The sequence below is a fragment of the Hydra vulgaris genome, chromosome 08 (genome assembly GCF_038396675.1).
Source record: "Hydra vulgaris chromosome 08, alternate assembly HydraT2T_AEP".
NCBI lineage: Eukaryota > Metazoa > Cnidaria > Hydrozoa > Anthoathecata > Hydridae > Hydra > Hydra vulgaris.
In genome coordinates, this window is record NC_088927.1 from 21355880 (window position 1) to 21500058 (window position 144179).

Consider the following 144179-nt stretch of genomic DNA (forward strand, 5'->3'; position numbering starts at 1 on the left):
TCTTTTTTTCTTTTCTTTTCAGTGCTCCCGATTTATGCATTTGGATTTTTCTTGTTCACAGAATCTTAAAAATATCAAGTTGATAAATCCGAAAAAAAAAAAAATTCTTTTTATAATAAATATAAAAAAAAAATCCTTTTTTTTTTAATATGCATCAACCGCCACAGGAATAAAAACATGGATTTCAACAAAGTAAGAAATTGTTGAAAAATAAACAATTCAAAGAAATTGAAAATGAAATAATTTATTATTGCGTATTCAATTGATAAATCATTGTTAATAACATTATTTAAAATCTGAGATCTTAAAGAAATATATAAACTAAAGAAAACAAGTAAAAATTTATATTTATTTTATTCATTTTACATTCGCATATTATAACAACTAAAATAAAATTTTATTTTTTTATTCTAGTTGCTATTTCTTTTTTTGCTTGATATATCTTGCTGTCGTCTGTGAACAGCTTGATGCCACAATCACCACCGAATTATAAGATTAAATTGGTTATAAAAACTGAAAGTATGAAAGACCTATGACGCTCTTTTTAGGTTTTCCACTCTTCGCAAGAATTTTGTTTAAATATGAGTTATCAATACAAATACATTGAGAAAAATTTGTTAAAAACTTTGTAATCTAGTTTAGCAATTTGTATGTAACACCATAGAAATGCCGTTTGAACAGTAACTTAGAGTGAGTAACAGAATCGAAGGCTTTCTCAAAGTCTCTATAAACAATATCAACAGTTTTTTTGTTGTTGGTTGCAGTGATCCACTCGTTTAAAATTGTCAGGATCTGAGTACAGTTGGATCTAAACTTTAAAAAGCCGTATTGATAAACAGAAATAAGTTTATTAATTAGTAAGTAATTTGTATGGCATTTCGCAATTATTGACTCCATAACTTTACAAACAATACACATCATAGGAAAAGGTCTTAAATTTGTGGTAAAACATGGGTTTCTTTTCTTAAAGATGGTGCATGCTGTAGCGGTTTTCCAAATAGCAGGTATAGCATTTTTTTGACATTGAAAATTCAATCAGAACGGAAAGAGGATTAGCAACGACATTTGAGATTGATTTTAAAAATATTGCTGTGTATCATCAGGTTATTCAGAAGACTATGATGGAAACTTTTAAAGAGTTGACACAACAGAATTGTAAGAAAACATTACGTTATTTAAAAAATTGGGGTTTATTTACAAATGTAAGGCAAGTGCTACATCTTTATCCGTAGCAAAAACAGTGTTGAATATTGATAACAATGTTATCAGATATGCCCACGCCAAATTATTTTTCAGAAAAATAGGAGCCACTAATGTTTATGAATTGAATCTCCTTCAAAACATAGTATTTATGCTTCAGTCGCAAAACAACTTGCTACTAAAATACTTTGTAAATCAATTTTTCATCATTGATCATAATTATCCAACAAAATCTTTTCAGAACTTCAAAATTTGTAGGATTTCACTTAAGAAGCTGACTCTTCCATCTTGTCTCAAGGACTGCGACTATGGAACTTGATCTTTAAAGAGGAAATAAAAAATAAAGTCCTTAAATTCCTTTAAAGCAGCAATCAAACAGTTCTTATTTGACTTAAGAGACGCCAACATATTCTCCTATTTTTAAAAGATTAATATAATAATAACAATCTTGCCAAAAATAATTTATCCCATTCGTCACCATAATCACTACAAATAATTGTTTTATTAAAACAAAAATAGTTTTGTTCTATACTGATATATGAGATTGCAGCGTATATGGTTTTGTTATCATTTTTTTTTTTCTTTATTCATGAATTTTAATATTTTTTTTAATCTCACGTGAGAACACATTGCATAGTTGCGAATGAAAGAGGTTTGATGATAAGACTGCAGTCTTCTACTTGCTCCTGCCATTTTCTTAAATTTTATCCTATTATTTATAAATGTATAGATATAAATTTATATTTACAAATGTATTAAAGATAAATATATAAACAATGTTTATAAATTTGGCAAAATAAATAAAAGTAATAAAAAAGACAGCGGTTTAGCCACGAGGACCGCTAAAAAAGCTATTAAATAGTTAGCAAAAATTCTCATTAGTGTAATGCGGTGCATAATGAGACAGGGAAAAAAATGAGAAAGATTGCATTTATCACGATGCTACTCCCATAAATTATTGTTTTAAAGATTTTTAAAAGTTCTAAAATCATTTAGTGTTAGGAAAAATATGACGAGTTACTTTGAAATAAATAAATGAATAGATTGACATTTCATACCTAGGGTATATGACAATTACGAATTTTGAAGCTTTGTTATTATAGTTTTTATTTAGTAACTTTTAATCTTTAGAGAGTATAATATGATATTAAATTCAAAGTTTGCGTGTTATTATCATCATTAGGTATTATTCTATCATTTCCATATACCCATAGTTAAATTCTTTAATAAAATTGTCTTGAAATTAGGCAATTTCGATGCAGTCATGTTACGGGGCAAAATAATACGTTTTGTTGTTATTTATTTTGCCAATATCTAATATATTTATTTTTTATATATATATGCAATATTTACTATGTTAAGTTGTGGTCAAACATATTAAAATGTTTATTATACTGTTTACTTATATTTGTTATATTCACCTAATATGTTTAAATTATTTCTAAGAGGTTTATTTGTTGCATTTATTTTTGTGGTACTCCAAGAAATATAAACTCTAACATATTATGCTATTCAAACAAAATTAATGTGATAAAATTTCAAAACTAAAATGCGTTGACCGAAACTTTCTCTCAAATAAGTTTTATTACAATAAAGAACAAAATATCAAAATTTTAGCTTAATTTTAACAAGGTAATTATTTATAAAGTAATCGTTTCTCAAACTTTTTACAAACTTTTTGTTTATATATCGGTTGTTATGGCGTTGTTACGGGATATAACTATTGATTTGGTATACCAAATAATTTGGCATTGCGTCTACCGGTAGACGCAATGCCAAATTAAAATTGTTAATCACATTAAAATTGTTAAAATGTTAAATTAAAAGTTATTTTAATCTGTGATCAAAAGAATATTGAGCCATATTTACTTAATTTTTTATTTTTCAAAACTTACTTTTATTTCTTAGAGTACCACTTTTTTAAATTTAGAAAAAAGAATAGTGAAAAAATATAATAATATAATTTTTTAATAGGAGTGATATTTTAAAAAATGAAATTATTTCAGTGCAAGTGCTAGCTTGGTAATTTTTCATTTTATTATTACTTATTTTGGTTTTTACCAAAATAAGTACTGAAAATGCGTAACCATGCATTTTTTTTCATTTATACTTCATATTCGGACCAAAAGGAAAGCTCCGATAAACTTATTTAGGTTATTAAAGATGTCAGTATTAATTTTATTTTAAAATAATATATATATATATATATATATATATATATATATATATATATATATATATATATATATATATATATATATATATATGAACGAAAATGAATCTGTATCTTTTTTTTCAGTCACAGATAAGGCAAGTAGGTTTAAAACTATTATTTTCTATCAAAAGACCTATTTTATTGTAAAAGTTTTGTTCATTTATATTCTATATTTATATGAGGTACAGTTAATAGGTCGAATTAAAAATTTATATAGTATTTTTGCAGAAAAATATGAAATTAAGTAGGTGGGGTGTTAAATAAATTGTTAAATAATGTTTAGAGACACAATAAAAGTTACATATATTTTTGTTTAGATACTGATTAAAAATAAAAAGAACTTATTAATAATTTTTAAGATTATGTATATCACGAAACTTTGGAAACAGTTTACGCAAATAGCTCCTCTATAGCATTTCAAGATGAAAATGGGCAGTATATAATCCATGTAGATTGTCCAACTAACTGTAAATCTTCCCTGAATCAAACATTATCAATGTATAATACTACGAAAATCAAAAATATCGGCTAGTATGAGACATCAAACAATTTTAAGAGAAGCAGCTGAAATAGCCACAGCTACTTTGATAGATGCAAAACTTATAAACGAGAGTGATTTCCATCTTATTATAGATCATAACAAGATCAAAAGGGCTCAAGAAAAATTAGCACAAGAATTACACAATCAGTTTGAGCTAGACCTAGAAAAAAACTCAGTCACCCCTTTTTTTTGATGGGAGAGTAGATGAGTTGTAGATGAGAGTAGATGATTTTTTTAATGGGAGGGTAGAATGAAAAAATTTTTACTAGCCTTATTAAAGAGGAACATTACTTTGTTGTAAAAGACCCTGGGGGTAACTATCTTTTTCATTTTGTTCCAGATATGACAGCTGGTAAAAGAAGCAGAAGTTATTGCAGATCACTAAATTGATAGGTTAAAATAAAGAATCAAATTCAAAATCTTATGGCTATTGGAGGAGATAGCACAAATGTATATACAGGTTGGGCAGGTGGTGTCATGCAATGGGTAGAAAAAAAATTGAACAGAAGGTTAGTTTGGATTGTTTGTGATCAACACACTGGTGAGTTAGGGTTAAGGCATTTAATTGAAAATTTAGATGGCGTAACACTTTGTTATAATAAATGGTCTGGACCACTTTGGAAAATGCTAGACACAGCAACTGAAATTGAAAACAATTTAAACTTTACTATAATAAATTTAGGTCCTCCTTTAATATATCTCAGTCAGGAGATTATTAAGGATTTAAGCACTGATCAAAGTTATGCCTATCAAATTTGCCAATCAATAAAGACTGGAATTCTGCTTAGCAGTTTAGCAATGCTGGATATTGAACCAGTCTGTAACAGAAGATAACTAACAACAGCACTTTAATTTTGCAGAATTTGGGTGTCAAATTATGGGCTTACTGGTAAAAATATCTTTCAATTTTAACTATTAAAAGTCTTTAATACTTTTAATAGTTAAAATTGTTAGCAGGGTTAGTTTTTATACTCTATTCGCGGGCAAGATTTACATGAACAATGAAAAATGATTTTTTTGTAAAGAAAAATGCTTACTTTGTAACAGGGTCGTGGCTAATCTAGCCCAAACCCTCTAATGGGGAAGAGGGTAGGGGCTTTAAAAACAATAAATTAGTAATTAACCAATCGATGTTGAGCTTTTAACACTAATAGGGGTCATTAACCAATAAGTGTTGAGCTGCAATTACGCTTTTAAAAAATTCTCTTGCTTAAATAGCGTTATAACGAAGTTTTATTGTGGTAATTTATGTTTAAATATATTTGGATTTACAGCAATATACTTAATTTATTGCAAAATGTCGGAATACGTTGATCTTATCAAAAGCAAACCATCTGGGTCAGAATATAGAAAACGAAAGGCAGAAAAAGAAAAAGAATTTCAAAAAACAAAAAAGTTTATGAATATAGAGAAATATATCACAACAAAAAATCAAGACCTGAATGTGACATCTACATCTGGAATAGCAACGAATACATCAGTAGATCAGATATTTATTGAAGATATTGTGGGCGAACTTTCTCGAAGTGATGAGATAAGTTGTGCTAAAACTACAAGATCTACTTGCGATGGCGATGTGCAACAAACTCCGTTTGCGATGTGCATACAAATTTCAGATGACTTAAGCACTGTTTTCATGAATATATTGGATCCAGCCATATGGCCACTCATTCGAAATAGCAAAGTAATTGATCATATAATATCTAACTGCCAAGTACAAACTCACGTTGATAATTATCCAAAGAATGATACAGGCCGGCATTTCTCTAAAAAAAATTTTTTGCAAACAACGAAACAACTCAGCGTCGTTGGTTAATATATTCCGTCTCTAAGGATCAAGTTTATTGTTTTTGTTGCCGGCTATTTGATAGTAAATCAACGTCGAGTTTAATATCTGAAGGATATAAAAACTGGAAACACTTGTTAGAAATGTTAAAACTTCATGAGAATAGCATTTCTTATAAGAAGTTTTACCTTTCATAGATCGACACTGAACTACGATTAAAAACAGGGAAAACAATAGACTGCCAAGAGCAACATTTGATTAGAAAAGAAATAACAAGATAGAATGTTTTGTCTAGATTGATGCATATTACACTTTATTTAGTAAAGACAGTATGGCGTTCAGAGGTACCTCCGACAAACTATATACGCCTAATAATGGAAAGTTCTTGGGCTTTGCACAACTTTTAGTCAAATTTGATCCAGTTATGCAGGAGCACATGTGGTTAGCTACGTAGGGTGATGTTTCAGACCACTACTGCAGAAAAGATATACAATATAAATTAACAGAGCTGATAGGTACAAAAGTGAAGTCACAAATTATATCGCGCGCAAAGAAATTGAAATATTATTCCATTATAGCTGACTATACTCAGGACAATTTTCTTTTAGAGCAACTTTCACTGACAATACGATTTGTTGATTTATCATCAAATGACGATAAAATATCAGTGAAAGAACATTTCATAGAATTTTTGTCTGTCAATGAGTCGACTGGTGAAAGACTCACTAAAGTTATTATAGATGTTTTAAATAAATACGGACTGGAATTGAACAATTGTAGAGGTTAGGGTTATGACAATGGGGTGAATATGAAAGGAAAAAATATTGGGGTTCAAAGGAGAATTTTGAAAATAAATCTCTTCGCTGTTTATGTACCGTGTGCCTGTCATAGCTACAATCTCGTACTTTGTGATGCCGCTAAGTCTTCTGTAAAATCAGTCACTTTATTTGGGGTACTTCGAGGTTGTTTACATTGTTTTCAGCTTCTGTTCATCGTTGGAAAATTCTAACCGATCACTTGGGAATATATACCATTAAAAAGCTTAGTGAAAGCAAGAATAAGCAGTGTTAAAGCAGTCTGTTATCAAATTAGTGCCATCCATGATGCTTTAATTACTTTGGCTATTGAAAATCAAAAAACTGATGTTCAAGTCTCTCATGAGGCATCTACTCTAGCTGAACAGTTAAAAGATTTCAGTTTTATAGTTTCGTTGGTTGTTTGACATGACATTTTCACGTAAATGTCGTTAGTAAATCTCTACAATAATCAGGCATGGATTTTGGTAAATGCACAGAAATCTTGAAAAAATGCTGCACTTTTTTGGAGGAATATATAAATACAGGATTCAAATCTGCGATTTTAACGGCAAAGGAATTGGCTGGAGAACTTGAAATTGAGCCTGTGTTTAAAGCCACATCAAGAGTTCGATGTGTTAAGCGTCAAGCTGGAGAAACTGCCTGCGATGAGCCGAGAACTTCCCCAGAAAAAAAATTTGAAGTTGAATTTTTTAACTATCTTTTGGACTCTACATTAACTTCATTCAATGAAAGATTTGATCAGTTAAGTAAGTATTCAGAATCATGGTCTTTTTGTACAATATAAAACAGATTCAGAAAAAACCTGACCTTGTCAAACTTTGTGGTAACCTCCAAATGAAATTAACTATGGACTCTAAGTCAGATATTCACGGTAGCATGTTGTGCCATGAACTCCTAAGTCTGAAAGCTTTTTTGTATGATAAGAATGTGGTTACTCCTGTTTCTGTTTTAAATTTTATTAAAGATCGCAACTTACAAGAGCTATATCCAAATGTATAGCATTGCGAATATTATTGACTATACCTGTTACGGTTGCTAGTGGGGAGAGGAATTTTTCAAAGCTTAAGTTGATAAAAACCTATCTAAGATTAACAATATCCCAATCTAAGTTGACAAACTTAGCAACTTTGTCGATCGATAATGAAATTGCTGAAAAAAATGACTTTGATAAACTCATAAAAGAGTTTGCCGATAGAAAGGCAAGAAAAGCTAAATTTTACTAGTTTTTTTTTTTAATAAATAGTTATTTATATTAATAATTGGCTATTTAATTGTTTATTACTAATTGGTTATTTTACCCTTTGCCATTTTTTGTATGGGGTTAAATTGAGTTAGGGAGGGGGGGGGCGTAAAAATCTCGCCCAGGGCGCTCGTAGTGCTAAACCGGCACTGGTTGTACATCATGGTAATAGGTACAAAAATAATTATCAGTGCAATTTCATTAAAATATTAATAAAAGTTAAAATGACCAAAAGTGTAAAAACTCAAAATTTAAAATTTCCCGAGCGCTTAATGAAATCTAATTCTTAAATTTTCTCTGTTCTTAACTAATCATAAAAATACTTTTTTTCGCTACTCTTTTTTGATATTTGAAGAAGAAAAAAATCGACACACCCTATTAAACAGTCTAGTAAAGTAAATATTACATATATATAATAATTGGATACAGTGATACAGATACAGATACAGATTTGCAAATTCACTGGCATTAAAAAAAGAACAATTTATTGTGTTTATTCCTGTAAAATGTATACTATTTTTTTCATTTTAATAACAAATTATAGGTTATTTCAGTAATCTATAAAATTTTGTTTGCATTAATATATACAGTATATTAATATTTACATAATATACTGATCTTTTCATAGAGTTTATGAAACATTTTGCAAAGCACGCAAGAGCTACTGAAAAAAAATTCTTTTGATTTCAAATGGGCACAAAACTAAAACAAAGAATTTTTGCTAATAAAATGAAGAAGTAACTATGTTACGACCTCATTTGAGTTGTAGACATGTGATTTATATGACTGATGGAAGTGTGGTTGATCTATTTATAGTATTATTTAGATAGAGTTGTAGAATATATTTTATTATAAAAACAATTTATTTTCCTAATCTTTTTAAAACCTGGTTTGTTTACCTTAGATTAATTCTTAAAAATAATCTGTCTCATTTTGCCCCACATTATGAGAAAGTGTAGGTGTCCTCAATAAATGATCTCTAGAAACCTAACCATTGCAGTTCTGCAACTATTTTTTTTTTGTATTATATTAGGATGTTAGAAGGCTTCAAAAAAAATTTTTGGCTCCATTTTCAAAACTTTTTTCCATTTGGACCGTATTAGATAAACTAGTACTTAAGTGTCTCACTTTGCTCCTTATTGCGTTTCATTATTACTTACTTATATTTACGTCATATGCTAAATTATTATTATACTATGTTATTATTTTTATTGTTATTATTACTAGTATTGCTATTTTTGTCGTTGTTATTATTATTATTAACATTATTGTTATTATAATTATCATTTTATGTATATTATAGTGTGTATACACACCACAGCTTTTTAACTAGCGATTTCGACTACCTAAAGATTTATCGTAATGTTTTAGCAAGCAGTAAATCTACGATATGCAGCTATCAATATATATGGTATGTCAATTTATACATAAAAATCTAACTACACTAATTTAAACTAAATATTCTAATCTAAATATAGAGATAGGTGGCTATAGCCACCTAGTAGTCATAGAATTTTTGTAATATAGTAGCTTGCGACACAGCTACATATCAGTAAATGTATAGTATACATAACAGTTATTGCACTTTAAAACTTGAAGGATCAAGCAAATGTTGTTGACATCTGAGTAATTGAAACCCTTTTTTGGTTTTTGATACCAAAGCGTGTTTTATACCGTCTTGTCAGCATATTTTACTTTGAAATAATCTTAAACATTGTATCAGACATCTCCTCAATGATTTTACCTACATCATGAACTAATTGGGACCTTCGATCATTCGTCTTAAAATTGGAAGACTGCAGTCTTATCATCAAACCTCTTTCATTCGTCTTCAAAATGATATACGTGCAAAGTTTGCAATTTTTCAAAGTATAACTACATTTTGAGCAATTGCAAACTCCTTCATAACCTTCTTTATGTAGTGGTTACTGCGTGTGTAAGCTTACTTTGGATTATATGTCCGTAGCATATTGCAGCTGAAAAAAAAGGAAAAAAAATTAGATACCTTTATAAACTGATTCTATAAGCAGCCATATTAACTCAATTTTTAAATGACCTATTTACCTCACCTAATAGAGGTCTGATTGAAAATTTGGCCAAAATTCTCCTCAAATATTTGCAATAGCTATCCCAACCAGCAACATTCGATCGGTCCGTTGCTGGCTGGCCAGTTGTGGCGAACCATTGAAGGTCCAACACTTCACCAAGTCCGGCACGCCAGGGCTAGTTAGCCATGTCTGGACCTTTGCTAAACCGATTATGGTTCGCCAGCACTGGGCTGCCGTCGTCGGCCATACATAGGCCCTAAATAGGCGAACCTGCGCTGTTAAGCCGCAGCTGGTCCTTCAAAGGTACACCAGTAAGTACATTTTGCTTCCCTTTGAAGCCTTTGTTTTACACATGCGTACGTTATGTTTATATAAGCAAAACCATATGCCATAATTAATTTTTGACAATATCTTCAATTATTCAGTAATTTACTGATATAATTACAATATAATATACAGGGTAGTAATCTGTACAATACAAAAGTATCAAAAGTATCTTTAAATTTAGTTGTTTTGTATTTGGAAAAAAACAGTCTTATATGTAAGTTAATTTGAAATGAATTATATACATATATATATATATATATATATATATATATATATATATATATATATATATATATATGTATGTATATATATATATATATATATATATATATATATATATATATATATATATAATATATGTATATATATATATAATATATATGTATATATATATAAATATATATATATATATATATAATATATGTATATATATATATATAATATATATGTATATGTATATATATATATATATACATATATATATATATATATATATATATATATATATATATATACATATATATACACGTGTATGCCCGTTTGCGTTTGCATATACATAATAAAACTGTTATATATAACAGTTGCACACACAAAGAAATTTATTTTTCATGTAAATTTTTAGTGGTTGATTGATTTCGTAGTCCTTGTGTTAGTGACTGGTGAATAGAACCTTTTGGATTCAAATTAGTGACAAACTATTTAAGCAAATAATCTAAAAGTAAACTATTACAGTAAATAAATATTTTTGTGTTTTACTTTTGTTTGCTGCTTGCTGAAAATTATGCCACTTTTTGATAGTTATAGCAATGAGTTACTGGACAAAGCGAAGAAAGATTCTAGACGAAGTGCAACATATTTTAACTGAAATAATTGACACTGAAATGCGTAATATTGATGATAGAGAGGAATGGGCTATGGCAAGTTTATCACCTCAATTGTCTGAAACATTGATGGTTCCTCTTATTGAAATCAGTAGCCAAACTCCTTCACTCAACCCTTTATTCAACAATTGCAGTGAGACATCAGAGGCTAATTTTGCATCATCTTTGCATAATCCTGATGAAAATGGTGAACTTGAAAATGCAATTTTGAATGATTCTGACTCTGACGAAAGCTCTCAGTTCAGTAGGATGGAAGAACTTGTAACAGATTTGGCATCATGGTCATGTTCTTTTAATATTACACTTACTGCGTTAGCTGCTTTGCTGACCATTTTACGAAAATATTTTCCTGATTTGCCAAAAAGTCCCAAAACAATAATGCAATCTGAAATCAACAAGAAAGACGTACGTGACAGTTTATATTGTTATTTTGGCATAAAGCAAGGGGTTGTTAATAGATTGTCCCAGTAAGTTGCTAACTATATTACAGTGAATCAAGTAATTACGTTACAATTTAACATTGCCATTGCCATTATTTAAAAGTTCAAATATACAGTTGTGGCCAATTCTGTGTTTGATGGAACATTTTGATGGTATGATTCAAACAAATAAGGAGCCGTTTACAGTTGCATTATACTGTGGAAAGAGCGAGCCAACGGATATCAATGCATTTTTGAAAGACTCCGTTGTGAATTAAATGTGAGTTACAAAATAAAAATTTCTGCTCTGGTTTGTGACACCCCAGCGCGTGCTTATATTAAATGTATTAAGGGTCATAGTGCATATCATGGATGCGATAAATGTGAACAACGTGGTGTTTATGCTGTGCGTGTAACATTTCCGGAAACAGCAGCAGCTCTTAGAACAGATTCGTCAATTCTAGAAATGAAAGATCAGAAACATCATCTTGGAGAAAGCCCACTTGTGGCTATCCCATTGTTAGGCATGATATCACAGACATCTGCAGATTACATGCATTTAGTTTGCCTTGGCGTAATGAGGAAAATGGCTTTTATGTGGCTCAAAGGACCTTTAGCCACCAGACTTGGCCCAAGTATGGTCAAAGAACTATCAAAAAAATTGGTTGACATGAGATCTTACATTCCCTCGGAATTTGCACGTAAGCCACGATCATTTCACAAATTTGAACGTTGGAAAGCGACAGAATTTAGGCAATTGTTGCTTTATACAGGCATGGTTTGCTTTGATGGGATTCTTTCACCTCCACTCTATAATAACTTTATGCTTTTATCTGTCGCAATGAGCATCTTGCTAAGTGAATTTCTATGCAAGAAATATGCTTCGTATGCGCATAGTTTGTTATTGCTATTTTGTAGAACACATCTCTGAGCTATATGGTAAAAAAATAATTACATATAATATGCATGGGCTAGTACATTTGTCAAATGATGCCAGAGCATTTGGTCCTCTGGACAATATCTCATCATTTCCATTTGAGAACTATTTATCGCAATTAAAGAAACTTGTGCGACAGCCTCACTTGCCTTTGCAGCAAATAGTTCGAAGACTTGGTGAGAAGAGAGTTAATGAACTAAAAAAACAAAACAAAAGTGAACATAATAGTACATACTTCAAGAAAGAGCATTATAATGGACCAGTTATCAAATCGTTGAAAGTATGTGCTCAGTACAGGGAATTGTTTACCAAACGTTGGTGCATAAAAGTTGCAGATGGAGATAATTGTTTTAGCTTTAACAATGGCAAAGTAGTTATTGTGCAGAATGTTGTGAAAGCGGCTGGGCAGTCCTTTATTTTGTATAAACAGTTTGTAAAACTCGACAGTTTATTTACATACCCATGCAGTTCTATGAAGGTGGATATTTTTAAAGTTTCGCGTTTAGAAAATGAATTGCTATGCTGTTCCCCAATGGAAATAAAAAGAAAATGTGTTTTCTTACCTATTGATAATGAATATGCTGTCATTCCCATGAGGCAATTTTAACATTTGTTCAATGAAAAATTTTTCAATCGAATATAGTATTTCCTATAGTTGCATAGTGAATATTAACTGTACTTTGTGCATTTTCAAAGTCAATTTGTTAAAGTAAACTTTTTAACAAAATCATTCAATTGAAATAAATATTTAAAACTGTACAATGTTGAACTTTGTTTTTAGATTATTCATTAGTGCAAATAATGCTATTTTTAAATAAATTATTGCATGTAATATTGTTTTTAAATGTGTTTAGCATGTAATAATATATTTATATATTTAGAACAAAGTCAATGTGTTAAAGTAAACAATTTACTGCAATAATTCGATATATAAATTAGTAGAAAATCACGTAACAAAATTTTTTTTTATTTTATATTGTGTTTCATAAATAGAGACTCATCAGAAAAAATTATTTTTCTGATGAGACTTTATTGATGAAACAGTGTAAAATGAGAAAAATTTTTGTTAAGTGATTTTCTACTAATTTATAATTGCTCTGTTCTTTTAAGAACATTTAGCACTCTATTTTGCAGAATACATTTTAAAATTGTTTATATATATATATATATATATATATATATATATATATATATATATATATATATATATATATATATCTGTGTGTGTGTGTGTGCGTGTGTGTATATATATATGTGTATTTATATATATACATATATATATATATATATATATATATATATATATATATATATATATATATATATATATATATATATATATATATTCTTGTTGGAAAAGTGTAAATTGAATTTTTAAATTTATTTTACTACAAAACTATGAGAATTTATTTTATGTTAATGTGACTTTATAATGTTATTCACTTTCATGATGGCTATGGAGAAGTATGCTATTGTTGCCTTCCTGGAGGAGGATGATGCTGTTGCAGTCGTGCCTGCAGCTTGGCTGATTAACAGAGAGTTGTGTTATTGGCCTTTATATACCAGTCAAGATAGAAAAAACAAAGCAGCAATAAATTGTGAAATACCAACTGAAAAATGATCTAAACATTCTTGTCGAGTTTTAGGAACAAAAGGCAAGTGTTTATCATTTACATTTACATTTTAATAAATGCATGCAAACTTAAATGGGTATTGTGCACAAATGTTTAATATATATTACTGGCTTATTAATATATTGCTTTCCTAAATATTAAATGGTTTATGTTACTTTATATTTACTTTACTTGTTTTATGTTTCTAGATATCTTTATTTTCTTTTTCTGAGTTTAATAGGAAAAATGATTAATATGTCAGCAGGGGTATTCAAAATCAACTACTTGTTTTAAATTTACCACATTTTTTCTCACAGATTTGTATGCAAAGGCCAGATCCGAACTTGGTAAAGCTACAATTACATCAGATCTACAGAGTGACGCAGATGATTCGAGACTTCGAACAAAACGGTAAATTTATTTATCTTATATAGAGATATTGTCTTATATAGACAATATATATATATATATATATATATATATATATATATATATATATATATATATATATATATATATATATATATATATATATATATATATATATATATATTAGGGCCCTGCAAATCGGCATTTTTTATATCAAATCAAATCTCGAACTGAAGCAAGTTGTGATTTATTATTGATGTATTTTATTATTGCTTTATGAGTGTGTTTAGTGTTCAGAAATATCTTGAAGATGGCAATTATAATAGTGATGAGTATTCTGACAAGGATTATCAGCAACTTCTTAAACAGAAACAACCCCATCGCCAAATTTCTAAGAAAAGGGAAGGTTCTGCAGAAGGGAGCAACAGTCATTCGAAAAAGAAATCTCACAAACCAGCTCCTACAGCACCTCCATTTCCTGTGTCAATTCAATGCTCTTTAACACCTATGTCTCTAGTAGTCAATGAGCAAGCCATAACAGAATCAACTTCACAACCACTCTCTGTAGCCATTGAACGAGGTTCTGTGTTATCTACACCACATGTAGCTAGTCAACGGTCTGCAACACCTACAACTGTGGCTTGTCAAAAATCTGCAACACCTGCAACCGTGGCTAGTATATTTACTCTTCAAGTTGAACTGAAAGGCCTAGTAACTAATCTTCAGAAGCAGACCAACTACAACACTACTATGTTGCAGACTTCGTCACAAGGTGGGATACAAGAAGATGGAAACATTTTTGAAGCTCTTGATCTTCCTGTGTGTGACCTGAAACAGCTGCAGCAGCTTGAAGATATTATTACTAGAGACAACCTTGTATTTAATAAACTTGTAAGTACTTTATAATAAATTTCTCTAAATAATTTGATGTATTGACAACATCTTATGTATCAAAAGCATGCAAGAGTTTTGGATTTTTTTGAACTAAGCAATAATTCACAATTTATAATTGAATTTAATCTTAGTTCTAGTTTTTCTTCATTTTCAGGCCCGTACCATAGAGGAGGGTTTGTTGTTTCCTAATCAAAACGGCCGTTTTTTTTCAAAAAATGCCCCCTTCTCCTAAAAAACGTCTTGGTAAGAGCCTAATCTTAGTTACAATTGTTATTGATTTTTATGGTATTGCTAAAATGCAAATGAAATAATCAATAATTTTAATTATATTTCGACGGTTTTATGGTTAGGTGCATGGTGTTGCTTCAAAGGGTGGTCAGGATCTGAAGGAAGCCATCAAAAGGATGGTTTCCTCTCCAATGGAAAATGACGTAGTAAAATATTTGAATTGGTCCGGACTTGGTGAAAATGAAAAGAAACCCTTTCGTGACTTGAAATGCCGAAAAGTTCTGGAAAGTAAACAAAACTTGATTTTTTTAAATATCGTTCACTTATAATTTAGCACATTAACTTCAGAAACAGTTGTTCAATCCATAAAAATTACTCATTCAATTTGAAAAAAGAGATTTTAATTACTAGAAATATTTAGTGTATAAAAAAATATTTTATTTAGTAATATTAAATTTTACTATTATAATGTGAAGAAAGTCTGAATATAACTGTATAATTTTATGATGAACTTTTGAGCATTACAAAGAAATCCACCAACGAAGGATGCATCAGAAAGTGATGTGCAGAAAGCTGTGGTCCACTATTTAGCAGGAGCTGCTGATCGAAATGGGGGTAGAAAACAAAAAGCAATTCGACAATCTATCAGGAAAACTCGCTTAGAACATCATGAACTAATGCCTACATCTTCATCGGCAGTCTTAGAACAACCTGTAGTAGCGCCTAGAACTTCAGCGGAAGTTTCATTGCATCATTTGTCACTTTTGTACTCAGACGACTCTCAAAATTAGTTATGTTTAATGCTGTTACTTTTTAGTTCATTCAGAAACATTTTATAAGTTGTTTCTCATATTCATAACATAGTTTTATTTTTCGTGTATTATCATTGTTACAGTTTTTTATATTATAGTTATGTTTTTATTATGTACGTGTGATACGCAATCTATTTATGTACATGTGATACGGGAATCTATTTCCTTATATCTGGTTGTATGTCACTTTACAAATTGTTTAAACTGGTTTGATTTTAAAAGATGTATATTAAAGCTTTGGTTTTTATTAAAGCTCCTTGGGTAGACCATTGTTAAGCTTGCTCTAAGCCATTTATGGACCTGGGTTTAACTACGGCTTTGCCGTTTGCGGACCGCTGATATACCATCACTGGCTTACTAGTAGCGGACCACTGAAACGCCAGCACTGCGCCTGAACTGGCAAGCCAGTGCCGGACCATGACAAAGCCAGTGAGCAAATCGGCGATGGCCCATCTCTGTTCAGCCGGATGCGGGCCACCTCCGCAGCCTGCGCTGGGCCATTGCCGGACCGGTATAACGTTGCTGGTTGGGTAGCATTTAAAAAATCTGAAAAGACAAATTCAATTACACGTAAAAACATTCAACAACAAGAGTAGTATTGTTTTAACTTTTTTGTAACAGACATGAAAATGTCAGGTTAAAATTGGGCTGGAAAAGTGTGTAGAGCGGGACACCGTATCTTTAAAACTTTAGCGTTTTTTTGCAAAAAAACTGGTAAAAATGCACAAAATCTTTTCATTAAAGTTTAAATGTAACAATTCTTGATTTGTGGCATGTTACTGTCAAACACCAGTAGTTATAAATACTTTTTTTGTACATTTCTATTCCTTAAATTAGAGCATTTTTGCTATTCAACACTTGTCATGAATAAATGCAACATATCCAACAACTGATATACAGTATATGGAATTTTAATATGTTGAAATACCTGACTTTTCAAGAGTCAAATAAGACAACAAAAATAAACTGTGGTTTAAAATAGCAGGCCTGTAGCAACCAGGTGGGTAGCAGGGGCATTTTTCTCCCCCCCCCCCACCCCCCAATAGTTTTTCAAATAAATAATTTTAAAGAAATAGACTGAAAAATCGCAAAATAATAAAAAAAAAGGTCCTTAAAGCTATTTCAGGGTACTACCCCCGCCCCCCAATATAATTTTTGTTCCTACGGACCTTAAAAGTACCGACAATAAAGTCTGTGTCGTAGGAGTTCAAGGCGTTAGAATAATAGGGTTCTATCTCCCCTTTGCACAGTGGGCCAGAATGCACTTTTACTGGACAAAATTCATAACTAATTTAATATTAGACCTATATTCACTAAAATTAGTATGAGTACTAATATGATGTCTGCGCTTTTTATGAAGGTAATATTTTTTTATTTCGTTGCTATGGATACCTTTATTTTGCTTAGCAACAACCTACTTTTGTTATCAGCAGATATTTTATAAGTGCTATATTCACTAAATTTGGCATGAGTACCAATATGAGATCACACTTCTTACAAAAGTGATAATTTTTTAAATTTAGTTGTTATGGATACTTATATTGCTTAGTTACCGGATACTTTCCTTAGTTACAAAGTGGTAAATTGATATTTGAATATCTTATCGGATTTTTGACCCACCTATATTGAATAAAAATTGAGTATTTAGGTAAATAATGTTTTAGGAATAATAAAAGAAAAAAATAGTGCAAGAAAACGTTATCAATTTTAAATTACATCAAAAAACTATAAAACAATAATATCGTTTGAAGATTGTTTAAGTAATTGTAAAACATCTGAAGGAAATGCTTTATGATTTGTTTGGTGTGATGTTGATTTACGCAATGATGAAATAACAGGATCACTGGAAACTAGGAGTCTATTGATAAGATCAGTATTTGTTGCTATTCTGGATGTTTTTCGGCTGAAATTTTCGCAATAAGATTTAAAGTCTTTATTTCTAGCCTCTTGAGCTTCCTCTGACATAAGTCCGATGGGTAATGTAAGGCTTTTAATTATGTCATGTCCATGTATCAATACTTTGTGAACTGATTGAGCCATGTAATACCATGGATAAAGGGACACATATAGTCTAAAAGTGTCAAAACAATAATCCTTGAACTTTAAGCAGTCTATTTCATATCCTGAAGAGAGCGTTACCAAGATAATGTAAAATCTGAATATAAGGTTTTGGTCAATACCCAGAATTTCAGCTGTTTGTTCATATGCTGCAAAAGCACGCCTTGAGGTATTGCCATCATTACTTGTTCCAGAACCACCACTTTTAGGGAAATCAACAACAAGTCCCATTTTGTTCATAAAATCAGTCTGAATCTTTTGTTTAGCTACAGATGCTTTTTCTTTGTGTTCTTTAGATCTTGCTTGCCACTTTCTTGTTTCTTTTTTATATGCAATGTGCAATAACATCTTAAAAAATCGAATCCATGCATGAAGACTGGAAAGACCATATTTGAACTCTCTGTTAGTATAATCTATATTAAGGATATCAAGACTATTCATATTTTTTGGAGAGACACCACACACTGAACAGCATTGGTATGAGTTATTTTTTTCAGATAATATTGTTTGAACCTTCCCATCAATCATTGTAAGTTCAATAATACAATTCACTTCAATAGAAGATCCGCAAACCTCTAATAAAATCATACCCAAGCTTTCTATCTCACTTTTAATGTACTGATCTTCTTCAATCACAGATTCCTTGGATTCCATTTTGTATGCAAATCTTATGGGTCTACAATAGGCTGTGGAGGACGACTTTTGATTTCTCCAAATAGGCACCTTTTCTTTGCTGTTGTTAAATCCAGTCAAATCCAATGGGACAAGACAAGTAATAAATAATGATTCTTCACGCTTTAAATCTCTGTTAATGTCGGTTCTGATAAAACTTGTTTATAAATGCTTTGGCCAGTAGCACCATCAAAACCAGCCTTACACGTTAGTGTCATTGTTTTTATTGCTTTGTCGTTCAATATCAAGTGCCTTAGCACAGGTTCCTGAACTGCACAGATTCTTTGCAAAGTATGAGTCATTAAATCTTTTAAAGGAACTGAAGCTGAATAGTCCTCCACTGTTATGTTTGCATGATAACATTTCAGTTTTGCATCTCTGACATCATTGTAAGCGGGGTATATGTTATATTCTTTCTCCAAGGCTCCGCTTCTAATCAATTGATAGGAAGCTTTTGTCAGACTTGCATCAATTATTAAAGCCAGTGCTTCGTCTGCTGAATATTTAGTTGCTTTATCTGTATTTGATATATTTAAAACATTCTTGGCAGCAATAACAACAGATTCATCTCTAAATTTTTTATTAGCAGCAAAAAATAATTCATTGGATGAATGAGATTCAATTAAACAAGATACACGCCGTTTTTTAGTTTTATTAGAACTATTATCAAATGCAACTGGTTTTCGACCACGTCTACTTGCAGTTGGTTCATTGTCTTTTTTTCTGACAATTAAATATTCATTAAGCCAGTTCACAAACTTCTTTTCAAAATTTTTCACAGTATAGTTTGCAGATTTCCACTTTTTTTATACAAGTAAACAAATCGTTGAACAGCATGTCTAAAATCAACGTCTTTAAAATCAGCAAATTTTGGCTGAATAAATTTTAATATATCTTTAGTAATATTTTGTTTTGAAATACTAAGATTGTTTTTTTGGAGAAAATTATGAATGTCTAAGTTTAACAAAACCATATCTAAATAATTATTGTAACAAGTATTTTGTATTTAAAAGTAAAATGTTATAATATATATGCCGCCTGGACTACTAGTACTTGTTAGTAATTAAGTTACTACAAGTGTTAGTAATTAAAATTAAAAGTAATTAAAATTACTGTCAGTGTTAGTAATTAAATTACTAACAACTACCGAAAATATGTTGTTGTTATGTTTTGCAAAGTAAGGTATCCATAGTAACCAAAAAAAGTTAACCTCATAAGAATTCTGAATCTCATTTTAATACATACCCCCAATATTGTGTATTTAGCGCAAGTAAAATACTGTTAAAACAACGTTAATGTAAAAATGAGTTGTTGCTATGCAAAATTTAGTACCATAGCAACCAAGTTAAAACGTACATAAAATCTGATCGGGGATTTAAGGGGACGAGCAATCAATTAAAACTCGATTGAAGCATCATATTGCTCAAATAAATATAAGACAACACATGGCAAATTGTGGTAATTATTAGTTATTGTGCGGCAAAAAATAAGTTTCTTAAGAAATTTTTTTTTTAATCTGTGATTTTCAAAGTATAACTGAGATAACATGCTATGACAAATTTATTTCACACATTGGTTTTTCTTATCTCTAAATACTCTAGAACAACATGTACTAATTTTTTGTTTCAAAAACGTAGATGTAATTGAAATATAACACAACGTTGATGTCACCGTTAATTACTTATTTATAATTTTTATTTTTTTTTATTTTATCTCAATATTCAAATGCTTAGAGTCCTGGTAACTAAGGGATTTAATATAAATAAATTATCAATAGATTTCTCCTAATATATGTAGATACTAAAATTAAATAGGTTTTCAAGATTAGACAACTAAAATTTTTCCCATTTTGTCCACCTACTGGCCCACTGTGCTTTGTCATGTTGAAAGAATTTAAAAAACTTTGTTGTATTCTCTTAAATTTGCAAAATAAAAACATAATTTTTTAACTTTCAAATTTCTTAACAATCAATTGAACAAATTTGATTTTTTAAACTTTTAATTAAACTAAGTTACTTTGTTTAATTAAAAGTTAAAAAAATAAAAATTGCTAAGAACACATAATTTATTATTTATTATGTAATAAAGATTGGTAATCGTAATTGTATCTCGCACCCCCGGTAAAGTCGCCCTTGACCTTTTTCTTTTATGGAGGTAATTGTTTTTGTTTTATTTTTAATTTCGTACGCGTGCAAAATTTCAGAATAAGTATTGCAAGATCTTTAATTTCCTTAGTGGCAAGATTAAGTAATTCATATGACTTTGAGTTCATATTATTTCCAAAGCGTTAAAGTTTAAAATATTTTCCACAAATATAATAAAAGTCTCATTTATTTTTTTATTATAAAATTTTATTACTAATTATTATAAAAATGAGGTACTCTTTAAATCTTGCATTTTATTGTAAGATTTACTTAAGACCTATAACTTATATACCATTTAAATTTAACACTTACAAACTATAATTACTAATAGACTATAAAATTTACTTATACTGTAATACAGTATAAGTTCATTTTATTATAAGATTTATTTATAACCTATAAGTTATATAACTATAACATTTAAATTTAATACTTACAGACTGTAAGTAAAATTTACTAATAGGCTATAAAATTTACTTATACTGTAAAACAGTGTAAGTAAATTTTATAGCCTATATATCTATATAGCTTATAGTCTAATTATTAGTCTAATTGGATATAAAATTTACTTATACTGTAATACAGTATAAGTAAATTTTATAGCCTATTAGTAAAGTTTATAATAAAAATTTTAATATAATGCGAGACAGCCTATTGGTAAATTTTATAATTTACATAATTATAGTAAAATTTATGCAAGAATAGCCTATTAATAAATTTTACAATAACAATTTTAGTATAATGTGTATTTAAAAGAAAAAAAAAATTAGTAATAGTAATGTGTAGTTCAACTATTCATTACTAGTTCAACTATTAGTTGAGCTATTATTTTATATAAAATTTGAAACTTGAAAAAAGTAAAATATAATCTTATAGTAAAAATGATAAATACTATTCAAAGTAGTATTTATTGATTATTTTGTTTGATCACAATATTTATATATGATCAAGTATCGCAATATTAATGTTCTATCAGATTTATTTACCTGCCATAGTCAGAAAATGTCAGTATCAAATAACATGTTATGTCAGTATGCTTATGATGGAAATCTCGAAGGTTTAAAAGATATTATTTGTGCCAAAAAAGAAGTTGCAGGTGTTAAAGATCAGGTAAATATTTTCATTATATTTCTAAAGTAAATTTTAATTCTACCCAGACTTATTAGCAGTTTAAAAAAAAAAAAAAAAAATAGTAATAATAAAAAAATCTATAACAACAAGTATATTTAGTGTCTTAAATAAAAATATATTATCAGTAAAAAATAATCTTAAATCTCAAAATAGTCATTTATATTCAAAATATATAGTTAATATATTTTGAATATATAAAGTAGTTTCATAAATTTGTACAATTGAAAGGTATTCTATAATTATTGGTATGGAATTCTGAAATTAAAGTTTTTTTTTCCTAGTGGCAAATTATTTTTTTATACAGGGTTAAACAAGTTATTCTTAAAAAAGTTTTATTTAGTGTTAAGAAAGCTTTATTTAGTGTTAAAAAAAAGCTTTATTTAGTGTTAAGAAAGAGGGGAAAAAAATTAAAAAGAAGACTGTTATAACAAGTATATTTTAAGTAAAAATGTTTTCACTAAGGTTTAGCACAGTTTCTATTGGATAACTTGAACACCACCTATTTTCATAATTAAATTGCATTTAACATAGTATATGTCAAACATGCGACAACACAAAATGTTTATACAGTTTTAGTTATTTGCATAAAAATTAAAAGCAAATTTTCGTTTAATAAAATGAACATATTTTTTTATGAAAGTGATTCATTTTTTATATAAAATATAGCCATTTTGAGGCAAGAATAGAAATAGTTTCAACAAACAAGTAAAAAAAAAAGGAATAAGTTTTTAGAGTATTTTATTAGAGGTTAAGAACAATTGTTGCACTTTTACTCATTAGCATCAATTTAACAGCATCGAATTAAGTTACTTTTTTTTAATATTTTATTCGCTTTAAAAATCAAATTTTAATGAAAAAAACAAGTATAACCATATAAAAGTAAAAATGCTTGCTGTGAACAAAAAGTGAATAAAAGTAAAAGGGGTATATTTAAAAAAATGCTCCGGCCACAATTATGGCTTTTTGCATGTAATGGGTTAAAGCTTTTATATTTATTTTTATTCTGTTATTATATAACTTTAGGTTAAATATTATTTTTATTCTGTTATATAAGGTTAAATATTATTTTTATTCTGTTATATAAGGTTAAATATTATTTTTATTCTGTTATATAAGGTTAAATATTATTTTTATTCTGTTATATAAGGTTAAATATTATTTTTATTCTGTTATATAAGGTTAAATATTATTTTTATTCTGTTATATAAGGTTAAATATTATTTTTATTCTGTTATATAAGGTTAAATATTATTTTTATTCCGTTATATAAGGTTAAATATATATAAGAAAGAGAAAAATTTTTTTGAAGACAGTTGGGCATTTCCATTCCAGTGAGTTAAAAAAAATGAAATTTAAAAACTAAGATTTTTTCAATTTGGAAGATGGAATTCAAAATAAGGTACGTGATATTTTAATTATCCAAAAGAAAAATTATAGGAGAAAAATTATTGGAGAATAAGTTTTTCTTCATGTTTTAATTATTCAAACTTTGCAATAAATAAAAAAATTTTTCAAGACAAAAAGCAAAAATTCTTATTACATGTATTTATGATGTTTAAAGTCGATTTCATGGCCCAGATTTTTTAATTCTCAAATATAATGATTTCTTTTAATATTTCATTATCATAAATTGCAACTAAATATTTTGGAAGTATCTTAAATTTTATGGCAGAGTGAATGGCATTTTGAATTTCCATGCGTGATTTAAAAGATCTAGTTATTTGGAAAAAGAAATGTTAAAAAGTTTCAATGAAACTGATTTTTTTTACTTCACGTATTTTTAGGTTACTGATTTGAATGGAAGTATTTTTTTTCTTCTACAACATTTTAGCATGGTTTTTTTTTTGCATCACGCACAGACATATCACACTTGAACAGTCTTTTTTATCTCCACAGAGTTTTGGAAAGGCACTTAAAAAAATTAATTCAGAATCACCTGCTAATTCAAATATTAAAAAAAAAAAAAAAAGCTTTTGAAAGAAGTTTGTAAACATGACAAGTAAAATTAAAAACAAGTTTTTAAAACCCAATACTTTTATATGTTATTAAAACACAAGTTTTGCAATCAATTTTTTCTGATATTACTATTTTATTTTATTAACATTCGGCTGTATGCGAGAAGATATCAGTAGAATGGCTCCAGTTTGCAAAGATGTTGCAATTAATAAGAAAACAAAAGTGAAGGTGTGACATCATTTATATGTAGGAATTGCATTTTATTTAATAAGATTTTCAGTTTTTGTAAACAATTTTTGTTTCCTTTCAGAAACAAATTCATCACATGCTGATGACCATAGGAGAAGCATATTCACTTTTTAAAAGTGAGCATGTTAATTTAAAAGTGGGAAAATCTAAGTTTTACGATCTGCGACCGTTCTATGTCAAGCTGCTAAAGGATCTTCCCCACAATGTTTGCCTTTGCATATACCATGAAAATTTCAGCTTGTCAACAAATGCCCTTCAAAAATAATTTAATATAATTTCAGACATAGTTGACAAATCTGTGTGTAATCAAAACAACTAATCTTGCATGTTAATGAATTGTAAAGCGAACTGTGGGTTGGCAAAGTTTGATAAATATGTTTCTAATGTAATAGACTCATTTGGTGATGATTCAAACAAACCTCTCTTTGTTTTCAACCAATGGTCCTCAGAAAATGTGCAGAAAACTGAACAACCACTCACATCTTTGTTAGAGGGGTGCGTATTGATATGTCAGCAATTGCCATTTTATATAAGTCATATGTAGTGAATGACCGGGGACCCGGCCCCGGCTAAAAATGAGACTATTTTCAAACCCGGCCCTGGCTAAACTATAAGATTTAGCAGGAATTGATAGCTGGGGCTAGAAAAAAATTTATAGTACTTTATATATTATAATTTCATGCTTACATTTACTATTTATTAAATACTGGCAAATTTATACATTTTCAAACTCTAATTTACTTTCAACAAGATTACAAGCAACCACTATTAAGTTATGAGTATCTTTAAAATAGAGAATAAGTAAAAATACTAGGAAATGGTTAACTGAAGACTTGAAAAGTTGTAGGTTGTATATAAAAGAAGATGACTAATAATTATATGGTTTTTTTGATGTGCTAGGAAAAAAACTGGATTAATAAAAGTTTTTATAGCATGAAGGGACAGATTCAGTAAAAGAATGCAACTTGTTGAATAAGAAACAAGCAAGAATGAGTTTTGGTTTATCATTATAGAGGCTATAGCTTGTTTGAGCATTGGCCGTGATTGTATTTGTAGAAAAAAGAAAGAAATGCAACCTTACAACAATGGGAGAGTAGCTCAAGTTTGGCATAAGCAGCTTGGCATAAAGCAGCTCTAATTTATTATTATTATTTTTATATGTTAATTCACCTCCCTAAGGCTGAAAACGCCACTACAGACAAGGAGGCTACTTAATTGTCAACCATATAACTCCAAAACACAAACCTTTACAACCAAGGCACTGTGCAGAGAAACACATTAAGAGCAGTACTACCAGGGATTTGTTGAAGACTAACCAAAAGTCTCTAGAACTTAACATCTAATATAAGATACAAGATTTAGTAAACTGAGAATAACAGCTTAATATCAGACGGGACCTTTTTAAATTGGCTTCTTGGAATAATAAAAGGACATTAGTTCTTAAGAGAGATGTTCTTGTGAAAAAAATTAAAAACATGAATAATAAAGCAACTGCTCAAGATGGTGAAAAATGTTGAGTAGAATCAGGTTTGACTTTTATTGAAGAGTAGGAATAAAAGCTTCCAAACTTTTAGTCCAGAAGGAGTAAGAGCTTCTGAGATTTATGCATACGTATTATGGATATAAACATATATGTTTGCTATTTATTTAGATGGTGGCATACAATATTCTTTCATATTTGTATAAACTTTAGTAATTTTTGGGTGTAGTATTTGCTGACAGAGAAGTTGATGATGATGAAGATGATGATGATGACGATGATGGTAATGATGATTATGATTATCATGTTGATCATAATGATGTTTATATATGTATATATATACAAAACATAACATGAATTTTGAATAAAAAATATATTCTTTAGGATTTATAAATTTTATGCAGCCCCGGTCACAAACCCAGCCCCAGCCCCGTCTATATTTTATCAACCCCAGTCGTTTACTAGTCATGTTTATATAAAGCGACAACAAAGTGCATATATTTGTTTATGTCGCCAAAATGTAACAGAAAATGAATTGATTATACAAGTAAGTAAAGTTGTATTTGTACTACAATTCAAAATTTCATTTGTAGTACAATAACAAAATTTAATAATTTTGTATTAACCTTTTTGGTTTATAAACTAACTATTCATCTATTTATATTTTTAATTCTTATAAAATCAGATGGATTTCAGTGAAAATTACACCATTATAGAGCAAAGTGAAATTTAATTTGCTTATTGGGTTCATCAGCAACTAACAGTATTCACTGCTGCAATTTGGAGAAAGAGCAATACACAATCCTATGCCATTGTATCCGATCGTTTGCTTCATGATAAATATGTCTTTTTGTTCATTATCAAACGATTATTGAGCTGTTCTCAAAATATTGAAAATTACACTCTTTCACAGATTGTCCTTCATCACAATTCAAAAATTTATATGTCATGACAGCCATGAATAATTTGTACAAATTGTCATCTGCTCTTGTTGAGATTGGTTGGTCATTTTTTGCAACATCACACAGAAAGGGGGCAGTTGATGGCATAGGTAGAGAAACAAAAAAGAATGGTTTGGACAACAGTAAAATCTGGAAAACGATATTTTTGCAGTTTGAAAGATTTTGTAAGCATTGCAAGTAAAAAAATACCAAAATTAATGTAAGTCATTATTTAGAAAAAAAACCTAAAAATAAAAGTTGTAGATATTAAACTTTTGGTTATTAAATTTTCATTTTTTTTTTAGATCATTTTGATTACAAATGAGTGTACTACTGTAAACCAAATTTAGATCAATGGACTCTTCTCAAAAATAAATTTAAAGTCAAAGGTATTCGTCGCCACCACTTTTTTCTTTTTAATATTTATGGTGCTTTTAGGCAATTTGTAACCAATCAGAAACAGTAAAAATTGTTAAAAAAACATCATCTTCATTATTGGTAAATGTGGTATCATCTCCATCTGAAAGGTACAAGTTTAATACTATTTCCCCAGGTATTTGTCTTTGTAGAATTGCGTTCTGCTGGTAGAGCAAAGATATACCTTGCCAAAGTATTAGAAATTGTAGATAATATGGCACATTAAATTTCTAAAAGAACAAAACAAACTCATTTTTATATACCCATCTGTAGACGACTTCTCCTGGCATGACTTGGTGAGTTAAAACTGATAGTACCACAACCACACCTTGATAATGGACACCTTGATAATGGGCACCTTGATAATGGGCACCTTGATAATGGGCACCTTGATAATGGGCACCTTAATAATGGGCACATTATTGAGCCGAAATGTTACAACTAAACTTATTGTTAAAAATTTGATATTATATCTTTTTTATTTTTAATATAATATATTAACTATAAAATACATTTATCTTTAATATAATACATTAAAATATCATTTTTTAATTAAACATGTATTTAATATAATTAGTATTAATATATATGTTATTTATAGTCACAATTGATTTATTTCCAAAAATGAAATCCGAAAATGACTAATGTTTGCATGCACCATTTGTTACTTTTTTTTTATCTGTGCGTGTTTTTGGTTATAACTACTATTGTGGAGCAAAGATACATCATAGAATGTTGTAACTTTGTAATAATCTTTAAGAATGCTTGTATAAAACAAAACACCTGTCACTGATACATTTTCAGAGAAAATAGATTTAATTTATTAATTTTTTTTTTCAGTTCCATGCGTGATTCCATTAAAAAATTAATTAATTCCATAATGAAGCAACCGATAGCTACCATACTTTGTATAGGAAATATATACATTAAAGTCATTTAAATTTAAGTCGGAGATTACAAATTGCATTATTTTAAAAATAATTAATGCAACAAATACAATGTTCCGTGCATGATTTTTCTAAATTGCACAGTTGTATAAGCTTTGTTTTTAGTCTTGAAGATGTTTAGTAACTTCTATTGCTATTATGTTTTCTTTTTAAACAAAAATAAAAGTTATTTTCTTATATATATTTGCAAATATTTTGTTTTGTTTGTTGTGAAAGACTATATGTATTACTGATAAAAGCGCGAATTCTACTATTCTTTTTTTTTTTTTTTTTTTTATAAGCAGTTATTTTTTTATTAAAAGTCATTATTTCAATTATTAATGGTATTTTATGTAAAAGTTCAAGATGAAACAGTAATATAGGAGGTTTATTATTGAGCAATGTTTAATTTATAAAAGTTTTTATATTTGTTTATATTTATAATACATTTATTTATTTTTGATCATTAACTCTAAATTATTTGTTAACATTTTAAAAAGCTTCTCAAAGCACTTTGAAAAATATGGAACTTAGAGTTAAGTGAAAGTAGTTATATAATTTTAAATCGAAATCAAAGTTGAATTAGGGCTATTCAAATGTTTATTTAAATAAGTTTATAAAATGAATTAAGTATATAAAGTCAGCCCTTGGAATTAGGGTCGGCATTCAGCAATGCCGACCTAACTGCCGACCTAGAAGTGTTTTAGGTCAGCAAACAATTGCCAACCTTGTTTATATGTTTTATAGTATTAAACCTTTGTACCAAATTTTTTTTGACAACCTGATGCCGACCTCTAACAGATTAAGTTTGACAAAATATTGCTGACCTCATTTTTCCTAATTCCAAGGGCTGAATAGTTATAAATTTGGTTATAAAATAGTTATAAAATAAATGACATGATGATATTAAAATAAACATTGATGTTGTAGTAGTCAAAAATTTTGTCTTTAACTTTTTATTTTGTATTAAAATTTTGTTTGATTATAAAGAAATAATCCTTTTTTATAGGATGAACGTCAACCATTGCATTGGGCTTGCTCTGCTGGTCACCTTTCTATTGTTCAATATTTACTTAATGATTGCAACGTGCCTATAGATCAGCCTGATGATGTAATCTTAATTCCTTTTTTGATTTTTTATATATGTGTATTAGGGTGTCCCATAAAACAACATTTTTGAAAATAATCTGCTCCCTCCCCTTAAATGTGTTCTAGCTAATACAAAAACACTAGGTTTAAATTTTTTTTGTATAAAAAATATTTTAAGGGATTCCTCAAAACCCTCAAATATTTAATATTTTCAAAAAAAAAGTTTTTCAAAAATATGTCAATCTGGTACTCAAATGAAGCGAAATTATATAAAGATTTCAAAAATATTATTTATTTAAAAAAAAAGTTTAAACTTATTTATCAAAATTATCATCAAAAGCAACATAAAAAATGCATTATTTTCATTTTTTGTTAAAAAACGCAACTTTTTATATAATAAAACCAAAAATAACAATTTTTTTTGAAATGAATATTACTTTTGAAATTTTCATATAATTTCACTTTATTTGAGTACCAGGTTGACATATTTATGAAAAACCTTTTTTTTTGAAAATATTAGGGACCCATTAAATATTCCAGAGTCTTGATGGACCCCTTAAAATATTTTTTATTCAAAAAAATCTTAAACCTAGTGTTTTTGTATTAGATAAAACACATGGGGTGGGAGCAGATAATTTTCAAAACAGTTGATTTTTAGGATACCCTAATATGTATACAGTCCTTAATCAAATTATTAGCCCACTTTGAGAATTTTTGTATTTTTAGTCTTCTTGGAGGTAAAACTTATGTTTTTATAAAAATACAGATAAAAATTTTAAATATAAATAAAGTATAATTATTTTCTACGAAAGATACACAAAATAACAACACAAAATATACTGCACTTAAAGAAAACATAGTAAATCAGCACTAATGACAAAACACAAATGTCATGAATTAAACAGATGTCGTTTGTCCCCTTGAAATTGTTGGCATCCTGAAAATAATTTTATAGTGCTAACAGCTTACAGGTGTGTCTCTTGTGCAAAGTTTTCTTATATCTTTAATTGTCTTAATTATGAATTTTAAAATTTTTCATCTGAGCCTAATAAATGAGTTCAAATTAGGGATCCTGAGAGGGTAAAATAAGTTCCATTTTAAATGTTTGATGTAGCGATGTTTAGAATTTCCTGGAGAAAACTATCACTAAATACAAACGCTAGAATATTAGGAAAAAAAATTATTTTTGTATTATAATGACCCTCTAACCCTTACCCTAACCCTAACCCTGACAAAAAATAAAAATATTTTTGAGTCTTGATTGATGAAATCAACGTAAAATGAAAAAAATTTGATAAGTGATTTTCTTCTACAATGAGCACTCTATTTTGTAGAATACATTATAAATGTATATATATATATATATATATATATATATATATATATATATATATATATATATATATATATATATATATATATATATATATATATATATATATATATATATGTATAATTTATATTGTAGGTATATAGATACTTGTAGGTATAATGAAAGTGTAAAAAAATATTAAATTTTTTTTTTTACTTTTTACATTGTTTTGTTTTTAAATATATTTATGTTTAATTTTTGTATAAAAAAAAATAATTTGTGGAAACTTCAATAGTGTTTTTTATTTCAGCCTTTTGTTGTATTAATATTTTTTTGTATTTTTCAGTCTGGGTGGACGCCTCTTATAATAGCATCATCAGCTGGTCGTGATTTAATTGTAAAAGAGTTATTGAGAAACTCAGCTGATCCTAATAAACAAACATCAACGGGTTGCACTGCACTTCATTATGCAGCTTCTAAAAATCGTTATGAGGTATGTTAAAGTATTATGTAGTTTTTTTAATTTCATTATTATTTTAATTTTTATTATTATCATTATTTTTGTTCTATTTTTTATTGTTATATATTTAATTAAAAAGTTACTATTGCAGTACTTAGCAGTGAATTGCATACCGCTAATTGTCAATTTTTTTTTTAAATATTGATGAAAAATCTGTGATTAATAAATTTGCGTAAAAAAATGTCTTTGCAAACTGACCTTAATTATCTTATCTCCTTAAGTTTGTATTGTCAGTTTTGCTATTATGGATTTAGTATATAACTTTAATTTATATATATAATTTAATTTATTATATATAATTTATTTGTATATAACTTTAAGTTTTGTGTATAACTATAATTTTCAAACTTAAAAAACATAAGAAGCAAATAGGCAGTGTATTGGTTTAACAAAAAAAAAATCAGTTTAAAAAAAGTGATTTAACAAATTCTGATGTCATATCCATTATTATTCATTTACAAAATTTCACTAAACTGTAACCAAGTCCCTGACTCATTAAAAAAAAAAAAATGCTCAAACCAAAACAGTTCAATAACCACAATAGCACAAGAGCAATTACCAACCATAGCTCATTAATTTGAAACAAGCTTTCTGACTACATTGTCAATTCAAAAGTTGACAAACCAGTTTAAAAACAAGCTGGATGTGTACCAGAAGCTACTGTAGCTTATTAACTATTAAAGTGTTCCACAGTACCAAGTTGTGTTGTAACTATCATTAACTAGCAAAGAAAAGTAAAATATTCAGTTAATTTTTTTTCAAACATGAACAATTAACCATATTTGCTAGACTCTTTTTTTTCTCTACAACCTGTTCATTAAAAGTGTACTTTATGTTACTTTTTTAATTAATTTAATTTTTTTAGTTCAAAGGAATACTAAAGATTAGTTTAAAGATTGGTTTATTTTTAAACCAGTTTTAATCTTTTAACTGGTATAAAAATAAACCTGAAAAGAGGTAAGTTTTAACTGATAAGATTTTTATCAGTTGAAACTTACCTCTTGCAATAATTTACCTACATGCTCTTTGTAAGACTAATTATAATTTGGCTGATCTATTTTTAGATCTCTGTGTTAATCGCTATTATCCTTTGATTTCTAAAGATTTACAATAGATGGATTGACTCAATAGTCACACTTTTTGTTCTTTATCGTTCTTTTTTTTCCCAACACTGCAATCTTTATGATGTTTTGGATCAAATTTACTAAATCCTTTTTTTTTTTTATGCTTCAGTTAATGTTGTTGTTTTTGGTGACTTAAATGTTTATCACACTAAATGGGTTGGTTGTAGTACCACAGACTCTGCTGGCTTAGATTCTCTAAATTTTTGTCTTTCTCAGTCTTGTATTCAAATAGTTAACTTTGTGACTCGTGTTGTGACTTTGTCACAATCCGTTTCGAGTTGATATAATGCCTAAATAAGTCATATATAAAACATCAAAAAATTCTTGTAACATTTGCCCATGTAACATTTAACAATATATTATTGCCTTTGATTTGCAAACAAATAGTTTTAATTTGTGTTCTTTGTACAATGCCAAGTCAAATTGGTTGACTTGTGTTAATTCAGCCTGAACATCGTGTGCATCATCTTCATCAATGTCCTTAAAGTTTATGTCATCTGGAATTTCTAATCCTAAGCAACTGCAAAGGTTTTCCAGTAAGTTGTACGTAAAATATATTTTGCAGTATATTGTTAGGGTGAGCATATGTTAAGAACACTGAAATGCTCCACCTCTCTTGTGAAAAGGGTTTTTAAGATGACCAAAGGATTGCTCCACATCACTATCTACCTAAAGGTAAATTTTATTGAAATATATTTTCTCTGATGTAATTGTGTCTGATGACATCACTATCTACCTGAAGGTAAACTTTATTAAAATATATTTTCTCTGATGTAGTTGTATCTGATGTAGATTAAATAGTGTAATCATGACTGTTAATAAGCAAAAAAGAAACCTGCATTAGGATTATTCTATTGTCTTTTTTTGTTCAGAATTAGAAAAAATAAAAATCTTTACCCAGGATACTTTTCAACAACATTTCTGAAAAAGTAAAAAAGCTATTTTTAAGTAAGTAGTATAAATCAACTCTTTTAACCTTCATTCATTACAGTTAATTAATAACAAGCATAATTAAAAGCAAAAGATTAGTTACTAATTTTTTTAAAATGATTAGTAATTTTTACCAATTACTCTTTGAATACTCTCAGTTACTTTGATAAAAGCCTTATTGATAGTAGCATTTTTGCTTCTGAAGAAATTAGGTTGCTTCTTAATGTGATTGGTGACATTGTTAATGTTTTGACAATATCTTTATTTTTATGCAAATGAAATTTTTGAACACATTCTACATCAGAGTAATCATTTAAAGCAACATATTGAGCCTAATGCCAGATTTGATCTTCACCAAATTAACTAAATTTCCATTTAAAGTAAAACTAAATAAAGCTATTAAAACTATAAAATAAACTATGATCGTTAAGCTTAATAAGACATATACCGTTTAGCAAAAAACTGTGAAATTGAATATTTTTAATTATATAGTTTTTATTTTTTGTTAATATATACATAGTTTTGTTAATATTTATAAAGATATAATTGATATAATTTAATTTTGTTAATATAATAATTCAATGATTATATACATTACGAAAATCATAAGTGCATCATAACAATATAACATCTTTTAAATTATACAATATATATTTTATACTATAGATAATATATAATATACTATAATATCTTATTTTATATAATAATGTTACTATTATTTTATATAATAAGAAGTTATTGTATTATTAATATTTTATATTAATAATATAATAACTTCCTAATATAAATTTTATATATAAATTAAATACAATAAGTTTAAATCAATTATTAAAATAACATCTTAATGGTTGTCATTAAAATGTTTTATCAATATATATCAATATAACATCATGCATATAATTTGAATATATTAAGATCCTATTTTATGCTGTTGCAACCTTTATTACAACTTTTATTACTGATACAACCATTGGAATTAGGAAAAATGAGGTCGGCAATAATTTGTTGACCTCAATCTTTTAAAGGTCGGCATCAGGTCGGCAAAAAAAATTTGATATAAAGGTCTTACCATTCGGCATTGCCGAATCCTGACCCTAATTCCAAGGGTTCCTGATATAAGATAATAATTTGATAATATTATACAAAAATATAACAACATTATTATGATTTTATAATAAACAATGTTTTATTACTATAATTTATAATAATATAACATCTTAATTATTAGGATGTTATTAAGTTAATGAGATGTTAAATTATTATGATGCATTTATATTTGTGTTAGTATCTATGATTATTGTTGACTTTATTATAATGTTTATAATTTACATACATAAATTGTATATATTAAAATAAGATTCTATATCAATCTGACAATATATAGCTATATATGACTCATAACAATATTACACCATTTCTAATATTTAGTAATTTTAATGTTATGCCAAAGTTAAGGCAGCTCATAGCTAACATAACTTTTCTTGCTTGAATTAAGCTGAGTAAGTTTTTAAAAAGTTTGGTGAATACCATTTCAGTTTAGTGAATACCGATTTTTTAGCGCTGAGCTTACGAAAAAATTTATGTAAGTTTTGTTAAACGCAACTGCGTGCAAGTTTCGTAAATACGAATTTCACAGTTTTAAACTTACGCCAAACTTATGCAAAAAAAAAAGTTTGCTGAATACGCTTTATGTCTTTTTATCATTACAAGAGATTTATGCAAATATGTATTGTCTGATGCATTTATCTCAGATTACTAAATTTTGTGTTTTGTCCTAAAAGTTAGGTTCTCAATACTTTTGAAAAATCTTCAATAATTCTTTAATATTGTCATTTACTAAGGCAATTTAAACATTTTAACTCTCATACATGGGTCTGACCTTATTACCTTTTCAATAACAAACTTTTAAAATCTGCTTTTTATGCCCTAAAACTTACTCTCTGGCAATTAGATTTCGATCCTGGAAATATGATTTTAATTCTCTTGTTCTGCTGGTGGTTTGTTAAGCATAATAAAACAAAGGTTCTTTTGTAGTTCTGAGGCAAGTAATAAATTAGAGATATGTTCTTTCAAAAATGGTTTAAGAGACTTGTCAAAATCAATAAATCATTAAAGTTGTCCTTGATGGAGAACACTCTTCTTTATTTTCAGTTATCTCTGGGGTACCAGAAGCTTTCATCCTTAGTCCAGTGTTGTATCTCATTTATAATAATGATTTTCTTTATAATCTTTCATTTTCTGATTTAACTATATAATTCAATTTTGGTTCAATATACTTCAGTTTACTACATATTTTGAAATACATAATATTTTGAATAAGCAGTCGACTTTAAATATTGGGGATCATCCATAAATTATGCAACGCTAAGTTTCGTTCATAAGCAAAACAAAAAAGATCTTCCCTCGCAGAGCCTTAAGTTGAAAAAAAATCAAAATAGCGCGATGAGTTTAATGAAAATCGCTGCGTAGAAGAGCTTAAGATCTCCTACTTCTATTTTTTAGATAAATTAAGTGTTGCATAATTTATTAAAATTATGTTGATATTAATACTGAATATCATAATGAATACTGATATATCATACTGAATATAATACTGAATATCATAATGAATACTGATATATCATACTGAATATCATACTTCATACTGATATTCATAATGAATGGTAACACTCATACTGAGTTCTATAGTTTGTCTTCTCAGATTATTGTTTACTGCTGACCTTCATGGAATTTACAAAGTTTTCGTCTGCCATTGAATCATTTGTCTTTATTTTTGTTTCATATTTAGATACATAATACATTTTTGGACAATTCCATGTGAAAACATCCAGGGCATGCAACCCAAAGTCTCAGATTTTATAGATTTTTACACCACTTAAAGATTTTAATAAGTTATGAGTATTCCAAAAATTTTATCATCCAAGTCTAAACGGTTTCAAAGATATGACTATTCAAACTTTGCCTTGAAACAACAAAAATCTGCCATTTAAAAAAATGGTTTTAGTCTTTATGCAATGGAAAGATAAAAATGTGTACACTCACATATTTTGTGGCAAGGAATCTAATAACTTTAAATGTTTAAAAATAAACATAAGACCTGTAAACTTTATCACAGTTTTACTGGGGCGAGTTTAGTTACAAAAATGTCGATCTAGTTTTATTTTTTTTATTTTTATTTTCAAATGTTGTCCTGAATAGTTAAGTTTGAGTTGTTACAAAGAATTGAAAAGTGGTCTTTTCTTAAAAAAAAAAAAAATGTTTACTTTTTTTTTTTTTAATTTTTTATTCGCAGTCTACAGTCAAGGAGGCTACTTTTGTTGTGGTTACAACCCTCTCTTAACTCTATAACTCTGAAACATGAACCTTGAAAAACAAGGTTGCTGCTCGGAGAAACAAGTTGAACACGATATTACCTGGGATATGGGGGGATCAAAATTGGAGCTTCTTGTTTATGAGGTGAGTGCTCTCCACAACACCACTACCGCATAACTTAAATTAATTACTTATAAACTGGAAATATGAAAAATCAAAGGAAAAAAGGTGGTTCTCTTGATTGCTTAATAAGTTTGATATTTAATCATTTTTGGAAAATTTTCCCACCTACCCTGAGCTTCTTAAGACCCCTCCACTCCTCTCTTCTCAAATTTCAAAAAAAAAAAATTATTTATCATTTTCTAAATTTTAAAACCAGTTTAGGTCTTAAAAATTAGAAAATATAAACTTACTTATAGGCAAAAAAAAAAACTCCCACTTACCTGTTTGTTGAAACTACCTTCCCCTCTCCCCCTTCCTCCTTACTTTCCTATCTTCACCCCCCCATTTATTCCCAATTGGTTTAAAATTCCCAAAGGTTGATAAGATAGTTGTTTAAAAAAATATCTTAATCAGTCTTGGATATAAAGTGTCACACGCTAGACAAATATAAAGCGTAATTAGTACAAAGACAAATAACGAAATGAAGAAATGAATTAAGTTGATCAATTTTTATTTAATGTTTAAAAAAGCATTGTCATTAAAAACCAAGATCATTCATTCAAAAATTAAAAAAAACTTTATTTTTTATTTTTTAAATTTCATCAGTTATTCTCTAGTTAAGATTTTTCAATATTAAATTGTGCCAATGAGTTTCACTTGCTGCTCTTGTGCGGTGAGGGAATCTCACTCTGTCCCTTAAATGCCTTAATTTTTAAAAAATTGTTCTAAAATAGCATATTGCAACAAACGTTCTTTCAACTTACATTCCTTTGACATTCTATTTCCCAACAAAATTCTTATTTAAAAGCTATCGAACTATCAAAAACTTTCTCATTTCTCACTTTCTCACTTTCTCATCAAAATTCTCAAAGCTATTAACCATGTTTTAAAACCTTGAATATCATATTATATTATATTAAATATTGTTTAGTAAAACATTCATTTTTGATGACATGAAGGAATTATGTAAGATCACAATTATAATAGCAAAATTTAAAAAAATGCAATTAAAATAGATCAAAGTATCAAATTCATTCTTTCAAATTGTAATTGAAAACAATGCTAAGTTGAATAATTATAATTAATAATTAATTTATAAAATATAAAAATATTCCTGCTATGAATATGACCCACCAAAAAAAATTTTGTTTCAATGATATATATGTATCTAAAAAATGTCAAATTTTTCTACTTATGTGGAACATTAATTTGGTCGAATAAATTAACTTGGAAATCCGCGCAAGCTTTGAGTTGCCTTAAACTTTTTTTTTTCTAAATTCCCAATATCGCAAAAACGCTGTATTAAATTTTTTCCTGGCTAACACCCTGTTATTCCCACCTCACATTGTATTAAGCACCTGAGAGTAACTTGACAGTAATGAAACTGAAATAGCTTTGAACAAATCAAATTGTTCCTTTAGTTGTTGCTGACTTGCTTTTTCTGTTTTCTTAGTAATTTTATAAAATCCAATCCTAAATTTGAAAAATCTTGAATTATTTAGTTAGAGTTATCACAATGAATTGGATTGTGGTCTTTCCTAAAACAGAAATAAAAAGCAGTGTCAAATGTACATCATTATTAGATAATTTTAATGAGGAAATTTAGAATCAATATCTGACTTTTTTATTCTATGTTTCTAAATAGTTTATTATTACTATACTAAACAAGTTTTTACTTACTAAATCAATTTTAATGAATAATAAACAATTGCTTTTTTATTGACCAGTGGCCAACAATTGGTCGAGACAAATATTGGTAAAAAACATCAATTTTTAATAAAGTTGTTTTTACTTTCTGCGTTTCATTAGTTTATCACTTCAACATTATATGTGCTACAGCATGTTTTATATGTTTTAGTATTTATTGTTGTATTTAATTTGGCAGTTCATAAAATTGAGCCTTACAGGTAATTCATAGTCAGAATGTAATAATCATTAGAATATCATAACAGATATAAACTAACTCTGTTTGTTTTTTTTACCTAAAAATATTTTCAAGAAAATAGTTCTCACAGCAATAAACAAGGGACTTCCAGTTAGGCAACATACTGCAATAGTGATAAGTGTTATTGCTAATTCAGAAGGTGATATTTCTAATTTTGTACTATCTTTTTTTAATTGTATTTAGAGTTGTGGAAGAAGTTGTAAATAAAGGAAAAGAAATGGTTATAAAACATACTGGTTACTTGCACTCTAAATTTAGAACAACACAGAAGTTGACGTTTAATAATTTTTGCAAAATTTTCCCACCCATCTTGAGCTTAAGACCTGTTCCCCTTCCCCCGTTTATTTAATTTTATTCTGATGCGGAGTCCAAAAAAGGAGTCCGTTTTGAACCTTTCTTTCCTTTAATTTTTCATAATTCCAGTTTATTAAGTAACAAATCGAGTAAATTTGACGCCTTTTTTTTTTCTGTTTAAGAAAAGAACAATTCTTTGTAACAGCTATGACTAAACTATTCAAGACAACATTTAAATATAAAAAAAAAAATCAAGCATCAGCATTTTTATAATTAAACTCACCCCAGTAAAATTGCAATATTGTTCAAAATTACAGGTGTTATGTTTATTTTTAAATATTTTAAGTTGTTTTATTGGATTTCTTGCCTCAAAATATGTAAGTCACATACACATTTTCATCTTTCGATTGCACACAGAACAGAAAGATCAAAGCCATTTTTTAAAATGGAGGATTTTTGTTGGTTCAGGGCAAAGTTTGAATAGTCATATCTGTGAAACCATTTAGAATTGGATGATAAAATTTTGCGAATGTTCTTAACTTATTAAAATCTTTGAGTGGTGTAAAAATCAGCAAAAATCTGAGAATTTTCTGTTGCATTTTATAAAAAAATTGGATGTTTTCGCATGGAATTGGTCTTTTATAAATAAACATTGCATTCTAATTGATGAGTGGTTCAATTGATATCACAATTTTGATAATGCCCTAGTTTCCCAAAATGAGCTAGTTTTCATGGCATTAAAATAAAGTTTTCCTTAATAAGGAATAACAATGGCAAAAATATTAAAATAAAAATTTATAATGCTTTTTTGATGCAGAGTTCTTAAAGAGAGCATTTAGTATGCTGAAAAAGAAAAAAATATGCTTAAACATTATTTAAACAACTAGTTTATATTACCCAATTTTTGGATCCAAACCCTGTAAATTTTTTAATATTTGTTTTCATAGTTTTAGTGATATTTTTTCTTGTCACAAAAAATCTGAAAAAATAACTGGAAAAAAGCAAAAACTGAACTGTCAAAGATATATAGCTTTTTTAAAAAATCACTATAAAGTATTACCAAATACCATAAAAATAAATTAGCAATTTAAAAATTAACTTGAAAAATACAATATTTTTTAAGGTATCAAAGGTACAAGTTATATTGACTGTAGTTGTCATATTTCACAATATTACTGCCATTTTGCTTGTACTTCTTCTATTTTAGCTTTTTCAAACCTGAACATAACATATAGATTCCATAGGAACTATATGTTTATGTTCAGAATTTAAAAGTAGTCATCACTTTGAGGCCAGTTAAAACTTTATTAAAGACTTTTCGGGTGGAGAAACTTAACTTCAGCATCTTCTTTCAGGTTGTAGCCCTCAGAATTAGGGTCAGCTATTGGTTTCAGTAACATTGCTAATCAATCTTTCAATCTTTCCCAATTACTAATTTGCTGTTTCCCAATTAATCATTTAATTTTTTACTTTTTTTCATTTTTAGATAGCTCAACTATTGATTACTTCAGAGGCAGATGTTAATATACAAGATAGAAATACTTCTGCAAGCCCCCTTCATAGAGCTGCTTCATTGTAAGCAATAGTTTTTGTGGGTTTTTAGCTTTGTTGTGCAAAAAATAAACTCTAAACCATTAATTAAAAAATGTATGCATAGTTATATAAAAAGAGTATACATTATATATATGCAGTAAACTGTTTATACTTGACCCACTACTTGAATTCCTATTTTGGATATCTATATACCAACAATGTCCTTTGGGAACAACTTTTGTTCTCAAAGGATATTGCTGTTTCGAATTAATGTTTAAAATAAATAAAAACACAGATTATAAATAAATGAAGAGTTTTAATTTATCATGTGGATACATCAAAATATTTTCAATGATTACAATCTTTTTTTTAAATGGTACAGTGATTGTTATTTAAATTTTCTTTTGCTAATGTAAACAATACTGTTATAAGAATTTCAATTATTTTATTCTCTATTTAAAAAAAAATCATTTGCAAAAGTTTTCATTAAGTTCCAAATAAAATAATCAAAATTGAAACCAAAAAAATTATTAAAAAGAAAAAGAAATTAAAAAGAAATAAATTTAATAAAAAATGTCAACAGATTAGAAAAAAGTATTATTTTGTTATTTCAACTCCTAAAGTTGTGAAATGTATGATTTTGTTCACTAACAATTACTGTTATCTGATGAAACAATTTTTTGTAAACATACAACAATGGTTTTTATGATCTTTAATTAACCTTGAGATCATTTGAACCACTGGTTAGTTATTTGTAACATTGCACTTATATGATTTTGCCACATGAGTTTTATAACCTATGTGATTTGATATATTTAAAATTATATACATTATTTTTAACCAAAAAATACGTCTGCACAAAGGTTTGTGCCTACTGAGTCCAAATGATGCCATATATGTAAGATTTCCATACGGATGGAAAAAAGATTAGCAGTTTGTATAGTGGCTCACTGGCATGTGTGTTTTTGTCATCAACATAATTTCAGGCAATTAGTATAATCTTTAGTTTATAGCCCAGTCAAACTAGATTTTGACCTGGAAAAATTAGGTGCAAACTAAAAACTAAAAATATCTGAGCTTGTGGATCACCTAGAAACATGATTCTTGTGTCTTGTATTATGTTTGTGAGGTCAAGGAATTCATCTTTGACATTTTTAGTTTTATAAAAAAAAAGAAATGGTTCTCAAAATCCAAGATAGTGGCCAGACTGAAATGCCTAATATCACACCAGTATACCAGTCTTAAACAAGTTTGCTTGGCAGAAAATGTTATTGTATATACAAATATTTAATAAAGAAACCTGAATCTTCTAACAATATCACACTGTTTATAGAATAACAGCTTAGCTACACGTAAGTCAAAATGTTACAAAAATATCGTAGTCTTTATGCAAGTTGTCTTCGTTTTTAGCAGAACAAGGAGGCACAAGAGAATTTTTTATCAAATCACTTGAAAAATCAACTTTTATTATCAAAAAGATTTTTCAGGATTGGTCTACCTGCTATATGTGTTATACTCTCCCTTGATATTTTGTTTAGTTCATGAAAAACCAGACAGTGACCTGTAATTGGGTGAAATATGTGTTGATTTCAAACAAGGAAAGATTATCTTTCCTTCTACCAATAGACCATTGTTGTTTTATGTAATTTTTAAAGGATCCCGACAAAACCCTTTAGTTGATACATAATGCACTGCTATTATTAAAAGTTTGACAACTTCAACTTAATTAACTGTAATCTTTAAACTTTCATGAGTTTGCCAAGTAATAACCATATTACTTTTCTCATTTTTTGAAAAATTTTCAGATCTTGAGTTGAAAAAAGGCAATAAGAAAGATACTTTGAAAATGTTTTTTTTTTAGCCATGTAAGTCGAACATCATTTTTTATCAGAATATAGTTTCAAAAAGAATTGTTTTTTAATATACAATGGTTTGTATTCCGAATATTTAGCCAATAAAAAAATCATTAAAATGATTCCAAAACTGTGCTGTCCTAACACTATCTGATGGTGCATAGATTTCTAATGCATTACTACACAAGTTACTTACAACTTGTTTAGCTAAACAAACGTTTATTGTTGTAAATGAGTTATTTCAATGTGCTCAACAGTTAGCTCAACACACGCATGCAATCGATATTTTAAATTTATAGGCAGTTGTTAATTTTGCAGGTAATCCCAAACAGTAATGTATTATTACTGGATAATAGAAAATCCTTTTGAGGTTTTTAAATATTTTTGCTGATGTTTCCAAAACAGGTTCATAAATAGAGAAATCTGACTTTTATAAGCTCCTGACATTATTTGAGCTAAATCACTTTCAATATTTTTACAGATAGCTCACTGAGTGTTCAGTCTCCTGCTTAATCAAAGTTAATTTATTTTTTATTTCTTTATTTTCCAGACGAATACTCTGTAATGTAACAGAGATTTATATATAATTGGAGCATTTAGTTTAGCAGGGAATCTAACATTGGCTTTTTTTTTTTTAAATATATGAGTTTACTTTTTTCAATTTTTTTGCTTTGAGAAAAGCAACTACTTTGCATTTACTCAATCAGCATAATACATGACTGCGATTAAAATTACTGTCTGATTTAATGGAAATTCTCTTGTTAATATAAAGATAAATCAAATTGTTTTTGAAATACAATATTTAATTTAAGAATTAGATTTTATTGCAAATACGGGGTGAGCTGAAAAAAAGCAACTTAATTTACATATAATAAAAAAAAAATTTAAAGTAAAACTTTATTTTTTATTTCTGACAAAACTTTATAAAAAAAGAATATTTAAAACAAAGTCAAATAATACTTTTTACTCAAAAACCTTCTCTTTCAATAGTTTATTTCTATGAAACTCCTTAAGCTATAGCAGATTTTTTCAATGTGGTCTGCTGAAATTCTGTTCTATGCTTTGACCAGGGATGTCTTCAGTGTCTCAATATTGGGAAGGGGTTTGTAACAGGCATCAGTTTAAAGTTTTGCTCAGATAAAATAGTCTAGTCGGTTGATGTCTGGCGAGTTTGGCAGCCACATTTTCTTTGGCTTAAAATTTCTGATGTTTGACCTTAGCCATTCCTGTCTTTTTATATTTGCCATGGAGCCTTATCTTGGGTAAACACTACCTTGCCAACAGGGTTGAAAGTTTTAGATATGTTTCTAAGGTTTTAGGTATGTTTCTAGAATGTTTATGTTAGCAGTAGTGTCAAGTATGGCCTCTTTTCAAGCAAAACCAGGGGCATTTTTTTCGGCCTGAAAATATAACAGCAAGAACCATTACCTGATTAGAATGTGTTGTCTTAAAACTGTGTTGGTATTAGCCAGGAATGTTATCACCATGCCATCTGACTAAAACCCTATCATTTTGATGTTTTGAGATCATTTTGATGTTTTGAGATCTTGTCTACTGTAAAAAGTGTTTTATCTTTTTCAACTCTATTGTTTCAAACATTATAATCAGCATGCCTTTTTTAAGAAAAACAAGAATATGCTTGCATCTGACCAACCGTTTTTGCATGTTAGCAGAAATGAGTGATGGTTTAGCATTCAAGCCAATGACCTAGCTCCAACATCATCTTTTAAGAGTATTCTTGTTGTTGTATTTCCCATGTTCACCCCCTTGGACATCTTGCTGATTGATCTCACAGGGTTTCAAACAAGCCTGGCTTTTCAGCCCTAATTGCAGCTGGTATTCTTTTTTATCTTGGTCTTTCACTGTCTTTTTTCTTTTTACATGACCACATGTCTGAAAACAAAATTGAACATGAAAAACTGTTGCTCTATGTACAACCAGAGCTTTAGTAACTTATTTGGTGGAATTCCAACTCTAAGAAGTTTAATAGTTTGTTTATTTCTTGAATTCATTTTTACATTTTTTTGAAAAAAATTTTTTTTTTTAAAGATGTCTAATTGGCACTTTATCTATAAAATTCAAAAAGTTTTGGAAGTTTTATACCAACTTTACCAAACCTATACTGGTTTAACGCAAATTTTCTATTTGATTTAGTCGCAAATTTTTCATTTAATTTAGTCGCAAAATTTTTTAGCTTACCCAGTACATATTTATTTGAGAAAATAGATAAGACCATCAAAATAGATTTGATGCGGAAATAGCACATAAAATTTGAGACTAGCTTTAATTTGCAATAATTAATTAGTAAGTTTGATAAAATAATTAGTATTAGGTATCAAATTCCTTTATCAAGTAGTATATAAATTGTCTGATTATTTTTGTTTAAATAACAATTTTTAAAGCCAAATCAGAAAGCCCTAAAAAGTGATGTGTACATTTTTTTATCAAAAAAAGCATGAAAATGGAAAGCATGTTATTTCGAAGCATTTCATGATGGAAGGCTACTCTAGCGCTACATTTTATAGTTATATGCACGGTTACAATCAAAATAAACCATGGAGTCGGAAACCTGGAAGTGGAAGAAGGTCTACCTTTGATACAAAAAATGACCGCATCAAATTAAGAACAATTTTTAATCATTGAAGAGGTTTCACTTTCAAAGGGTGCTAGAAGGCTTGGTTGTAGTAAAAGCAATATCGAACAAATGTTAAAATGCATTAAAAAGCCTTTGTTATAAAAGATAAGGCAGAACTCCTAAATGGAGGCTTTGGGGTCACCAAAAAAGTAGTCAACCTTATTCAAAATATCATGACCAAATTTATTATTGATGATGATTCTTACTTTACTTTGTCAAATAGCAAGCTGACTGGTAATAATACATACTATTCAAATGATCGTATGGCATTGCAAAATTTGAAAAAAAAAAATTTTTATGGATCCCCCACGAGGGGTCACATCGATTTACATTGTTCCTTCTGGCCAAACAATAAACCAAGAGATCTATTTAAAAGAGTGTTTTTAAAAGTGCTTGCAACCTTTAATTAATAAATATTATTGAGAAACTAACTACATCTTTTTGGTTAGCTTATAACATTCACTATGCTAATTCAGCTTATTATTTAAATTATTAGACTTAGCTATTGATTTTAAAAAACATAAGATTACATTTATTTATGAAATTTTATTGCTTTTTTTATTGCTTGAAGACCCTGTACATCTATTTACAAGCAACTCACTAGACTCAAATATATTTAAGCAATTATATTCAATAAAATTATTTTTAAATATTTTTTTTAACTAATTTATTTAAATATTTTTGAGTTACCAAACATATTGATAAAAAATATATATAACTAATAAAATAATTAAATAACATTAAAATTATATTAAATAATGTGAATAAAAATTGTTTAGAATGAGCCTGTCCTTGCTCTTTTATGCAAACTGATATAAAAGTATTATCTAATAATGTATAATTTTAAATAATAAAATGTATAAATGCATGATATTCACTATGTTATTTCAGTAACAAATTGGCTAAAAACCCAGAAGGTACTATTTGTTCAAATAAAGGAAAACCTAGTAAACTTGCCAGAAGCTCATACTATAGAGGATTTTTAGGCAATACACATTAGGCAGTACACATTCTGCTTAAGCAGAATGTGTACAAGGATGGATGGTCTATAAATGATATATTGAAGTTTAAAGCCAGTCTCAAATTTTATAGTACAAGTGTTATGTTTCGTAGATCTTTTTTTTGTATATATTGAGTGATCATCTGGAATGAGAGAGAGCCAAGAAATTATATTAATGGTGAAGGAAAAACTATCATCATCATATATTTCAATTCAAAGACATTGTTAGATGATTCAAATCAAAGATGCAGATTAGATGCATGTTGGATGCAGATTCTTTTTGTATAGGTCAAATTTCAGTAATGATCTTATAATGTTATTATAAGATATCATATCTAATAGATAATGCTTTTCTAAAATAAAAAGATGCCTTATTTCTATTCGAGTCCTTAAACTTAAATCTTCAACAGGATCTTAAAGAATAATGGCAGACATTTCCATCAAGAAGTATTAAAACTATCATTAGCAACTTTAAATATTGAAACCTCTTTATGTCTTCTAGAAGCGCTGCATCTATAAGTACAACAATTAGCACCAGGCATTCAAAGTATTGGATGAAGATTATAATTAAAATATAATTTTAACAAGCTTTTCATAGATAAACAGTCTACAAAAACTAACTTTGTGTACTCGGCAACGAACTGGACGTTTACAAAAATGCAAAAAAAGAGTTGATTAAAGGAATACAGCATGTGGCCAGACAAGTGGTCTTATGGCCTCACTTCTTATAAGTGGTCTCACTTCTTATAACTAAGATCAAAATAACTAATTTTGTTAAGTGTTAATTAAAAAATAAGCAACATTAAATACTTCATAAATTTTTAAAATACAATCTATTAAATACTTTATAAAACTATATTTTTTCTAATAAAATTTGATATCAAATGTTTCACACTATAAAAGTATTTTAAAAGTATTTATAAACTGTTTTTCTAACTTGATTTATTTTTACTTTTGCGTGTTTTACTTTGATAAAAATGTGGTTTTTTTAATTTTAGAGGGAATATAAAAATTGTAAATCTATTATTAGACCATAATTGCAAAATAGATATTCAAGATTCTCAAGGAAACACACCATTGTATGTATTTTTGTTGTTGTAAGATTTGTACTTTTATATGACAATTCTTAATTAATATGTTGAGAAAAAAAGTTTTAATTAAACTTAAATATCACAACAATGGTTTGATGTTTTACCAGAATATAAATTTATATATATATATATATATATATATATATATATATATATATATATATATATATATATATATATATATATATAATATATATATATATATACACACATATTAAATGTTGACATCTTCAATAGATTTTATTTATATAAATATTTTAAAATAAAACTTTTTTTTTATGGATTAATTTTGTTATCAAGTATATTAAAAAATGGTAATGGTTTTTAATGTACTTGCGTATACTGATAACGAAGGTATCAATACTCCCTCGAAATATTGTAAAAATAAATATATTTTTAACAAATAGAAATTAATCCACAAAAAGCAGTTTTATTTTAAAATATATATATATATATATATATTTATGTATGTATGTATGTATAAAACTAAAATGCGTGTTTAGATAAGCACTGCGTGCTGTGGGGGGCTTCAGTTCATACATTGGCTATCTTTTAGCCTGCTTCCACAAAGGAGTTTTGCTACATCCCCTAAAGTTTAGCATGAGGCAGCAATCTTTTTTTTCATTCTTAATTTTTTTCTTCTTTTTTCTGAAATAGCTGTATGCTTTAAAGATTAGTAAAACTAGTAAGCATATGCTTATCTAAACATGTCGGTAGATGAAAATTAATGTGGCTTTACTTGTGTCACTAATGTTTTTAAGCAACTCGAATTAATGACTTCTTCTATATTTTCTGGTCACAGTTGTGAATAATATTCATGATATGGAATGTTATTAACAGACTGAATTTCATACTTATACTAGTTTCAGTGTAAAGTTTACACTAAATGTCACTATTTGTAACATTTAATGTTATGCAAAATATTGCATAAAAAAATTAACTGTAGTGTGAATATGTTGAAGCAATTAATCATGTTATTTTACTATTTACATGCAATGATGATAGTAAATGAAATTTTGTGTTGAGTTTAATAGAAAAATTTTTAAGATTTTATATTTATAATTTTAGACATTTAGCATGTGAGGAGGAGAGAGCTGATGTTGCTGAATTATTACATCGACATGGTGCTTCTCTTGTTATTCAAAATAAGGTAGCTTTATACATTTACCTTTTAAAAGTGTATAACTTGTAATTATGTTGAGTAAGATATATAATATTTAAAGTTGACTAAAAGAAGTTTAAATTTCTTTTAAATCTTTTTTGTTTAAATCTTTTTTAAAGAAAGAGGTATGGTTTATTTATAGGATGTATTTTATATATTGAAGAGTAGTATTTATAAGAGGTATATATTTAAAAAGTATTTTTGTTCGTATTGAGTTATTTAAATTTTTAAAACACATGCTATTTTTTAAATTGATCTTTTGCCAGTGCTACTAAGTTATTAGCAATTTAATTAAATTAAATTAAACAATATTAACAACAATGGTCACTATGGTTTCTATTCTTAAATGAGACCAATGTCAATTAATTTAACTTGGCAAATTAAATGGTTACAATTACACAATTCCATTGAAAACAAATAATGTAATGAAGTTAAACCGTAAAAATGATATATTTTAAGAATAAATGTATAAATTATGAAAAATTAAAAAGAAAAAAGAAAATCTTGTTGATGTTTTGTCTAGATGTATATATAATCAAAGCCATATAAAGGATGTGTCAAATAAACCAAACAGTATCCTGTAATAATGTACATTCACTTTTTGATTACTCAAAGTATTGTTTACAGCTTTTGTAAAGCTCCACCTAAAATTAGCAATATTGACTCAGAATCCAAATTACAAAGGTGACAAAGTTGAGCTAGAAAAAGCACAACGCAATTTGTCTGGTTGCTCAGAAAAATTTTATGAATGTTTAAATCTTCTGAGTATTCAGTTTCCCAATATTTGAGTTAATCTATATATAATATACCAGTATTTCAAAATGATTAAAAAATAATAAACAGCTTCATCATAGCTTTACAAATTGTTTAGTGAATTAGTGGAATAAATTGTGTGATAATATCTGCTACAATTTTAAACTGTGCGATGGCTATCATCATGACTGTTGTGACTGCAATGTCTATAATAAAAAACTACAAATTTATTTTTATCTATATTTTTGTAGCATTAACATTTTTCTGTTTTTATATATTTTACTGAAGACATCCACTCAATCTATAATGGATGTCTTAAACAATACTTTCACGTCCCTGGTAGTATTGGGCTCACATCGGGAAGTAATAACATTAAAAAAGAAAGGTGCTGATTATGTAACAGATTGTATATTGTTTCTATGAGAGGTCAGTTGCAAAAGATAATCCAAAAAAACTTTAGGTTGATGACTCAGTAAGAATGTTGGCAACCATTAATATAGGAATTAATATATTATAACCAACAACATATTAATTGAAATAAATATTAGCATTAAATAATTGGGCTTTGGATTCACCAGCCATTTTTAGATTAGATGGCTGTTCTAAGCAATAAAAAGTGACATTTTTCAGGAATGCAGTATTTAGTTTTGTTGTCAAATATGGAGTTTTGTGGTATCTCAGAAGTTATTAGAAATAAAAAAGACCAACATCTTCGAAGATTGTATTAATACTGCAGTTAGAAAAGTGCGATTCAATGATTTTAAAAACTCTTCCAAGTGCACCATTTTAAGCGTATTTATGGAGAAATCAAATACAAAACAGGGTTCGAACAAAAGAGAGTTGAATTACAAAAAAAAAGGTGATTGAGTGTCGAGGTGCACATAAAATAATAGCACATAAAAGAATAGTCAGAGGATTCAAACTTGATTCTGAGACAAATTAATTTAATGTTAATGCATATGTATATGCCCAGGTCGAGCATGTAACTATAGGAATCTTTGTGAATCAAAATGTAGTTACCATTAACACTGAAATTCAAGGTGAAGTAGTGGGGTTCTAAGTTTTCTCACAAAGAGCAAGTAAGTCTGGTGAATTTTACAAGACTTTCCACAAATGAAAAGTTATTTTGAAGACCACAAATGAAAAGTTATTTTGAAGACCACAAATATTGGTAAATAATTGATTAAAGCAATTAGGTGGTGGCGATGGTTTTTTATGTTTAAGGTATTTTAGTCATGTTTTCAGTTATTTTAAGTTGAAGGGGGCATTTGAGCCTGAAAAGAATCTTACTTCTGATAAAGCATAGGGCTCTCAGTGTCTGAACTTCTATATTCATGAACTGTAATTTACCTAATGAATCTACTCTTCGTCTTCAAGAATTAACTCTTACTTTTGATATTTCTTGGAAAGTATATATCAAATCGATTGTAAAATTATCATCAGCCAAATTAGCATCTTTTTATTGTGCTTGCAAATTTCTTACTCAGGATTCTATTTCTATAAGATTCTTTATCTCTATAAATCTCAAATCCGTCCTTGTATGGAATATTTATTGTGACTGTTTCTAAGTGCTCCAAAAATTCTTATTTGTCTAGTTTTTTCCTTCGAACATCAGTTCTTTGAAATTCACTCCCTTCATCTTGTTTTCCTGATTCATATGACTAGCAATCTTTTAAGTCATCTGTTAATCGTTATCTTACTCTATAAACTTTATCTTTTCTCTTCCAGTAACTTCCAAGTCTAATAGTGGTTGCTTGCTGCCTTGTTGGAAGTAAAGATGTTTAAAAAAAAAAAATACACTTCATTGCATTAATAATAATGCTCTGGTATTACTTTTAGTGTCAACTTGACTTTGCCTAGAAAACTGAATCCTATAAGTAGAAATGTGACCATGATGGTTCTGAACCTAATCTAAAATATTTAAGTATTACTCTAAAATATTTAAGTATTACCTACGCATTCAACAACGCATTAAGCAAAAACTTTTATCTTTTAGAAAATTCAAGTTATCTTTTGTAACATTATTTATGTAACACTTTTAAAAAAAGTTGATTCACCTCCCCAAGGTTGTTTTTTTTAAAAAAAAAAAGCAAACAGATTGTTCAATAATATTTTTTTAAATTAAAAAACTTCAAACTAAATATGATTTTGAAAATTAAAAGTTTAAATTTAGTTTCGAAGGAATGCAAAATAGATTTGCAATATATATTAAAAAAATCTTTTTCTTATCATCTACCAACTAGTTCACTATATAAATACTTGTCTCTCCATCATAGATGTAAATACTTGTCTCTCCATCATAGATGTAAATACTTGTCTCTCCATCATAGATTAAAATATGTGAAAATCTCTCCATCATAGATTAAAATATGTGAAAGCAACTAAAAAATTTTTTTTTGTGTTAAGAAGGGAGAAGCGTTTTTTTAACAATTAGATTCAAAATTTTTTTGGTTTCTTATTAATTCAATATGTAAAGTTCATATGATGAAAGTTTTATTTATGAGCATAGATTGTATTTACAAATATCTTACTGGTAACTGATAAAATCTGTTTATTTTTTGAAATCTATTAATTAAATATAATCTTTATTAAAAATAGTTTGAACACAAACATACATATAATTACTATGGGTGAGCTTACACTGCACCAGAGGTTTAAATAAATCACAAACATACATTTGTGGAAGTGCTGTAGTGTTAAAGCGCTTGCTTCATAGGCAAGAAATTCCAAGTTAGATCCCCGCCACATCCCTGGTAGTACCGTGCTCAACTTGTTTCTCCACGCTGCAGCCTTGTTAGTCAAGTTTTGTGTTTTCTAGTTATAGAGTTGAGAGAGGGTTTTAACCACAATTAAGTAGCCTCCTTTTCTGTAGTAATCTTCTTGGCCTTGGGGAGTGATTAATAAAAAAAGAAAATAAGAAAAAACTTTTTGGTGAGTTAACACCACGGCAAAAGTTCACACAGAACACAAATCTGCATATAGTCACCAATGGTTGAGTAAACACAGCACCAGAGGTTCACTCGAGCACAAACATATATATAGTAACTTATGACTGAACAATTACTGTATCTGAAGTTTAGAAAGAACACAAACATATATATATATATATATATATATATATATATATATATATATATATATATAAAACAAACATACATATTTCTATATTATCTTGTGATTTGACATTTAACTAATTTTCCAATTTACTAAAATTTGTTAACTTTAATCAATAATATATTATTAACTTATTTTAAATTTTATTTAATTATATTATAATTTGGTTATAATATGTATATATAATATACTTATAATTGTACCGGTATGGGTTTTTTACAATTCCAGCCGGAACCATGTTTGCCAGAAATATAAATATAATTCCAGCTAGAACAAGAACTATATTTGTTATTTTTTACATCCAAGATTAAAGTGAAAGCATGCTTTTCTTAGCTATATAATTAATATTCATATTTTAATATTTTATATTTTATAATTTTTATTCTTATTTTATTTAAATGTTGTTTTTATATGTTTTTATTTTATGTGTTGTAAATTTTTAACTGCATAATTTTTTTTAACTGCATTATTTATATTTAAAATTAATTCTATATTTTTTATTTTATTTAGATTAAAATATAAATTTTTACTGTATTTGTACTAAAATCATCCTATAGTTTTTAACTATTTAAATTTAATTAACATTTGAACATCGAAAAATGTCTTCATTTTCTTCATTTGTTTGGAGATATTTTAAAATAAATGATGTCACAAATACATTAGCAGAATGTAAGTTATGCCACAAAAATGTTAAAAGTGGTAGCAGCCTAAAAACTTTTAGCGCAACACCACTTCATATGCATTTAAAAAAATATCAAATGGATACATATGATGAGGCTAAACAAGAAGAACAGAAAAAGAAAAAAAAATCAAAAAAAAGACACCACGAGAGAGAAAATTGGAAGTAATTTAGTCGCAGACACAAACTAGCATAGATGATTTTGTTCCTAAAAAAATTTGGAGGATAAAGGACTCTCACTCCTCCAAAGTTATTCAAAGAATAATAAATTTTATTGTGATGGACAATCAACCTTTTTCTGTAGTTGAAGATCAGAGATTTATTGAACTGATTGCTCACTTGCAACCACAATACCTAATTTCAAGTAGAAAGTTTTTTAAGGAAACAATGCTACCAGTATCATGAAAAATTAAAAACCGTTTTATTTAATGACATTTCTGCAGCTGACATATTTCATAGTGAAATAGTACATATTTAATGTTGGATAGAATTGAGACTCTCAAAAGATCTATACTACTTTACACAGCAGACCACCCTCATTTAATAAATTTACTATTAAGTTCAAGTTAATTGGAGTAGGGCTCGGAGAAAACCAGAGAATTTCAAAAAACCAGTTTTCGGTTTTTTCAAGTTTTAAAACCGGTTAACCGGTTTTTTTTAAATTGTAAAACTGGTTTTACACAGGTTTTTATATTACAAAAATGAACTTTTATTATTAATCGAAAAATCCAACATAACCTACTGAAATTTTTTACTGGAATTGGATTTGTAAACTGAAGAAAACAAAAAAGAGTCTAAGAAAACAAAATTTAGCAAGATCGTTTTTTTTTGACAATAAGAATAGTTTAAAGTGCACTGCAAAAAGCACACATAATAAAGCAACTGTCACTTAATAATCATTTTTATAATAAAGTAATATTTTAGGAAGACTAGTGCATCCAACAGATCAAATTTCATTGAAGAACGTAATTTTGTACAGAAGTTACCGGCAATTGAAAAATACTCTTGCTTTCTGTTGATGTAGGTTGTATCGATTCCAGAGCATTTAATAAGTTTTGGACAGTTGTCAATTTTGTCTTAGTGACACATTTTTAGTTCATTTTGAAAGGATGAAACAAAACTGTCTTTGTTTGCCTTTCCACATGCTTTTGGAACCTGCAACACTTCATATATTGATTTATGCAATTGCTGCACTAAAGATGGCGATTCTGATGCTGTTGCTATCAGCTCAACTTGATTTTCGTTCATATCCTCATTTATAGTTGGTTGTAAATCTGGATCATTAAATAATTTTTCAGCTAATATTGTTGCTAAAGACAATGTAGCCACCTTAGGCAAGTATGAAAGTTCCACCAACTCTGTTTTTAGAAAATTTCTACACTGTAGGAGTTTATGCAATGTAATTAATTCTTTATTTCACCTTTCTGAAATTCTTATTTTCAAAGAATTATTTGTATAAATCCTTTTCATTGTATAAATCTTCATGCCCTATTTCTTCCAGTGCGTTTTTTATGCAAGCTTTAAGTTGCACAAATCTTTCCATCATAGGTATAAGTGAGTTCCATCTGGTTCTACAGTCTAATATAAGTGAAAGTTTTTTGCCATTTATCTCTTCAACATATCGTTTTAAAGGTCGTTTTTTACTGGGGACCTTCTGAAAAATTTGATAGCCTTTCTTGAGTTTTGTAATACATCGTTAATGTTTGCATCTTCGAAACTGTATTCAATTTCATTATTACAGACAACATCTATATCTAAATTATGATCTCCAGAAAAAGAGTTTAACTGATTTTCAGTTTCCTCATCAGAATCTGAACTGTCAGAATCTGATATTTTATCAACTGGGTTATCGACTACAGATACTTTTTTGTAAAAAGTGTCTAGAGCAGCTATACGAATAGCATGATTGATGCAAAATTGGTTTTCAATTCCAATTAATTGTCCATATTTTTTCATAATGCTAGCTACGTCTTCTGTTGATGTCAATATATGACTAAATTTAATACCATATTCCATCAGTTTTTGTTCAACTAATGACTGAACTTTGTATGAATCATGTGAATCCTTCTATGCTAGTAAGTCTTAATTTATAACTATCCTCCTGAAAATGCAATGTTACATTTAAATACTTTTTGGAGTTACAGCTTGTCCATTTATCTATTGTTATTGAGAAACATGTTCCAGATTGTGCCATTCTCATTAACTTATCCTTTAATTCCAATTTTTTCTCTTTAGAAAAGCCTATGATCAATTTTTTAATTGTTTTTTCGCTCCTAGGCATTTTATAGTCATGTTTTGTTATAAATTCTGCAATAGCACTTGAATATCTCATGGCATGAGTGGAAAACCCATCATACCCTGCACATTTGGCCAATAATTCCTCCATTGACGTTCTTTGTATGAATTTTAACATACTTGTTTTTGCTTTTTTCTGTGTTGGCTGACTAGTCTGAGTTGGATTAGGCTCTTCATTTTTATTAATTTCAATCTTGTTTTGCTCTAAGATGGTTTGCCAAATTTGATGTACACCCACCTGCACATTTTAAAACTGAATGGCATGTTGTACATTTTGCCATATTTGGTGTTTCTTTTTGAAATGTTTGCCATACTCCAGATCTTTTGCTGTTCATAGTTCGGCTAAAACAAAAGACTTAATTTTTGTCATTATTCATTAAAAATTAATTTTTATAAATATACAGTAATACTTTATTACTTTTGTAAAATCAAGACAACTGTATTTCTATTACAGTTATATATTTCTCTCTGTCTCTCTCTGCTTTGTACAATTTATATAGGTTTTCCGAATTCTCTATGGCATAATTTCTTACGCAATTGTTGCAACATAGGTACAACGAATTATACAATAAATTATAAACAATAACCTATTACAAAAACTTTATTATAATTTATTATTTATTATTTAATTAGTTCAAATCTGCACTATTAATGAACTTGGATCATCATTTTATTTATTTAATGAAAATTTTTTATCTATTATTTTTATTATATTGCAGCTCATGAATATGATCTGTTTACAATAGAATAATGACAAATATGCTACAATTTATAATATTTAATGTAATACAAAAGTCAGCACTTCTTAACATAACAAAAACAAATTTGTTAACAACAAATTTGTTTTTCTTGTTTCATTATTTTTAATTTGAGATTGTTATCACAATTCACATGAGAAAATTTGTCTAAAAGAAAAGTAGACAAAATACTTCAAGTAAGTGGTACTTATTTTTGTTGGATTGTTTTGTTTTAAATATTATAAATATTATAAAATTTAAACATTGTTAAAATATTTTGTCAATCTGTAATATATTGATGATTGGTAAAAAAAAAAAAAATATAGAAATAAATAAAAGTAAATGCATTATCAAAGTACTCTTTAAAATTCAGTATACTAACAATATTTGTATTTTCAATATCAATTGATAACTTCTCAAAAAAAGAAATCTGTGGTAAATCTGGTAATAACTTAATACCAGTAGAAAATTCAAAGTATTTATCAAAATGTTTAATTAGCAATCAGTTTTTTTCTTCTAAAAAAAAACGGTTTTTGGTTGGAAAAACAAAAAACCGGTTAACCGGTTGCGGTTTCCACTGGTTTCCAAGGCCTAAATGGGAGTTAATTGAAAATGTATTGAGACTTTTACAATCATTTTTTATGATTACTGATAAAGTCAGTAAATCAAAATCAATGTTGTCATCAGTAATTAGCCATACTCGTGCACTACATAGTTTTCTTGGAAACCTTGCAGATGATTCTAGAGTCCAATCAATGAAAAAGATGCTAAGAGAGTCTATTGAAAAAAGATTCATGAGTAATGTTTCATTAAAATTAATGTACTAATGAGTAAAGTACATGTTTTGTCCACAGCTGTTGATCCAAGGTATAAGCTGTCACTTTTCCCTGATGAGCAAAAAAGTTTGGCTAAAATTTGGCTTTTGTCCGAGATAAAGGGTCAAATAAATTCACAAAAATAAGCTAATATGGATATGTCAGAAACGGATTCATCTTCGTTCGATAATTCTAATTCCTCACCAACAAATAAAGGTTGTCAGCCATCTACATCAGCTTTATATGCATCAAATTTAAGAATGACAATCTCAAAAAGTTTTCTTAATTGCTATGAGCTAGAAGATGAAAGAAAAAGTAACCCTAAAAGAAAAAAGCAAAGAAAAAGTATAGGAATAACAGATGAAGAGATAAAAAAGAAATAGATTGTTTTGTGGCTGGGAAAAGAATAGGTAAATTAGAAAATGAAGCAGTGTTAAAATGGTGGAGCAATAATAAGGTTTACTTTCCTCATATAGCCCCTGCTTCATCTGTCTATTCAAAGAGACTATTCTCAGAGGCAGATAACATTTTTGAGGGAAAATTAGTTTGTTACCGAAAACTGGAGAGCAGCTTTTATTTTTGCACCACAATATTCCTAAATTTCCAGAAATCCTTACTTGATTATTTTAAATCCTTAATTGATTTTTGCAAATAAAATTTCATTGTGTTCATTTATAAATTTGTATTTTTTACTTAGGTTTAGCTATTGTTATTTATTTCCTTGTAGGACAAATATTTTTTGATTTAATTTACAGTGTCTGTGTCACATGTATTAAAAAATAAAGCTTAAAACTAAATTCCAGCTTTACTCATTGTAATTCCGGCCCGAACCGGAATGAGTTGAATATCACAAAATTCGGCCAAAATTCCGGTACACCCCTACTTATAATATAAGTATATAATATATAATGTAATATATTATAATTAATTACTTATTTCATTAAGTTTGTTATTCATTAACTTGAATTTAAAAGTTGAAAAACTTTTCATTACTTGTTAGTTCAAACTCAGTATGTTCAGCTGGTTGTTTCTTTAAAAATATGCACAATATTGTTTCATATTGTTGCCTCTCATTTAAATCTTTTTTTTTAATTTTTAAGTTTTTTTCTCTATTCTTTGAGTTGTTTTTGTTATATTTTTTTACTATTTAAAAGTGTGTTTTATTAGGTTTTTTTTGTTTTTTTTTTTAGAATGAAAAAACTCCGACTGATTTGTGTCCTCCTTATCTTAAAAGAAGATTGTTAGAAAGTTAATAAAAATAGTTTAACGTTGTGTTTTTTTATGAAAAGCTGAAGGTTCAAGTTTTTTTATGAAAAGCTGAACGTTCAAGTTTTTTATAAAAAGTTGAACGTTCAAGTTTTTTATGAAAAGCTGAATGTTCAAGTTTTTTATGAAAAGCTGAAGGTTCAAGTTTTTTATGAAAAGTTGAAGGTTCAAGTTTTTTATGAAAAGTTGAAGGTTTAAGTTTTTTATGAAAAGTTGAACGTTCAAGTTTTCATTAGACTAAGTAGTGTAACTTCTTTCTTTAAATCATTTTTTCAATGAAAGAAATTTTATTAAGTGCTTGATATTAAACTTACTAAAAGAGAATTGCCAGACAAACTAATTGGTTTAAATAATTGTAAATAGGTAAATTAAATAATTACATGTATTATGTTAATAATAATATTTATGAAAATAATGATGTACAAGATTTGAAATGTTTTAGTTTTAAAGGAGAAGAGTTCATATGTTTTCTATTAGTTTCTTTTATTTATATTTAAAGAATTATTCAGTTATATTTAATTTAATAAAAAGATTTTCATTGAGCTCCTGTGTATGATTTTTTTGTTTTTCCATTTGTTTTTGTTTTAATTATGAATTTTTTCAATCTATTTTTACTTTTTTACATTTACCTTTGAAACATTTAAATTCGTTTTTTGTATGCATAATAAAATCGCTTATGTTCGGTCGTCATGTAACTTTGGCCATTTTAAAATAAATGCCTGGGTTTTTTTTATTTTTACAAAAATGCCTGGGTTTTTTTATTTTTACAAACTTTTTTTTTTCCAATAATATTTGTTGTCATTTGGTGCATAAGAATCATAAAAAATGATGTTTATTTGAAATCTGCTGAAATTATTTATTTGCAAAATATGAGTTTTGAAATTATGCATACATATTGAATCAAATGATCAAATTTAGCACAAATATTATCAAGAGTCACCAAGTTAACAATATTAAAAAAAATTTTTTTTCGATTTTTAAATATTAAGTATACTTTTTCTTCAAAATCTGTAAATTTTAAAATACTATAACTTCAGTCACTTACGGATTATGCATAATGCGTCACCAAATGATAAAAACAACAATTAGCAGGAATGTCGTGAATTGTAGGTTGTGAAAATGTATGTGAATCAATTATTAAAGATATATATTTAATTGCACCTCGCTGAAACAATTCCTTAGTAATTAAAATTTTCAAAATCTTGAATATTGCTAAAATTTAAAATAAGCAAACTTTGAAAGTGACGATAAAATTTAACAGTCAATGTCATGTCTAAAAGTCATCTTATAATAATAAACTTATTATTTATTAAATAAACTTGTTTGCTAAATCAAAGTTGTTAGTTAAAAAAAACTTTTTTTATATTTTAATTAAACAATTTTATTTCATTATTTTATTATAAAATAACATTATAAAATTAGTTTTCATAATTTTTGATGTTAAATTTGTGCTATTGTGATGTTATTATGATGTGTTACTTGTATGCTAAATTTGTGAAATTGTGATATGTTGTTGATATGTTAATTTTTTAATATTGCGATGTGTTGATTGGAATTTATATAGTGATCAAACTTGAGGTGGTATTGAATGTTCCGTCAAACTGTTTTCATTTGAAATAAAATATTGAGTACTAGTTTTTTATTTTTATCTTTACAATATAAATTAATGATATAATTGTTTGTATAAATGAATTGATATTGTTGTTTGTATAATTCAGAAAGAAAAAAATAGAAAAAACATTTATTTATGCACGAGATATGAATGTTCAAAGCTTAAGTGAACAAACTTAGGCAATTTTATGATATATCTTTAAAACATTTACATAAGATTTTTTTATACGCATACCTTTAAAACATATAACTATGTTTTTTATATGTTTGTTTTTCAATATTTTAATAATTAAGTTATTTTTTAATATTACTTTTTCATTTAATAAAATTGTTTATTTTGTTTTTTCATAAATTTATTATGAGTAATTATTAATATTTCAATTTGTAATAAATAAAAGAGGTTTTTTTTTTCTTTTAGTTTTTTCAAAAAAGTTACATCACTTTTTAAAAGTTTTTCAAAAATTTACATTGAAACCTTGATTTAAGTTTTGACTTTGTAGCTATAGAAAATGGCTGAGGTTGTATTTGAGAAGTTAGAATCAATGCTTCCTGAGCTGGAGGAGTTAGGAAAAGAAGAAGTATTTTCCAAAGAAGAGATTAAGTATGTCAAATAATATTCAAAAAACTATATATAGTTTGTTTAATGCCTATTATGGCTACTGTTTTATTTTGTTAATCAAGTGCTGCAAATTATAAATTTATTTGTATAATTTGTTTTTGACTAAAATACAATTCAGTTCATGAGTTGAACTTTTTTTTTTGTAGAAATATCATTAAAAGACGAACAGATTTTGAATACAAACTTCAAAAAAGAATTGTAGAAAAAAAAGATATACTCAATTATTTAGAAGTAGTTTTTTTATTTATTATAAAAGTACCATATTTTATGTTATGATAGTATGTTTTTATCAGATTATTGGTTTTGCTTTGATGGTATACTTTTTATATATGTAGTATGAAATGAAGCTCGATAAACTGCGGCAGATAAGATCGAAGGTAATTTTTTATTTGAGCTCTTTAACAAAGTGTTAAATAAACAAAAGTTTAATCTTTTAACATCATTTCTTTTTTTTCTTTTTGTCATAGTTCAATTTATATTGTTGATTTAATGTTATTTTTGACTTTGTTATTTACCTATAATTAAAGTTTTGTTTTGTTATAAAAAGAATACCGTGATTGTTTATCTAATTAAATTTTACTGTTACTATTATATTAGTTTAAAATAAGTATCATTAACTTGTAATTATTTAATTTAAAGCGTTTGAAATTGAAGTTTCACAATCCTGCATCATTGTCAATTTCTCGAAGGCTTCACTTATTGTTTCAGGTGAGTATATGATGATTTCTAAAAAAATTGAAATAGTTTCATTTAGTTGTAGAGAAAGTTATATAGTGTTAAGTTAAACGCTATGAAACTTGTGTATTCGACCCAGCAGTGTGTATTCAACCCAGCAGTGTATATTTAACTCAGCAGTGAAACATAAAAGTGTTACTTATTCAAATTAATTGTATATATATGACTTGTATTCAAACTAGTTGTATGCATGTAACTGAAATTTTTTTTAAGATAGTAGTTTTGAGTTTCACAACTCTGCTTCATTATTTTTCAACAGAAAAACGTAAATGCACTGATTTTCAGTAATAGATACATATTTGAGCTTTGAAGTAGTAATATATGTTTATCTTGTTTCACCTAATAAACTAAAGTAGAAACTGAAATTTTTATTTTAGTTTAAACAAGTAATATTTATTGTTGCTTTTTTTTAGATAATTTTTTTTATATTTATTTTATTTTAGTATTTTAGCTTAACTTTTAATCACTTTAATTAAATATTTATTTTTCTATTTTAGAAAGGATTAATGAAGTTTGGGGTATGGTTGTTTCAATTTCGAAAAAAAAAAATTTGAATTTCATCATGTAAAAAGTTTGTTTGTTCTTTTGTGTATTTACCTGGTTTTTTATTTTAAATTTAGAATGACTTACAACTGTGGCTCCAATATATTGAATTTTGCAAGTTAAATGTGAGTTTAAAGTCATTATTGTTATAAATTAAAAGTTAAATAAATTACAATGTTAAAAAAAAAAAAGATAAAAAAATAAATTAAAATTTTTTTATTTTAAAAAATATGTTACAAACAATATTGAATTCAGTATTATGTTTATTATTATTTACATAAATTTTATGATATATGTTAATAGTGAATAATATAATTAATGTTTATTTTTCAGAAGAGTACCCATGCTATTAGTTTAACCTTTGGTAAACTTTTGCAGCAACATGGAAAAAATCCAGGTATATTTATTTTATTTGTTCAAAAAGAATGTGTGGTTTAGTTATTTTTTGTTATTTGTTTGTGTCAAATATTTTGACCGGTTATGTGTGAAGTTGAAGCACCTAAAAAAAACTAAAAAAAATGTTAGTTTAATAAATGTTATGACATAATATTAAGGTTTGTTATAGTTGCTTATAGTTATAGCTTAATGCTATAGTTGCTTATAGTTATAGCTTAATGTTAGGGTTTAACCAATGCATTTTTTTTTTAAATATAGTTATTCCAAATATTAAAAGCTTTTGGTTTATTTTTATTTTATTAAATGTTATTTAAAGGGATTCCAAAGCACTGAGACATGTTGTGTTTATATTAAAGAGAATGATAAAAAAAAAAATGTTTGGGCTAAATATTTTTGAATAAAACAAAAGGATAAATGCATACCAAGAAAAACTAACTTTTTTATTTTTATCGAAGCTCGCTTTCTCCGTTTTTTTATTTTAGTTGAAGCTTGCCTTCTCCATTTTGTTGTAGGCCAAAAAATCAGCTAATCTTTTTTGATTAAAACAAAAGAATAAATGCATACCAAGAAGAACTAACTTTTTTATTTTAGTTGAAGCTTGCCTGCTCTGTTTTGTTGTAGGCCAAAAAGTCAGCATAGTATATGCCGCAATCTACAGACTTGACAATTTATTCTAGCGCGTTTTATTCCTAAGAGTTTCAGTACATAATGTCATTGATTTTTTTTGTTTACGTAAGAGATTGATTATGTAAACAAACAAAAAAGTCAATGACATCATTTACAAAGCGGAGAAGGCAAGCTTTTTTTTTTTTTATCATTTTCTTTAATATGAACACAACATGTGTTATGATCATATTAAAGAAAATATCAGAAGTTTGGGATCCCTGTAAAAAAAAAAAAAATCTTTTTTTTTTTAAATTTTTGACAAATATTTTTTGTTCGTATGTTTGCTACTATTACAGATTAACTTAGCACCTTAAACGATCTGTTAAACAGGTTATTATTGGTTGTTTTATTAAGAAATGTCTAACAGCTTATTAAATAAGCTAAAAGGGTTCCATTAATGACATTCAAAGTAAAATAAAAAACATTTAATTTTTTTTTCTTCTCACCAATCGTTACTTTATTTATTTAAATAGCTGTTATTATTTTTTTCATCTGCTTATTAAGGTGCTCTGAGAAGTTATTTTAGTCTTGCTACAGAGTATTTAACTAGGAAGTTTTTGCCTCCTTCCTTTGCCTATGTTGCAAATATGGTTATAGCTGGGAATAAAACACAAACTTCTTATCTCTGATTCTAAAGCAAGCGCTCTAACCACTGCATTACTACTGCTCTTAAGTGAGTAATTGGTACGAAAAATAATGTCACCTGCCAAGAATTGGTTAGGATATAGAATTGAAAAAAAACGAAAACAGCAACAAATAAAGGTAAAAGCATAAATTAAAATAGTTTAACTTTTTTCAAAATAAAATAGAAATGTTACGCGAAGTTTAAGTTTACTCGAAGTTTAAGTGATTTTGAAAATTAAGTTTGTTTGTAGCTTTTTGTTTGCTTCGGCTATTATTGTTGTAGCTTTTTATTCAATTTACCTGTCCAAAGCTCCAGTCACAACAGTTAATGAGGCTAACTCTCTCAATCCTGAATACAAACTTTTAACAAGCTGCACAGATAAATAGGTTAACTAACAGCAGTGTACAGTGGATTAGAACTTTTGGATTGTGAGCTAAGTATCTACTACAACTAGTCTTCTGCCCCATTTCATTTCAATGGTCATTTATCTGAGGTATTGTTAATCCTTAAAAAAGTACAAAGTATCAGTTTAAAGTACTGTACATTAATTTAATACAGTGTAAATTATTTTTATATTATAGTGTAATATGCTTCATTTAGAATAAAAAATGACTGAACTATATGGGCAATTCCATTTTTAACTTACGTTACAAGCACAAAAACTTAATCAAATATTTGCCTACTTAAACTGTAAATTGAATTTTTAACTATTTTTTATGGAAGCTGTTAGTCTTAAAAATAAGCTAAAAAGTTTTGAGTCTGGCCGAAAGAGGGCGAACCTTTTACAGAAAATGCTATTTAACTTAAGTTACATAGAAAACAAGGTAAAAAATTGTTTCAACTTTTAGGTCAGATTTCTGTGAATCAGTAACACATATTGTGTTGGAAAATTACACAAGGTATTGAGAACTCCATACCAATTAAAAATATATAAAAATTTATCAAAGGTGAATGGCTAAAGAAAATAAACTTGTTTTCTTGATACTATATATTTAACTTATGTTACATCATTTACGCTTCCGAGCGAATAATAGTGTGGATTTTTTATATCTATTATTAAGAGTTAGATTTTTTCAAGTTACTCAACAAAGCATATTCAAAAGTATAGAACTCATTCAATAAAGTAATTAACAAAACCAATTTTAAATATCTAGTGACACTCTTTCTGAGTGACTTACCATAAGATTTATAAAGTTATCAAATCAATAATAGTTTTTTCGCAAGACCAAGGATCAAAAAAAAAATGATCTTGGTCTTGCGAAAAAATTACTTCAGTATGACAACTTATTTATTAACTTATAGACTTATTGAGTCGTTCAAATTAGAAAATTTTTGAGTTTGTTGAAGATTTTACTTACACTTCTTATGTTTATGCATATTGTCGTGTTTTCATAAGGTAGAATTTTTAAAATAGTATTAATAAATATACAAAGTATTTACATTTAAATCTTTTAAAATATATTTGACGCAAAAACTGCCATCACAGTTTTACTAAAACTAAAATTTTGACCAAATAAGAATATACTTTAAAATAAAAATTATTTCATTTATTTCACAAAAGTAGTGGGATTTAGAGATATCTTTTCTTTTTCTTTTTTGCTTGCTGGATAATTTTTAATATTTGCAGGGCACAATTGTGCGCTGACTTTTCTTCCTCTGGCAAGTATAGGACTTTGTCTTTTAACTTTTTTATTGTCTTGAAGAGAATTCTCAAAATCATTTATTGATTGGATTTCATTTTTTCCTGACTTAACTTTGTTAGTTGCTAAGCAGTAGCCCGAATGCCATCAACAACTCCTCAACCATGCATTGCTGCAAAAAAATGCCGAAATATTATTTTGTTCAATTTTTTTTAGAGATTCATTCTTGTGCTCATCTCGACTTTGATTTTAAACTTAGACATAACATTATTTATAAAAGAGTGAATATCCTGGGTATTAAATGAAATAAACTCCAATAACTTATCTAAACTTGCAAGTAAGGAGGTCTTTGTGTGATCCATAGTGTTAGATGCAACACTGAAAGTTTTAAGATTTTTTTGTCAGATTGCTTCAGTGAAAAGACAAATTTGAATGTCCATAGTGTTCAGCTTGAGGCTCATTCTGACAAAAATGCCTAAAATTTTCTGCATAATCAACCTGAATAGCAGCAACATTGGATGATGCATTTATGGATTAGTATAAAACATTTAGATTGGTTACGCTTGATACTGGCATGCATTGTGAACTTTTCTCTTATAATCATAATGTGAGTATGAGAGAAAAATAGTTAAAAAATATATTTTTAAATTAAAAAATAATATTTAAAAAATATATTTAAAATTATTTTAAAGCCCTTGGGATTTAGAATGAAAAATGTTCATTTTGTAATCAACATAAACTTAACAAAATAGCGCCAGAACTTTGATAAATGCATGAAGTTTTAACTTACGTGACTTTAATTAAAAATTAAACTGTTCTTTAACAAATTCATTCCTATGCATACGTTGTTAAAAAATTTAGGTTATTTCAATAAATTTTAGAAAAAACAAAACTTTATCATGTTTTTGTTAACTTACATTACATGAAAATTGCAAAAGTTCTTTTGTTATTTTCTTGAAATATATGTATTTTTTAAAGTATAAAATCTGACCAACAACAAATTGAACATGTTAGCTCCATTTTCATACTAAATTAATTTGGCTTGTGCAAATAAATTCATGGTTAAAATAATATTTTACAATGATGCGACAATGAGAAAAACCATAATTTTCAGAAGCATAAAAATGACTTAAATTAATTTTAGTACTAAAGGTATATTTTAAATAAACTTTTATGTGTCTACATCAATATTGATTTGCTAAAAGTTGACAAAAAATAAAAAAAGTAAAATTTGATGACTTTTCATTTTCCGCCGTATAATTGCCATATATTTTATATTCAATAGATATAAATAATATATGTTAATATTTGTGTAAATAACATATTTTGTTTAGGTATATTATAACTTAGGTATATTAATTTAGGTATATTATATATTTTGTTTAGCTTAATTTATATGTAATTTAAAACTATTATAACTATTTATAACTATCAAAACTGTTTAAAATTATATTTGAATTATGTTAATAATTTTTTAATATTATACTTTATGTTGCGTATATGTATATATATATATATATATATATATATATATATATATATATATATATATATATATATATATATATATATATATATATAAAACATTTTTTATTGTCTTAACTAATTCTTAAAATAAACACATTAATTTTTTTCCTTCAAATAAAATTAAAATAACTTGCTATTAACATGACTCCTACAATATTTCAAAACATTTGAAATAAACAACTTTTGCACTTTAATAGATTTGGTAGATCTCACATTACATTAAAATGCATAGTTAAGGTTGTTATACATTTTTATAGTAAGTAATTGATAAATGTAAACAAAAGTTAAAAAATGGAAAATTCTTAAAAGCTCAATCCAATTTAATGTTTTCAGTGATTAAATAAACTAAAAATTATAGGTTTTTTTTAATCAAATTATTTCAAAAAAAAAAAATATTAGTGAACAAATGGTTCAATTATTTATTACTGAACAAATGGTTTTGTAAATTTTGAATTATAACTATTCAAAATTTTTGCTTTTTTTTTGTTAAAACGATGTTCAAAAACATTTATCCTTTTTTTATAGAAGTTTGGTTATTGGCTGCAAATCATGAGTTTGAGACAGCGAAAAATGTTGATAATGCCAGGTAATTAAAAATGTAAAAATTGTTTATCTACATTCTTAAAAATACTGCTTCTAGGTATCTTTCTACTGCTTTCAACTTACAGTCTAATTATAACACTTGCTTTGTTTTTAGTGATATATGTTCAGAGTTATTTTTATATTGTTCACCCAGACCAGAGTGAACAATATAAAAAAAAAAGGGTATTTAAAATGGACATTTTTTTTCCAATCTATATCTTAAAACAATCTTATCTCTTTTTTTCTTTTTAATTGTTAAATAATTTAATTTTTTTATAAATACAATAATTTAATTTTTTTAATTATTTAATTTTTTTTTTTTAATTTTTTAATTTTAAAATCCTTATCACTTTAACTCAGAAATGTGACCCTTGTTAGAACAAAACCTTTTTAAAGAGAAACAAGTTAAATATATTCCAGAATGTAGTAAGATTTATTTTTTGTAATATTTCTTTGTCATGTTTTATGGCCAAATTAAGTTTGGTAGAGTTTGATAGGGTTTTATTCTGAAACCTGTTTAACACCATTAAAATTTTGCTATTCAACACCACTAATTAAAATTAAAACTACTTTAGCGCATTTTAAACATGCTAATTATTTTATTTATTTACAAATATGCTAATGCAGCAATGAATTCCATAAATTTGATGAGCAATTTAATATGAATATGTGTCATATGTGTCACTTTTTTTCTTTTGTATTTCAAATTTTGATGTTGCGTAATTGATTCTTGTCTCAACATTGATTTATTCATAAGTACAATTTTTTTCAAGAATATTTTTTATCTTATAAAGAAATAAAGATACTTGATACATAAGATAAGATACTTATGAAGATCTCTTTCTCTTCTTGTTTTTAAGATTGTTAATTCTAATATTTCAAGTCTTCATTTGTTTTCTCCTTTATAACATGGTGACGCCACAAGGAATAATATGCTTTGTATGAGTTTACTAATTTTATACCAAATTTAAATACCCAATGTTGAATTTATTTTTGGTAAACACAAAAGAATTTGCTGTTTGCATTTCATCTTTATTTCAAAGGTTACACTTGTCTTTTTCACTTTTTAAGTCTAACATTGTTTAAAAAATATTTTAATCTTGGACATTTATTATTATCTATTATTATCTTGGACTTTTATTTCCATAATCTTTTTTGTATTAAAACTGAGAAGCCATTTTTTTGACCTTTCATATTTCTGAAAGTATTTTTGTATTATCTGCGTAAACCTCTGATTTGTTTTCAAAATTATAAACTAAATTTTCAAAGAATAAAAGTAACATTTGTTACTTTTTATAACAATAATGAAATGTTTGTAACAATAATTAAGCTAACAAAAATAAGACATTTATAAAAATAACAAAATATTCATAACAATACTAAAATATTAAGCATAATATAGAATTTTTATTATTAAAATTTATATTATATTTTGTTTTATTATTTTTATTATTGTTTTTATTTTGTATTTAAATGATCAGATTACAAAATATAATAATTTATTAAGTATTATAACTGCAAAATTGGATAAGTTTGGTCACTTGTAACTTCTGTAATTTAAAAATAAATATTAAAAATGTGTGCGTATTTCAATTTTTATAAACCTTTTTTTATCCAATAATATTTGTTAACACTTCATGCATAAGAATCATAAAAAAATGATGTTTTTATCTTATATTTGAAATCTGCTGAAATTATTTGTTTGCAAAACATGAGTTTTAAAATTATGCATACTGTTGAAATCTAAAATAAGCAAAGTTTGAATCAAAATGATTAAATTTTCAGTGGCGTGTTGGCCCCAGAAGCAGGAATCCTGCGTGGTCCTTAAGCTTTTTATCTTGGTAGGGTATTTTGGGAAAAAAAATATTTTACTATATTTTTTAAACGATTTACAAACAATTTTATATTCACTTTACTTATGCTTTCGCAAATTAAATTCTTTAATCATCTGATTTGAAACTTTGAGTGCTACTATATTAGTGCTTTGCACAGGGTTAATAGGTTTAAAGCAATGGTTTAATCAATCAGACAAATATCCATTTAAGCCAAACTAATTTTTTGTTGAAAATATTAAAACCAATTGGAGTTGCTCTAAATAAGTTGCAAAAAGATCAGACAAAAATAAGTGACACTGTTGAAATTTTTATTGAGCTGATAAACATGTTATCATTTTTATCAGCTGAAAAAGTATATATTGGAAACTAGATACCTTCAGACTGTCAGTGATGCTCATTTCCTTGCAAACATGCTAGATCCTAGATATTTTGGATGTAATCTTTTTGAAAATAAAAATGAAGCTACAATGACCTTTAGAGATATTTACAAATTTGTTACCAGTAATATTCGAGTTAAAAGCCAAATCTGCTCCATACGATAAAAGCTGTATTTGTGTAGTGAATCTGTTTTAAAAAATGTATCACCAATAGAATGCTAGAAATCTCTTAAATCTTTGGACTAAAACATTATCATGAATATTGAAGGTTTGTTAAATGCACCAGCTTCTAGTGCTGGAATTGAAAGAATTTTTTCGACTTTTGGTCTTGGTTCATTCCAAGTTAAGGAAGAAGATGAAAGTAGAAAAAGCGGCAAAGCTTGTTTTTATATACATTACATTAAATGATGACATATTGGTTGATGAATTACAGCAGTAATGTTAATAGAAAATGTTGTTTAAACCAAAAAAACCGTGTTTTGTTTTTTGTTTTTTTGATAAAAACCAAAAACCCATGGTTTTTTTTTTTTTTTTTTTCAAAAAAAATTGTTTTTTTGCGACCCTGGCTTTGCATAATAAAATGAAAACATTATCAACAAAATCTGCCTCAAAATAATTGCAAAAAATGTTTATTTTTACGTCACAAAATCACTTTATTGCGATAAATTAAAGAAACTGCATCAAGAGTTGAATTAAGCAATAATGAATGTCAGGTTGGAATAAACAATTCTGAAATTATTTATTAAAAAAATCACAATCGCTTATTTTTTAAGTGTTAAATAATATAGCTTGTAAAGTTAAATGGTTTTTAAAAATTATTTTATCATCAAAACCATTTAGTTTTAAATTTGCTTTGCCGACTATTAGTATTATTATAATTGAAAGTTGAAATTTTAAGTTTGTCATCTGACCTTTTTATGCGGTCAAAATATTTACAAAATGATAAAAAATAATTTTAAAATTTTGTTTTTCTAAAAAGTTTTACTATTAAATCTATTTTAGAGAATGAAAAAAAATTCATCTATTACGAAAAAAAGATTACATTATTCTAATAGATTTAGTTTAATAGATTTAGTTTTCCTAATAGATTTAGTTTCCCTAACTTAAGAAATTGCTGTTCAACTTATTAATGTTTTTTTGTTGTTTTTTTTAACCAAAATTCCAAGTTATCATATAAAAAGTTATTTAAAAATGTGATTTCAAAGCATGAGAATTAATTTAAACTACAAAAGAAAAAAAAACTGGTTCATGTTTTTAAATATTTTGTATGAACGCAAAAATTTTAATGTAACCTTGTTTTAATTAAAATAAGTAATGTGTGCATTTTTCTGAGCAAAAGTTTAACTCATAAAGAATTTTAAGTACTATATGTTCTAAATCAAACTTTTATTTCAAGCAATATTTATGTAATAATATTATTGCCTATTTAAGCAATAATCTAGCATAAATAAGTCTTTTAAGTAAAAGCCCACACGCCACTGTAAATTTAACACTAATATTATTAGAAGTCACCAAGTTAACAATATTTGAAAGAAATGAACAATTTAATTTTAAATATCAAGTACAGTAATCGATGTTTCTTTGAATAGCGGGGTAACTTTAAATATAAATCTTTTTTTTTTCTTTTTTTTTTCAGACTGTAATAATGAAAAGAATTTTTATGAAACTGTTCAAACCTTAAACATCAAAGTATTAAAAAAATTTTTAAAATATTTTGTTAATTTAAAGTTTTACTTTGTTAATTGTTTGTTATTGTTTCTTAAAAAATGATTTTATATTTTTTTCAAAAAAATAAGCCAGAATGCTTTGTACACTGCCTCAGCTCGTGTAGAAGCTTGCTGTCTTAGTTGCATACTTTTTGAGCATGTAATATCTAAAGGAGTTTGTTAGCTTATATATTATATAGTTAATATTCATTGTTATAGCATAACATACTTTGTTGTATACATTTTTTAACATATGAGTTAACTTTGAATAACCTGTATGCTTTATATATAAGTAACTCAACAACATAAATTGTTAGAAAGATGAAACATTTAATCAGTCCCTTTATTATACATATTTAATATATGATAATATTATTTTTAAAAATTATTATATATCATGTGTATAAACAGTAAGTCATACACAAACAGGCACATACACACATTTTTTCTAGCTGTAATTATGTGTGCGCATATTTATGTGTGTGTTGATAAATATACATATGTGTGTGTATATATATATATATATATATATATGTGTGTGTATATATATATATATATATATATATATATATATATATATATATATATATATATATATATATATGCATAAATATTTATATATGTGTGTGTGTGTTTATATATATATATATATATATATATATATATATATATATATATATATATATATATATATATATATATATATATATATATTTATATATATATATATGTATACACATTTATATATGTGTGTTTATTTATATATATATATATATATATATATATATATATATATATATATATATATATATATATATTTTTAAACATTTTCGCTTCCAACAAGGCTGCAAGCAGCCACTAATTAAAGTCGGAAGTTACTGAAAGAGAAAAGATGAAGATTGTAGAGTAAGATAACGATTGACGGGCGACTTAAAAGATTGCAAATTATATGAATCAGGAAAGCAAGATAAAGGAAGCAAATTCCAAAGAACTGATGTTCGAGGAAAAAAACTAGACAAATAAGCGTTTTTGGAGCACTTAGGAACAGTCACAGAAAAAGGATGAGACTTAATTGAATGACGAGTAACACAAGAATAAATTTTAGTAGGTGGCACAAGAGACGCTAGCTCTTTAGAGCAGTGCCCATTATAGTATTTGTAGAAAAGAGAAAGAGAAGCAACATTGTGACAATATGATAATGGTTGGAGGTTGGCTGCAAGAGCAGGTCCAACTATGTTTACAATGCGTTTTTGCACCTTGTCTAAAAGAGAAAGGGCATCATTAGAAGATCTGCCCCAGATATGGCAACAGTATTCCATACAAGGCCGGATTTGAGATTTATGGAGATAGAGAATAGAATCCAAAGTAAGAAAGTGACGAGCTCAATAAAGAGATGCAACCTTAGCAGATGCTAATTTTGCAACTGATTTGATATATGGTTCCCAAGAAAGATTGGAAGTAAGAGTTAATCCTAGAAGATGAAGAGTAGGTGACACATCGAGTACATCACCGTTCATAAATATAGGAAGATCTAAATTATTGCGATAACGATTGGCTGAAAAAAAATTGAGTTTTATCTGAATTAAAGTTCACCAGCCACTGTGAGCCCATGCTGTAGCAGAAGTGAGATCCTTTTCAAGCTCAAATGCCCCCTCCAAGCAATCAGAGGGTGTTGGTTTCTTATCACGACAAGAATAAGTGGTAGTATCATCAGCAACCAATCCCACCTTAGATGTGAGAATATCTGGAAGATTGTTAATGTAAATTAAAAAGAGTATAGGGCCAAGGATAGAACCTTGAGGAACCCCTGAAGTTACAGAATAAGAAGAAGAGTGTTGTCCATCGAGGACAACTTTTATGCTACGATTGGAAAGGAAGGATTTAATGATCTTAAAGATGTTGCCGGATACACCATAAGAAGAAAGCTTATGGAGAAGACCAGCATGCCAAACTTTATCAAAAGCTTTTGAAATGTAAAGAGCGATGGCCTTAACCTCTCCACCTTCATCTAATGCACGATAAAACCTGTCAGTTATTACTGTTAGCAAATCAGCTGTAGAACGAGAAGATCGAAATCCATATTGATGGTCAGAAAGTAAGTTATTAGATTCAAGATGAGAAATTAAGTGTTTGTTAATTAAAGATTCAAAAACCTTGCTTAAGATAGGAAGAAGACTTATGGGACAGTAGTTAGACGAATCAGATCGCTCTCCAAAATTTTCAAAGATGGGGATAACAGATGCCGCTTTCCAGCAGGCTGGAAAACAAGACTCTGATAAGCGCTTGTTGAATAGTTTTGGTAGTATAGACGACAGCTCCGGAGTGCACTTCTGCAAGACAATAACAGGTATGTTGTCCGGGCCACAAGCTGTAGAAGAGTCTAGGCAGGAAATCACTTTAGATACAGATGCTGGAGTGATATGAATGTCAAGCAATGGATCAACCTGTTTGTTGGCAATATCAGGTAGAACGCAACTAGTGGAATCAAAAGATGATATTGATGAAAAGTTTTTAGCAAACAATTCAGCTTTGTCTTTAGGTGAGGTGACAAAGTCTGAACCATACAAGAGAGGTGGAATTATAGATTTGCCCTTATTGATATTATTAAAGATTCTCCAGAAGTCACGAGAGCCTAATTTTTGAGAGGAAATACAAGATTTTATGACCTGAGAATAGCGGGTTTTGGCGTTAGACAAAACCTTTTTACAATTGTTTCTAGCAGTAATAAACAGACGTCTGTTTTCTGGAGAATTGTTTTGCTGATAAATATGGAAGTAACGGTTTCGATTGGCAATCGCAGCAGCACAGTGTGAGGAAAACCATGGAGGAGAGTGAGGCTTGACCTGGAATCGTCGAGAGGGAATAAAAGATTCCATTCCAGTCTGAATCCACGAAGTTATGTAAGAAGCACATTTGTCGACAGGTAGACGAAAGATTTCTACCCAAGGGCCATCACGAAGAAAATCATGGAAAGAATCCCAGTCAGCTTTACTGTAGTTGCAAGAGGTTCAATAATAGGGGGATTCAGGTGATGAAGAAGAATGAGATATTAGTTTTAGAGAGATCAAACTGTGATCAGAAGAACCTAAGGGTGAATGTGGAGAAACTGAGCACTGACTAGGATCAGAAAAAAGACATAAGTCGAGTAGAGAAGGTAGATGATTCGGGTTGTCAGGAAAGCGAGTTGGAAAGTTGGCTATTTGAGTTAGGGATTGAGAAAGACAAAAGTTGTGGGCTTTAATGCCTGCAGAGTCACTGACACTAGAGCCAAGCCATTCAGAGTGATGAGCATTAAAGTCACCGACAACAACTATATTAGCTGATGGATAAAGAGAGAGGGCTTGGTCAATATGATCAGAAATAATGTCAAAAAGACCAGCATAAAAAGATTTGTTTGCCCAAAATAATTTTTGCTTTTTGATAATTTTTTTTTATCAAAGTTGTAAATTTAAAAAAAAAATTTAATTTAATTAAAGATTTTGTTTCATAATTGTAACATTAAAAAATTAGTTTTCATGATTTTTGATGTTAAGTTTGTGATATGTTATTGTGATGTGTTATTGCAATATGTTTTGTGTATGCAATATGTGTTGTGATGTGTTATTGCAATATGTTATTGCAATATGTTATTGTGATGTGTTATTGCAATATGTATTGTGATATGTTATTGCAATATGTTATTGTGATGTGTCATTCAGATGTTAAATTTGTGATATTGTGATGTGTTATTGGGGAGTTAAATTTATATGGCGATGTTTTGATTAGAATGAATATAATGATCAAACTTATATGATGGTATTGAAACTCTTATTTGAAACAAAATATAGAATGCTATTTTTTATTTTTATTTTTTAATTTTTACAATATAAATTAACGATATAGTTGTATGTATAATTCAGAAAAAAAATCTTAAAAATGTTTATGTCTAAGATATTAATGTTCAAAGCTTAAGTGGCTGAACTTAGGCAATTTTACGGTATACATATTTATTTTTTTTAAAGTTATAAAAGTTTAGTTAGTCAAAAATAAAAACTTTTTCACTTAAAATCTAAAGTTTCTTTAATAGAATGCTGTTGCAACGAGGTTTAAGAATGAATAAAACTTCAGAAAAACTTTGGCAAGAGGTTTATAAAAACTTTTTTTTAAGAAATTTTTCGTTAAATTTCGATTTGTTAAACTTTAATCTAGATATTACTTTATATTTTTGTTTTATTTTTTGAACATCTTTAAACATTCTTTTTTATAAAATATTTCAGTATTTTCGTATGGAGTTGCTTCATGTTGATAAGGTATTTGTTGAACTATATAAATATATTAAATCCGAAAGTGTCTTGCAAAACTTGACCAAGCCAGCTAGTTACAAAACTTTAGATTTTTTTATTTTTGTCATATTAACATGTTTTGTTGAATGAACTGAAATAAATTTTATTTAACTATTTAATAGCTTTAAGATTACTTTAAGTAAATATTGTATTATCTTACTGAGTAAAAAAAAAAATTAACTATAAGAAGTATTTGACTGGGGAAATGTTGAAAAGAATGGTATTTTTATGGTATATGGCAAGCAAATAGTTGCTTACCATATATTAAGTAACTTTGTGCTTGAAATGTACCATAACAATTGCTAAAGTAGTATATGCCATAAATGATATAGCAAAACAAATATTCTTCTGATCTTGAAATAAGTTGTTAAAAAACAGCAAGTAAAAGTTTCTAAATAAAGGTTTATGTAACTCTTTAACTACCACTTTATAAATTTTAGCAACTATTTCTGGCGTTTGAAAATAAAAATAATACAATATTTAACTTTAATTTAATTTAACTTTAACTACCGCTATATAAATTTATAGCAACTATTTCTGGCGCTTGAAAAAAAAAATAATACAACATTGGAATGTAATTTTATGATTTTGATAAATAATGCATATTTTTTATCACATTTTTATATTTGCAACTGTAACTTTATGATTTTATTTTTACTAAAAACTGAAACAGTTATTTTGCTAATAATGCATGCACACGAAATAAATGTGAAAGTAGAAAAATAACTAAAAAAAAGTACTCCTCAATTTTTATTTCGAACCAAGTAATAATTTTAATACAATAATATAAGAAGATCAAACATTAAAAAAAAATTAATTATTCCTGTGGGAATCTAATAAAATTTTGAGCTTTTGCTTTAGTGGTACCCACAAGCTTGCGCACAGAATAAGAATCAAAACTATTTGATGCTTTTTTAAATGATATTTTAATATCTTTAATGTTTCTGCAAAGCTTTTTTGTTTTTTTCATTTTTCTTTTAATAATAGCCCAGTACTTTTCAATAACTCTCAATTCTGGGCAGTTAAGAGAATTTTCTGTTTTAGGCACAAATTTCAAATTATTCTTTTTATACCATTCCATAGCTAGTTTACAATAATGAATTGAAGCAAAATCAGACCAGAACACAGGTCTGTTATTGTGTGATTTAATGAGAGGTAAAGGGTGTTTTTGCAAACATTCTTTAACATATATTTGACCAGAAAGTGTGGACTGAGAAATATAAGGTGCTAATTTTTTGCCACAACTACAAATAGCTTACCAAATATGCGGTAGTGGTGTAGTGGCAAAGCGCTCGCTTCATAAGCCAGAGGTTCCGAGTTCGATCCCCACCATGTCCCTGGTAGTACCGCGCTCAACTTGTTTCTCTGTGCAGCGGCCTTGTTCGTCAAGGTTTGTGTTTTGGAGTTAAAGAGCTGAGAGAGGGTTATAACCACTATCAAGTAGCCTCCTCATCTGTAGTGGCCTTCTCGGCCTTGAGGAGGTGATTAACAAAAAAAAAAATAATAAAAGCTTATTTAGCGAACTTGTCATGTTTTGTGTATTTAAATTTCTTATCTGCTTTTCCTTTATATTTGGCAATATGATAAACAGTACCAGGAATTAGTTGATATAAGTTTCATCGTCTTAAATAATACAGAAATTTTTAGAAATAAAGTTGTCAACTTTCTGCCGCGGGTTCTTGCACTTTTTTGTTGAGTTTCAGAACGGTTGGGCATTTTTTGTGCTTTGAAAGAATGAAAACCATGCTTGTTTCTAACTTCTGCAACAAAACTATGAGAAATTCCATATATTTTTGCGCGTTCCCTTAGTGAAAGGGTTATTTTTAAAACTAATAACCAGTTTTCTGACTAGTTTTATATCTTTAAAACCTTCCTTTCTTCCACCACCAGATTTGCGTTTGATTGATTTTGTTTGAGAAAAATGTTGAGTAACTACTATCGAATTGTAGCTACTATTAGGATTTTGTAAATATTTGTGCATAATTTTTTCTTTTACTTCTTCTTTTTTCATTTTAAAAACTAATTTCAAGTTAAATCCAAAAAAGAACATATTTTTTTAAAACTACAACACGTAAAAAAATACAAAACAATTAAAAACATTGTAATACAACCACTGAAAAAAAATGACGTGCTTATTCTTTCACATTTATTTTGTGTACACGCTTTAAAAAGAAATTTTGAATAAAATACATTTTTAAACTATCGAAGTTAAACTTTTTTTAATATTTTTATTTTATTTTAATATAAGAATGATTAAAGTTAATACATTTGAAAAGATAAACAAAATTTTGTTGAAAAAAAAAAGACAAATGTTATAGAAAGCCGTTACAATTAAATAAGTTTGATCTTTTATATTATCGAAACGCTTATTAATGAAGTAACAAAACTTTTCTAATGAATATTTATAATAAGTATTAAAAACTGTTTTGTTTTTTTACTTGTATAATTATGTATTTTTTATGATAAATGTTTATCTATAAACATATTAAAAAACAAAGTACAAATGTTAAAACAAAGAATGAAATGGTTTTTTAATGCGTAAATTAAATAGACTAAGCATTTTAGCTTGATGAGTTTTTTTTTCTGTGTGTGTGTGTTTTTGCTTTAGTTAAGTATTTTTTTTATTTTCTCTTTCGTTAAGATTTTTTTTTTCTTTTTTATAGTTTTTTTTTTAAATAAGTTTTTGTAACACACTTTTAAATTTCGAAAATATGTCAAAAGCCGTGGTGAAATCGTTAAAATTAATTATTTTTTGTGTGGTCATATAATTGCGTGCGATCCCACGTCTTCCTGTGAAAGACTTCTACAACCACAAAATTTTTTTGGTATAATTTTTTTTTTTTATTCTTGGGTGTTTTGTTAGTTAAAGAGATAATAATAAATCTCTGAATATTGTAAAAAACAAAGTAGTTGTAAAATGACCAATCAACGATTTTTTCTCCAAATAAGTTGAGCAATTATCTTCAAAAATGATAACAATGATCTCCATAAAAGTAGAATGAAAATGCAGCACATGCATTAACGTTTTTGTAGAAATCTACGCGTAAGAAATTATGATTTAATTTTTTAATATCTTAAATATGTGAATTTTTTAGATTAAAAAACGTAGAAAACTATTGGGTATTGAGGAAACTAAAACAAAGGTTTGTTTTCTAAAAAAAAATTTTGTTTATTTTGTGTATAGGTGTTTTTTTTTTTTGTTTGTTTATTTTCTTTTTGATAAAGAAATTAATTTTAAAATAAAGACTGTCTGGAATAATAACCCATAGAATTTTTGAAATAGTTTATGAATCACTTAATTGGTTTTGATAATTTTTTTAATGGTTCAAAGCAAATTTATCTCATAAATAATGAGATGACTGAAGTTTTAAAAATCATTAAATCAAATTTTAAGTATCATTAAATTGCGGAGTGAAGGTCACAGATTGAAAATAAATTTGAGAAATCAAGAAAGAAGTCAATCAAGTTTAAAACTTCATCAAAAAGTTATTTTGATGATTTGATTTGATTGATTATCTGGATTGATGCAAATCCAGAGTACTCCGTTTTGGATATCAAAAAAAAGTAATTTTTTTCAAGTCGACAATCCAAGAAATCAAAAAAAAAAATGGCTTCAAGACATACAAAATGCATAAGTTAACTGGAAGATCTCAATACCAATTCAGCAAAGGCCAAAAATGTGGTTGAAATTTGCTAAAAGAAAAACTGAAGGCCAGGTAATTTTATAAAATTCCAAAAGGAACCAAGCCTGAAGTTTTGCTAAAAAAAATTAAAAACAAAAAATTTACCAAGAATGTTTTGGTGGCAAACCAGCTGTTTGTATGGTTTTAAAACTCAAAATGTATTAAAAATGTTTAAAAAAGCAACTTTTGCCTATGATCTGAAAGCATGATTATCTGCCCGTCTTTTGACTTGATCTTGTATCTTTTCAATACTCAAAAAGTGTAATTAAATGGCATCAACAAAATTGCATTAATTTTGTCCAAAAAATATGAATTCAGCAAACTTGCTGCAGCTTGGTTCAATTAAAATTTTTTTGACCGAACATGAAATATAAGCTTCATAAGTAGGGGCAAATTGCAGCAGGCTTCAGGTTCTGTTGATTTTGGAGTGTAGCATCACAAAAATTTTACAAAAATTGTTGTCCATAAAACTTATGCAAGGTATTCGTCCTAAATTGAAAAAACATTGTAATCATTTCAAAGATGTTTTCCAAATTTTTTATTGTATTTAGGGATAAATTTTTAAAAGTTTATCAAAATTCATTGAGTGTTTGCCGAAATATTTCAAAAAACTGGGTCAATTTCTTTCCAGACAGTCTTTAAAATTTCATATGTTTTATTGAACTCTAATTTCGTTTAAGTAAATTGAAATTTTCTGAAATAATTTATCTATTAAAAAAAAAAAAAATTTTTTAATATATTGAATGTTTTGATCTTTTTATTTTATCATAAAAAACTCAAAATTTGTGATCTTAACATTTACAAGAATATTATTATTTTTATTTTTTAAATTTATTTGCATTTAAAGAAAAATACTAAAAAATGGAAGTTCCTTTATGTAACATCAAGATAAACAAATTAATACAGTACAGAGTATCTGAATATTGTGCATTTTTAAATTCAATTTAAAGGCAGGCAATAAAATAAAGAAAAGAACCAAATTTTCCAAAAAATCATGCATTGAAGATTATTAAAAATAACTGACATTTGTCAGTTATTTTTAATAATCTTCTCTAATTTGCTTTCATTTAATTTTATTTAATTTTGTAAAAAAAGAATGGTATGCATTAGTAATGTTATCAAAGAATGAATGAAGTTTGAGACGGAATCACGCACAGGACAGAAAAATGTAAATTTTAGTTACTAGATAAATAATCATTAATTCCGCTGAAAATATAAGTTTTAGCAGTATACTTTATTTTAAATATTAGTAAAGGTTTCCAGAAAGTTACAGGATTGCACTATGTATCATAGAGTCAAAGCACTTGTTTAAAATTATGTATGGTCACGCACGGAAGTTACTAATTTTTTTTATTTCATGTAGTTACTTCTATGAAAATAAATTGCTTGTGAGTATTTTAAGTGAAGTATATCTCTACAACTCATATCGAACATATTTTTGATAATAAAATGCAGTCATCAAATACTTCTACCTAGAGTATAGCAAAACATGATGAAAACATGAATGAAGGAAGCGAATTTCAAAGAACTGATGTTTGAGGAATATGTTGAACCACGACTTCTTCCATATAAAATAATAATTTTTATTGGAAATTGACATTAATAATGAAAAATATATATTCTAGATAATAAGTTATAATCCTTTGTCAGTTATGCAATTGTATTATCAAATATTGTAATTTTTTCAATTACAAATTCAAAATAATTTTTTTTTAAACTATAATACCATGTATTTTTACTCAAATATATGGGTAAAAGGAAACATCCTAGAAAAAAAAAATACAAATTTTTTTCATTAAACTTCCACCCTAGAGGTGAAATCGGCTGTTTTTGATGGTTTTTGAGATTTTTTTTCTTCTCAAAAACAGCTTAGGGGATATGGTTGGAGTGATTCTGTTGAGCTCAAATTTTTTATGAGTTTTTTTTTAATATTTACCCCAAATCTAGAGGGTATGGTATTTTAAATTTGAAAATTTCCTAAAAAAAAAAAATATATATATATATATTTTTTATTACCATAAATGGTTATTGCTATGTGTCATAAGTTTCGCTTTAACCCAATAGATAGATATGTGTCTGATAACTTTTTCATTGTTTGACATGAATGTATTTTTTATTGTTATGCACAGTATAAAAAAATTGTTTTTTAACATCTTTTACCAGGATACAAATGAGGAAGAGCCTGAAATGATAGAAGATTTTTTAGCTAACAAAACTGCACAGATCGTTTTTCAAAATGCAGTAAAACAAATATCTGGTATGTTATAATTAATGTAAATATCTTTATATTAATTTTTTTTAAAGTTTGGTATTTTTGAACTGTCATTTTAAATATAGACAGGGCCATAGCGAGCCAACTTTGCGCTTCGGGCAAGCAAGGAAAATTGTGTCTTTCCCTACTCCCTACTCCCCCAAAAAAATTAAAAAATTATTTATTTTCACAAAATTTATCACATCAAGTGTAAAGTAGAATTTGTCATGAATGTTGCACAAAGATTCAGTTCAAGTTCACTTTTCTGGCTTTTTAATTGGTTTTGATGACATCCCAAGTGAGTTTGCCCTTTTTAATTGGAGGCAAATTCAATAAAGATGTCAACAAAATCAACGGTGTTGACCACTTCATGTTCAATTGAAACCATAGCTAGACTAGACAGATAGTTGATCTTTTTTTTTTTTTTTTTTTTTTTTATGAGTCCAAGTTTACTGAAACTTTTTTACACATAGCAATTTTGACAGGTATGGTGAAGATGGTCCGAATAGCAATTGCCATGTTTGGATAAGCATCTGTCAATTAATATTTATAAATAAGCTGCAAAAGTCAGTTAGGCTAGAATTTTTGAAGTTTTCCATCATTGCAGCAGTTTAATGTTTAAAGCTTTTTCTTACTGAAAATTAGAACAATCTAAATCTTTCTCATTAATCTGAAACTTTTGGCTTTTGTCTTAAGTTCATCTACTAAACTTTTAGAGAGTGAATGCCCAGATAGGAAGTCGAATTGGAGGATACAACAGTCAAATCAGAGGATACACAGCCTCAAACGGCTACTTAATTTGTGTAATAATGCTGTCAAACTTGAGGTTGCAGTGGTATAAGAATTCTGTTAATGCTGTGAGGTGAAAGTTGTCTTCAGCTTCATAAAGTGCCACCCTCTTTACTTTGCACTTCCTCTTAATTGGAAAGCCACCTACAATTCAATTTTGTTTGGCTGTTTCTGCGACATCTTTGATGATGTTATCCACCCCAAAATCTCTCAAATTCTTAATGGAAGCCTTCAATCCTTTGATTTTTTTTTTGCTGCAATGTCAATTGAAATGTTATACTGAAGCATCTTGTTTTCCCATTAAAGGAAGAATTTGACACCAGAAATCTAACAAACACTAAAAACTGAATTAATTTGAATGATAAGATCTTTTGCACTGCAAATTGTGACTGCATTTGAAATGGGATTGTGGATAATGGATTCCAAAACTTGAAGAACTTCTTTGATTTGTCTGTGCTATATTGTGAATAATTCTTTTTTGGCTTGTGTCACTGTTTATCTCTAATGAGAATGTCAATGTTTTTATCAGTTTTTCCCATGTTGTAGATGTAGAACTTGAGTTCTACATCTTGTATATGTAGAACTTGAAAAAAAATTAAAAATGGTTTTTCCAAAAAATCTAATCATGAGGGGTGTGGTGAAAAGAGTAAGCTTGTCTTCTTCTAGCCCCAGTCATGTAAATATTTGTTTTTATAAATTACTATTGTAAATTATTTTCTTAATATCAAATAAATACTCACAAATAAGTGGTGAAACCTCAGCAGCATGGACACCAACAAGATTCAAAGTGTGAGATGTACATGGAAATTTTCTTGAATTACAGAGAGAATAGATGTGAACTTGGACGCCATTGTATTTTCCAGATATACTGGCTCCATTGTCATAAATCTTTAGATATCCTTCTCTAATTTTTCAGTGGTCTCTGTTGCAAGACATTCCTTGGTGAGATTCAATAAAGTTCACAAAGCTTTACTTAATAGTACAGGTGTCATCATTGATAATACCTGATTATTTTCATCATCTTCTCCTTTTTGTGGCATCTGTAGTGCAGTCAAACAAAACAGAGTAGTTTTTAGCCTCTCTGTTGTTTGACAATGTTTTATTTCTGTCTTTCTGTCTGAGTAACTCAATCAGCTGATTTTAAATTCGAGGAGAAAAGTAGGATGTTTTGGTTTTCTTTGCTTTAAACAGATGCAATGTATTCAGCCACTAAACAATACTAATGGCTTATCAACTCAATCGAGTTTAGAAAAATTCCAGTGTTTTGTTTACCAATGACTTCTATTGTGTCTCAAAAGGGTTTTGTTCTTTGCACAGAACAAAATTTCATCAACAATCACTTTCAAGATGTCTCTCCACTTTTTCAAATCTCCATTGATAACTCTCTGCCAATTAAAATCCATGGTCTTTCCTTCAAAAAATTTTTTCAAGAGTTTTCTATACAGAATAGTATCTTTGGTGTTCATTTCTATTCTTGTGTTCAAGAATTCTTGGGTTTAGTTTTTTCCAATTACAAAGTCCTATTGAAATTTCTGAGAAATTGTTGGTTTTCTTTGTTGAAAATAACAAACAGCAAAAACAAAACAATCAATCTTTTTATTGCAGTACAGCAACCAATAGCAAACAAATTTAATCACCATTGCAATGAATTTTTACCATTTTACATACCATTTTGTAGTAAAGTATTGCATTCTATTGTTAAAATCACACAGCGTGTTTGGAAGAAAGTCTTTTCTTTCTTGCTCTGAACCATGCTTAATCAAAAAACATCTTATTTTGTCTGTTACTTTTGGCCAGTCGGAAAGCTGTGAATTTCCATCTTCCCTTGTTGTTTTCAAATCATTTTTGCAAAATTTGTCTTGACTCCTCTTTAATTAATTCTAAATGATGATCTGATCTTAAGTTATCAATTTGAGCTGTTTGAAAAACTTTATCTGTTGAGTTGTCATTAACTTCAACACAAATACCATCTGAAATAATTTGTTTTTCCCCTGCAGAGTTTGTTACCAACCACTTCTCAAAATAATTTCTAGTATCTCATCACTTTCTAGGTGCTGTTTTCTTTTCTTCTTAAATTGAGTGCCAGATAATTATTTGGTGTGATTCATTATTGAATCCTTATGTTTATAAGTTTTCAACTATGTTTTAACTAAGTTTTGGAAACCAATGTGCGTTTTTTGCAATCTAAAAAATGATACTTATGCAGTGTGTTTTTTCCTCTTATTTTTTAACAATTTTTTTTGTAAAAAAGTTTTAACGTTTTTATTTGATTATGGGACTGTCCATATAGTCTCAAAGTATTAAAAATATGAATAAAATTTGTATCGAATGTTCTCCATTAAATAAAAATATATATATATGTTAGTGTTAAAGGGGGTACCTTTATTTCAGTAAATGAGCTTTTATTATTCAAAGTTAAACTTTAAGGAGGTGATTTTAATTAATTTTTTTATTAACATCAAAGAGATGCCATAAAATGTGTTATTTTGTTAATTTATTTTTTGGGGAGTTTCGCACCCTCCTAAGTTTGGTGTCTTGGGCTGCGACCCGGCTGGCCTCGCTCTTAGTACGATTGTGAATATAGGTCCTATGAAAAAACATGTTTACTTATTAAAACCATAAAATGTTAGTTTACTTTTTTTATTTCTTTTGTTTTTTTTATATATTTTTTTCTAGTTAATAATGTTAAAAGAACAAATTATGTGATCTAATGTAAATTTTAGTTGTAAATTTTTGTCATTTTAGATGTCAATTTTTGTCATTTTAGATGTCAATTTTTGCTTATCGTTTTTAAGTATATCTCAAGAGTTTGATGACACAGAAAATTTGCAGCAATTAATTCTTCAAAGGTTTCAGTTGTTTTTTTATTGTAGATGTTCTAAAAGTAATGTAATGTATGTAATCTAATGTAAAGAACAAATCCTTGTGATTATTGTAATTTAAAATCCTGATTTTTTTATAAAATTAAAATAATTGATTGACTGTCTCAACATGAATTTTTTGTTTTTATGCTCCTATTTATCATTCCAATGGTGAATAGATTAAAATCAAAAAACGCATAAGAATTCTCCTCTTTTTCAAAAATTTGGCTCTGGCAGTGCTTTTTCACATATTTTTCACTTTGTTGATTTATTTTTTTATTTAGCACCTGTGCAATTTTTCCAACCAGTGAAATTATGTTGGACACCATTGCCAAGCAATCATTAGTCATGCTTCAAAAAAAGAGAAATGAAGAGTTTGTAAAAGGTATTAGTTAATTTTTAGAACAAAGTTTGTTAGATTTCTACAAAAATAAATTAAAATATAATTTGTGTGTGTGTGTTTATTAATAACTTTTTTTGAGTCAATTACCCAGAGTTTTTAGGGATGAAGTGCTAGTCCCTGAAATGGTAGACTAGATTAAATAAAGTTTCAATTATGCTGTAAAAAATTATAATTTATTATTGATTTCATTTCTTTGCTCATAAAATAACTATTTCTTTTAGGTTGGAGATATTTTTCCAATATACTTTAAATAACAAATTTATTTACATTTAGTTTTTATGCGATAGTAGTGTAACATTTATATGCTGACATGAAATTAAAAAAATCCTGAAGCCTCAGAGTATCAAAAAATTTTAAAACAAGCTGGACTCTTTCCAAACAAAAATATAAGTTTTTTTACTTACAATATATGTAAGTTTTTTCATCAAAAAGTATGATACGTTTGGTATGTGTGGAAATATTATTTTAACTACTATTATAATCTGGTAAACGTAATGTGACTATAACAAATCGTCAAGCGTAGTTCTATCGAAAAGATGTAATTTTTAACTTAAAATACCTTGGGGCTTGGCTATAAATAAGTCTATGGATTTGATTTTTTCATAAAAGCACGTATTGGTGTTTGTTTTCAATGAATGTAATTTGACATTTATAATCAGCCATTATTTGGGAAAATTATCCCTGAAAAACCATTTTTTTAATGAAAATTGAAGTTATTATTTTCAATACCACACCTAAATGAGTATCTTTAACAATATTGTCGCGTTAGATTCGCGTTAGATAAACTATGTCGCGTTAGATAAACTATGGTACTTATTGTCGTTAGATAAACTATGGTACTTATTGTCGCGTTAGATAAACTATGGTAGCGTTAATTTTTCTACAAAAGTCGTTTTTGCATAAATAATCATAACTTTTAGCCCCATTCAAAACACTGTTTTCAGTACTAAGTTTCATTTTTTGAAATACTCGGGACTTATTCGGCCATCGTGAAAAAAATAATTTTTTCCATCCAGAATGCGTAAACAATTAAAAAACAGGCAGTGAACTTTATAACAGATTACTTTCATTTTCAAACTCATTTTTATATCAGTAGTAAACTTTAATTGACATTTGGTTTCTTTTATTTTTATAACAATAGTGTAACATAAGTAATAATTTTTATAACAATAATGTAACATAAAATAACATAAGTTAAATTTACATATTTAACTATAGTTACTTTTAACTTATTGTTATAAAAACAATTATATCTTTGAACACTAAGTCGATACAAATTGCTATTATGGCTTCAGTAATGCATTAAGATAAATACTTTTTGTTGTTAGTACAAAGTTAGTTAGGAGTTTCATTTATATATATATATATATATATATATTTATATATATATATATATATATATATATATATATATATATATATATATATATATATATATATATATATATATATATATATAAATTAGTAAAAAACACTTATCTAACTTTTATCTTCTACTTTAAGTTTCACCATTGCTGGATCATCAGGAAGAGTTACTAAATCTCAAAAAAAATTCAATTTATAGAAAAAAATATTTTACAGGAAGTTATAAATTATTATAAAAAAAATTTTTAATTACTATATTTTTTTTGTTTACGGGAAGTTACAGAAAGTAATTTTTAAATCATTTTCTTTGGAATGGGGATTTAATTTGGTCATTTGTTTTTAAAATTTTTTAAGAGGTATTTATTTTCGTGCCTACATTTAAAAATTAATTCAGATTTTTTATTTAATAAATTTTCTTGATTTAAATGAGTAATTATTTCAAATTTTTCTTGCAAACATAGCATACATTTTTTGGAAATGTTATTATAGGCAGGGGCAGATTTTAGAATAGACCATTGTAAATTAAAATTTTTATTTTTTTCTTTTAAATCCCAAATATATTTTGACAGCATAGTCTCTTTTGAATATTTTTTGTGTTTAAACGATTGTTTGTGGTTGGCATAACGTTTTTTCCATTCCCCCTCGGTTAAGCCAATATATTGTTTATCAGGGTTGTTTTGTGAGGAAACAATGCACTTGTAAATTACATTTTTCGAAAGGCATTTTCCATTTAGAGGGCAATCTATTTTTTGTTTACAATTACAATAATCAGTGTTTTTTTCTTTTATATGTTCATTTTTATTAATTAACGAGTAGTTGTGGCCTTTTATAATTCTTTCTAAATTTTTTGTACAACTATAACTTACTTTAATGGTATTTCTGTTAAAAATCTTATGTAATTTATTAGAGGGAGGAAAATTTTTGTCTACTAATTTTAGAAAAATTTTACCTATACTTACTTGTTGAAACATTTTTGCTGTACGGGGGGTTGAACCAAATTATGTTTCTATTTCTATTACGCTTTTTTGCAATTTTCTTTTCAAATTTTAGCTCGAAATTTTGAAAGCCACTTTTTTAAGGGCATCTCCATAAACGCCTTTAGAGGAGTTAAAAATATTTTCATTAGAAGAGTTTTGGTTTAGCCTATTGCTAAGCCAATATTTTTAAAAACTTTAATAATATCTTTTCTAATTTTATCGAGTTGTGGCCCTGATTTTTTATGCATTATTATTAAACCGTCGCCGCGATAAAGACCTAATTGATTAATTTGGATTATTTTGGATTATTTTAGCTAGGGTATTTAAATACCCTAGCTAAAATAATCCAAATTAATCAATTAGGGTATTTTAACTAGGGTATTTAAATTAAGTATGTGTGTGTATATATATATGTATATATGTATATATATATGTGTGTGTATATATATATGTGTGTGTATATATATATATATATATATATATATATATATATATATATATATATATATATATATATATATATATATATATATATATATACACTTATATGTTATATATGTATATATATATGTGTGTATATGTATATATATATGTATATATGTATATATATGTGTGTGTGTGTATATATATATATATATATATATATATATATATATATATATATATATATATATATGTATGTATATATATGTATATATATATATATATATATATATATATATATACACTTATATGTTATATATGTATATATATATATATATATATATATATATATATATATATATATATATATATAAATATACACTTATATGTTATATATGTATATATATATATATATATATATATATATATATATATATATATATATATATATATATATATATACACTTATATGTTGTCTGAAAGTTTTCTTCCATATTTTGTTGACAAAAAGTAAAAGTTAAAAAGCAAGACCGGATTTTTTTATTTTATTAATTGATAGACTGCCTGCCCCAACCAAACCCTCAGTTGATGTAGCAGCACTCCGTTGCGAGTCAGGCTATTTGTCAGTCGATGTAGCAGCACTCCCTAGCGAGTCAGGCTATAAGATAGTCGATATAGCAGCACTCCGTGCATGATTTACAGTAAAAAAAATATAAATAAAAACATTTTATTAAAAAAAACAAAAATAAAAACATTTAAAAAAAAAAATAAAAATAAAAACATTGTTTATATTGTTAAAAACATTCAGAATGTTTTAAAAAACATTCTGGTCAATTAAATTTGCGTTTTTGTGGCTTTTTTAAAAAACAATTAATTTGTAATAAATTAATGGTTTTTACTTTCTGACAACACACAAATGTTGGACGAAAGTCAAAAGTAATTAAAAGTGACGTATTTGTTGGCGTAAGAATCACTTTTTTCCTTCCGCTCTTCCCAAAGACAACAAACTATAGATCTATCTATATATATATATATATATATATATATATATATATATATATATATATATATATATATATATATATATATATATATATATATATATATATATATATATATATATATATATATATGTTTTTGTCATAATTCTTTTTTTTTTTTTCTGAAAAAACCATATGAAATTAGTCATCAAATCACACTAGATAAACAAAATAATGTAAATATACAAAAAAATTAAAACATAAAATGTTGCACCATAATTATTGACTACCCATTTTAAAATACATATTAAAGTATTCAAGAAACAATTGCTTAATAAGTAATAAGTACTTAGCTCATGCATGAACTTGGACAAAATAAAGATTAAATTCAAGTAAGAAATTAATTAAAGTCATACATTTTCAGAATGATGTAAGATTGCATGATTTTGAATTAATTAAAAGGAAAAAATTAAAACAATCAGTAAGCAAGCAACAAATCAAAATAATAATATTATAGTAGGAAATGTAAGGAAATGAACAAAATATATGTAATATATAAATAAAAGTTATTATTCATTTGAATCAAAAGAGATATGTAGTTAATTGCTTGATTTGGTTTAATGTAAAAGCAATATAACAAGCAATATAAGTTTTTTTAAACACTTTAAATGAATATTTAGTTGCATTTCAAAGTTGCAGCTATTTTTCTTTTTATGATTTTTCTTTTTATGACATTTAAAGGGTCCCTAATGTATATGTAAAAAAAGTCCTTCAATAGTAAGTCAACCTGATACTTGAAAGAAGCAAAATTATATAAAAGTTTCGAAAACAATAATTATTTTGTATAAAAACTTATATTTTATATTTTTCTTATAAAAACTTTTGATTTTAAAAAAAAATTGCATTTTTACAATTTTCTTTTTTACAAGATTTTTTTTTTTTTATGTTTTTTATAAAACCAATGTGATTTTTAAAACTTTTACAAAATTTTGCTCCTTTCGAGTACCAGGTTTACCTACTTTTGATGAACTTTTTTAACATATATATTAGAGACCCTTTAAATGTTCAAAGGTCTTGGGACACCTGAAAATATTTTTTGTTCAAAAATTTTTAAATAAAGTGTTATTTTATTATAAAAAACACATTTAGAACTCAGAAAAAGCCATTTTTAAAAGTTGTTATTTTTTGATGCATCCTAGTGTGTGTGTGTGCGTGTGTGTGTGTGTGTGTGTGTGTGTGTGTGTGTGTGTGTGTGTATGTGTGTGTGTGTGTTTATGTGTGTATATTTATGTGTGTATGTGTGTGTGCGTGCATGAATTATGTTAAATAAAAACAAATAACCTCATAATCCTTGTATTTACAACTTTATGCTTCAAGCTTACTGCGATCATCAATTAATAAAAACATTGTATTTTTTTTTCATGTAAAAAAAATATACCTAAAATTTCATGTAAAAAAGATATACCTAAAATCTTAATTAGATCTAATTTCTAATTTTAACATCTTAATTTACAATCTAATCTTAACATTTACAATCTTATCTTAATCTATTTTTAATATGTTAATTTTAACTATTGCTTTAGTTTTTAAATAGCTTTTGTAATATCTATTTTTTTAATTGTTTTTTTTTTTCTTTTTAATATAGGTTTTAAGTATAGGTTTTTTTATTGGTGTCTGTCTTTAGGTTCATGGTTATTTAAATAAAGTTTATTTTCATAGTGACATTTTGATATGATTTCAGAATTTTTAGGAGTTCTGGATTTTTGTATTAAATAGTTTCAGTTTTTTTAAGCAAGTAAAGTAAACATCTTTTTGATAATTTGTTGTAAGTTAGGACTTTTTTAATTATTGACCAGTTGGCGCTATATTTATTTTTTCGTTAATATCCCATCAATATTTTGAGAGTAGAAGAATTTGGGAGGTTTTTTGTTTTTAAAATACTGTATATGATTTGACCATTATTTTTTCCACTCTATTTCTGAGATACCTATATAAATTTTATCAGGTTTGTTTTGGGAAAATGCTACACATTTATTACTATGTTTAATAATCAGCAGATACCATTCAAGGGACAATTATTTTTTGTCTACAATTGTATGCTAAATTTGTTTCTGAATTTTTTTAAAATTCAGAAACAAATTTAGCATACAATTTGCTCCATGTTTCTAGTGCAGCTGTAACTCACTTTTACTGCGTTTTTGTTAAATAACTTATGCAATAGGTGCAATGATTTAAAATTAGTTATTTTTTTAAAAATAAAATATATTTAAATAATATTTAATATTTTTCTGATATTGGAATATTTTTCTGATATTAGTAGAACCATTTTTACTATAGAACAGTTTGAACCATATTATTTTTGTGTTCTTTTTTGTTGTGGTTTTGTCTTAGGATTATATATAAATGTAAAATTTTTAAAGCCTTTTTTCTTTGATGCTTCTTTGTACTTTGTTTTCGGTGAGTCAAAAATAATTTTGCTAGAAGAACTTTTTGATAATCATCTATGGAAATGGGTATTTGCTTAATTATTTGTTTTGTTTTATTTTAGTTTTATTTTATAAAAACTAAAATGTTGAAATTTTAGTTTGTTTTTTTTTTTCAGACAAAAAAATATCATTAGGTTTTTATTACCTGATGATCACTGTAAGTGTGAAACTTAAAGTTGTAAATACAAGCATTATGAAGTTATTTGTTTTTATTTAACATAATTAACATATTTATGTAGCTCTGATTTTATTTAATCTCATTGAGCACTCTTATTGAAGATACATGCAAGTACTCTTTAAACTTACGTAAATCTTTTAACTTAGTCAGGTATAAAAATGAAACTATGTAGGCATAAAAATAAGTTTTTACTATTGCATTGCGATACATACAATATATATATAAATATATATATATATATATATATATATATATATATATATATATATATATATATATATACATATATATATATATATATATATATATATATATATATATATATATATATATATATATATATATATATATATATATATATACATATATATATATATATATATATACACAAATTTATATATCATACATACATACATACATATAGACACATTTTTTTATTAGATAGTGATTGGATAAAAGTTGAAGATGAAGTTCAGCAAAAATATGAGGAGGCTGTTCAAAAAGTAAATACCTGTGAGGAAGTACTTTTATTTAATACTGACAATTCAATTTAGTAATCAAGAGTAATAAATAAATCAAACCGAAAATGAATCAACTCTTTTATTGACAGTTAAGTTTTCAAGTATTGGGTTGGTAATTAAATACAAAGTTTTATTTAAAAAAATTTTAAGATCAAAAAAAAAAAGTTCAGCAATAAAATTTGGTATTGATTAATAATTGTCATTTACTTTTGTGATTTACATAGTAGATAGCTGATTCAAAGGGCAAAGGAGTCTCAGTTTTGTGCAGATAATCTTTTTGCATTTGCCATCAAGTTATCTAAATAGAAAAAGAATTAAGCAATTGACTGACACAGTAGTTTGTAAATACATTTAAGTTTCCAGTCTATATTTGCAATAAACTTGACAAAATAATGCTTATGTGGACATGATTAGCATTGAAATGTGATTAACATTGGTATGTGGACTCGTATTATTATGGAGGATGGCAAAATTGTTTTTAGAAGTTATTATTTTTTTTTTTTATTAAAGTGACTAGTTGGCTGAATGGAGCCAGATAGGCATTATGTTTTATCTTAATTATTTGGGGATTTTGTCATTTTTGTAGTTTTACCAGCAATAAAAAGTTCCATTTGATATGATTTCCTATCAGATAATTTTAACACATCTAATTGTTTTCTAACAGTGTACTGTTTGTTTTTTTCAGGTCTTTATTTTGATGTTTTTTTCAGGTCTTTATTTTGATGTTTTTTTTTCAGGTCTTTATTTTGATGTTTTTTAAGAGAAGTTGTGATTAGGTGTAAAAATGTGAATTACTTTTAATCGCAAATTACTTTACATAACTCATATAAAAATATATAATTTACTTACATTTAAAAGTAATTCGTCTTTTTTTACAAAAATTATATAACGTGTAAAACTAAATTACTTAAGTTAGGTTTTTTAAATGAGTAACTGACACTTAAAAAAGTAATTTATTTCTACAAGTAAAATTTGTTTGCATTTTTACTTTTACTTGTAAATGTAACTTACTTTTAATGGTAAGTTGTGTAAGTTAATTTATTTTGAAAAGTAATTTTGGTTATAATTATGTAAAAAATTTACATTGAAATTTAATTTACTTTTTATATGTAAAAAAAGTTATTTATGAAGTAAACTTATGTAAATATAATATTTAAAAAACATAACACTAACTTCACAAAGTAAAATAAAACTACATCATAACAACAAATTACTTTTATGTGTAAAAGTAACTAATTAGCAAAAACAGCTTACATAAAAGTAATTTGAAAAATGAGTGCTAATAGGGACTGCTAAATGGTTACTGATTTTTTTTTTTTTTTTTTTTTTTTAGCAGAAATAGGTCAATGGCCATAATGTAACTTGGGGGGGGGGGGGGGGAGGGACATAATTTCTAAGGTATAGGTAATTCATGCATGTGTAAACCTTTACACCTTGACTAATTCACTGTTCGTTTGAGCGCGCTTTTTCTCTTTTTTTTTTTTTTTTCCCCTTGTAATTGTCTTTTCAATCAAGTATTTTGTTATGGTAATATGACACGATATAACATTTTTGGTAAAGTTGGGGTTTATAACTTTTTAGAAAGAAAGATTTTTTGCAAAGAAGCTTAGAAAAGGCATTTTTTTAAATTTATTTGCTTTAGTATTAATTTTTTTGTCCGGAGGAAATAGGTTAGTGGCCCTGATAAAAAATTACCGTAGTGTTAGAGTGGTTGTTACAACCAGGGCTGACCCGAACGGGGGGGATACCCCAATACCCCCCGATCAGGTCAGCCCTGGTTGTAACAACCAATCTAACAGAAATGAAAATTAATTATTTTTTTTTGTTTATTTATTTATAATTAGCTATTAATGTCTGGAATAAACTAATTTCAAGCTGAATAAAAGAAGCCAAAATACAAAACTTAGAATAAAAGTGCAAATTGCATTTATAAAGCAAGAACAATAAACTAGACAGTCTTTTAAAAAAAACTTTTAAATAACTGATTTAAATAACATCATTATTAATTTAAAATCAATAATAATAATAAAGTTAAAAAATTTTTATCACTCTTCATAACTACAACAGCCACTTATTTTAATTTATTTAATATAGCCAATTTAGTGGAGTGATTTAAAAAAGCACACTTTTAAATTTAAAATTATATGGTCTATTGTGAAAAAAGTGTCTTGATGTTCTTTCACAATATAGATGAAATAACATCAAGTTCTTTTTTTTTCAGTAAATTTCTGTTCTTTTTTTTACTTTAAATTTTTAAAAATTTAAAGTAAAAAAGTTAATAAAAGTGCAAAATTTAAACAACTGGATTTCAATACATATTTAAAATCAGGCCCATAGCAAGCGTTTTGTTTTTGATTAAGAATTTGACTTTATGTAACGACATTGGGCAAGCTCTAAACATTTATATATTATTGTTTTTGTTTTTTTCAAAAGTATTGCGATAATCGGAGTCTGTTAACAATAAACCCCTAAAATGTTAAACTCCTTTTCATGCCATTAGTGTGAAAGCAACAAGTTTATAACATTTATATATACATTTTTTTTTTAACATTTTAAACTAAATTTAAGTTCATTAACAAGTCTCTAATGTCATGCAATAATCTCTTAGTGTTCAAAAATTATGACCATATAAGTTTTGAGCAACTTCCCCAATTTATTTGGAGATTTAGGGGATTTAAAATATTATCTTTAATTAAGATATAAGTTTGCCTGACAATCAAATTCTGTTCCTCATGCAAAAGTTTGGAGCGAAAGTTAATTTAACACTTTTTTCGTGAATAAGTAATCAAATGACGTGGAATCAAATAAATAAGTAATCAAATGACGGTTTGTCAAAGGATTATGAAGAAAATTAAATTTTTTATAAGTGACTTTAGTCTTCAAGATCATTTGTATTTTTCAAACAGTATTATCAAATTAACTTTTTTTTTCAAATTTAATTTGGTCATCGATTATTGTTGTTTTTTTTTATTTAATAAAGACTTTCTTTAATGCGGTGATTTTTTATTTTTATAATTATTTATTTTTCTAAATTTGCTGTTACAAATAATTACTTTTCTTTTGTAAAATATACAAATGGCAGGGGCAAGAAGAAGATAAAAATAGTCTTATTGCCAAGCCCCTAAATATCCGTACATAATAAACTTAAATTAAATTTTGTCATTAAAAACTTGTCATTAAAAATTGATGATCTTGTGTTTTTTAGAAATTTGAGTTTAATAAGTTTATTTTAGTTTACAATTATAGTTTTGTATTTTTTGGGAATATACCTAAAAAATTAATATATAGGTAGCTGAAACAATAAATTACCCTGTTTTAGTATGTTATTTTAGAAAAAGAGAAAACTTTTTCTGAAATAACATACTAAAACGGAAGAAATATTGCATAAATAACAGAAATTTTCAATAATTTCATTTTTTTAAGTTATAAATAAAATGGTTTTAAAAAGTATTATCCATAAAAATATAAATTAAAGAAAATACAAGTCTTAATTTTAAATTGATTGAAATACAAGTATTGTGTGATATTATACCATGTCAAAAGCAAAAAGGTTTTACACTGTCAAAAATATTTTTTTTATAATATTGTGCAATGTCAAAAATCAATGTAAAATAGTTTGAAAATGCGATGATTCCTTTTATCGCCAAGCCAATTAGAATTACTTAATCAACAGCATCTTTAACTTATTAATATTAGTATAATAAAAGTATTATTAATAGTTATGTACAAATGAGGTCTTTTAATGTGTTGTTAAAAACCATATTAAACTCATTTAAAGACTTTATGGTAACCAATAATATAATGATATTTACTTGCATAAATTTAGAGATGTAATATTAATATAATTAAGAAAAACCAATGATTTTGGTTAATAAATATACTTTTATTTTATATAAAACATACTTAAGTGCCAAACTTAAGTGTGTTCTTGTCTATATCACATTAGAATGTTTAGGAAAATGTTTACACAACCACCTTATTTGTTTTGGGTGTAAACTTTATATAATCAAAACGTTTTGATTTTGAATTTTAAAACCTGTCAACTTGAATTTAGTGTAAGAAAATAAAAAATAAAAGTTACGTATTTGTTGCCCTCACATGTGGGGTAGGGATGGTAAGTGTTTTAGGGTATTTTTTTTTCCAGACTCTAATCACCACAAGTTTTATTTCTTAATCTACGTATAAATCATTACTTAACTACAGCTCGGATTATACATATATTACACATTGGCGTAGCAAAATATTTTTTGCCAGTAGGCATACTGGTCCAGAAGCCCAATTTCTGTTTCTTTGGAACAATAACTTTTACCAAAAAAATCAACAACAAAATTCTTTAAGTACATCTTGAGGCTCCGAAACCTCACAGCCCTTGGCCTCGTTGCTTGAGGGACAGTAAATGTTGCTTACACTGGTCTTGTTGTAGTTAGGCCACTGATACTACATGCAGATAAAGATTTACATAAATAGTTCTAAATTTTTCACGCCCATAGAATACTGTAGTTCTTAAAACCAATGCCAGATTAAGACTTGCAGGATCTGGGGATTCTTTTGAGCAGGTGTCCTTTTTCTTATTAAAGTTACAAAAAAAAAATTACAAAAATAAAGCTTACTCTTACGAATTTTGGAGCTCCTAAATCTGTGGGACATGGGGTTGTAGCCCCCATAATCGAGGATTGGTTTAAACTTTCCCTCCTAAATTTTTAAACAATAAAAACTTTTACGCAAAAAACCATAAAAAAAGAAATAACAATAATGCCAATTATGTCATTCATGTAGTCCCTTTTTGAGCCTCCTATGGGTTTATGCGCCTTCTCACTGCCATGCTTTTGCTTTGTCTGAATTCTAGACTTTACTTTTTTGCATTACTGTTGAACATGATCCTCTCAAAGTTATTGTAGAATATAAGTAAGTTTACTTACTTATTTTATATAGATTACTTTTAATTTACTTTACAAGTTATATAAAATGTAAGCTTATGTAATTTAAATTTTATATAATTTATTTTTTAATAAAATTTTTTATTACTTTTAAAATAAAAAATTCCTACTTCAAAAATATTATTTTATTTTTAAACTTAATTTGCATTTGGTAGCATATTACTTTTATGTAATTTATTTTCATATAGAAGTTTTTTTTTTAATGTAATTTTTTTTAAATTAGTTACTTTTTTAGGTAAATGTAAATTACAGTTTAAGGAACAATTATATTATGTAATGTAATTTTCAAAGTAATTAATTTTTAAATGTAAAAGTAAACAGCTTTTTCATTTGACTTACTTTTACTTGTAAAAGTAAATTACTTTTTGATGTAATCTACTTTTACATAACTTACTTTTTAAAGTAATAAAACTTGCATTATAAAATAAAAGTTGTTTTTAAAAAAATTAATTACTCATACAAAAATGCAAATTTACATTAAACGTTTAAAATTACTTATATAATTAACTTTTTGATAAAAACTTTTGTAAGTATAAAAAAGTAAATAAAAGAGCCATTTCTAGTTTCAACTGTGAAAAAGTTTTTTCAGATAACTTGTTTTATTGCAGCAAGTCAATAAAAATTTTAATAAATTTCACATTATTATTGTCTCAGACAATTTAAGTCATCCGTCCATCTACCTTCTATATTTCCCAAGTTATTTCGATTTATGCATAAACCTTATCTAAATATTAGTGATGAACATTTTTGAACTAATGTTTCATAAAGATGTTATATAGATTTCTATAAATGTTTTATAAATATAATGTACAACATTTTTAGCATTGATGTGGGAAAAGTATGTTTGTACATTTACTAAGTTATTAAATGAAAGTAGAAATCAAGCTGAAGCAAAGCGGGTATGATAAGTTTTTTATTTTTTTAAATACTTACTTTAATGTTTTTATAATATTAAAGTATTATAAAAATATTAAAGATTTTTATAATACTTATTATAAATATATAAAAACATTAAAGTATATTATATATATATTTACAAGTATATTATATATTATATATACATTATATATATTTTTTTATTGACTTTAAAACATGTTTTAATAGGCTCTTAACAATAAAGTCTTTAGGCCTTTTAAACTTTTTAAGTCTTTTTGAAATATCAAGTCTTTTCTAGTTTTTAAGCTTTTTTAGGCAAAATTAATAACTTCTTAAAGGTTTATTATGTCAGATCAAATGCTTTTAAAGGTTTATTATGTCAGATCAAATGCTTTTAATAAATGAATTGTTCTGTAAAAATAATACTGAAACATGTTTACAACTGCAAAACACAAGAATGTAAATTGAAAAAATAATACTTATAATTTTTTTATGAATGATTTTTTTTTTTTAATTTTATCTTTAAAGATAGTTATATATATTTTTTATTATTGTTTATATTAATAAATAGATATAAGATATAAGGTATAATGTTAATTACTTGATTTTAGCGTTACTTGATACTTCAAAAAATATTTGGAAAAGCTGAAGAGCAAAATCAAGCTTCAATAGATTTATACTTGGTATGGGCCGAGCTACTTGTTGATGTGGGTGAAACCCAACAAGCCTTAACTACTTTATCCAGAGCAATTTCATTCCATAAAACAAGTTCAAGGCTCTGGGTCAAGTATTTGCTTGTTAAATGTTCTTTGGGAGGTGTGTTAATTAAATCTTGTTTTTGTTTATGATGCTTCACACTCAGGTGGTTTAAGACCAGTTTCCGTAAATTTCAGGTTTCTTTCTTTTAAGTGCAAGTTACATGCTTTTTTATTGTTCATATCTTTCAGGAGAATTTCAAAACGCTGATTTAAATTATAACAATAACTTTTTGACTTATAAAATCTGACAAAAAGTTCCCTGTGCTATCTTGAGTTCAATACATTATGAATATTATGAATTTGTGTTAGGGTTTGGGTCAGCATATAATATGATGAATTCATAACATGATTCATTTCTTAATTTATTACTTTATAATAAAAAATTGAGTTATCGACTATATGTTAGTTGGTTATACCAGGGGTTCCCAACCTTTTTGTACTCTAGAGCACATTCTCAAATATTAGTAGGGTGGCAGGCACCACCTATTTTTAATCAGAATGGTACAAGCATTCTACTTAGACTATTTCAGGTTTTCTGGGTGATGTGTGATGTGGATGTGTGAGTAGCACTCCCTGTTCCACGCAACTAGACAAGTTGTGACAAGTACTGTCAGCAAAGGAACCACTCATTCATACAAATATCGCAAACATGAACATATTTAATAACTCTAGTTACTCAAAAAAATTAAAACTCTAACAAATAAAAATATTTACCATTTTAAATTAATATTTATGAAAAAAAATTTTCACTGTTGAATAGTGGCGGGCACATACAAATCATTTTGCGGACGCCATGGTGCCCACAGGCACAGGGTTGGGAACCCCTGGTTTATACTAATTAGTATTATATTAATCTTTTTAATAACCTCAATACAAAATTGTATTATGAAATAAAGGGAAAAATGAGAAAAGAGTCATCACCCCAAATATCTATTTAAAGTCTGGATTTGTTATGGTGTCTTAATTAAATTTTTGTTGATTTTGTTGATTAAATTTTTTAAACACTTGTTTAGTATCTTAATACACTAGTTCGAACCGCGTTATGGAGTATTTAGAACTTATTAAGACTGGATTGAGTTTATAAGGGAAATAAATTAAATTGTAGCATTTAATTCTTGAATAAACAAAGTATAAACAAATAACATTAACAAAGCCAATCATTATTAAAACAAATATAAAACATATATAAATTAAAATGGATTATAATATAGTATGTAGTATAAAATTTGAAAAATGCAAGTCTTATTTGCATCTTAGTGGCTTGAAGATAACTGGAAAGAAAGAAACTCATGCATCTTGAGTCTATTGTGCAATGGAAAACAATGCTATGCCTGTTAAAACAGCTTAAAACACAAGAGGTGAAAAATGATATACTTTTTGAGTAAAAAAAAAACTTTTTAGTGGTGTTGAACTGATCCCAAGTAAACTAGTTGTCAGACGACTTATTGGCCAACATTATTATATCCTGATATTTACAATTATTCATTATTTAACCCTGCTGTAATTGCCAGTAAAAACTTAGGTGACTGCAAAACCTGTAAAGCTTATAGTTTCTTTAAATAAGGGTAAACAATTATTTGAACCATCAAGTTGGAATAGAAAATGAACATTTATTTTACCATCAAGCTGGAATAGAAAATGAATACTGCTATTTAAAAGGGAACTGTAGGAAATCTGAAAAAATTAATGATCCCTTTCAAAAGCCATGGATTGTTTGTAATAAAAAACTGCTAAAATAATTTCTGTACACTGTTCTTGTCTAGGTGGTTTATCAAAGACATGAAATCATGTTGCTGCAACCCTCTTTTGAATAGGGTCTACTGTTAGAGATTGTTTGACGAATGTAGCTTGACTATTACTTAAAATTACTAATTTAAAATCAGAGTGGCTTTTCCCAACCGTAGCACAGAAGCACCAACAAAAATATGCTACTTAAAGTTTGATTTTATGAGTTTGGTATGTGTGGATGAAAAAAGCTTTTACTATTATCAAATAAAAAGCGTAATTACAACCCATTAGTAAACTATGACTTAAAGCTTTTAAATTTTACAGACATAGCAAAAGCACTTGAAACCATTGTTCCTCATGGCATTATAACTTGTGTATGTCATTTTCAGTAGTTACCGATTTACTTAAAAACTACTTAACTGATTCCAAACTTTTGCAAGAGACTGTATATATATTTGTGCAGACATATGCTGTGCAAATAAAAGCACAACATTTCATTTTGTTTACAACCAATAATATTCTACTTGACATAAGCATTACTGTTTTTACGGCCATTAAAAAGCCTTTACAAATGGAATCGCAAAGTATTACCAAATTCTCGACACTTAGGTGATTCTCATTTTAAAAAAATGACAAATTGTTGCATTTTTTAACTGACCATCTATATTATTTTATGGAACAATAATAGAATACAATACCAATACTTTTTGAGTTATTACTAGAAAAGTTGTGTTTGTAATGATTTTAACCACTAATTATCAAATATTCTTCTTTAGTTAAAAGACAATTTATTTGTCAACCCTCATATTGTCGTCAGTAAAAAAAATTTCCATTTGTGACAAATTTTCTAGGTGTTATTTCAGTTCAACCAACAATTTTTGAAAAACAGATTGTTTAAATAATATATGTAGAAGGTCAGTTATACTACTATAAAAATTTGGCCTGGTTTTAAACTACCTGAGCATGTGATTTTCACATTTCAATTGAGAAATCTCAAGTTTTTAATTATTATATTTTATGTCATAGATGAATGGGAAGTATTACAAGAAGAATTTAAACGTGCGCTCAATCTAGTTTCAAAAGTAAGTTGCAATTGTTCAAATATTTGTTGTAATGCATATATATTAGTTTAATCTTCGGTTTTTTCGGTTGCTAAATAGAAACTTATTTTTGTGATGACTTTGTGATTGTATAAGTTTCTTTTCATTTATATATTAAAATTATTCTTGCTTGGTCGTCTTTAATTTTTACTATAAAATGTCAACTTTATTATTTATTTTTTAATTAATTTAGAAGAAAAAGTTTAAAAACTTTAAAATAATTTTTTTGAATTGATAAACTGTCTGCTCAAACCAAACCCTCAGTCAATGTAGCTGCTCCCCACATATTCTACCTATTTGTCAATCGGTGTATGTAACAGTAAAAAAAATAAAAACATTCTGTATGTTTTAAAAACCTTTCTAGTGTTTGCGTTTTTATTTGTGGTTATTTAAAAAACAATAAATTTTAATTAGTTTTCTCGAATAAATTTAGCAGTTTTGACATAAACTGTACTAAATTTTGTCTTGTTATATGACAAAAGTAGTTAAAAGCCACTTATATGACTGTCACTTATATGCACACAATATTTTATTTGATATGAAAGCCACTTGATGATATGAAATTTTATATGAAAGCCACTTATATGCACGCAATATTTTATTTTGACAACTTAGCCATGGCACTTTTTATGTTTTAAGTAAGTGCCTTTAAAAAATGCTCTGAATGAATCAATGTAAACTAAAATGGACAAACTAAAAATAAAATAAACTATAAACTGGAAAAAGAAATTAAATTAAAATTAAATTAAATTAAAAAACTAAAAAAATTAAAATCCTTACAAATGATAAAATAAATTTAAAAAAATCAGAAAATAATAAAAACGTAAAATTATTGTTTTTATTTTGATTTAAAAGTTTTTTGCTGTAAAGAATTTAAACAAAAAATCAAAGTTTCAAAGTTATTTAATGTAAGCATAATCATTTTGAAACTTAATTGTTTAAAAATTTGAATCTTTGATATTTTCTTATGTTTACAAAGCAAAAAAAACATTAAAAAATTTTCCTTTAGTAGGATTAGAACCCTCAACCAATGCCGATATAACAGTTGAGTCTCATAAATGACACAATTAATCAATCTATGTGCTATAACAATGTTACAATAAAGGAAAAATTATTTATTTTTATTTTTAACTTTTTCTTTAAGTTAGTTAAGTTTTTTCACCGCATTTTTTAAAACACACAAGTTATCGATACATGCAAAAAACTGTGGCCAATTTGTCAAAAAAATGTTGTATGTGTGGTCATTATAAGGCGCGCTGTTGCACACTTTTCTTGACAAGGTTTGATATATATTATTATATATATCAAAAGTATATATATATAACAGACAATAATATATATACTATTGTATATATATTATTGTCTGTTATATATATATATATATATATATATATATATATACTTTTTTTTTTTTTTTTTTCAGGACAGTGTTCCTATATGGCAAATGTATATAGATTTAGCTGTATCAAGCAATGCACCTGAAACAAAAACAATATTCGAAGTTAGTTAAACTTTTTTTGACTATTTTTTTTTTTTTAATTTTTTAATTGATATTCTTTTGTTGCAAACTTTTTTTTTATAGGATTGTTTAAAGTCGTCAAAAGAAACAAAAAAAAAGTTCTCAATACAATACATAAAATGGATCGATCAAATTGAAGGCTCAAAAACTTTTCGAAAGTTATCCTTAAGGTTTTAAGAACTTTTTTGTTTATTATAATTTTGTTCTTATTGGTGATTTGTGATGTAGTGATTTTTTTTAATGACTCATATGAGAACTTGTAAATAGGTATTTTTCTGTTAAAGAGTGTGATTATTAAATGATCATCTTGCAATCGTGATAAATGGAATGGTGATGAAGAGAGTGGTTGTGTTTAAATTCATATGTTAATGACCTCGTATTTTAAAAAGCTCAGTGTAAATTTAAAATGTAGTACTAATGGTTGGATCATCACTAAAACAACTTATCTAACAGTCTTGTGATCATCACCAGAACAACATATCTACCCAGAAAAAAAAGTTCTATAGAATTTCTATAAACTTTTAAAATCTATAGAAATCCTATGAAACTTATATAGAAATTCTATAGAAATTCTATAGAAATTCTATAGAATTTCTATAGAAATTCTATAGAATTTCTATAGAATGTTTATTAATTTTTATAAAAATTGCTATAAAACTTTTTTTTCTATAGAAAAAAAATTCTATAGGAATTTCTATAAAAATTAACAGAGATTCTATAGTAATTTCTATAGGCCATATGTTTCAAAAGTTTAAAGAAATTCTATAGAACTTTTTTTCCTGGGTAAAAGTCTTTTGATTGGCAATCACTGGAATGTAATCATTAGCCAGTGGTTTCTTGCTCAAAAAAACTTAAAAACTAATTTTAAATTTTGAGAACCAAATTTTTTTGTTCACTTTTAATTACCATTCGTTGGTGAGCTATTGAATTAGAGGCTTATATATCTGAGCTTTACCTTTACTAGGTAGGTTTCTTTTACCACTGCTAAAGAGTATCACCTTCCATAATATAAGATCAGTCTAATGTCATAATCAAGACTCAACATGTTATTGTTTTTCCAAATAAAAACTATATCTGTTTAAGATATAGTTTTTATTTGGATTTTAGGATTTAGAGTCAGAAAGAAATAAACAGTAGTAGTGCAGTGTTTAAAGCACATATCTACTGAGCATTAAGTACATATTGAGTATGAAATACAGAGATTGAGTGGTGGTGCTATGGTTAAAGCAATTTAAGATAAGAGTGAGGGTTATAACAATAATATTTATAAAAATTGAATTGTAGTAGCTACTTTGACTAAAGTATCCAAGTAAGTGTTATAGAAATAAAAAAATTTTAAAAAAAATTGACATTTACAGTATCCATAAATTGCTCTACTTTCCTTCAAGTATTATTAATTTTACCTATTTTATGCTTTTAGTTTTGTTAAATTTTAACAATGAATTATTAAATTATATTTATGAAAATTTTGTTTTCATTATAGAATGATGAGTGATGCTTCAATTGATTTCCTGAAAGAATGCATTCAGATAGAAAGCAGAAAAGTATTTTATTTTTTTTTATTCTAAGACATTTTTATGTTAAGATAAAATAGGGTAACATTTTTTTTTTCTTTCCTTTTTTTAGTAAGACAAAAAAAAATTAATTAGCATTGTTCCTTGTGTTTGTATATGATATTTTGCTGCATTTTATTTCTTGGCAGGTTTTCTAAATTATTTCTGTTTGGTTTGTTTTTTTATCTCTGTTCCATTTGAGATTCTCAGGTTGAGGTTCTCATTTTAAGGTTCTCAGATTGTGTTAAATGTATTTCAAAAGTTTGAGTTGCTTGAGTCAGAGTTTTTTCCTGCAGTTAAACTTTTTGGGTTTTATTAGAAATGATTTTCTTTATTATTTTTATTACACAAGATGTCAGATATTCTTCTGTCTGCAGTTATCCAACGGGTATTTGTTTTTAAAAATTAAAAATTTTTATAAACGTTTTTTAAATGTTCTAAACTTTAGAATGTTTAAAATACATTACAAAAATGTTTAAAAGACGTTCAGAACGTACCTTTTAAAAACAAATCCCCATTGGACATTAATTAGCAAGCGACTAGTTAGTGACAGCTTGTATCAATAAAGCTAGTTTTAACCATATAGATACAATCTCATTAAAATATTGCTAGCTTTGTAACTTTGTATGTGTCGCAATTGACATATGTAAGAATATCGTTTCCTACAAAGTTGTGTTATGTAGTTAGTTAATCATTTATTTTTTTTAATAATTAAGAACTAAATAAATAAACTTTTGGAAACAAGTTTATCTAACAAAATAGCAATACAATAACAATGGTATTATTAAAAGTTAAAATAACTTTGCAAGTAAAAACTATTTATGCTAAGGAGTTCCATAAATAAGTAAAATCATTTATGGAATTCCTTATTGTTGTATTATTTTTTTTAAAGTATGTTGTATATGTTATAAATGTATGTTATATATGTTATAAATGTATGTTAATATAGGTAAAGTTTAAAATGTAGGTAAAGTTTGGTAAACTCTAAGGATAACTTTGAATATGTAGATATTACATAAATATAATTAAATAATTTTTATTTTTTTTAATATGCAAACACATACAAAATTATGATTGAATTCATTGAGTATGAATCATTTATTTAAACTATTAGTCCAAAAGTTAAAACGTAGTAGAACTTTAATAGATTTAAATATAAAAGAACTTTACACGTTTAAAGCATAGTAGAAATACAAAACAAATAATTTTTTATATCATGACAGGTATTTCTTAATGAATTTAAATTTATTTTTTCTTTTGTTTCAATTGCCACAGCTTTTTTTATCTCTCATTTAAATATTTAAAACTCGCATTAGAATTCTATTTATCTAATAAATGGTACTCAAATTTGGAAGTCCTTGTACTAACACTTATAAAAAGGCATGTTGAAAATTAAAGAAAGAATTTAAATCATAAGCTCAATCTAAAACAGACCTAAAAGATAATAAAAATGTAAATAAAAGTTTTTGTATTATATTGTATTGTATTATATGAGATAATCTAACTTATGTCATCTGTTCACTTACCAATAGAAATTTATATTATAAAAAATGTTAATGCAGTAGGTTTCAAAGCTGCAACCTTGTGTGCAACCTTGTGTTATCTGCTAGTTTCAATAGAAATATTTTCAATTACTAAATCCTTATAGTCGAATTAATACTCATTTATTTTTTTAAAAGTATTGTTATATAATTAATAGATCCAGCTCATTTTGATGCATAACCTATATATGTGTGTGTGTGTGTATTATGATGACCCACTACAATAAAAATAAATATTGTATTGTAATTCGTCTTTGTAATACAATAACAATATATTGTTATTGTAATAAAAGACATTAACATTTTTATTTAAGAAGAATTATTATGTTTAACTGTTTGTGTTACTAAACTTAGTTTTCATATATATTTTAAGTTCCTTTGCAGCATTAAAATCAAGAGGAAAAAATAAAAGGGCTAAATAAAATAATTTATGAATGTTATTTTTCATAATAGTAAGGCTATCATCAGACAGGCAATACTTTGCGGCCATTTAGAGCTTAGAAATACATAACAATATAGATGATGCGAAATCTAAATATGTAAAAAATAAAATTTGCAATATATTGCAAATCCGTAAATAAAAAATAGCAAAAATAATAGTAAGTTCGTCAGAGATGAATATAAATACGTTAAAATACGTTAGCTTTTCTACTTTAATGTAAAGTAATACACTATAATAGTTATTGTAATTGTTTTCATCAAAACAATACAATAGTTATTGTAATTTTATTTTATTAAAACAATGCAATGCAATAGTTCTCGAATTTTATTGTATTGTTAGAAAAAAAACTATACAATACTTATTGTAATTGTTTTTCATCACAGCAATACAATACCAAAATATTTTTTTTTTATTGTTTCTGTTATATTACAATACAATATTATTGTATTGTAATGTGTAATTGTATTTAACTTTTACAATTACAATTACAATAGTCCTAACCCTATATTTATATATATATATATATATATATATATAAATAAATATATATATATATATATATATATATATATATATATATATATATATATATATATATATATATATATATATATATATATATATATATATATATATATAACTTTTCTGATATATATGTGTATATATATCAGAAAAGTTGCTTTTTATTAAGATTATCAACAAGGTTTGTCTGAGCAGGCCAAAAATCAAAAGTTATTGAAAAATTAGGGCAGGTCAAAAAATAAAAGTTTTGAATATCACACGTCTGCAAAAAAATATGATCCTTTACACAAAAGAATACAAACTATTTAAAAAAAAAAACATTGAGTGCTGCTTAATTTTAATTCGATTAATTTCGTTTTTAGCCTAAAGTATGTCAAAACTAGGATATTGTAGGAAAGTCAAAATTAGGATTTTTATATCAATAGTAAATATTTGTTATTAATTGCGATTTTTGACCGCTTTAAAAATTTTGTTTTGCGTAGCTTCGCCCGAGGATAAAAAATTTTATCTGAATTTGTTCTATATGTTTATGTATATATTTCAAACTATCTTCATAACAAACTGTCTTCTTAACTAATTTTTATGTATTCATAGTTACCTTATTGGTTTGAAAACTGTTCATTTTAAATGTTACATTTTTGTCCCATTCCTTCAAATGAATTTTCAAATATTTCCCATTGTCTTCTAAATTATAAAAACACATCTGCAAACATAATTCTGCAGCATCTTAAAAATTTTCTAAGCGTGAAACTTTAAATTGTTCTCTTTTGAAGTCGATGCAATTTTTATTTGCATTTTTTTAAGAAAGATTTTTAAAGAAAGTTTCTCTTGTAAAGCATTTTGATTTTAATAATTGTAAAATGTATAAAAACATCAGTTATTGTCTGCTTTTAAAATAAAGTTTTCCAAAATGACCCAAAGAATAATTAAAAAATATGATGGCGGCACGATAGCCAGAGAGCCATTTTTATAAATTAACATCGCACCTATTCATAGATTTTGAATCTCAGAATCTTAAGTGAAAATGAATTTTTACAAATTATCTATCCTGCCTATTCAACTAGTTTTAACTCTATACTGCCTACTCCTTGGAAGGCGAATTTATTTTAAAAAATTATTTAAAAGTATTCGAATGTAAAATATTAAATAATTAAAACAATAAGTTTTTAATTACATTATTAGGTAATTTAATTCATAAAAACCTTGTGTTTTGACTTATACTTTTTAAGCATTTGCATAAGAATTATATCTTAAAAAGTATAAAAAAAAAAATTATTATATTCCACCCCACCCCCAATCTAATGACTATTCCGCCCATTCTGCGCTAGCTCGAACGTTTCTGCGCTAGCTTGAATTTTCACCTATCCCTATAACAACAAACCAATCAATGAATTTTGATCATTGGATCTACTCCCCCTAGCTATTCAACCCTTTCCTACAATTAGATAGGTGAGAGTAATTTTGTTAAAAAAAATTTGTTGAAAAATAAGCATAATATTTAGTCTTATTCAGCATTTTTAACACGTTTTTTGAAAAACTGCATTGGGAAGTCATTGCAAAACAAATTTCTTTATTTATGGTAAAGTTTCGTGCATTATTCTTATTATTATATTAATATAATCTTTAAAGTAGATCTCTTGTGAAAAAAAAATTTTAATCAAAGCTGGTGGTATTTATGTAAAACATAAATTATATTAAAAATATCATATGCTTATAAAAATAAAAAATAAACGCATATTTGACATGCGTGTCATGTCTTATATGCGTTTAAATAAAGTTTTAAATTAGGCCCACCATAAATTATTTAATTTATGCAAAAAGTTTTATGAATTTGTAGCCAAACGGCACATCAAACTCGAAAAATATTTAACTACCTTGCTTTATCTTTTCTTTTTTTTTTTGTGTTGATTTATCATAATTGCTAATTTTTAAAGGTTTTTTCCCTTATAAAGGATGCTCCTAACATAAAGTATATACGTTCGATCTATCAAAAGATGGCTCATGAATATGGAAATAATTATATTGGTAATTTTTTCATCAAGTTATATTTTGTCTTTTTTCAATTTAATTAGTTAATTAGTGTTTTACGATTCTTTTTTTACAATTTTTTAGATATTTGGTTGGATTATATTAACTTTGAAAAGCAAAGTAACAGCGAAAACATACAGCACATTGCTGACATCTATCTTCAAGCAAAAAGAACGCTCGATGGAGACTTAGTTGCTGATTTTATAACAAAATATACCTTGGAAAGCATGCCTAGTTCCAATAGCTGAAGCTTCAACGACAATTTCTAAAGATATAAGTAAATAGTAGTTTAGCGAATTAATAGGTTTATGTAATATTTAATTTTTATGATTGGTATTCTCTTAATACAATTTATTTTTATTTAGTTAGCATCAGGAATTTATTTATTTTTTAATTAGTTAACATCAGGTAATAATTTAAAGATAGTTCTTATGTTTAATCTAAAAAAAAAGATGAAAGAAAAATAGTCAATATTTTGAATCAGTTATACAATTTATTTAGTTTAAAAATATATAGTATTTTTTAGAACTTTATGTTTCTGCTAGTAATCACTTATGACGATTTACTAGTTTTTAAGTAAAATATAAATAACCGTTTCTACGGAATGACAGATAACATATAAGTGCGTAATATTTTTATTATTGCAAAAAAAAGTCTCATTAAGATGACGTGTCCTGTTTAGTAAGGTCCAATGCCAACTCCCGACAAATATATGTAATTTTAGCCGCAAAGCATTATGGGATGTCTTGCGGGACCAAATAATCTTAATAGTACGCAACTCTTAGTAAAATATAAAAAAATTATGCATTATTCTTACCAGAAGGCTTCCCATAAAAAAACTTTTCTTTTATAAATTAAAATAATTTTAAAACTATTCCATAATATTGCTTATGTAACATTTATATATCATCTAACATTAATATGTTGACGCAGTTAAAATTTGATGTCAATTTAACATGTTTTGCATACGTCGTTTTAATCATGTTATCACTGTATTCGTTTCGTATTAGTTTAAATATATACCTCAAATTAGTTTAAATATATAACCCTTAATTAGATGCTAAATATATAGTTAATAATACCGAGAGAAAAAACAACAATTATAAATAAGAAATATCTTGTTTCAAGAATTATTGTTTCAAGAAAATAAAATCAACCATGAATAATGCGAGCTAACTTTTTTTTACATGCCTTGTTTCGTGATGCCAGATCTCGACTATAAAACCTTATAAAATAAGATATTCTCATATAAACAAAGTGTCTGATTAAACTTTCTTCTAAATGAAAAGCATGATCAACATTTTTATCATAAAGAAATGTAAAATTGCAATAGTTTTTTATTTCTTTAACAATTTGTTTTATAATAAATTTTTTTAGTTAATAAAAGTTTCATTTGCATAATAAAAACAGTTTCCGTTTCGTGAAGTTTTCGTGAAAATTTTTTAAAAAAGAATCTATTAAATAAGTTGTTTTCACAGGGTGTCACACTTGAAAGAACTTGTACACATTTTTGACAAACTTGAACTTTCTTTATTAAATCACCTGCAATTGATTTCGAGACCTGTTTAATTGACTGTAAAACTGAATTAGTTGAAACATTTTGAAATGGATAAGGTTGTACTTTTTTTTTTTAAATAATGCAGTTGGGTAATTGAAAATCAATTGTTCATTTGCAGAGATTTGATTCTCAAACACTATGTTAGTAATTGAGTCAATGAAAACTGCAGCAGAGAAATCTGATTCAGGGAGACAATTACTGTTATAGTTAGATTGTTCTGTTAGAAAGAGTACTAAGACATTTTTATATGCTGATTTAGATGCTTCATGTCCGGTATTTATATGCTGATTTTCCAGTTTAGGATGTTGAACGCTGGATCTTCTTGATTCAATGCATGGGTTTTGCTTGGTGTCTCTGTTTTTATGACTAGGCAACTCATTCTATTATCTCCTAATGAGGGTACAGCTCTAAAACTCAGTTTTATGGTTCTGAGGCCGGCTGGTAGTCAGGTTTCCCGAACTCTGTGGTAGCTCTCAGAGTGGCTGATTCCATCATCAGCTGAAAAATATCAGAGTACTAACAGTGCCATGTTGCGCATGGATGGTGTTCATGTTCGTAATTTTGGTGTGCATTGTTGAGGTCACATTTGGAGCCCTTTGTTACAGCTTAGGATTTATTAATAGTAATGAGGCAATTGCTTGGACTATTGAATAGTGTACTGAGTACTATCTATGCTTTAAGTTAAGTTATTTAAAAAATTTAAAATGACTAAAGTACCCAAAATTACAAAACACAAAAAAACCATCGTCACCGCCAAGTCCTCTAAACCTATCATTCACTAATATTCGTGGTCTTCAAAGTGACTTTTCTTCTGTTGAGTATTACCTCTTGCAAAGTTTACGAGACCTACTTGCTGTTTGTGAGACTAATTTGAGTTCAGCTCTCTCATCTTGTGATCTTTGTGTTGATGGTTATCTTCTTTTAATTTGTAAAGATTCTTCTCTTCAAATCTTCTCTTCCAAAATTATTTATTGAAAATAGAGAAATAAGTAGGGATAATGTTATTAAATTTTCAGGTGTTTTTATTGAAGAAAATCTAAATTGGAAAAAACATATTGCCTATATAGGTAGTAAAATATCTTAAAGTATCGGAATAATATACCGATCACGCCATTTTTTAAAAAAAGCCGCTACTCAAACAAATCTATTTTAACTTTGTTCAAAGTTATTTAAATTACGGTAATACAGCTTGGGGTAGTATATATAAAAGCAAACTAAAACCTTTCTATCGTAAACAGAAGCATGCTATACGAGTAATTAATTTTAAAAATAAAAAAGAACATACAAAGCCTCTTTTTGAACAGATGTCTTTACTAACATAGTTTGAACTAAATATATATAATGTTCTAAGTCTTATGTATAATAGTAAAAAGCAAAATACTCCTTCAATTTTCTATAGTCTTTATGAAAAAAAGCCAGAGTATAAATACCTGTTGCGCACAAATAGTACCCTTTTAGAGCCTTCATGCAAAAATAAGCTTGAGCAATTTAAAATTACTTATCGTGCACGTCATATCTGGAATAAGTTTTTATTACTTAATCAAAATTATTATTAACCTTGAAAACTTAAATGGCTTTAAAAAAACTATTAAAAAGAGTATTTTAAAGTATAAAAATTTACTTGCTGATTTTTTCTAAATTTGTTCACTGCTAGCTTCTTATATAAACTCTTATTTTTTATAATATACTTAAATATATTTTTCAAACATTGCTTTAGCAATAAACGTGGTAATATTAAGAAAAAGTAACGATATATGTTTGTATAATTGTTATCTTACATTTTAATACAATTATAATGTAACAATTTAACGTAAAAATTTTGTAAATATTTTTATTTTTTTATATGTATATATATATATATATATATATATATATATATATATATATATATATATATATATATATATATATATATATATATATATATATATATATATATATATATGTATGACAATGTAAAGTGGTTCTTGATGATAAGACCTTTTGATCTTCTGCAAGTTTCCCGCGTTCTTCTTACAGTTCGTATTACAGAAGTTTGTCTATTATTTATGTTTGTTATTTATTATATTTATATGTATATTCAATCTTAACGAATCTTTATTATGTAATCACGAAAATGTATACTATGGAATAAAAATAAATTAAAAAAAAAAAAAAAGACTCCAACAGTCACATGCTTGACCTGGGCATTTACATTCGTAAGAATTTACACATTTGTCGCGAAACTAGGTTTGAATCCACAGACTATTCTTTCATGTGCTTTTATGTGCTTTCGTTTAGCACCACTTCACTCTATTGTCTTTCTCTCTGTTCTATATCGCTCTCCTTCATCTCAAGACTGCATTCTTTTCGATGTTATTTCTGACTAAATTGACCAAACCCTCTCTCTTTATTCATCAGCCAATATCGTTGTTGCCGGTAAATTTAATGCCCATCACACTGAATAGCTTGGCTCTAGTGTCAATGACTCTGCTGTCGTTAAGGCTCTCAACTTTTGCCTTTCTCAATCTCTAACTCAAATAGTCAACTTTCCAACTCGCTTTCCAGACAACCCGAATCATTTACTTTCTCTACTCGACTTTTGTCTTGTTTCTGATTCTAGTCAGTGCTCAGTTTCTCCACATTCACCCTTAGGTGCTTCTAATCACGGTTTGATCTATCTAAAACTATTATCTCATTCTTTTTTATCATCAGAATCCCCCTATCATTGTACCTCTTTAAAGCTGACTGGCACTCTTTCCGTCATTTTCTTTGTGACGGCCCTTGGGTAGAAATCTTTTGCCTTCCTGCTGACAAATGTGCTTCTTACATAACTTCGTGGATTCAGGCTGGCATGGAATCTTTTATTCCCTCTCAACGATTCCAGGTCAAGCCTCTTTTCCATGGTTTTCCTCAAATTGTGCCACTACTATTTCCAATCAAAACCGTTACTTCCATATCTATCAGCAAAACAATTCTTCAAAAAACAGACGTCTGTTTACTATTTCAAAAAACCATTGTAAAAAGATTTTATCTAACGCTAAAGCTCGCTATTCTCAGATCATAAAATCTCGTATTTCATCACAAAAGTTCTCGTGACTTCTGGAGAATCTTTAACAGTATCAATAATAAGGGCAAATCTGTTATTCAACTTCTCTTGAATAGTTCAGTCACCTCACATAAAGACAAAGCTGAATTGTTTGCTAAGAACTTTTCATCAAAATCATCTCTTGATTACACTAGTTGCGTTTTACCTGATATAGCCGTCAAACAGATTGATCCATTGCTTGACAATTGTATCACTCCAGCTTCTGTATCAAAAGTGATTTCCCGCTTAGACTCTTCTACAGCTTGTGGTCCAGACAACATGTCTGTTGTAGAAATGTTTTTCGGAGCTGTCATCCATACTTTCAAAACTATTTAGCAAGTGCTTATCAGAGTCTTGTTTTCCAGCATGCTGGAAAGCGGCATCTGTTATCCCAGTTTTCAAAAATACTGGAGAGCAATCTTGCTTGTCTAACTACTGTCCCATTAGCGTTCCATTATTACAATCTTCTTCCTATCATAAGCAAGGTTTTTGATTCTTTAATTAACAAGCACTTGATCTCTCATCTTGAATCGCACAACTTACTTTCTAATTATCAATATGAATTTCGATCCTCTCGTTCTACTGCTGATTTGTTAACTGTAGTTATTGATAGATTTTATCCTGCATTAGATAGAGGTGTAGAGGTTAACGCTATTGCTCTTGACATTTCTAAAGCTTTTGATAAAGTTTGGTATGCTGGTCTTCTCCATAGACTTTCTTCTTACAGTATATCTGGTAACATCTTTAAGATTATTGAATCCTTTCTTTCCAATTGTAGTATAAAAATTGTCCTTGATGGACAGTATTCTTCTTCATATCCAGTAATTTCAGGAGTTCCTCAAGGTTCAATTCTTGGCCCTTTACTCTTTTTAATTTACATCAACGATTTTCTAGATACGCTCTTATCAAAGGTGGTATTGTTCGCCGATGATACTATCATTTATTCTTGTCATGATAAGAAGCCAGCACTCTTTTATTTCTTGGAGGGGGTATTTGAGCTTGAAAAGGATCTCACTTCTGCTACAGCATAGGACGTATAGTGGCTGGTGAACTTTAATCAGATAAAACCCAATTTTTTTCAACTAATCGTTATCGCAATAATTTAGATCTTCTTATATTTATGAACGGTAATGTACTCGATGAGGCATCTACACTTCATCTTCTAGGATTAACTTTTACTTCCGATCTTTCTTGGAAACCGTATATTAAATCCATTGCAAAATTGGCATCTGCTAAGGTTGCATCTCTTTATCGAGCTCGACACTTTCTTATTCCGGATTATATTCTTTATCTCTATAAATCTCAAATCTGTCCTTGTATGGAATACTGTTGCCGTATCTGGGGCGGATCTTCTAATGATGCCCTTTCTCTTTAAGACAAGGAGCAAAAACGCATTGTAAACATAGTTGTACCTGCTTTTGCAGCTAACCTCCGACCATTATCACATTGTCGTAACGTTGCTTCTCTTTCTCTTTTTTACAATACTATAATGAGCGCTGCTTTAAAGAGCTAGCGTCTCTTGTACCATCTACTAAAACACATTCTCGCGTTACTCATCATTGAATTAAGTCTCATCCTATTTCTGTGACTGTTCCTAAGTGCTCCAAAAGCTCTTATTCGTCTAGTTTTTTTCCTCGAACATCAGATCTTTGGAATTCGCTTCCTTCATATTGCTTTCCTGATTCATATAATTTGCAATCTTTTAAGTTGTTTATCGATCGTTATCTTGTTCTACAAACTTTACCTTTTCTCTTCCAGTAACCTCCAACTCTAATTAGTGATTGCTTGCAGCCTTGTTAAAAGTGAAGAGGTAAAAAAAAAAAAAAAAATTGCATTGCTGTTGGCCTGACATTCCAGTCTCCTTTGTTTCGTATTAATGCAAAAAATTCCTGATTAAATTGAGCTGTGCAAACAAAAAAAGTCCTCATGAAGCAATCTAAACCCCAATGACTGGATTTACTTTTTTGGCTGCAAACACCAGAGAAATGCCAACCCTTAATCCAAACTCTTAAATCTTCAAGCTTTTTGTAAAACTATTATTTAGAGTTAAAGCGTTTTGGTTTATCTGCTTTAAGTTTACGAGAGTTCAAGATGTCAAATAAAATATCAAAATACTTAATAAAAAAGGCTGTTGACAAAACTTTTTTAGGCAATAACTTTGTATAAGCATATTCAGTCAAAGCAGTAGCAACTTGACTGCTAAAAACTTGCGTTGCCAATTTTACTCGCATGGCTAGTAGTGATCCTAGATCTAAATGGTGATCTGTTAACTGTGGCACAAGTTGGACAGCATTAACCTTGTCAAAATTATAAAGTTCTTCCAGACGCTTCCATGATATTATTTAACCATCAGATAAAATTTCATGTTTTATAAAATTGTTTCTAACATTTTTTATAAGATGTGGTGGATCAAATATTATATAAACTTTTGCTCCTGTAGTTGGATGTGAAACTTGTTGACTTAATGATAAAATACCTAAAAATTTGAGAGCTCAAATATTACTTGAGCTTTGATCCCAAACAAGACATGTTACTGCTAAACCTGTTTTATGTAGATGAATCATAGCAATATTTACTATCTTAGCTAAATTAGTTGAATACATAGTAATTATTACTGTGAAAATATGCAATTGGTTGTTTCCATTTTGTTGATAACCCGCGAAACATCAATACAAGTACTTGGTTTACTGGTTTGATTGAATTCATTAAATTATGTACACATTAGATTGAATTCCAATAATCTTGTCATTGTTTTTGTCATAATCAAGATGTTGATTTAAAGACATTAAATCAAAACAAGGCTACAGTTTCGTTCCAATTTTTTCATAGTATCTAATCGCATTTTTAGTAAAGCCATAACCTTATTGGAAAAACCAGATTCTAGAGTCCCAAAAGATTTTTCAAGAAAAATTTAAATAGTACTTCTAGCACGTAATTAAAAAACTCTTCCAAACATTTTGAAAGCTTGTGGACTGCGATGAATGATTTTCATAGCTAGAATTTTAACTTTAACGGTCCAACGTTTTCCTTATTTGACACAATTATTCATACGTAATTGACGTTCAAAAAATTTAAGTTGGGTGTTTGTTAAATATTTTTTTAGCAAATTAAAAATATGTTTTTTTTTATTATTATTGGTGGTGCAGTGATCTGAGTTCTTTCTCAAAATCAAGAGGTCTGTTGTTCAATGTTGGTTCTGACCAGATAAGCAAAATTGGTAAGGAAGAAAGTGTAAACTTTCTAGTTAAATTACTCTTTCACAGTGAACTCATGCTTAGTTCTTCATGGAGCACCTTAACAACTAAAAAAAAGTCATCGTGATTGTGGATTGTTGTGAGGACTTTCCAAGTTAAGTAGAAACTTTAAATTATTTGCTTATTCTTCTGTTGACATAAGATGGCGTTATTTTGTATTTTTATCAACAATTATGATTTTAAATAAAGTGGATCTTTGCCGCAATGATCTACTATATTTTGATTATGACTAAAATATACATCCCATTCATTGGACGTTTAATGTAAAGCTTACAGTCCTATTTTTGCAAACCCGTTCTGTCTCAGTTGTTTCTGTCACTGGTTCTGACTGTATTTTATATTTTTAAATTTTTTAACAATGAGACACATTTCCCGAAATGTATTTTTAAGATATCTAAATCTTCATTTCGCAATGGTTTGGATATTTAAGTATATTACCACGAAGAATTTTCATAATCGACGGCATTTCCGAAGCCAATTGCAATAAGTTCCACGCTGGCAGCTTAAGTGCATTGTCACGGTAAAACCATGACAATGCATGACCACATATTTCTTTTATTATTCGTCTGAAGCTATTGGGAAATGGTTGCAACATACTACCTCACCATTATTACAGCCCTGATTGTGCACCATCAGGCTACCATCTATTTCGTTTATTAAAAATTCTTCAGTTTGAAAAAAAATTACATCAGAAGAATAAGTTAAAACATTCTTTAGAGAACCTTTTGCTTCAATAAATTAGAAGTTTCATGAATCAGGCATCATTCAATTACCAGAAAGATGGCAACTGATAACACTAGGGAACAACATTTTTGCTACCTGAGATCTATCAAGTGTACTAAGACCTTTTGACCTGCTGATTCCAAATATGTTATTGAAAACTGTGTATCACGTCAGTTTTTAAAAGTTATATTGACATCTTGATTTACCATTTTAACACTTTATGGTCATTAGAAATATGTCAATCCTTCTAAATTTTAATACAAATAAAATTTGTATGTAAATAGAAGAGCAAAAGCAACTATACAGTATCATATGTACAAATAACTTCAGGCAATCGTAATACAGTGCATTTTGAAATCAAAAATAATTAGATGATGTTGCTTTTCTTTTGTAATTAGTGTCACACTCTCGCTGTAAAAACCAACAAAAATCGCCCATCATGTTGCTGTCATACCTCTTTTGATATCTGTTTTTCATCGTTGCTATTTCTTGGTGAAACCGTTCACCCTGTTTGTCGCACCTCCACAAACAGGGTGAACTGCACCTAGATTGGGTGGGAAGAAAATGAGATGGGAGTGGAAAAAGTGAATTTTTAAGGACGTTCTGCATCCCATATCCTTGTATTTTGTAATTACTCTTTCAACCAACTCTTCATAGTTCTCAGACCTGTGGTTTCCCAAAAAGTTAGAAACCACAGCCACAAATGCATCCCAGGCTGCCAGGTGCGCAGACTGCAGCTGCGTCTTGAAGGTGGGATCACGAATGCCTTCAAAAATTTGAGGTCCGGTGAACACACCTTCACTTATTTTCGCTGGTGTAAGAGTGGTTTTGAGCTTCTCTTCAAGATAAGCGAAGCCACCCGAATCCTTGCCCAGAGGCTTCACCAAATTTTTGAACAGTCTAAAGTCACTACTTTTAGATCCCCACAGAGGCACCAGTTATGATCTCTATACTTGATAACGTTGAGAAGCAACTTCATAAAATCATAAGTCTCATGTAATCCGACTGCGTGTGCTAATGGAATAGATGGCATCACATTCCCATTAAGTAAGAGAGTTGCTTTAAGACTAACTTTACTTGAGTCTATAAACAAACGCCAGTCTCCTGGAGTATACTCACAGTCGAGTTCTTTTATGAAACCGTTAATGTCAGTACAATAACAGATACCGTCATTCTTGTCATAAAATTTAGCAAGATGTACATGCCTATTACGAAAATGTGTAATTGTTGTTCCGCTTTGTAACAAATTCCATAGTAAACGAGATCCAAGCAGTTCTACCTTCTTCTTCATTAACCCCAGATCCCTCACTAAATTGTTCAATTCAGCTTGGCCAATAATATGAGGTATCTTTTCATCATCTGTAGGTTCATATGGATCACTCCCCTGTGACTTTCCTCATCATCATCGTCGCTTTCGCAATCAAGACAAACTGGAGGATTTGAAACTGGATTTTGTTCATCGTGTGGAACAGGTTTCAAAGCCTGTTCCACACGAGTCACAATTTGGATAATGATTTGCTGATTTGTTATCTTGTAGTATCCAGTAATATGTGTTATGCAGAAGTAGCAGTCCGAATGATAATCTCTTGGCTCTCGCCATATTATTGGTACCGCAAACGGCATAAAATTTCGTTTGCCATTTAGCCACTGGTTGAGCCCAGTTAACAAACACTGCAGCAAATATCTGGCGCCCAGGTTCTGTCTTGATCACATACTGTGACGCCAAAGTAGTGATGATATGCAACTTTCACTTTTCTTGTAAGTTGTTTCCGCTAATCACGGGGAGTAAAATGTCCACAGATATAGCAGAAATAGTCTGGATGATTCAAGCAATCCCTTTTAACTTTCTTCATATTGTTTTGAAAATACTACACGATCAGTCTAAAATAAAATAAACATAACATTTGAAAGTAAAGTACTTAACAAAACAAGTGTACAGCAATATTAAGCAATATAAAAGCTAGCTTCAACATGCCTTATTTACAAAAATGTAAAAGTGATATAACTCAAAAACCTGATGTGACACAAATATTCTGATTACAACACTGTAATCAGCAAGTCAGAATTAGTCAGACTGACAAGTTTTTACTCAGGGAGCAGACCGAAGTTTTTTTTTGTTACCTAGTGTAATAGAACAAAACAATCAAATATTAGAGATTAAAATTCCTTTTTTGTAAAAAAAAATTATTTTTAGTTTAATAGTTAAAAATCAAAAGGACTTTCTGGACAAACCATTTTTTTACAAGGCAACATCTTGTAAAAAACAAGCTCTTAAAAGGATTGGATGATAAGACTATTATATATATTTTATATACTTTAATACTATATTATATACTTTTGTAAGTCATGTATGTTGCGAAACATGTAAATTGTTATCGGAAAATAAATAAGCAATATAAATTCTTAAAAAAATTCTAAATGAAATATCTGGTTTGTAAAAAGTTGAAAAAATTGGTATAGCAACCCAAGTTTAACGTGTGGAAAAACGCGTACGACTTCCTTTGTATTCCTGGTTGTGTTTTTTTATTAAAAAAATATTTTTGGGTTGTGTATAATAAGAAATATGAAATCTTAATATTGTCTCCGTGATATAAGGTCCGTAAAACTATAGTCCTTCTAAGACCTACTTATTTCTAGAATTAGAATTTTAGAACAAGAACTTTAAATAGATTTTCCAAAAAAATAGAGAAATTCTTTTTTGAAAAGGTTTATTATGCTTTAAATTCAAATGGATACTGTTCAGCTACAAATAAATATTTGATTTTGTATCAACAAAATTTTTATTCAAAAGTTTAGTCTATTTTAAACAGCTACGCGTTAAACTTGAGTCAAAATTCAAACATTTTTTGTCGACAAGTCACTTTTTTTTTTAATTTTCAAAACGAAGCAGGTATTAGAAAAGACAATATTTTCAATATATACCTTTTGATTTAAATAAATAATAATCACGGTGGTCCGTAACTTTACTTCATAACGTTTATAAAAGAAATAGTCTTCTTGTTTAGCGGCAAAACAATTTATTTTAGCTGTCGGTTTATCACAATATATATATATATATATATATATATATATATATATATATATATATATATATATATATATATATATATATATATATATATATATATATATATATATATATAAACTTTTAAACAAAGCGTCCAACTGTTTAATTATTTACCTTAACTTTATACTACCGTTTCTTTGGCTATTAAGTGAAAGATTTTTGATCCTTTTGACGCACTTTCAAGCCAGATGTCTTTTTTTCTATAGATATGTAAAAAAGTCAAGAATTTAAGAATAAATGATGAGTAAAGTTGGCATATTGTTAAATTTTATAAAAAAATTAATCAACTTATCTAAATAATGATAAAGCAAGACGGGAATTATGCCATATGACTGTATTATGTAATATTAATTAATTGACGCAATTTTAAGAACGACAACGTGGTTAGTTACGTCAAAAACATTGGCGCTATTTCATTCTTTTATTTTTCCTGACGTTTCAGAGACCACTATTCATTTGGGTTTAGTTTTACTGCGGTAAAATCTATTAATGCAATTTGCGTCTTAATTTTTAGCGCAAATTATTGAAAAACATTCACAATGGTATTTTACATAGGTTTTCAAACTTGAAATGAAAGTATTTGCAAAAATAAATCAAACAATTTGTTCATGGAGTTCTTTATAAAGCACTTGTTTGAATGATTTGTATTACAAAAGAAGGCAAATTAAATTACTTTGTTACATTTGTATATAAGGGTGAAACTCCTTTTTCTAAGATAAAACAAAAACGCTTCTGAAGTGCGTAAGAATTCTAAGTGGTGGAGAATGGCTTTAAAAGAACGGTTAAAAAATACATAAAAACCTGTAAATTCTTGTTAAAAAAAAAAGCGATCTTTTATTGGATTTCAAGAATACATTTTTATACGATGGGTATTTATTTGCAGTTTTAATAAAAACTCAATTGAAAAATTTTTTGCAATCGTTTGTTTATTAATTATCCGAACTTTGTCGGAGGTTTGTTTTGTTTAACAGATGCATATTTGTATAAATTTGTATGCAGTTTATATATCAGGAAAATAAATCATCTTTTATTTTTAAAAGGTTGTGGCTTATCATCTAAAAATTCTACGTTAATAGGTAATTTCCTTAGTTTGTAGTAGTCATTTACTTTGTCATGACATAAAAAAGTGAATCGATTGTTCTTTGAAAAGTGTCAATTAGTTTTTTAAAAGGTAAAGCTAAGAAAAAAGCATTTTTTTTGTTTTTGTTTATATATGTATATATGTTTTATATTCATAAAAACTAAAAAAAAAGGCTCGTTTGATATAACTCATTTATATTTAATTAACTATTTTGTAAAGGAAACTTTGGTTTTGTTAAATTTGCACAAGAAGGATTTGAGTAAAAGTTTTTTAAACGCGTCGGGAAGATATTTTCGCACCTAAAACAATATTAATGTGGAAATGCTGCAACCATTTATTTTATTAAATAGATCGTTGAAGCATTTTTATATTAAAATATAAATTTTATAATAAAATGTTGTTGTTGGGGCGTTTTTTAACAATGATTTTTTTTCTATAATTGCTATAAAAGCCGCTTAAAACGTCTTAAAAAAAAATTAAAACCTGTTTATATTGTTTCAAATTTGTTTAAAATATACCTTTCAATAAGTTACTACCTTAATCGGAATTTGAATTTTCTTTTACAAAAAATTGTTCAAAATAGTATTAAAGAAACATTTGAATTTCATAGTTGTTTATATATTTTAACTTTATTGTTTCGTCTAATCGTTCTAAAAAAGTGTTTAAAAATAGATTTGTGAAAATTTTCTTTGTTTTTAATTCAATGAATGACTACACAATTGTCAAGTCGTTGATGACGTAATTACAAAGCGATCAAATGACGTAAAAGTTTTGTTTTTCAATATAAACGCTTGTATTTGCGCCACAAAAGAGTGAAGAGTCCTCTACTTGACTGATTGTGCTGATTGGAAGACGTTAACTCGAGCTCTTAGTTAAATGATTATTAAATCTCGCTCGTAATTATTAAATATTGAAAACGAATTTACTTTTGTTTTCTAATAGTAAGCAAAGATTAGAGAAATCATGTTCACAATATCATTTTTTAGAATAATTATGAAATGAAATTAAATTACTTCCTTCAACGTTACTGCGCAATAAAATTTGAATAAATGAAATCTTAAAACATATCGTAAACCAAGGAAATGTAATGTTTACCGGATTTCCATTCACTAGTTTCCACGCTCCGAATCCGATGAATCTACCGAAAAATTGATACAAATTTCAGAGGCGTATTAAAAGATATTTTCAAAGTTAATATAGAAATGACATAAATAAGTTTTAAATTTCAACAAGATTGCTTTTTTTGTGAGTGTAACTAACCAATTGGCTGCTTTTTTTGCGTAATGAGATAAAAATTTTTGTTGCAAGCAAGATAAATGTTGCAACGCAATTTTTTGTTGTTGGACGTATTACTGGAAATTTTATTTAAATAACAAAAAATATGCATATATATTTTAGTTGTTATTGTTTAATAATCATTATCTCTATTTAGATAAATATCTTTAAAAATGCACATGCTTAACGAAGAGAGAAGAAAACACGAAGTTAATCGGAAAAGAAAGATACGAAAGTTTGTAATTGTTGGTTCGAAGGGTAGCGGTAAAAAAGCACTTATAAACCGATTTATCGGACTTCCTTTTGACAATAAAGACAACACTGAAAATAATATCTATAAGTACAAAAAGTCATATAAAGGATATCAACTAAATATTCAAATGGCTGTTCTCGCCGAAACAAAAACTGAAGATTCAAAAAAACATATAAAAACAGCTGATGGTATCATTCTTACGTATGAATACGAATCTGTGGAATCAGCCCAAAAATTGATAGAACTATATTCTCAATTACGAGAAATACGAGAAGATAAAATGCCTCTGGTAGTAGTTGGAACCAAAACAGACTTATACAAAGGTTTGTTACCAGTTTCATCCAACGACTTTTTGAAATCATCATCACACGATTCTGTTAAAAAAATACTATGCGCCAAACACATCGTGACGTCAGCTAAACATAACATAAATGTAGCGGAAGTTTTTAATTTTTGTTTAAGTAACGCGATAAAGAGAATTCACACTTTGTCTATGTCAGAAGAAAGACCTCTCATCTGCAAACGGAAAAATGTTTCTTGTTGGAGAAATGGATTTTTATGCAGAAACCTGTTGTTATGCGTTCGAAAGCGATTCACTATTATTTAAATATTGTCTTTTTTTTTTCGTTTTGTACTAGTTTTTTTTTTTTTTTTAATGATATTGTATAGAAATTCTGCCTACTGAGTTGACACAACTAAATGTGCAGATATTTTGTCTCCGGTTAGAATGCAATTGGGTCCCAGATTACCTATTTAATTTTTTTTAAGCATCCGTGGCACAGGGGTAGAGCAATGATTTCAGAATCAAAAAGTCGAGTTTTGATGCCTTCTCCGGCTATATAAGCGATATCGGTAAGAAAGTCGGCGTGAACTTTCTCGTTAAAAGCTCTTTCGGGGTGCTCTGTGATTAGACCGTTATATCTGCTTAGAGTACCTTAATAATATCGAAAAAAAGTTTGCTTGTTTTTAATAGAGAAACAATTGCAATAAAGTCCTATATTGATGTAACCCACCGGGATACATCAATGAAAGTTCAAATAACTTCCGTGTCAAAACTCAGGCAGTTCCTAATTACATTATCTTATTCGAGTGGTTGTAATTTAAATGAGCCTTCAAATAGTAACCGCAAAACTAATAGAATTGCATAAGAATTAGAAAATTTTGTCAAATTTTGTTGATTAAATGTGTTGATTGTTTTCTTGAAAGTAGCAAAAAATATATTAAGCAAGTTTTATAACTTTGTTTTAAATTTAAATTTTTGTTAAAAAAAAATTCTCTTTAGAAATATTTCTTTACTGTTACTGTTGATATGAATTTGATATACTGTTGATATAAAGGTAAAGTTCACCTATCAATATATCATTTTTCATATATCAAGCATCTTAATGCAATAAAAAATTGTTTTTGAGACTTTTATGTCGTAAATACACACATAATATATATATATATATATATATATATATATATATATATATATATATATATATATATATATATATATATATATATATATATATATATATATATATATATAATATATATATATATATATAATATATATATATATATATATATATATATATAATATATATATATATATATAATATATATATATATATATATATATATATATATATATATATATATATATATATTTTTAAATAACACGATGTTTTTTTTTCTTGACATGTTTTGTAAAATTTATTTACATTTTCAAAAGATTATTTTACAATAATAAAAAACTCTGAAATAAATATTAAAAAATATAAGTCTTTACATAGAATTATTAACGGACAAAAATTATACATAATAAACCAATATATTTATTACAAAACAACTCGGTAAATAACCAATCAAAATAACCAACTGTCAAAAAAAAATAATAATAATAAACTGACAGTAAGATTAAATAGATAAGTTATAGCATAGTATAAAGTTTGTTTATTAAGTGAGGGACTTTCCTATTTTATGTGGAGGGCTTCTTTTATCTTTAATTTGTGTTTAGTTGGGGCATTATCCAAAATCTCAAAAGAATCACAGTTCGCCAAACTTTTGCAATTAAGAGATAAATTTAAGTGTTTAAATATATGATATATATATATATATATATATATATAAATATATATATATATATATTTATATATATATATATGTATATATATAGTATATAGTATATATGTTACTGTTACCCGCAGTACCAGGAATTAGCTAAATGCTAATGTTTATAATATAGTTTAATATTGCAACTCTGAGTTTCATGTGTTACCACAATTATCAGGCAAGTAGTAAAAGTTTAATTTTGCTACCTTGTGGTAACACATGAAACTCAGAGTTGCAATATTAAATTATATTATAAACATTAGCATTTAGCTAATTCCTGGTACTGCGGGTAACAGTAACATATATACAATATGGCTCTAGTTAATCTATTGAGCACTCTTTTAAGTGTACAATATTATACATGATAATATAAAGATATTTGCTTTATTCATATATATATACACTTTTATATATATATATATATATATATATATATATATATATATATATATATATATATATATATATATATATATATATATATATATATATATATATATATATATATATATTATATAAAGTAACTTATGTAATAAATAAATAAATTGCTTTATATATCTATTTTGAAAGGTTTTTAAAGAAGTAAATTTGATTAGTTTAGCCATGCAACCTAGTTGTCACTACTTAGCCACTTATAAACATGCATAGCAAAAACTAATTGCCAGAAATGTCAGAAAGCATGTCTGGAAAAAAAATCTGATATTGGCTTCATAACTGACAAAAGTATGATAATCGTAACTTTAAAAATAAAGAATTTTTGGGAAAATTTTTTTACAAAAAATGTTTAGTTAAGAATTACTTAAGAAAAGCTTTCGGATAGTCGCATAAAATCCCGGCTGTTATTAGGATACACGAATATCTCATAGACGAGATTTGAATTGATTTGAAAGGGTGGAACTCTGACATATGTTAGAGTTCATAGTTTACGTCCTTATTGTAAATAGTTTACGTCCGTATCGAGTTCTAGAGTATATATTTGCACAATAAAAAAATATCAAACAAATATTATGCATATAAAATTTTTTAAACCCAGTGTTTAATGGTTTATATGTGTTAGAAGATCTATTTTTCAAATGTTTTTATGGATCAAAGCAAAATAGTTATAGTAATAACAGTAGTATATTTAAATAAGTCTTTTTAGATAACATGACAAATAATTAAAAAACAAACAAATAAAACAAACAAATTATACAAAAATGGCTTTTGAAATTAAACTAGTAAAAGTATGGCTTGTGAAATTAAAACTCAAGTAAAAAAAAGCATTTGTTATTTCGTAGCAAGTAAGTTGATATCAAAATTGAGAAAAAGAGAAAAAAGATTGCTTTCATTTAATTAAAGTTTAGACCTATGACAAATAGTATCTAAAAAGCCAATATTTGTAGCTGCTAAAGCACGAATTAATTAAAAAACGTGCAGCTCATCTTCAGTAAAAGATGCACTGTTTGCAGTTGTAGAAAAAAAATACTTGTCAATTCTATTCTTAAATGCGTTAACTGACGGAGCCTTTGCGCATGCTGACGGCAAGTTATTCTAATCATTGACTATACGATTTGTAAAAAAATTGTGACGAGCATTATTATATGTGAATTTGCGCATTAGGACGTTGGAAAATGATCTGCGAATTGGTGAATTATGCCAATTGAGTCATTAATTTAGAAACGATTATGAGTCATTAATTTAGAAACATTTTATAAAAAATGTTTAGGATTTATCCATAAATTACGTTAGGCAAACTTTCACAATAAACAAAACAAAAAAGATTAATAGTTTTTCCTCGCAGAGTCTTAATTTAAATAAAAAATCAAAACGGCTCATTAAGTTTAATGAAAATCGCTCCGTAAAAGAGCTTAATATCTCTTACTTCTGTCTTTTAAATATATTTTGCGTTGCGTAATTTACGGACGATTTATTACTTATATTGGGAATTGATGTATAAAATTAATTTTAATGATGGAAATAATGGTACAAGTAGAGTTTTTGAAAGGCCTTATTTAATCAAGAACCTGATTGCTAAATATTTTTTGGCAACTTAAGATTTAAAAAGAATTAAAAATATAAACAAAAAATGTAACAATAAGCAAAAAATCAGACGAAAGCAGTTACGAAGCATTTGTAAAGCATTTTATCTAGACGAGGAAGAAGTTCTTAATATAGTTACGGTGCAAGAAGTTTTTAGTTTCAATTTATGCGATTTTATTGATTTGTAACAACTATATACATAAATTTTATAAGAGTTTTTAAATTAAGACTAAACCACAAATCAAATGTAAGACAGGATTTTTGTTTTTTTAAAAACTGAAATATAACATTTAATACATAACATATATAATTTATATATATATATATATATATATATATATATATATATATATATATATATATATATATATAAAATATATATATATATATATATATATATATATATATATATATATATATATATATATATATATATATATATATATATATATTATATATAACATATATAACATTTAATTTATAACATATAAACATATATAACATTTAGTATTATTATTCTGACTAGTAATAATCTTTTAAAACAGATTTTTTTTTTGCTCCAGAACACTTTTATTCTATTGTACATTAATACAGTAAACTTCCGTTTATTCGAACCTCTTAGGGGAATTAGAATTTACTTCGAATAACTGAAAGTTCGAATAACTGAAAATCTTCTTTAAAGTAATCTGTTTCAAGTTACTATCAAATTTTAACAGAAGAAGAGAGTAAAAAAGAAGAAAAACTTTGAAATAAGATGTTTGAGTTTTTTTACCTTCTAAAAAACAAAAAAATAAAATCTTTACAATTTATCAAAAAAAAATTTATCTTCGGAATCATGCTTTTCAAAACTTAGCTTTTGTCTTTTAGTTCCAAATTGACTGACTCTCAATGATTTTATCTTCCTAATGCTTGATCCAGTAAGTTAAAGTGTTTTGAGAAACACTAAACATTTCGGCTACATTCTTTTTAGTTTGACCTTTTCCCAATGTTTAAAAGAAAGATATTTATCTTTGATTGATAATTTGACATTTTTGCTCAATTTTTACTATAAAATTTGCGTAAAACAAAGAGAGGTTATTAAAAAAGGGTGGTCGATCGCACTCGACCACCCTTTTTTAATAAGCTCCCACGGTACGGGCATGGTAATGCCTTCTTTTGCGTAGACGTAAAGCTAAAATTTTCATTGCACTTCGTTTAATGTGTTCAATTTTTTTAAATTTTGATAACATTATTTTTTTTACATATATACATACATACATTTCGATTACATTTGATAAAATTATATTTCAAAATGTAATGCAATGGTATCTTGAGCCGAAAGTAAACTTTGAATAACTGATGGGGTTTTTATCAAGGAGAGGAAAAAATTATTTCGAATAAACGAAATTTCGAATAACTGCTGGTTCAAATAACTGTTGAATATTTGCATGAATTTCTTAAGGAAAATTCAAGAGGGAACGAAAATCGTCTCGAATAAGCGGGAAATTCGAATAAGTGCCAGTTTGAACAACCGGGAGTTTACTGTATCGAATTTAATGCTGCTGATCCTGCTGTTGTTGTTGCTGCTGCCGTTACTCATTCGTGCGTGTTTGACACGGAACTTATGGCAGCCATTAAAGGCAAGTTTATTGCGAGATAGTCGCAGCACTTTTTTTATTATTATAAGAAAATGTAAACAAAAGTGTATGTAAATGTCTAACTTATGCAAGCTTTAAATTATGTAATGTTGAAAATTATATAAAGTTTTACAGTTTTATTTTTGCAATTGCATTGTGGCAATATCTCCTTAATTTAAATTGTAGCCTTTAATTTCCGTTTTGTAAAGTCTTCTGTTTATTAAAATAGTGTTAAAACATTCTTCGATCAATGCGCCTAAGTGGCCAGAGTAGTTATCTAGCAGCATTTCTGAATCACCGTGGTTCAAATCCTCCTTACGCTCGCTCGTTCAAATCTTTCTACGCCCTTACTTTTTTTTTAATCTTTTTTGATTTTTTAAAATACAAATTAAATATTTTTGAAGTTCTATAGATGTTTTTACTTTTATAAGTTTTATTTTTATTTAAGAATTGCATTGCGGCAAAACCTCTTTAATTTTGGTTTATAGCATTTACTTACCGTTTATAGTTATTATGTCATTTATGTATTAAAAAATGTTAAAAATCGGCAGATTAGTGTCTTAGTGGCCGAAGTGGTTAGCTCGGAAGTACAACGTGAGGGTTCAAATCCTGTTGCTTGCACGTATTGCTTTATTTTTCATTCTTTTCAATTTTTATAAAATACAAAATAAAACATTTTTAAATTTCTATTGATGTTATATACATAATATATATAAAGATATTATATACTATGACAAAAAAAAGGGAGAGAGTTTTTAAAAAAGCTTAAAATCTCTATAAACTTCAAAACAGCGGTAGATATTTTTTGCGCTTTTGTCACGATAGAGAAACTTAAGTTATTATTGTGTTTAGGTAATGAGTTAAGTTTGCACGTTAAACACAAATTAAAAAGAACTTTTTTTCTCGTACTCAACGCCGTTAATGCAAGTTCTCAAACTTTTTTGTCTTGTTTGTTCTCGGTGATAACAAACATATTTTTTTTCCGGTCTGCAACATTTGTTTTTAAACAATATGATATGTTAAGTTTTAAAAGATATGTTAAGTTTAAACAATATATATATATATATATATATATATATATATATATATATATATATATATATATATATATATATATATATATATATATATATATATATATATATATTGTTTAAAACTTAACATATCTTTTGCGATGGAGTATGAAAATATGTATATATATTTTCTACAAAAAAATAAAAAATATGTATATTCAAATAAAAAATATATATTAATCTATGATAATTTAAAGACCGGAATTTTAATTAAATAGTTTTATGGCATTATAAAATAGGGATGGCTCATATCACAGTAATGTTTGAATTTTGAGCTTAGACTTTTAAATAAACCTTAAGAGGTTTAACTTTAAAAGTCTAACTAGTCGTATGTCAATTTGTGTGTTCTTCACACTCATACTAATAAAAACTTTCATATAAAATGGAAAAAACAGATTTTAAACTTGAAATAACTAATTTTTTTCGACCTTTAATATGTTTGCAGACATATGACTGGTTAGAAATTAAACATATAACTTAAAACTTGTTTGAAAAAGTTGTTTTCTCAGTTTAATGTTTTATCTTCATTGAGAGCAGCACTATTTTATACCAAGATATGGTCCATCAACTATAAAGCAAAATTTTATATTTAAACTTGAGTAACTAAAAAAAAATTTAACTTTGTTTGATTTTAGACAAACTAAAGCGCTAGGAGAAAAAAAAACTTTTTTTTCTAAAAATTATTCGGGTTAAAAAAATGCAGCGAAACATAACCTTATTATAAAAACGCAAAATTCGTGTATTTTCCAGAACATGCATTAACCGCGTTGAGTAGGAAAAAGGATTTTACGCTCAAACTTTTAATTACATTTAATTACAAAAAATTAATTATATTCAAACGGGGAAAGGATCCTAATAACCTGCGGGTGGTCTAGAAAAAAATTTAATAAAAACTTAATAGAAACTTTATAAAAAAATATTTATAAGTCTGTACCCGTTTTTTTTTTTTTACAGAAGTTTACAATTTTACATTAAAAAGTTATAAAGTATAGTATATTAACTTAAAACAAAGATTTGACAGGCTTTTATTTTCTACCACCTTATAAAAATTAATGAAATAAAACGACTATATAAATAATAAGTATTGAAAAGATCGATCTGGAAAAGACCATGACCCGTAAATTTTTGGTTATAATTCTAAATGTTTTTAAAACTTATACCGGTTGTAATTAATCAACACGTTCAAGCTGGTATTCCAAATATTATTTAGAATACCCGCTTCAGTTCATTTGGATATTAGTACTCGTTTCGGGTACTAATATCTGAACTGCTGATTCGTAGCGGTTCGTGCAACGACCACCAGAGCGTTTAAAAATTTTCAAATTTAATTATGTAATAAATTATTTTTTTATTTATAACTTTAAAATGTAGACAATATGTATTGTTTTTCTACCGCTTACTATAAAATATTGTAAGTAATGTATAAGTATAGAAATGGTCGGCTGGACAGCTAGTAACAAAATAATGTTTGTCAATTTTTGAGAAAAATTTTTATTTTTATTTGAAGAGTTTTATGAATTTTTAATTTATATTTTTCTTAGTTATCGGGATTCTCAGTATTTCACAAGAGTTCAATAATTTCATATTTAATTCTGTAACAAAGATAAATATAAAAAAATATCAAAAATATAAATAACATTAGGAAAAAACAAATAAATATAAAATAAGAAATAATAAAAAAAGATAAATAAAGAATGGATGCATCTTCAAATATTAGTATGTATGCTACTTTTTTAGATGAAGGCGGAAGTGTAAACGCGCCAATTTTCAGTTACTTGGTTTCACATACAATCACACCATCATATGATTTTAGTTTCTTCTACACAACCATTTGGAAATTCTGGAAGTGTATTTGGAAGTATCTCAGTGCAAACATAATTTTATTATATTCGACAAATAAGATTTATTGACAGTTATTTAGAAAACTATGGACATTATTTTTACATGAGTCAGCGGTTCGGAAGACTGATTGATGTTTGATTAGATCCAAGTAAACACTACATCCAAAAAAAAAGTTTAATAAAACTCCTCTGAGTATCATCCACGTTCTTTATTGATCTTATTTATACTGATTCAGCATTGCCGGTTTGTTTGAAATTACCAATACAAAAAACTTTTACCTTGAAGAACTTTTTTCCTTAAAGTGCAAATAATGGTTACTTTCTATGATCTGATCCTACCAGTTTAAAAACTCCGTTCTGCTATTTATTTAAATAAGTCCATTAAGTCTCATAAAATAAAATCTTTGAATAACCTTCCCTTTCACCTAAAAGCTCTCCATTCAAACTATATTTTTATAAACAATTTATTCCATTCCTTCCTAAATAAATTCTGTTATTATTTCAAAAGATATGTGTACGTATATAAGTGTATATGTGTGTGTACTTGTGTGTGTATATTTATATATGTATATTACTAGTATTATTATATTAATATTATTTTTGTCATGATTATTGCAATTAATTTTATTATTTTTGGTGTTATCTTTGTTACTATTATTACTACTTCCATTTATTATTTTATCTATTACGGCTGTTATGAATTACTATTATAAAATTAGTATTTTTTTACTAATAATGTTACTGTTATTAACACTAACGATGTTTTTTCTTAAGATTAGTGCTTGTAATATTTGCAAATATCCATGAAGTGATTACACTTCAATAATTATTTCAGAAATATATATTGGTTTATTATATTTTTTGTAGGGTTTGAGTTTGTGAGTCGTCTACAAGCTTAAGCTACCTTGATATTTGTTTTACTGTAATAAAAAAATGAATTATTACTATACAAAAATAAATTGTTACCATAAAAAAATAAATTATATTTTTTTTAGATAATAATAGTACCATTAGTAAAAATGAACGAAACGTTTTAAAAATTAAAAAAAACAGTCACATCCTAGTTAAATCTTTGTGGGACACAATTCAAAAGTTCTAAAACTTATTATTCAAGTTACCTTTAAATAGAAAAATTTTTTTTTCGAATTATTGAACTAGATTTTGTTTATATCAAATTATTTAGGAAACGGTTAATTTAAGATAATTTAATTAAAGATATTTAATTGCATACTTTTTGATAGAATATTTAATAATAGTAATCATTAATGACTAAGCAAAAACCTTTGAATGTAACTCAAAATTTATCGCGGATGATATATATATATATACACTTGATTTAATTCAAGTATATAAGGTTTTGAGGATGTTAAACTGATTAATAAATTTGACTTGCATTAAGTATGTAATACTTTTGTTAAGTATGCTTTGGAAAAATGAGTTTAAAACTTCTATGAGATTTTTACCTTACTAAAAACTAGTCTGTTTACCTTAAAATAAAGGAAATAGTTTTTAGTCTTGTATTGAGTTTTAAGAAAACTTTATGGAAAAATGTTAACTGAACAGACGCAAAAAGTAATATCAATAATTGATTACAAAATTTAAAATAAAAATTAAAAAGGCTTTGGAGAATAAATGTCTTAAAACATGACAGAAAGAAAATAGTCTTGCGGTGAGTCTTATAAAAAACACGTCTTGAATTATTAGAAATTAATACTACACGATTAAATGTCTATTAGTATTGAATCTCCATAAAAATAAGTAATGAAATAAATTTGTAACAAATGTGCAGGCAAGTTCCTATTAAACTATATGCGTTTAAGTATGTATTTAGTGGGGGGTTGCCATTACCATTATTACATCCTCTTCCCCCCCTCCCCCCATTACCTTTCTCATCGTGCCGGCCTTGCATTTAAGTATTGGAAAAGCAACATAGAAAGCCTTTTATCACGCCTTAGTTAGTTAAATTGGGATTTGTGTGTAAATAAATTGCTAAAGATTGTTTGACGTCATCTTTGTTTCTATATGATGTGATGAGAAATATATTAATGAGTTTTTCGTTAACATTAGTCTAAATTTAGCTAGCAAAAATAAATCCTATACATGTTTATTGACCCATATTTTGACTCGTATTGATGACTTGTTTTTAAAATGTTTTAAAATGATTAATTTTAAAGATGAGCAAAGTAACAAGCTATGATTGCATTTCAGCCAGCATAATAAAAAAATATTATTTTTAATATAATTATTTGCATTTTTTCTTTATTTAGATATGACCAATGCAGGTAAAAGAGATTAGATATATTACCTAGTTCTGTTGATGTTATTTACATATTAAAAAAAAATCAATAAAATAATAAAAATAACATCTCAATAAAATATTGACAAATGTACTTTAAAACTAAAAATTTTACATGTTTGTATTTATATTAAAAAAAATTGTTTAAACAAAATATAAATTTGATTAAAACTTTAAAACTTATAAAAGTGATAGTATTTGAGAACAAGTGGAGGAGGGATTATTTTAATAAAATTATAAAAGAAAGTTTAAGATAAAACATCATCAACTAGATAATGAACTTAATTAAACTTTAAAAATTCAGAGTTTTTCTACGATTTGGAAGAATTGAGTTTCACAAATGTGGACCTCGGTATCTTATTGAGAATTCAGTTGTTATCGCAAAGTTTTTGGTGCTTGATAATAAAACAATGAACTGTTTGATATTTATGATTTATAATATTAAAAAGACCTTCAAAAAAATGCGCATCTTTTGGTAAAATTTAGCGCTGGCACATTGCGTACTAGCAGTGTGCTTCAAATAAGAGATATTACAAAAGTCCAGTAATAGCTTTAGCAGAATCTATTCTATTAAAACTAAAACATTTTCAAAAACTAATAAATTTATAATGTCTTTTGAAACAAGAAAATCATTTACTTAACAACAAGAAAAACATCTTTTGTCTGTTAATCAGATTAGGCTTCTTGAAAATTTTTTTTTTACGCATAGGAGGTTGTACCTGACAGAAAACGATCAAAAATGAATAACAAGAAGAAGACACATTTAGCTTACCCGCTGAGCCCATTTAAAAAAAAATTGCATAACTGTAACATATAAAATATATAAAAATGACTATTATGAAAAACTAGGAAAAATACAAATGTTTAAAGATAAAGAAAATACCAAATAATTAAGAAGTACTAAAATGCTTACAATTGCTAAAATGTTTCAGAATATATACAAAAAAAAAGCTGTTGAATAAAAAAATAAAATCATTTATAGCGTGGGTACAAAATATTCCAAAAATTAGCAAAAAGATTGAAGTTTAGTATACAAGATGATAAGTAAATATAGTTTATATAAATAATAAACAATAAAAGGCCGAGAATAAATCTGTGCAGCCGTAGCGCAGTGTTAGCGCCCTTGAGTCAGAAACAAAGGTCCCTGGTTCAAACACCACCTCTGGGCTAGTTTTGCGACATTGGTTAGGAAGGAGTCATAAATACATCTCATTAAATGATCATCCGCGGTGCTCTTTGATTAGACCGTAAGGACTTCTTGGGGCACCTAAATAATGTAAAATTATTTAAAAAATCCCTGTGAAACTCCGCAAGTAATGTTTAATAATTTAGTTAAAATTTTGTCATAAGGTACAACTTGTTTACAAATTTTTAGATCGGAACAAAAACATTTAAATGTTGTACTCCATAACTTTTAATTATGTAAAGAAGAATATCATGGTCCACAGTATCCAAAGCCTGAGAGAAGTCAATAAGCCAATAATAAATAATATCCCGACATTTACAAAATATTATTAAAACTTTCTGCAATATCTATTTGGTTATGAATTATCTTTCTTTTGTCATCAGTGTATAAATATTTTGGTAAAATATTACCATGATCGTTTTTTTCTTTTTTAATCACGCCATTTATTGTACCCAAAGCTTTTTTTTATTATTTCAAAATTTTTTTTTTTTATAGGCCTTTGTAACTTTTATGCTTGTTATATTCTTTTTGATAAGTTTTTTTAAAAAAAAAGAAAAAAAAACGGAAAAAAAAAGTATTTTTCATAGAGCTTTTGTTTTTTCTTAGAAGATTTAGAAGAATAAGACCTTTTGAATTTTATGGACTTTGTAAACCTCTGAGGGTGATTTTGATTTCATTTATTGAAAAAAAAACACTTTATCGTACACATCACCATAGAAATGGTTGATAACGGAAATTTTTCATAAAAATTGAATAAATCACTTGTTAGAGCAATTATTAAACTTTTTTTATAATAAATAATCTTTAAATACGAAAAGACGAGTCGAAATATATTAAACTTTTAATATATTAAAATATATAAAAAATTATTTTAGTTAGATTAATATTAGTAGTATTTTAATTTTAACAAACTTTATTTTGTCCGTTAATACCAATTTTCCCTCTATTTTCTTGGCACTTCTTCTTTTTGAATAACCGAAGCAATTTTTCTTTAGCTACGTTAGCATCATTAATTTATATTTAAACCTTGTTTAAAAGATTGTACTCGTAAGAACAAGTTTAACAATTTCTGGAATTTTTATTTTCAGATAGTTTTTGGTTTAATTCAACTAATTTCAAGTAATATTAATAATAGCTAAAAATTTTTGCATGCTTTTGGATTGCATTAGAATTAAATTTTATGCAAAGCAGTGTTAATAACTTTTAACTTGAAATTTGCAAATCTAAGTTACTTTGGTTCGTTTTTCGTTAAATTTGTAATAATATATTTAAAATTATAATTTAGCTTGATTGCAATCATATATTATAAATTTTGTTACATTAGGTTATATTAAAAAATTCAATAAAAATAAAAAAAAGCAACAAAAAAAAAACAAGCATTTCGAATAAAAACTAAGTTACAACGTTGTATAAAAATTTCTTTAATTAGGATTTATCCATAATTAACTATTCCTAGAGCAAAAACTCGTTTTTACAAAGTTCACGCGCTTTATTCGCATCTTTACAATTATTAAACTGTTTTTCAGTGTACTTTGATTTGCACATGATTTCTAAACGCTTTCTAAAATTTCTAAACATTTTATTCATTAATCTAATTTTTTATTTCCGTTAGTACTTTACTTGTTATTTTTGAATGATGTAAAGTTGTTAATAAAAATATTATCGGTGAGAGATTCGGTTTGAAGAGTTACACGACATCGCTGTTTCACGGTGGTTTCGTGTTATTTTATAAAAATATAAACTAAAGGGGTGTAACTTAATCTGATTTAACTTTTTAAATATTTGTGATAATTTTGTCTTATAAAAAGATTAAAAACACTAAAAAAATTTCTTAATTGTAATCTGATGACATTTAAATAATAATCAAAACTCTTTTTGAATAAAAACGCGCAGATTCGCGATCTTAGCTGAATTTAATAACTTTTTAACAAAGAAAATCAGAAAACATATATTTCTGATATTTATTATCTAACATAAACATTATTTAAGCATATTTTAAATCAAACTTTATTCAAACCTAACGTGAACTGAAAAAATGACTATTAGAGTCAAACAACAAAATCGTTAAAAATTATTTTAAAAGGGAGTTGAACTGGAAATAAGATAAATTTCAAAATATTTAAATATAAGATAGATAAGTTCTTTGAAAGATTTACACAAAACTAATAAAACCTATTTTATAACAAAAAATAGAGTTCAATTTTTAAATAATTAATTCTTTTAAAGTATATTTTTGCATATAATTCTGATAAGGTGTCTGGATGTTTAATAATAAATTAAAGACTCAATAAGTTCATTTAAACTATTTGATGACCAAAATCGAGGAAGAGTTTTTGACTTCTCGCCTTTGGTTGTAGAATAATTTTATGGAAATTGAAACACTAAAAGTATTTTAATGAAAACTTTTTTTGTTTATATATTCTTATAACTAATTTAAATTCTTTTAATTGTTACTTATTTATATCCTAAACACTCTTTTACAATCAGTTGGTGTACTTATTATAAGTTATTTAAGTAGAACCATTTTTTTAGTCCCAGTTGATACTAGATTTATATTGCATTATTTCACCAGAAAGAAAAGTTCTATTAACTTTACGATTAAACTAAAACAAACTGAATGTTTTTGTAAATGTCTGTATATAATTCGTAAATAAAATAATTAAAATCAACTTTTAATGATAGTAATACAGTAACCATCTAATATGTAAAACCAGTTTATAATTACATATGAAATCAATTTCTTTTTTATGCTGTTATACAAATACCCTCCCTCCTCTTGACCTCAATAACTCAATAGTTTGATGCAATTTAATTAACAGTGGCACACTAAATTGCACATTAAATTGCACGTGCTCGTGCTCTTTTTGAATGAAACTATTCTTTGGAAAGCAAGTATAAAACTCAAAAGCATTCGTACTATATACAGTTATGAATATTGAATTAAACAAAGTAAATACATAGTTTAAATAAATAACAAACTCTCACTTGACGTTGAGAAAACAAGCAATATATTGTTTCATAAAAAAGCAAAAAGAAAACCTTCCACCTCATCTTATCTTAAATAATAAATTGATTAAAAAACAAGTCAGTATAAGATTTTTAGGAATTCATGGTAACAACATACACCCTCAGATGTATGGAGTTTGCATAAAAAAGTCTCAAACTAATATATTTTGGGCTGATTCTTTGTTTCATCAGTTATGTAAACGTATCATGGGTAATTACCCAACCATCAAAGCCTAAAAATATTTATATTAATAAAAAATATGCTAGCAGAATTATTTACTCGGATTTAAAAAAGCGCGAACATGCAAATACTTTAATGAAAGAAATGAAAATGATGGATCTGTTTGAATTATATATCAGTATTTGATTTTTATTAATCGATTCATCAAAAATCTCTTTTCTACAAACCTACACATTATAGCATCACATATCGAGGCCCAAATATATGAAATACCTATCAAAAGGGATTCAAAGGTTTGGCGATATCGTTAGGTTCATTTAAGTTTCTAATGTAAAAAGAAATTTTTAAAACTTGAGATACGTTTATGATTAAGTAACTACTTTAAAGTTATATTAAGGGTCGTCCATACAGTACCAAAAATTTAGAAATTTTATATATATATATATATATATATATATATATAAATATATATATATATATATATATATATATATGCTTTAATGAAGTTAAATTACGCTCTTAACTAGTATGTTCCTTGGGCCGAGAGGTTAAAGCTCACGATCTCCAATCTCCGCGCCGGAGATTGGAGATCATATCACAGTCAAGTTATGATTTACTTTTTGTTTAAACTGACAATCAAATAAAAATAAACTTTACTTAGGGCGGGCGCTTGAAATACGAGTCTGTCTTACTCAGGACCAGTTCATAAGGGGTGGGATGTGTGTGTGTATAGAGGGACACTATACCCTCAAATCCCCTATACCATACATCCTTTTATGTTGGCAAATAAGGATCTTTAGTCAGAGTTTTAACTTTTCTATTGATTAGTTGTGATAAATTAGGAAAACGAAGTACATACTTTTAAATTGAACCGTTCCTCCCCCCCCCCCCCCCTATACGCTTTTGTATAAAACAACCCTATCTGCAATCAATTATAACCCATGACTAAAACTTCTTGTTACGCACGTGTATAAGCAACATTTTTAGAAATATAAAAACTTTCTATATTATCATCTTGACATTACTAAATACTCCTATTTTTCTATAAAGCAAAATAAACTCTTTTCAGAATCACCGATAATTAAATAACATTGATGAAATCGTTGTTAGCATGTACCACAATACGTCCAATCAATGTTACAGTCATATTTGGTAATTAAACATCTGATCCTAACACACGTTTTCTACTTTTTATTGCATTTTTTTTGAAGTTTTTTAATGCATTCTAATTAGAAAAGTCATTCTTATAACTGGCAATCCGTAGCTCCTGTTAAATAACTAGATCTACAATTTTCCTGTTTAATAACAGAAAAGCTTTTGCTGCGTTAGAATATTTAACGGTTTTAGCAACCCACATTTGACTCGTTCTAATAACTTGATTGCTAAATAAAAATAAACCAGTTTAACAATTTTTGATAACATAAAGTTTTGATAAAAATTTTATTAAAATATAGTCTTAACACTATTCCTAATCTAATATACAAAAATGAAGCACTAGGCTAAGTAAAGTTATTATATAAAAAATCATAAAAACAATAATTAAATGATGAAACTTGCCCATGGCTTTCAAGTTTCCACCTTGTCTATTTTCACAAAAGTTCTCATTGCAAGTATCCCCCAAAGATTTTATTTTTTTTATTTTTTGAATTTTTTATTTATTTTTGTATTTTTATGCTATATTTTTCTATAGAATAGCTCTTATATCCGAAGATATTGTTAGTTTAACAGAGGAACAGCTACAAATAATCATTATGACTAATCCAAAGTAGCGTCCGTTTTTTACCAATATTTTTCAAGGTCGTTATTTAATAAACGGTCGCACTTAATACAGTATCGTCCACAATTTTTTTCGTAGTAAAAATACTTTAGTATTTTTATCACAAAATATATAATGGCAAACGAAAACAATCTATTGCAAATGCAACAGATCTTTCAATTAGGACGATTCAAAACTGAATACGGAAACTTGAACAAGATCGAAATACAGTGCCTAAAAAGCGTGGCAGAGCAGCACGAGATAATATTGAAAGAAAGAGAGAAATTGAATTATTATTTAATGCAAATAATGCATTAACTACGATCGACATTGCAGTATTAATGCCCAAAGAACATAAATGCTCGACAACTGCAATTAAAAGAGAATTAAAACAAATGGGATACACCCGCAAAAGGCTTAAATTGGTCGTTGTTGCGAGAAATTCAGCTCATGTAATAGCAACAAGGTTCACGTTTTGCAATCATGTTTCTTTTCTGAAAAGTTCTGATCTGATTTATATTGATGAAACCGGTTTTAATTTGCACGATTCACGACATTATGGATATGCATTGTTTGGAAGTACCCCATATATTACAGTCCCCACACAGAGAGGTAGGAATGTTAGCTTAATATGCGCCATTTCAGTTACGGGATGTATTGGTTTTAAAATAAAGGTTGGCGCCTTTAATACTGCTAGCATGAACGAGTGGATCGAACAAGATTTAAGACCAGCTTTAAGTGATTGAAGATATGTTGTAATAATGGACAGTGCCCGATTCCACCATTCATCAACTGTAGAATTGGCATTTCGAGAAAGCAATTGTACAATCTAATTTTTTTACCACCTTACAGCCCTCAACTTAATCCAATCGAGGAGTTTTTTGGTGTGATGAAAAATTATTTCAAAAGGATACAACCACGACCTAATAATCCACAAGAAATGGTTAACATTGTTATTGAGATTTTAACAGGTTTTACTGAATACTCTTTTGAAAATTGTTATTCTTGCATGCGTGAGTGGGTGTTGAAAGGAATTCAGCGTAATGAGTTTATGTGATTAAATTATGCTTGAATTTTTTTTCTTAATTTACTGTAAAACATTTGAAAAATAAAGTATTTTTATTACGAAAAAAATTGTGGACGCGACGAAAATAATTATGGACTGCAACGAAAATAATTATGGACGCGACGAAAATAATTGTGTACGATACTGTAAACGACAAGTTATTATACGCAAGCGCAGTTTGATTATGAAAATTTTTGGACTTTCGGGCCTTCGCTACCGAGTTAATTTTTAGTTGACGACCAATTTTTCATTACTCATAGCGTTTTTTATCATTTTCTACGAAGATAACCAGTTTTTAGGCTATCAGTAGTATTTTGGTAACTTAATTTAGTTATAAAGTATGTAAAACAAATAGAGAACATAGTTTTATGAATGAAGCAGATTTACTTTAAAAAAATCTTTCTTTGATTTGTTTATAGATTTGTAAGGCTTTTTACTTAATAAAAAAAAAATAAAAAACTTAAATAAACGGTAATAAAAAACTACATAAGATAATAAAAATTTATGTTAAAAAAATAATAATAAAATTGAAAATATTAAACGTAAAGAAAAAAAATAGTGCGGTTTTAGGCGACATTCTGATAAAACCGCACACTTGAGAAAATATTGAATTGAGAAAATATTGAAAAATATTGAAAATTTTAAATTTTAACTTTTTTTATATTTTGTTTTTTTAACACAACTTATAATTAAGAAACTATATTTAAGTTTTTACATTTTTTGCAACAAAAAAATTTAGTTCCAACTACACATTTCTTTGGTAAACATGTTTCTTTGCACAACCGTTCTCGACGCATCGAATTCTCGCATTGCAACATCCCGGTGGGCACAGGACGTAAAAAAGACGTCTTTTACACGTCTATTGAACGTTTTGGACGTCTTTTGAACGTTCAAAAGACGTCTTATTTAGGTCCTGTGCCCACTGGGATCACTGTGTGTAACTGTACTCTACACTTTTTACATTTTGCAACTTTTAATTGTTTGGCTGCTGGTACTTGTTCTTCAATATTGTTTTACTAAGGTTGCTTTTTTTTGAGCGGTAAAGTTTAAAACTTTTATAATTTTGTTTATATGAATCTTTTTATTACTTTACACTGATTCTAGCACTCAATTTTTTTTCTTGTTTAAAAATCACATCTCACCATTGCCATAAAGTGACACCATTTTAGTTAATGATCTATGCGATGTCTTTATGTAAAATAAATAATGTCTTTATGTAAAAAATTTAACTCAGTTTTTTTTTATTTTAATTTTAAAGACCATCTTTAATTTTGTATGCAGTTTATTATTGATTTATTACTTTAATTTAGTTAATGAATATAAACACTATTTATATTATTTAATTTATAAATATTATTTTATTAATAAATATTATTTATATTATTTAATAGATAAAGTTAAAGCTTGTTGGTTATTCAGTACACTTACCTAAAAAATTTTCTTATTATTAGGTGGAGATCCATAACAAGAATTTAAATATTCTTTGTGGGGTTTGTAGATATTTGGCTCAAAAAATAAATTACGTTGTTGGAACAAACCAACAAAACAAAAATGAAAAAGTGTTTCATGTCATGCTGTCAGATGAGATAAAAAATATTCATCCAAATAAATTTTGCTATGTTATAATACCATAAACAATATTATCAAAAGACTGATATCGACAACACTTTATTTAAATATGATTTCGAAACCTCATTATGATGAATGCTATTGTTGTCAGCAGGTATAAAAACAAAGTAAAAGTTTAAATTTTGCAAAAAACTTAAACAAAATAAAAAGCCTATTGATTGTCCTGGTATCGGTGAAAAAGTCTGGTAATTTTCAATGATTTCGTACTTTAAAAAAATAATGGTGATAGCACACGACTAAGAAATAGATATTGAAGAATTAAAAAATGAATCTAATCCTCATTTACAACCTTGTCAGTGTAATTTATGTGATAAAATACCAAAACAATCAGTAACTCTAAAAAATTGCAAACTCTTATTTTGTTTATTCTGCCTAGTAGAAAATTTAAAGGCAAACAAACTCAATGAAACTTTATGTCCAAAACGTAAAGAGCTTATATTACCTAAAATTTGGTGACCAAAACAAACTCTTTTTTAAACCTGTTAACTGTTGAGTGTAAATGTAAAAAAAAGTTCAACGTAGTTAAAGAATATGGTTTACATACTAATCTTTAGAGAGCATCTGTATTGATAAACCAATATCACTAACAGCCCCATTGTTATTGCCAATAAAATCTTCATTTGCTTCTAATTTGGCTTCATCGTCATCATCTTTATTGGCTTCAGTATCATCATCAAAATCAACAACATCATACTTATTTAATAACGGATTCTGCAATTTTCATTTCCACAGTGGATAATGGTATTTCAAGAATAGTTGAAGATACTGCACTCTATGCTGTTAAGCAAAAGATAGCTAAAGATAGCTAAAGACAAGTAATTGAATTAAAAAGTGGAGGATCTTAAGTAATAATGTTTTTTAATTTTAACTTTTAAATTTGTTATAACTATAAATTAAATATTAATATGTTATTTTTGAGAGATCATTTTTTTAACCAGTTTTGTTTTTATTTACTCCAAAAGCTTATGTAAGCAGCAACCAAGCATTAAATACAACTATAAAAGTCAGAAATGCTTTTATAGTTGTATTTAATGTCAATTAAAATATTTCTATTGACCTAGTTTTACATAGTCATAAAATATATGGAACAAAAAAAGTCTCCTT

General features: G+C 27.0%; 2 protein-coding genes, 1 non-coding gene and 1 pseudogene across 3 annotated transcripts; all 4 read left to right on the forward strand.

Annotated features, from left to right (window-relative positions):
* Positions 1-6073: 6073 nt before the first annotated feature.
* Positions 6074-7783, forward strand: LOC136084226 (uncharacterized; annotated as a pseudogene).
* Positions 7784-22154: 14371 nt separating this feature from the next.
* LOC100201316 (26S proteasome non-ATPase regulatory subunit 10) lies at positions 22155-58479 on the forward strand. The gene is made up of 7 exons (XM_065803239.1): positions 22155-22312; positions 29312-29413; positions 31050-31196; positions 40477-40565; positions 47010-47090; positions 48171-48252; positions 57848-58479. The coding sequence occupies exons 1-7, from the start codon at positions 22205-22207 to the stop codon at positions 57908-57910; spliced, it is 672 nt and encodes a 223-aa protein (XP_065659311.1). The 5' UTR covers positions 22155-22204; the 3' UTR covers positions 57911-58479.
* Positions 58480-59941: 1462 nt separating this feature from the next.
* LOC100201675 (U3 small nucleolar RNA-associated protein 6 homolog) lies at positions 59942-109399 on the forward strand. The gene is made up of 23 exons (XM_065803240.1): positions 59942-60135; positions 60300-60384; positions 60489-60530; positions 60793-60861; positions 61386-61406; positions 61509-61556; positions 61765-61828; positions 66811-66871; positions 74852-74909; positions 75042-75074; positions 78203-78250; positions 80954-81047; positions 84598-84679; positions 84976-85076; positions 91945-92016; positions 97784-97860; positions 98449-98653; positions 101350-101405; positions 102847-102924; positions 103006-103112; positions 104426-104486; positions 108953-109025; positions 109113-109399. The coding sequence occupies exons 1-23, from the start codon at positions 60044-60046 to the stop codon at positions 109274-109276; spliced, it is 1791 nt and encodes a 596-aa protein (XP_065659312.1). The 5' UTR covers positions 59942-60043; the 3' UTR covers positions 109277-109399.
* A 12244-nt stretch (positions 109400-121643) lies between these two features.
* Positions 121644-123914, forward strand: LOC124817482 (uncharacterized). The gene is made up of 2 exons (XR_010639980.1): positions 121644-121773; positions 123211-123914. It is a non-coding gene; the product is annotated as an uncharacterized LOC124817482 (transcript).
* Positions 123915-144179: the final 20265 nt, after the last annotated feature.

Coding starts and splice junctions, on each gene's coding strand:
- LOC100201316 (XM_065803239.1), top strand. CDS start 22,205: ATGTCAGTATCAAATAACATGTTATGTCAGTATGCTTATGATGGAAAT. Junction 22,313..29,311: donor TTGCAGGTGTTAAAGATCAG/GTAAATATTTTC, acceptor CCTTTTTTATAG/GATGAACGTCAACCATTGCA. Junction 47,091..48,170: donor TCTCAAGGAAACACACCATT/GTATGTATTTTT, acceptor TTATAATTTTAG/ACATTTAGCATGTGAGGAGG.
- LOC100201675 (XM_065803240.1), top strand. CDS start 60,044: ATGGCTGAGGTTGTATTTGAGAAGTTAGAATCAATGCTTCCTGAGCTG. Junction 60,531..60,792: donor TGCGGCAGATAAGATCGAAG/GTAATTTTTTAT, acceptor TTTAATTTAAAG/CGTTTGAAATTGAAGTTTCA. Junction 61,829..66,810: donor GCAACATGGAAAAAATCCAG/GTATATTTATTT, acceptor CTTTTTTTATAG/AAGTTTGGTTATTGGCTGCA.